The 144,179-nt window shown below is 37.3% G+C and overlaps 1 protein-coding gene and 1 long non-coding RNA gene across 2 annotated transcripts; one reads left to right on the forward strand and one right to left on the reverse strand.

Annotated features, from left to right (window-relative positions):
- Positions 1 to 23,619: 23,619 nt before the first annotated feature.
- ENPEP (glutamyl aminopeptidase) lies at positions 23,620 to 113,655 on the forward strand. Its single transcript, XM_036920865.2, has 20 exons — positions 23,620 to 24,473; positions 35,492 to 35,633; positions 37,664 to 37,795; positions 56,753 to 56,873; positions 59,736 to 59,890; positions 60,324 to 60,437; positions 75,169 to 75,303; positions 77,101 to 77,166; positions 82,807 to 82,872; positions 83,006 to 83,157; positions 88,386 to 88,465; positions 96,820 to 96,956; positions 97,085 to 97,140; positions 101,565 to 101,715; positions 102,740 to 102,813; positions 102,923 to 103,027; positions 103,116 to 103,286; positions 104,912 to 105,052; positions 111,793 to 111,871; positions 112,861 to 113,655. The coding sequence occupies exons 1-20, from the start codon at positions 23,866 to 23,868 to the stop codon at positions 113,011 to 113,013; spliced, it is 2,838 nt and encodes a 945-aa protein (XP_036776760.1). The 5' UTR covers positions 23,620 to 23,865; the 3' UTR covers positions 113,014 to 113,655.
- Positions 91,106 to 99,878, reverse strand: LOC130683823 (uncharacterized). The gene is made up of 3 exons (XR_008997822.1): positions 99,117 to 99,878; positions 97,064 to 97,147; positions 91,106 to 94,756 (listed from the first exon to the last, which is right to left on the reverse strand). It is a non-coding gene; the product is annotated as an uncharacterized LOC130683823 (long non-coding RNA).
- Positions 113,656 to 144,179: the final 30,524 nt, after the last annotated feature.

The raw sequence follows: 144,179 nt of genomic DNA on the forward strand, positions 1-144,179 counted from the left end.
GTTCAGTACTTCCGTGTCCTTACTTATTTTCTGCCCGGTGGATCTATCCTTTGGGGTGAGTGGTGTGTTGAAGTCTCCTATAATGAATGCATTGCAGTGTATATCCCCCTTTAGTTCTGTTAGTATTTGTTTCACATATGCTGGTGCTCCTGTGTTGGGTGCATATATATTTAGAATGGTTATATCCTCTTGTTGGACTGAGCCCTTTATCATTATGTAGTGTCCTTCTTTATCTCTTGTTACTTTCTTTGTTTTGAAGTCTATTTTGTCTGATATTAGTACTGCAACCCCTGCTTTCTTCTCACTGTTGTTTGCTTGAAATATGTTTTTCCATCCCTTGACTTTTAGTCTGTACATGTCTTTGGGTTTGAGGTGAGTTTCTTGTAAGCAGCATATAGATGGGTCTTGTTTTTTTATCCATTCAGTGACTCTATGTCTTTTGATTGGTGCATTCAGTCCATTTACATTTAGGGTGATTATCAATAGGTATGTTCTTATTGCCATTTCAGGCTTTAGATTTGCGGTTACGAAAGGTTCCCAGTTACTTTGGTTACTATCTAAGAGTCTAACTTAACTCACTTAGTATGGTGTTACAAACACAAACTAAAGGTTCATTTCTATTTCTCCTCCTTCATTCTTTATATATTAGGTATCAAATTCTGTACTTTTTGTCTATCCCTGGATTGACTTTGGGGATAGTCAATTTAATTTTGCATTTGCTTTGCAATCAGCTGCTCCACCCTGCCTACCGCGGTTTTACTACCTCTGGTGACAGCTGTCCAACCCTAGGAACTCTTCCATCTATAGCAGTCCCTCCAAAATAGACTGCACAGATGGTTTGTGGGAGGTAAACTCTCTCAGCTTTTGCTTACCTGGAAATTGTTTAATCCTTCCTTCAAATTTAAATGATAATCTTGCCAGATAAAGTAATCTTGGTTCCAGGCCCTTCTGCTTCATGGCATTAAATACATCATGCCACTCCCTTCTGGCCTGTAAGGTTTCTGCTGAGAAGTCTGATGTTAGCCTCATGGGCTTTCCTTTGTATGTGATCTTATTTCTGCCTCTGGCTGCTTTTAACAGTCTGTCCTTATCCTTGATCTTTCCCATTTTAATAACTATGTGTCTTGCTGTTGTCTTCCTTGGGTCCCTTTTGTTGGGAGATCTGTGGATCTCCATGGCCTGAGAGACTATCTCCTTCCCCAGATTGGGGAAGTTTTCAGCAACTACCTCCTCAAAGACACTTTCTATCCCTTTCTCTCTCTCTTCTTCTTCTGGTATCTGTATAATGCGAATATTGTTCCACTTGGATTGGTCACACAGTTCTCTCAATATTCTTTCATTCTTAGAGATCCTTTTTTCTCTCTGTGCCTCAGTTTCTTTGTATTCCTCTTCTCTAGTTTCTATTTCATTTATTGTCTTCTCCACCATATCCAACTGCTTTTAATACCCTCCATCGTGCTCTTTAACGACTGGATCTCCGGTCTGAATTCATTCCTGAGTTCTTGGATGTCTTTCTGTACCTCCATTAGAATGTTGATGATTTTTATTTTCAACTCCCTTTCAGGAAGAGTCACGAGGTCCATATCATTTAAATCTTTCTTGGGAGTTGTATTAATAATTTTACTCTGGACAAGGTTCCTTTGGCATTTCATGTTTGTATATGGCGCCCTCTAGTTTCCAGAAGCTCTGTTCTGGAGCTGCTGAGCCCCTGAAGCAATGTCGTGGTTTGCAGGGGAGCGGTACTGGTGCCTGGGGGGAGGAAGGAATTGTTCCCCGCCTCCTGGTTCCTGTGCCTGTCTCCACCGCCTGAGCCAGTGGGCCGGTCACACTGGTATATTTTTGTCCCAGAGCAGCCAGATATGGATCCCTGCTTTCCACAAGCAGCCAGAATCCCAGTCTCCCCAGGAACTCTGCCTGTATTAACTTTCCAACCTTTTGTCATGTGAGTCTCATGAAAGCACCATGAAATGTAGGTTTGTGCTCCCAACGCAGATCTCTGGAGCTAGGTATTCAGCAGTCCCAAGCCTTCCACTCCCTCCCTGGTCTGTTTCTCTTCCTGCCGCTGGTGAGCTGGGGTGGGGGAAGGGCTCGGGTCCCGTGGAGCCACAGCTCTGGTATGTTACCCCGTTTTGTGAGGTCTGCTCTTTTCTCTAGGTGTGTGCAGTCTGACGCCGTCCTCTCCTCTGTTGCTCTCTCAGGATTAGTTGCGCCAATTAAATTTTCTAATTGTATCCAGTTTTAGGAGGAAGCCTCTGTCTCTCCTCTCACGCCACCATCTTTAATCTCATCCTTGTTTTTTAATATATAACACTTAGAATTGTGACTGGCGAAGAAAATGAGGTATTCGCTAGTTTGGTGGATTTGCTTTCTATGTCTGCATAATTAATTACCCCCAAACAGAGGCTCACAACAACATCCATTTATTATCTCATAGTCTACAGGTTAGAAATCTGGGTGGGCTTGCCTGCTTTCTCTTGGTCAGGAAGTCAAAAGTAAAATCAAAATGTTACCTGGGCTTGGCTCTTAAGTCTGTATGCTCTGGGAAAGAAGCGCTTCCAAGCTCATTCTGGTTGTTGGCAGAATTTGATTTCTTGCAGTTGCTTGACTGAATTCCCTTCTGCCTGCCTGCTGTCAGCCTGACCACTGTCTCAGCTTGGAGGCTTCCCTCTGTTACCTGCCACGCGGACCCTTCCGCCTCGGAGCTGCCTTGGCCCGTCAGGTCCTTCCCCCGCTTGTAATCTCTCTGACTTCCTCTTTTGTTGAAGAAAAATGTTTTTTTTTTTTGAGAGGGCATCTCATATTTATTGATCAAATGGTTGTTGACAACAATAAAATTCTGTATAGGGGACTCAATGCACAATCATTAATCAACCCCAAGCCTAATTCTCAACAGTCTCCCATCTTCTGAAGCATATCAAACAAATTTTTACATGGTGAACAAGAAAAGAAAACTGTTTTTAAAGAATTCATGTGATTAGATTATGTCTACCCTGATATTCTCCCTTTTGTTCAGTTCAAAGTCAACTGATTAATGCTCTAATTTGCAAGGGCTACTACAGCAAAGTACCAGCAGTTGTGTAGTTTACACGACTGAAATGCATCATCTCACAGTTTCAAAATCAAGGTGTGAGCAGAGTTGGACCTTTCTGGGGGCTCGGAGGGAGAATCCAGTCCATGCCTACCCTCTAACTGCTGGCAGCCTCGGCATTCCTTGGCTTACCAATGGCTTTCTCTGTCTTCACATCACTCTCCCTCTCTGCCTATCTCCCTCTTCCAAATTTCTCCATTTTTATAAGGACACAGTCATACTGGATTAGGGCCCAAGCCTAGTAACTTCATCTTAAATTGATCATCTTCAAAGACCCTATTTCTGAGTAAGGGCACATTCACAGGTACTGGGGATTAGGATTCCAACGTCCTTTTAGGGGACACAATTCAATTCATAGCAATTAGTAACCATAATTATATCTGTAAACCTTTTTACCGTATAACGTAACATGACCACTGGAGTAACGCTAGAGGCCAAGCTCCTGGGAGCCATCTTGAAGTGGTTATTAGGAGTTTCTTTTCTTGTAGACCTATGTATGGAAGGCTTGACTATGCTCAAAGCACCTCAGGACAGAAGACGATACCTTCCAAAGAGTAGAATCTACAGACTGTTTAGTTCTAATCATGTAAAGGTATAAAAGATCTGGGGAATTATACATTTAAAGAAAAGGTACTAAATGTTCAATCCATTAAGTCACTCAATTTTCTTCAATTATTGCTGATACAAAAACATTACAGATTGCTTTAAAGGTGCTATTTTATCATAAGAAATAGATATCCCAAATACAGAGTAGCAGGGATTTTAGATGTTCAGAGCTTTGGTAATCATCATTGAAAAAAAGTCTTTAATTACTTCCTGAATTTTAGTTTACAGATGCTGATTGCATTTGTTAGAACTTCAGTAATGTGTGATGCCCAAGCAGTCCCTTTGACATAGCAAAAATATTGTGTTTAGATTTCAGGACTCATATGCAGACCTGGTAACAATATCTAATACCACATAAACTTACTTCTTTGTATAGCTTCTGAGTGAATCACTTTTTATTTTAAAGAAAACATATGGAAAAATCTATAGATTGCAGTGTCAATTAAATTTGAATTCTGTTGTTATGATATTTTACTTCTTAGGGTCTTGATGCCTCAGTAATTAGTAGCAATATCTCCCTAGGAGGAAATGGAGCCGAGTGAATGCTGTAGTTTGCTAGGGCTGCCATAACAAAATATCACAGGCTGGAGGCTTAAACAACAGAAATGAGCTCCCTCACAGTTCTGGAGGTTAGAATTTCAAGACCAAGGTGGTGTTGGTGTGTAGGTGGCTGTCTTCTCACTCTGTCTCACATGGTCTTTCCTCTGTGCACCAGCATCCCTGGCATCTCTGTGTGAGTTCAAATTTCTTCTTCTTACAAGTGGATTAGGACCTAACCCAATGGCCTCATTTTAACTCAGTCACTGCTATGCTGAGGTACTGAGAGTTAGGCTTCAGAGTGTGAATTTGGAGGGGACACAACCAGTCAATAATAGTGGTTAAGCTTGCGGGTTTTACCGTTAATGAGAGCTAGTGTCAAAAGTCACGCTTCGAGCACTACCAGTCAGGATGGGCCAGGTTAGGCTGCAGTGATATACAACCCCAAGAGAGACAAATATTTATTTCTTACTTGTGTTACATTCCCAGTGTGGGCTGGCTGGGGCCCCTGATCTGTACTGTCACCACTCCAGAACCCAATCAACAGAGATGACATCAGTATCTGAAACTCTGATGATGGGTGGCAGAACTGTGGCAAATCTCACACTGACTCCACAAACTTCTACTCAGAATGACATGCATCACTTAAGTTCACGTTTCACTGACCACAGCAGTTTACATGGCCATGCCTAACTTCAAGAGGGGTGAGGGGGCCAGGGAGACAAAATCTGACTAGTGCCTGGCAGGAAACATAAACTAGAATATTTATAAACAGCCTCAATATCAAGGGAAACCTCCTCGTAGTGAATGACATTAGGCAAGTTCTTTAATTCTAGTAGGCTTCATTTTCCTTAATTGAAAAGTAAGATAATACTAACGTTAACACCTGTCATGTGAGGTTCTTGTGAAGAATAAATGAGATAATGAAAAGAATGCACTTAGCACAGTATTTGAAAAGGGTGAAGTGCTTATAAGTGTTAGGCATTATTATTACTATACATAATATTAGAATTGAACTCATACAGGAGGAACTATAGAGAACTAGTCAACCCTTCTTTTCATAAATAAGGGAACAGAGGTTCAGAGTGAGTAAGTGACCATCTGATGGAATAGAACTCAAGTGTGAGAATCCATTACTTTAGCCCACCATCCTCTATATTATGTTCAGTTTCACAATCTCTTTAAAAAAAAGAAATATATGTGTATATAAAATTATATATAAAAATTATGTATACTTATTTAAATATGTATTTTTAATATTTTTAATTTTCACATATATATTTTATATTTTTATTTTTTAATCATTTATTTAAATATATATATAATGTATAAATATATAATATATAATTTACAGTAATTTATAGTTTGGGAAAATTCCAGATCCTGTAGTACTTTAACGGACTGGAAGATGAGAAGGGCTTTAGGTAGATCTCCTCTATCAATAGCTCAGTGGTTCAAAAATGGGGACAGGAGCCCATAGGGAAGGAACCAAAGGAGCCGCTGAAAAGGAGAAGGAAATGAGAAGAAAAACAAGCCGCTGAACCTGGCAGCTGGCCCCACTGCTCAAGAACAAGGAGCCGCCTGAGCTGACAGGTGGATATGAACTCAATACAGAAAATACCAGGAAAAAGGAGCCATATGAGTGTCCACAGCTGCTCTCTGCACGTGTGTGATCCCTTTATAACATATTTTCTGAACTAATATTCTCAGCAGGAAGGGGTCTCTGCTGAGAAAAACAAGACCCTCTGAGCAGGTCCCAGGGCACAGAGCAGTTTGTCGTGGAGGGGTCTGTATCTTGCAGAATGCCTGGGAGAGGAGCAATGAATTTGTCCACGCTCCTTCCCACTTCTGGAAACATCAGCATTTCAGTTTAAGAGTGGAATTTATTGAGAAGATGTGCTGGCATTAAAAAAATTGAAGGGACAATGCTGCAACATGCAGAATCTCTGAGAAAGCCAGGATTAACTAGGATCTATTTGGCCCAGGGGTGCTCTCTCATCTGAGAACCCAGGAATTAGGACAAGTAACCTGGGTTATAACTCTGATCCCACCCTTTTGACTATGTGACCTTGAACAAGTTACTTAACATCATGAGCTTCCATTTCCCTGTCAATAAAATGGGGATAATCATATATACATACATACCTCATAGGGTTGCTACAAAGAGTAAATGAAATCCATCATCAAGAAGTGTTAGAATCATTATCCTCATCATCATTACACTGAGTCTCTTTCAACTCAAATTGAACATTTTTCAGAACGAATATTTAAAAATAAAGTCTATCTTTCCTTTATAAATCAGATAGTGAATATAGAGCTTCTTAGTTTAATACTCATTTTTTTTTGTCAGTTGAATTGACTCTCAGAATCCTAAAATTATGTTGATATTCAGGAAAATATTGTTTACTAAATTTTCCTTGGTTAGAAATCTTTGCATGAATGTAGTAAACTCTCTCAGTCTGAAGGTAGCCTGGTCCAGGGACAAGAATACTAAAATCTGACCAGTAAAAAACCTAGATTTAATCCAAAAACATTGTCATTAACCAGCTATATTGCCTCACATTAGTCCCTTCACTCTTGGTTTCCTTATTCATCAAATTTAGTAATTAGTGAGGCCACTGGGTCAACAATGAGGATTCAAAAGAAGACACCGTTTCAATTTAAACAGTTCCAAGAATAATACCTCTAATCAAAATGTGGAAGTCAGAAGGAAAATATAGCCGGTTGTAAAAGAGCATGAACTTGCATTAAAACATGTGGAATTTGAGGATAATGGTGGAGCATCTGGCTGGAATCATCTAGAAATCAGTTCACAATCTATAGCTGGATTTCAGCAGCAAAGTTAAAGCAGAAAATATCGGTGTTAGGACCATTACTTAGAATGCTTGACATTAATTAGGGTGGATGATAATGTTGACAATAAATATGTAGATAAAAAAGAACTAGATGGTTAATGAATTATATTTGGGAAGGACAGCGGGAATTACAGAAAGAGACACCCGAGGGAAATCATGCCCTGTGTAGTGCCATGGTTACAAATGTGCATGGCTCTGTGGTCATCTAGTGATGGGTGAAGCTGCAGGTGAGGAGCATGTGAACTTTTGAGTGCCTGAAATGAATAAATACAACTTTTGCTAAAACAAAATGCTGACCCTCCCTTCCCCTCATCCACTCCACCCACACAAAAAAGAAAAGAAAAAAGCCCTTTGGACCCAACTAGGTACTAAGTATCAGCCAGCTCTGACTCCTGGCATAAAGGGAAGAGAACATCAAGAAAAATCTGGAAACAAAATCTCAGTTATAGCAGAAAATCCAAAGCATGAGACTTGAGAGAAAAGTCCAGTGAATTTCACCCTTGGGAAATGTTTTGTGACCTTTGACAGGGCTGATTCCTCTGTGGAGCAGATTGGTTACAGCCATTTTGTTGGGAATCAACAGGAAAGTTCCTAATGAAGAAGAGAGAAATCTCAGGAGTTCAGGAGTTGAAAAGAAACTAAGATTTGGTATGGCTAAGATTTGGTCAAAAGGGAGAAGAAGGATAAGGGGAGAGAAACGTGCCACGTACAGAGAGAGGCAGGGGGAAGGGAGCCCATTTTGAGAAAATGGTCGGTATGAGATCACAGAGCACTCACATAATCACATAGAACAAAGCTTTGAAATCTTAGCCTAATGTAATGACTATTCTTCAAATATTTACACATTTGGCAGAATGATTAGCTTAGAAGCAAGCTCTGTTAAAAGCAACTTCTCTGTTTCTAGAATTTATTATTATTTTAAATAGAGGTAAACTCTACCTAGACTCATTTACAAGTGTGCTGATGTTAAAACGTGTGAGATTACCTTAATAATTTGAATGAATGGCCTCCCCCCATCCATATTTCTTTTTCTTCAGCCATTTTTAGCAGCCTGCAGGGAGTCTTGTTCTGTCTGCAGCCGCCTCTGATGCATGTAGAGGTCATCCCATGTGGCTGGTGGGAACAGGAGCTGTACTCAGCCGTGTGAGTGCTTGCACTGCTCTCTAATCCTTTTGGGTGATTTTTTTCCCTTGCTTCTGATGGTTTCCTTGCGTTCACACACTAATAAGTACTCTGCTGCATAATCAGTGGGATATTCTGTAGATCTCCGGATTTTTCTCTCTTCTTTCATACTCTATTTTGCAAACTCTAGCCACCTTGGTCTCCCTGCAATTGGAAAGATTGTTTAGAAGGGTTTGACCTTAGCTGTAAGGGGATAATCAGTCAAAGACTAAAGAAAGCTCTGGTTTCATCTAATAAATCTTAAAAGCAAGACCCAAAAGTATCAGTGTTTCCTATTATTTTAGCTATATCTCAGAACAAAGCTCAAAAGTATTGATAGAAATACAAAAATATCCAGTAGTCAACATGGTAAAATTCATAATGTCTAGCATCCAATCGAAGATTATGAGGCATGCAAAGAAGAAAATAGGAGCCCTAAATATCTGAGAAATCAATCAATTGAAACTAGAACTGACATACATATTAGAATTAGCAGAGAAAATACTAAAACAATTATTATAACTGTATTCTGTATGTTATTCAACTCAGGGAATCTGCTAGGCTCCTCCTTGTTCCCCTTCTTGGCATCACAGCCTAGAAACTCACTTAAAGCAGTAAGCGGGGGCAAATTTAAGGCTCTTCTAATTTGTCTTCTGTCTTTCAAGGATGACTGTTCTATGCTGCCTGATGTCTGGTGTTCTGAAAGCCATATATTTCATATATTTTTTCCATATTTTTTGTAGTTTCAGATGGACAAATAAATCTGATTCTTGCAACTTAATTTGGCTGAAAGTTTAAGTCCACACAAATTTTGACTATCAGGCAGACTTCAATAGTTTTCCATCTTGGGGGAAAATTTAAAGAAGTGGCAACTTGAGAATGTCTCAATAAGAGAGGTTTAGAGATGGCAATCTCATTGGAAGAAGGGACCTAAAAATTGTTTGCACAGTACTTTACATAATAATGAAAAATGCTACATTTTACCAAAGAATGAGGGAGATTATGGGGAAGGGGCTAATCCTGCTCTTGGTGTTGCCATTAGGTTGGGTTTCAATCTCTTTCCTCTCAATAAAACTCTTGAAATTCTTATGTAAATCTGTCCTAAATCTCCACAGCAGGTTCAAGCATCATACTTGAAAAGTTCTTACCGACACAGAATTAAAATTCTACCCACCCCCTCTCAACAACTCTACCTATGGGAAGAAGAATGCCTAAAAGAATATGAAAATGTAGCAGGTACTTCTTACACCCTGGAACTTTGCACAGTCTGGTTGCTTAACTGTGGATCTGGGATGAAATACAAAGAGGACTAAGAATACTGAGATACATAGCGGAGGAGTGGGATAAAGCTAACAAGCACACCTCTGTGAAAACATGTAGTCACGTTTGCTGATTTATTGAACTATCTATATTTCATGTGTATATAAAGCAGCCCAGCACATACCTACATGAAGGTTGGGTGATTCTCCAGAGCGAGGTTGTAGGGACCATCAGAGAAAGTAGAGAGCTTATTCTCCTTTCCACACATGAGGATCCACCAATCTAGGAAACCCCAGGTCCCCACCTGAATTCTCACAAAAACCCTAAAACAGACATGAGTTTTCAAGAACCTATACTCCCCCACAGGGAAATAAACTCATTTTTTAATTTTTAAAGTCACTTTACAAAAATGACAGCTTTAGATGCTTGAAGAAGTGTAGAAGTGTCTGACAAGAAAGTACCTGTGATCTAGGTGGGAAATAAGTCATGTATTTATTAAAAGTAACACAAAGATAGGTGTGGTAAATAACAATACAAAGTGCCAATAGGAGAAATATCATGGGTTATCAAATAAGTGGTAGAGAAAATAATAATTGTTTTCAGTTCAGAGGGATGCACAATCACTAGCTGGGATGGCTTAAAGAGACCTCATGGAAGAAGTGAGACATGGGCTGAGAGCATTTCAATGAACAGATTTTGAACTTGTTCCCCTACAAGATTCATTATGACTCATTTCTATGCAACTTTCATCTCACAGAATCACCTTCAGAGTTAAAGGAAAATTTCAAGAAAGGGAAGTGGCAATAATTACACAATTCAGCATTCCCCACAGGAGAAGCTATGGAACATTACATCCTAGAGACAGCTGAATCCCAACTGCTCCCGGGCTCTCGAGCTGTGGTAATCCTGCAAAACTGCTTCTAAACTCTTACCTCACCAAGGTGGAGAGGGAGAGACAGTATTTGTAAGGTGATGCTGTTTCACTGAGTACGTAACAGTGTGAGGAACTGCCCATCATTCTGATCATTGCCTGATTCAGTGAACATGACTAATAGACCAGAGACAAAGCTGTTCCAATTCTGCTGTGTATGTTCATGCAAGATTGGTAGCATCTTTTTTCTGCTGTCAGTAGAAGTATCTTATGGACTGGATACCAACAAAATGGCTAAATGTGGCACTGCCTGCCAACGAAGCAGAGGGAGTGTGCTGTTTACTCCTGCATCCCCCCAGGGCACAGAAGAGCAACCCTGTTCTGCATATATCAAGAGAAATGTTAAATAGAGCTAGTGAGGGTTAAAACTCATGGTATTGGACAAATGAAGACCATTAAACCCATGAAGAAGGAAAGAACAAGGCTGCGTGCTCTCCTTTGCACAAAGGTAAATTGGGGCAAGGTAGAGAAAGCTATGCCCAGCAGTGAGGCGAGAGTAGTGACAGGTGGTCAGTGGAGTTAGAACATCATAGATGAGCCCCCTGTTGCAGGTTTATTCATAACAGCAAAACACTCCCTTGGATTTTGGAACTGTTTCCTGACTTCGCTTGACGGTGCCATTCAATATATAAAGCCTAATTTCAAAACATCTTAAAGTTTGGCATTTCATTTCATAAAATTATAGTCACCATGATAATTACCCTTCAGATTGAGATCTCGGGAAATCTTCTTTATTGCATTTCCCATTTCCTAGAACATCATTTAATCTCAAATTGAACTTTTTTTTCTCATCATGCTATGAATCTATCATATAATTTTTCAAATACTGTGAGTGAATGAAGAGAAGATTCAATACTATTCACATCAGAAGTGGGATTATATACATTGCATTAAGAATACTGAGATACATAGACATCCCACGGTGTTTTCATCAGGTGAGATGATGAAATAAAGCATGTGAGACTCAGATCATCATATATATTACTGTTGTTTTACATCTTCAGAATACAGAGATAAATAAAAAGCATCAAGACATTATAATCACTATTCCAAATTGAAGCCAAATCCTTAAACTCAAAAATGTTTTTAGAAACTTCATATTAACTATTCATTCACATATTGTCAGTTTTATGGGTTATCTTCTATGTGCCAGGCACTGTGACAGTGAAGAAATTATTAAATATTGTAATAGTTAATCCTATAACTAATAAACTTCGAATTTCATTAGATGTAGTGGAGTCTTGGACTGGGTGTCTTAATGCGGCTCTGCGTTCACCTGGCTTAGTGACCTTTGGAAGGCTACATAGCCTCATCCTAGGTCTTAGTTTTCTTATCTATAAACTAGATTATATCTAAATTACGCTGCAACTCTGGTTTCCGTGTTCTTATAAAAGATAAATTTGTCTTTATTTTTAAATAAGTTATGATTGAATAAAATTTTAGGATGAATTAGAAAAATTGGTTAGGCTGTTATGCTAATGAAACCATGAACATAATTTCCATTTTGACTTAAGTTCTAAAACAAACTAATATCGGCTCCTACTGAACAGCCCTGAAGAAAAATGTTCTGATTCAAACTTACGACATGGGTGTGACAGATAAGCAAGAATTCACCTAAAAGCACAAGTTATATGATAACAGCACCATCTTCTCACCTTTGTAAACCAAAGGACAACACCAAGATGCATTGCATTGATGTAGGCTGATTTCCCATAAGAGAAATCGATAGAAATCTCTCCAAGAACTTCTTGAAAATGGAATCAGGACAATTTCCCTTTTGGTGGCAGCCCAAAAAGGCACTGACAGTTTGAGAATGGTTTTAAATAGAAGCTGAAGAAATGGGAGAAAGGACTTTGTCTATTCAGAGATGGGAGGTGAGCTCCCTATATCCTGAGCAGCAGATACTGCAACCATTTTTAGGAGCAATCAAGGCACGGGCACTATGTATTATTCAAAGTCAATTTGTGTTTAGATCCCAAAACAAGAGATACTTGTTTTGTGCTTACAGTGTAACCAGCATACCTCTAGCAATGGGAATACAGGAAAAAGTTCCTCTCTGGTGTAACTAACATTTTTGTTGGGGAGACAGACAATACACATTAATGAATAAGTGAAATAATTTCAGGTGGAGAGAAGGCTATGACAATTATGAAAGAGAAGTGGGCTAGAAAGTACAAAGGAAGTGAGACAAGGGCAGTTATAATGAAGCTAAGGTAGTCAGCAAGGTCCTGTCTGAGGAAGCGACGTTTGTGATGAGGCGTGAATGGTGAGAAGGGGCAGCCTTGCAAAGACGTTGGGGGAATGTGTTTTAAGTAAGGAAATAGCTCAGGAATGGGTCGGGAGTTCAAGGAACCAAAAGAAAGCTGGAGAGAATGGAGCCTAGGGGATAAAAAGAAAAGACACTTGGAGGTACTTGAGGGCCATAGAAAAGTGTTTTGATGTTTCAGTTGCACTGTGGGGCCCACTGAGAATTTTCAGCAAAGGAGTAATATGATTTTTGTTTTTAAAAGATTACTATGGCTGCTGTGTATATTGTTTGGGAATGAGAAAGGAAAAAGTAAATTTTATAGAGAGAAACTTTATATAGTTTTCCACTAATAAAAAGTAAAATCAGATTTTAAAATATGAAACATTTGCTTTATCTGCATTTGTATCTGAATGTCAGATATCTTCAATAAAGGCTTAATAAGGTAAATTTGTTGTACAACTCTCCTTTAATACATGTTGTAAAATAATCTCCAAGGGAAAGAGTAATGTTTAATAACACCTGAAAGAGGGCCTAGGAGGGTTAAGGTGGGTGGGACATGGGAAAGATTAGAGGGAGTGGATAACATATGGGATGGAAAGCTCAGCACAAAGAAGAGGCCCACAATCAAAACCATGATTTATGGAAAATTGCAAAATGAGGAAACCCAGATAAAGAATTAAACTTATCTAATAAACTGGAAGTATAGAATGACAAGGGGGAAATGGATTTGTATTTTCTAGAGACAGCATAAACATCTTTTCTTGGTTTATTAACTTAATGGATCAAAATTTGGATGGGGACAGTTTTTATAGTATAGGGAAGTGACAGATACTAATAAACATCTAGATTTACTCATGAAGAACTTGACCCAATATAACAATGTGTGTGTGTGTGTGTGTGTGTGTGTGTATTTTTTGTTCACTAAATACTAAATAGCATATCTTCAGGAAAATACACAAAATAGGAACAATGCCACAAAACTGCAAAATAATTTTCCAATAATTTTATGTATCCCCAAAATCACTGTTTTTAAAACTGATCTATGCTTGCTGGTCTTTTCCTTATGTATGTTTTTTTACAACAGGAATTTCACATTGTATGTATTTTATTTTCTGCTTCTATCACTTAGTGTATGTGCATATGTTACATTTTGTGCATTTTCTTCTTTTTCTAAAGTAAGCCTATATTGATTAGTAATGAAAACTGTTAAATACAGAGTATAATATAAACTGGTTATTTTGGAGAGAAAGCTGATAAAATTATATTATATAAACTTAGCTCAATTTTTAAATTTGTAATTAGAAGAGGAATGGGTTTTTCCTTCAACTTAAATTTTATCTGATCATCATTTTACCCATTCATTCTATGTGTATAATATTTTGTATGAATTTGGCACCATGTACTGCAGGGTGGGATACTGAGGGATTAAAAAATATAATGAATGATGTTTTTTATTCATTCGTAATAACCCTTACCTGAAAAAAAATGAATGGGGGAAAAAGACCCATATTATGTCGACAAGTAGAAAATAACTCAAAGCAGCAAATAACCCAGCATTATACAGGGCACCACAAATATTCTCCAGCACTTTAGGACAAACAAAGCCAATTTCATGGAAGTGAGGTGAGTTGCTTTGGCCAAACACATTTGTGTGCCAGACATTGTACCAGATATGAGGAACACAAACGAGCAAGAGATGAAGGCCCAGAGCTCTAGAGCTGTGCTGTGCACTAGGGAAGCAGTACATACTGAGTACCACAGGTACATACTGAGCACCTGAATACAGCTCACCCAACTGATGTGCACTAGAAGCAGAAAACACACTATCAGGGTTTGATAGTTCTTTAAAAAGTCAAATATGTTATCCATTTTTATATGGAGTACATATGTTTTTGAGTACACTAAATGATAATGTTTTGGACATGTGTTAAATAAAATGTTATTAAAATTAATCTTACCTATTTCTTTTTCATTTTTTAAATGTGGCAATTAGAAAACTGGAAGTTACATATATGGCTCATATCATATTTCAGTAGCCACTGCTGCTTTGGATTTTTAAACTCTGAGCAAGAAAACGACCAGCTGAAACGGTGCAAGACAACCCATACAAAGTGCCAGGAGATCGGAAAGGGAAGCTGTAATTGCGAAGCACCCACAATCCATTTAGCAACATCTGAGGGTGAAGGAGGAATGTTGGCTGATGCCAAGAAAGCATTGTAATTCTGAGAGAAAAATGAAACACGGTGCAAGTGGGGAGAGACCTGGTTTCTGTGGGAGTGATGACACCTAGTTTTAGAGAAACAATTGCTGACAATGGTGATATACGCAAATGGACACAGACTGCCATAGTTTTGACCTGGAATCTCACAAGACTATTTGGATTCATGATGAAATTTGGGAGTTCTCTGAATAGATGTGTCCATTGAGTTTCCCAAAAGCGGAAGAGTAAGGAGAGAAAATGGCTGACTTGTGTAAAAACTACATTTAGATGACAAGAGAAGACACTCAGAAGACAGAATAGGGGGAGAAGCAGCAGAGCAAAGGCGTGTCATCAAAGCTGAGGGAAAGAAGGGTCAAGGGCAAGGAACGGGTCCTGCTTTTTTCCCCTCTGTGCTTTTATTTACATTCATTTAGTCTTCATGCACTAAATATTTACTAAACAACTACTCTGTCAGGTATTGTGAGACTTGCTGGAAACATAGCAATAAACGTGTGGTGGTGGAAATAGAACAGTGTAGAGGAAGGACTGGGTGAGAAGGCGGTAGAGGTGGCAGGAAAAATATAGAGATCATCGAACTTTGCACAAATGACAATTAGTGACCACAGTGCTCAGAGGGACCAGAGCATCAAACAAAAAGCCAAATCAATCAAAAACAGGATTAGATGATAACTAAATAAGGCATATAATGAAGTTAACCAAATATTTAATTGTATTTATTTTGCCACCTGGATACAGTCTAAAGCAGGCTTTTTCGACCTCAGCGTCATTGACGTTTTTACTAGGTAATGCATGAGGGGTCTGTCCTATGCACTGTACAATGTTCAGCAGCGTCCAGGGCCTCTACATGCTAGATGCCAACAGCATCCCCCTTTTACTCCCCAAGTCTTGATAATCAAAATGTTGCCAAATATTTCCAGATGTGCCTTCAGGGGAGGGCAAAACTGTGCCTGACTGACAGCTCCCAGCCTGAAGCAAAAACTCAGTATTTAAATAAAACTAATATATATGGTAAAAAATATAAGTTAAACATGCTAGAGGATAATTCCTTCAGCTTGCAATAGCTTTATAAATTGCATTTAATTTCTTACTCACATGAGGTTCCATTGGTGGCAGGGAGTTGGGGAGGAAGATGTGGTCATTCAGAGGCTGAGCTTCCTTCTATCCAGTGACTCTTCAGTCTTCTGTGTGGCTTTGCTGATCTCCCTGGGTGTCAACACCTGGCTGGCAGGCCAGGGAAGAGAGAGCACACAGGTGATTTTTATGGACCAGGTCTGCTGAGACTATCCCTTCTCTCCATATTCTATTAGCCAAAATGGAGTCACATGTCAATGGCAGAGAAGGCTGGAAACATTGCCCCACTGTGAACCCAGGAGGAAAGGGACATATAATTTTGAGAATAATTAGCCAGTCACTGACAATAAGCCCAAAGTCACCTTGGACCACAAATGTAACTGTCGTAATTATCAGATTTGAATGTTTTCATCAGTCAAATTGATACAATTGCTAGATAAATCTCCACATCGCCATGTACAGACACTGTTGCTTAGGAGTTGGCAGTATTGAGTGGCAGTTGCTGAAGAAAAGCAACAAAACAAATAATGGATTCTGTAGTGAATGACACACACTCATTACACAAATGACTTTTTAAGCAGTGGTGGCAATGCACAATGCTGGCCTTCAGAGAGATGCAGAACAGAAAGTTAAGTGTTCTGGCGGATCGCAGATCGGTTGGGAACTTGAACTCATGGCCAGAGTTACCTCAGGAGAAGTGACATGGCCAACTCTGGATATGGATGCGGGTACATCATGTTTATAATGCTGTAGCTGAGACATGTAAAAAGTCATCAAGAAAATGCAATAGCCTTCGTTAAAATCGTCTGAAATAACTCAGCTTCTCAAATCTATAATATAGTTTATTTGAAAAATAGAATGACAATTAGTTTGCGTTAAACCCTATTTGTGCATCACTCTTATTTTTTGTGCTTTCCCTATTCTAACATTTGTCTTCATTTAACTAATAAACCAGGCAATACTTACACTAACTAGGTTACAAAACCACTTTTTGAAAGCCCCAAGGCTATAGGAAGGCCCCTGGGGGCACTTGGAAGGCACAAAGAAATGCAGTAGCCACCCCACCTTGGGGTCCATGGGGAGGGGCGTGTCCCGGTGTTCCCACAGGCTTGATGACCAGATAAACAAGCATGGCTTAGCGTGTGGGCCCCGTAATACTTTTTTCCTTAGAGACAATATCATAAACGTGATTTGTCGCCTAGGCTAGCTGCTTTGATCTGTAGAGTAGATCTTTTGTAACTAAAATATGTAATTATTCATTGAGAAGTCTGGACTAACCCATAAATAGTATTAAATTCCTCCTATTAGACGTGGAGGCAGCATGGCGTGGTAAGCAGCAGCTGGGGCTCGTAATCGCTAACTCATAGCACTGCTGGATACATTGAAAAGACAGCAAATAAAAGACATCTGGCATCGAGTGTGTACCATGAAAGTTGGTTGTTTCATTCCATAGCCTTCTTTCCTTCCACCTGAATGCAATTACTTTACTTACATTTGTTTCTATGGTATCCTGAAATGCAAATAAAATGACCTTGTGGAAAATAAAACAGGGAGTTGCTGTAACTAAGCCACCCTTAGAAGCAGTGTGGGACCCAGAGAAAGTCACATTTTTGTGTGTCCCCTTCATAGTACAAGTCTGTTCAGGAAAAATCATGTCAAAATATTCAGAGCAGAAGTGATAGGAAATCAGCATAAACTATGAGCACATAGCTGAATAATTTTTATACATGCATGGAGCAGGAGGACGTTTTGCCTTGGATATGGCTTTAAGCCACTGTAAAAATGTTAGCAGCAACTGGCACAGCATTTTTCTTCTACATCACTGCACTCTACCAGCAAAATAAACCCTAAAAGGAGGGAGGCCAGCATGGGGCAGACATGGCTAGCCAACCACCAAAGCCCTCTGTGGGCTCCTCTCCTGAAGGAGGGTAGAGTTTTTTTTTTGCCTATCCCAGGCCAAGAAGAGTCACATGACTTGTTCTGGCCAAGGGTTGTGACTGAAAATAGTGCTTTAGACAAAAGCGTACTTGTCTTGCAGACAGGTTTCAGCCCAGGACAAGTTCACTATGGAGTCAATGAGACTGAACAATGACAGTGGAATGTTCTTGGGGTGAAAGGGTTTATACCCAACCTTATTCCCATGGTGGTAGGTCAGTCACTAGAATTCCATCCACTCAGAGCAAGTCTGCATGCAGCAAGCTGGTCTCTGCCTCTGGGCCTCTCTGCCCACACAGCCGTCTCAGTCTCTGTCCTCGTCGCTGCCACCACTCCAGCCTCTGCTCTCCTGCAGTCACACAGCTGTATGACCATCCCACCGTGTCGCCCAGAGCACTGGGCAGAGCTCTTTATATAGAGTCAATAACAACATATTGCCCACATGTGTGTAGTGACCTAGCCCACCAGGGCCAGGTGAGAATCCTGGCCACAGGAACCTTCACTTTATCCACAATATTAAACAACTGATAAAAAGACGGAAGAGATGCCAAGAAAAAAGAGCACCAACAGGGGAAATAACAATCCTTTTACTCTTATGGGTGACCTTGATCATCTTAATGCACTTAAAGTCTTTACTTCCAAAGAAAACAAAAAGTAAAGACAACTTTGTTAAAATTATTGTGGTAATAAAGGAATTTTCAGACCAAACAGCCAGTGATAATAAATAAAAAACTGGAAAATACAGGCTTCTCTACTGAAAGAAAAATGAATTTTACTTAAGAATGAATCTATTAGAATTTTTGTGGGGAACATGATCCCCAAAAACTCATCATTGCTATTATAATTCACTTGGACTCTTTACGGAATAAGAGAACATTGGGTGAGACATTTTCCCTACACCACCTTTATTTCTGCATATTTCTGCAGACAGGAGGGAAGAAAGGGAAGAAAATATTGCCATGAGTATAGATACTAGGAAGCGTGAAAAGCAATGTCGAATAAATTAAGCACTTTAGGAAGTTTTGAAACTTAGAATTTGGAACAATGATTTAGTGCACTGAGAAAATTTATAAAGATGATTTTGAAATTCTTAGAACAACAGAAATCCAGACTACATTATTACTATGACTTTTCTCCTGCTGTTTCTCCTGCCATTGTCTCCCCATGTGTTATTGCACATTTGGGAACACGGTATAAAAGCAGTTTAAAATTATAGGAATAATAAATCTTTTCATTTTATCTTCTTTGCATTCGCTTTTCTAATACTTTTGTGTTTTTCTGAATACTTCTGCTTTCCAGAAAGCCTCTACAATCTAAGATCAAGCAGGGGTTTACATACTTTAAGCGTATTTAATAACATTTCTATGCCCCAATTCTAACTAACATTAATGCCCACATTTTAAAGTTTATCCTAGAATTCCTTGTTCAGTAAATTTTTGTCAGTAAATATTTATTGAGTCAATATATATTTGTTGAATTATTGAAAGAATGAATGGTGGTCCATAGACACTTCTTGAGAGGTTTGTAGAGTGGACTGATTCTCCCCAGAGCAATCCAAATGAGTAACAGGAATGTGATTTTTTATTGTGACTTAATGCAACCCTGGTGCCCACAGGTGATCTGAGGGATATCATGAGCACAGTTTGTATATCTCAGAAAACCGTGCAGGCGGATTATCACTTCAGCCTGGAAACAACAATAAGGAAAAGAGAAGACATAAACCTACTGTTTTGTTGATTTTTATTTTTTTATTGAGTTATGTGTGGGTGTGTTTGGGGGTTTATTCTCATCATCTTTGAAAATCCTTCTACCCCTCTTCCTCTTCTCTTGACCTACTTTCTTATTTTCTTCTTTTTCATCTTTTCTAGATTCTCCATATTGTTTCCAGTGTTTGGAAATTCTCATCATTACCAACCAACAAAAACTTAGATGTGGCTGCTGAACATTTTCTGTCCTGACACCTGTAACTATTTTCAGGTCTTGGAAAGAAGAGTTTGACTTCTTGGAAGAAGTCAAGGTCACTTAGTCTTAAAACCAATTGAACCTGTTAAAATAGTTGCTGAGACTAAGAAAAAGATGAAGAATAGGATATAAATGATCAGGATCACAACAAACGTTGCCAATATGGATTTAGAACTCATGGTCAGCCAAGTTAAATGCAATTGTATGCTTTTTGAATTCTAACAAAACTTTTAAAATTTGGATATAACTGGATTAACCATGGGTTTTTAGATTTGACATGCTTGATAATAATGACCCTGTGGCAAGATGGAGAGAAACTGGCTCTCATCCTCCCTGTTCCCCAAATAATACAACACAACTTGCAGATTCTGCTTCCTCCATTATGGCTCTAGCTGGCTGTTATTGTTTGTTATTGTCCTGAACCATGGGGGTTCAGCTCTCACCACTGATAGGAGTAAAGAGCCAGCCAAATAATCACACTATTTTTGTAAAATAGTAAAAAGCACACTGTGCTAATTACTGACAACATTCCTAGACCTCAGGTGAGCCCAGAGCACCCATGTACACAGAAGGCCCAGTAGCCTGTGGGCTACATGTAATTCCTGGGACCTAACAGAAGAGCTTTAAACTGGAGGTTCAAGTGAGAAATGGAGGTACACATTTTGTATTCAGTACTACAGTGGGTCTTTTGCATCAGTCAACTGTGGGAAGTAATTAGCCAAGAAGTCCCTTACCTACTCAAGCTTAGGTATGATTTCAGGTCCTCATCTCTGGGGAATTTCTTTTCAGTCATTCTTGAAATCTGAACTGAGTTTATTTATCTCAACATTTCTAGCATATTATGCCCAGTAACCCTTCCCATTTTGGGTGCCATATATGGAAGATATTGTGCTGCGTACTTGGGGTACAAGATGATAATACACTTTGTCAAAAGCTATGGGGGAGTGTGGTCTAGGAACTCTAGTGAATGGGTATGTATTCACTCTACTGGCTTGAACCTAGTAAGTACAAACTGACTGGAGGCAGCTTTTTCAAATTATTTATATCTAATGTAGAGTCTCCAACAGAAGACTAACCAATATAAACTGCTTAATCTATCTGAGTACCTATGATGGATGGTTCATTGCTCTCCTTTTAGGAATAGGTTCTGTTTCTCTCTCTCCTGTGCTGGCTGCCTTGATCTTCACTGTGGACTGGATCTGGAATATGGACTTTCACGATCAAGGGCCTCTGCCACAGATTCAGTATTTCAGCATCATTGTGAGGAAGGCAGCAAGCGCTGCTACAGGGAGCACAGTATCATCAAATTATGCTGACCCCAGATGTGTTTAGTGCAAATGCTTGCTCTGCTATTCCTACTCATCTGCCTACACATTTTACCTCTATCACATCAGGCAACGCTAACATGCTGATATTGATAAGATGTGGTGACCTTCGCCAGATGGAGGCAGCCCTTTTGGGTTGATACTAATAACATGCTGTGGTTAGAACTGGGCCTTAGACTCAAAATTTACACATATATGTGCACACATGTGCATATATACTACATATTTGGATTTAAGGTTCATCTTTTATTTCTACTGGCAAAAAATGCATTTAAATATTAATCCTTTGGAGTGGAATTTCAGGCAGCTTAGGAGATATATTTTATATCAGTTGTCTATTCTCAATCCCCTTTAAATGCCTCTATTTCAAAGGTCTATTATCTTTTTTGTTCAGTCTGGCCCAAAGGGCCTGGTGATAAGACTGCTCTTTCTAGACAAGGGTGAGTGTAAGAGTTTCATGTGTATTTGCCTTAGCTGAGATTTTTAAAAACTGCTTCTGGTTTAACATAATTTTATGTACATTCTTCCAAGTACTTTTCCTTTTCATTTTTCAGTCATTATGTTGAGATAAATTTGATCCACATTTTCCCTTTCATTTGTGAGGAACACATTGAAATATCTGACCCATCAAACATTTGTTGAAATGTCAAATGATCTTTCCAATAAAAAAGGGGTTTAAGGACTAAAATTCAGGACATTGATTTGCTAAAATTAAACATACTATATTTTTAAATGTTTAGGATTGCTTCAGAATGTGAAACAAATAAGCACAAGATGAACTTATAACTTAAAAATATGTATCCCTCTTCCTTGCAATTATATTTCTCTTACTATAATTTTATGAGAAAGCAGTAGAAATGTATGGAACAAAATGAACCCTTTTGCTTTTAAAGTTTTGTTTGTTTGTTTAGTTTGTAATTTGGAACAGTTTCAAGTAGTGTTTCTTAGACTATGTTCCATGGCACACAAGTGCCTCAAAAATTACCTCACAAAAGAAAGTTCTCTCATCAACCAAATGCAGACATTACCAGTAGTATATTCTGTCTGGGACTGTTAAAATATGCATTACCCTCTGTAGTCTCTGTAAGAATGGAAGAGTGAAAGACTGTTCTTAACTTCAACCTAGCATGTATGTCTTCTCTGCAGGAATATCCACTAATATCCATCAATTGCATTTTGGAAAATATTAACCAAGTTTTCAGTCACTTAACCCTTAAATATTTCTCCTCTTCAGAGAATAGAGGTAGTGTAGTTAGATATATGGACTCTGGGCTCAAACAACCTGGATTCAAACCTCAATTCTGCTGTTTACTGATTGTGTCACCTTGAGCAAATGACTTAACTATCTTTAAATGTCAGTTTTACCATCTCTAAAATGGGCATCATAATAGTGCCAACTTTATGGAGTTGTTGGGAAGACTTAAATGATAACTCCTATCAAGTACTTAGCATAGTGCCTGGCATATAAAAAGCTCTCAAATTTTTTATATTGCTACTATTTGATTTTATGTTGCTACTATTGTATTCTACTATTTGAGTGCTACTATTGCTCAAATTTATTGTGTTGCTGCTATTAGTGATAGCTCTGTTGTTTGCATCTTAGCTATTCATAAACAGGGAGGTCATTATTGTGATTTCCATCTTGACCATGTCATTCAGAGGCAATAAATTTGCGCAGATAATGGATCTCCCAACACTCTAACTTTTGGATCTGGAATTTGCTCCAAATGCTGTCTACCACATCAAAATCTGAAGAAGTCAATCTCTGCTTAGAGGCAAGCCTCAGAGATAAGTTTATCTAATTAGATTAGTTACCTAACAACTTTGTCTATCCAGTTTATCTTCCTTGTCATTCTGTCTTTTCAGTCCTTTCCCTTCCTGTCTCTCTTTTCACATGCTTCTCAGCACCAGGACTGCTTTTGGCTAATGTCATGTTCCGGTCTTGCTTTCATCCAGCATCAGCTGAATTGATTTAGGGTAATTTGACTATGCTTTACTAATCCACCAATTCAACAAATATTTACTGTAAAGTACCTAAGTAGTCCTTGAATTCATGTATCAATTTGTGTCCAACTCCAGAATAGACTTTGGCAAAAGGCAGAATCTGAATGCTTACATAAGATGAATAAAAAGAAGGAAAAGAAAACACTTCGCTCCTTTGGCAAGCTACCTGATAAAACAGCTGAAATTCAAGAAGCCCTTTGGTAGGAGAGCGATTGTAAGTACAACTGGAAGAAGGCATAGAAGCAGCGGCAAAGGTTGAGTTTTTCTATCGCAAGCACACCTCTTTCCCCGAAGCTCTCTCCCTGAAAACTGCTGACAGAGCTTTGGCAAAAGATCCTCCTCCAGTTGGCTGATAACTAAGTCCTATTTTATATTTAACTCACTCCAGCGCAGGAGGGGTGGGGTGGGGATACTGTTGTTTATAAGGGAGCTGTAACAGTATTCTCCTCGGTCCTCCTCCTCCAGCTGGGTTCCTCTTCTGGAGTCCTACTCCCACCCACTGTTTCCGCATTCATCCCTGAGTGGTCGACCGGTGGGAACGTGAAGGGAGAGGAAGAGACAGGCTGCCAAACCAGGGAATTCCTTCCAGTTTGAAAAGGAAGTCTGCTGATGTTAAAGTTAACATCCTTTTATGTGTTAACATTTGACTTTGGAAACAAAAATGAACTTTGCGGAGGGAGAGGACTCGAAGAGATACTGCATTAAAACAAAACATGTGGCCATTATCTGTGCGGTGGTGGTGGCTGTAGGACTAATAGTAGGACTTGCCGTGGGCTTGACCACGTCGTGTGACTCCACAGCCCCAACTCCTTCCCACTCTCCTCCCACTGCGAGCCCTCCGCAGGACCAGGGGGTCTGCCCTGCCAGTGAAGATGAAAGTGGAGGCTGGAAAAACTTCAGGCTGCCGGACTTCATCAACCCAGTGCACTACGACCTGGAGGTGAAGCCCCTGTTGGAGGAGGACACGTACACGGGCATCGTGACCATCTCCGTCGCCGTGAGCGCACGCACCCGTTACCTGTGGCTGCACCTCCGTGAGACCAGGATCACCCAGCTCCCGGTGCTGAAGAGGCCCTCCGGGGAGCAGGTGCAAGTCAGGCGATGCTTCGAATACAAAAAGCAGGAGTATGTGGTGGTGGAGGTCGAGAAGGAGCTTGAGCCCAGCAGTGGCGACGGGCTCTACCTCTTGACCATGGAGTTCGCCGGCTGGCTCAACGGCTCGCTCGTGGGATTTTACAGAACAACGTACATGGAGAAAGGGCAAATCAAGTAAATATTCATTTTTGCTTTACTTTCCCTAAGCTCACATATTCATTTTCCATTTCTTTTCTTTTCCTCTTCACTTTCCAAACCTTTTAATTATTTTGTGGGTCTGATCTTTATCTAAACTTGATTTCAATTCTGTCTGTTCACCTGGGAAACAGAAATTCTTGCCCTGTTGTATTTTCAGAACCTCTCATAAAGCTTGAAAGTTTTGAGAGAGCTTCATGGAGTTAAAAAAAAATCACTGTCAGTCTTTTTTTCCATCAGGGAAAATCATGATGTACTTCACCCTATCCTTGATATTTACAGAAACTACCTCAGATTTTTAAAGTACATGCATTTGGTAATATTTCACTGGTGATATTCTTGAGCTATATGGCAATGATTTTAAACTGAACTTTAAAAAATAATATTACACTAAGTTAGAGTCAGTAAATGTCAATTACAATTTTGTCTGTTTTATTGGAGAGGCAACATAGAAAGTATGTGTAAAATCCATGGAATTGTCTTTGTATATTCAATTAAGAAGGAAGGCAGGACTGTGTCTTTTTATCTAGTATGACCACAGCCATGTTTCATAGATAAGCTTTCAATAAATGCTCACTGAGTACACACATCAGTGGGAGCACATGGATGAACCTTTGGGCTTATTGTCCAATGTACAGTGGTAATGCAACATAAAAGATATAAGCAATTAAGGACATAAACATATTCCTCCTTCCCATAATCCTCCAACTGAATCTATCTGTATCTGTCTATATATCCATACTATCAGTATCTCTACATCTGTATCTACATCATCTGTATCATCTATATCTCTACATCATCTTTATCTGTATCTATATCATCTATCTACTTGTATTTCCTGAGTCTAACAAAGATGGTTGCCTTGACAATCAGAGGTATTACTAGAGCTAAGTTAAAAACATAAACTCTTAGGAACTCAAAAAACCTTCACTCTGTGGGTGTGGTGCTTGCATCAGGGAGGGAGGCTGTACCTGAGGTATCACTGAACTTGAAACTGTTTTGACCTTTGCCTGCTTGGATTCTGAACAGGTAAATGATTAAGAAACCTTAGTTCACAGTTCAGAAATGTGAGTCTGGGGCCAGCTCACTGGAATATCCCTTTCCTATGTGGTTTTAAGCATCTTATAGAACAAAGCAAACCTTTCAGTAAAAATTCTTTCTATTGTTTACCGGAGGTATCCAGGGACTAAAATGAAATATGAAATACTTAAATATATATGTATCCACCTATCTATACCTTTTTAACATAATATAAGCATTTTCTCTCATTCTTAAATATTTTCAAGAATCTGACTTTAAAGATTGTGCAATATTCCACTGCGTGAATGCACTGTATTTTTTTAAAACCAATTCCCTAATGTCGGACATTTGAGTTGCTTCCAGTATTTTATTACTATAAACAAGTTGGAAAAGAACATAGTTGTAAATATATCTTTAAGTGTGTATCTATTTATTTCCTTATGTTTGAATAGATTAAAAAAATAGAATTGCTGGGTCAAAGAGTATGAATATATCAAGAAACCTGTAACATTTATTTTGTTTATTTCATAAATAATACACATTCACTGCAGAAAAGTTAGAAAACAGAAAATTATAAGAAATATAAAAATACATCCATAGGTCTATTGCTCATGTAATAGTCATTATTCATAGTTAAGTAGATATTCTTCTAGTATTTTTTTCTGGACACAGACAAACTGGTACTATGCTGTGCACAGTATTATATAACATGTTTTTATAATATATCAACATTTGGTGTTCTTCCACAAATGATTTAGTGGCTGCATGATAGCCTACTGTATGAATATAATGTAATTTATTCAACTTTTGCATTAATTTGGGTATTTAAGTTTCCCCTACTTTTTGTACCTAAAAACACCTATAAAAATGTAATGAACACCCTTATGAAAAAGCCATGTTTAATATTTTCTAATATTTTTATAGTAAAATTCCTAGGAAATTGGCTAAAACTGCATGTGAGTAAATGCATGCACACAAATGCATGCACACATACATATACATACATATAATGTAATTGTAAATGTATGTGTCTCCAAACTGACTTTCAAAAATATGTCCCAAATTGTGTTTATACAAACAATGAATGAAAGTACCTATTTCTCTGAACTTCACTACTGATAAAATGATTTTTAAAGTGTTTGCAATTTGGTAGAGGAAAAGGCATAACATTCTGAAGAATATTCACCCTCAAGAGATTCTCAGTGCAGAGTGATAACAAGTAAAAACTTTTAAATGATTATTGCTAAGACTTTAAAACTGCTTCTTGCATTGTGAGAACAACAGAAATTTCATCTGAGTAAAGCCACCAAAAATGTAATATTTTATAAAAATTCTACACTCTACAAGAAGACCAAAAAATATGGAACAAGATTCCAGGAATAAATTTCTGCTATGTACTTTATAAGTTTTAAAAAGCACCATATATTAAAATATAGATTATTCACAGTATTATTGACTGACTCTGGATTATTTTACTGTGCCAATTAATTTACCATGAAATATATACTGGAGAGCTGACGTTCTGAAACTCAGCTGTCTTAATTGCTGATCAGAAAATATTAAGAAACAGCAAGACTGGCAAGGGAGGCCAGGACTCCGTTAGGTCCTCATGGAAGATGAGGATTCCCAAGTGTGCCTGCTGGCTTCGGTAGAAGAGTTGAGGCTCTCACATTACACAGGATGCTGCCAGCTCTGTACTGCATACACAGTTTTGGAGTAGTTCTGGCACACACTCAATAACCTCACTTAGGCTAAATGGAATACTTTTTGTTTTCCTTGTTATGAAATATTTCATGCATATGAGAAAATACACTGTATTTTTTCAAGCCTGTGAGTAACATTTTGACAATGCAGGCCTCTAGGGGTTCTCATCCACAGCATCCATAGAAGGGCCACATGAGGACTTCCCTGGGAGCAGCTCCATTCTTTCACATTATAGAGTGAACTTCATTAATTCGATGCTCATACAATTTACAATACCATCATAGTAATACATTTTAAGTATGCAGTCAAAATGATCTTTTCTGAGTCTTCTGTAAAATTTAAGTCTAGGATTGAGTATTAACAGTCTGGGATATTATAGTTGCAACCACAGTGTAAACTAAACATGAGTGTACTCAGTAGTAAGCGATTACTTGATTTCTATAAATACAGCCAGGACTTGAACTTCACAGGGAGGAGAAACTATCTGAGCATCCTTCCCTCAGAATTCAGAGGCAAAAGGAGAGCTGGGGAAGGTAGAGCCAGGTTAAAGTTCCCTAGCAAAAATACCCATATCATCTGGATGGGAACAGAATTGTAGTGGGGCTTGGAAGGAGAAAGTGTGAGAAACTTAAAAGCCACGTTTCCTATTCTCCGGCTGTTCCATCATGTCTCAGGAAGACCACCTAAAGGACTGGAACTTTTGGAATGTTTTCCTGCCCACACCACCAAAACTCTCCACCCTCCTTCTTGATGTGTTACATGGGAATTCCATTTGTTCTCTTCCTAAACAGAGTCCCTCTCTATTCAAATCTCCAAACTACATAAAATGTTTTATTTTCCCAAGATTCAGCATTCCTTCTCAGCATTTGAATTGCTCTTACCCAGCATCTTCTAATTCTCTGTTCCAGAGTTCCAGTTATGTGGGATATTAATAGATTTTGACAGAAAAAAAAGCAGGGCAGGGATTCTGTGACCAAATTAGTTTGGGCCATAAAACTAAATACAAAATTGTTTTTTTCCCTTTTTTTTTTTAAATGGTGAAACTTTTCAGAGACTATTATATGATAATGTTCATTATGAATCTCTAGAGACTGCCATAGAATGCAGTTTCCCAACTGTATAAGACTGTGGGATCTTCTGTGCTCCCTGAGAGTCAGGCTGTATCTCTCTTGTTCACTTTCTAGCACACAGGGAACACTTACATATTATTGAGTGAATATACAGAAACATTTTTATATAGGCTCAGACACAACTAATGCCCTGTGCGCACATGCTGGGACATGTTCCATTGCCACAGCCCCTTTCCCATAAAGGAGTTCATCTTCTAACAGTGACAGCTCTACCTTCCCACTCAGTCAGGATGGAAATTTTGCCTTGGTTCCTTTTCTCCCCGTCTCACTGGAAAGAAGAGGAGTTGGTAAAATCTATTTTTGACTTAGGAATGCAGTCTTCATATTTTAAGGACTAAGAATGATTGGAATTGACAGGAATTACACCAAGGATTTAAAAAAGGGACAGATGGTTTCTAGCTTGAGTTTTCTGGGTGTTTATGGCATTGCTGGGATTAAAGCTGAATATTGATATAATGGTGGGATTACAATGGGCAGAGGCAAGGAAGAAGGTAAAAGCGGCAAAAGGGAAAGGTGCCCAGAAGAGCAGAATAAGGAGAATAAATCAGTTTGTAAGAGAGATTAATCTGAAGAGATTAGCTAGAGATAATTCTAGAAAACTCTTAGGAAAACAAAGGAAGGGTAGCTGAAGACAGGCTGTGAAGGAAAAATTAACCAGTGACTATTTAGATGTGGATGGTGAAAGAGTTAAACCCATGTGTGTGTATGTGGGCAATGTGGCAATGTCCCAGGAAAGAGAAGATGAGGGCCAAGTAGGACAGTGACTTCGGAGCACGCAGCAGAGGACACAGTGGAGAAAGGAGTCTGGAGGCAATGCAATCAGGATTGGCAGATTGAATGACTATGGAGGAAGACTGAGTTAGTTATTTGTCTAGGATGCCCTAGATATCTGATTTGATAGCCTGTCCCTTTCATTGATATTAGAAATAAAATAGAAGAATCAGGTTTGGAAGGGAAGGTCATGAGTTTGCTGTCAGATATGTTGAATGACATCTAGAAAGAGATGTCTAGTATGTATTTGGATAAATAAATCTGAAGCACAAGCTTAGGGCTTGTGGTAAAGATTTAGGAATTAAATGGAAACATGGCAGAAAAGTGAAAGGGTATCTCACCATGACCCTCCTTACCCCAGAACGACTCAGGAGACATGGGTCCATGCAAGAGATTTTATTATCTGAAAGAGAAAATGGCTGTCCCCAGAGAGAGGGAGCAGCCACTCGAGGGTGAGGAAGTGCATTTTTAAGGAGTCGGGGTAGGGTGTGTTCTGCGTTGGTGATTGGATCTTAAGGGGTGGGCGACCATCTGGTCGGTGTTGATTGGATCGTAAGGGGTGGGGGTCTTAGCATGCCAGAATTTGCCTTCAAAAAGGAACCAGGGAGATGGTCTTAGTTAAGTGTGTGTGTGTAGTATATTCTCACATGTATGAATATGTACTCATTTGTTGTTTTGATCTTGAAATTTTAGATGTATCTCAGTTTATTTTTACATTCTTAGATTGTTGAGCTATCAGTATTGCCATTATTGATAAAGAATAGTGCTTTGGGGGTTTTTTGGTCTTGTTTACTTGTTTCAGGAGGCTTGGTAATTTCCTTTCTTTTGAAAACAAAGAAACAAAAAGCAATTTTACTTGACCTTGAATGTCTTCTATGTAGAAAAAAAGCAATAGGAAAATAAAGTTAAATAACTGGTTCATTCAAACCACCATAATGTTGAAGTCTGAATAATCGAGATGGGTTGCCCTGAACTGCTCAGCTCCCCTGCTTAACTCTGGAAGGAATACTTGTCTTATTTCTGCACAGGCGTTTAGCAGTCAGGACTGCCTCGCTTGCATCAGTTCTTTGTTTAAGGTTTTCACCCAGAACTTGCTGTTTATTTTGCTGGCTTAAGTTATTAAATTGCTGAACACAGCCTGAGAGTCTTCACTGGAAACAGTATGCCAGATGATTTATGAGGTAATCAAGTAGTTGTTTTTTTAAGCTGATTCCGAGTGAACTTTCAGAACTGGTCTGTGACTTGCATCCTCACCTTCTCTCTCTGCAGTTTTGTCTAAAGTCACCTTGATCTGATGCACTCAGAGAAGTCAGAGAGATTTCTTACCTTTCATAAATTAATAAGCTACATATAATTATATTTTTAATGTGCTGGGTCTAGTTAGTGATTTATTAACATGATGTAGAGAGGCCCCTATGGAAAAGTGGTTTACCTCAGCACATTTGCCTGGCATTATAATTATTCAGGACATGCCCAGAGGTCACTCCTGAACATATTGTGCCATTAACTAGGCTTTTTCCATTCATTCACAACACAGTTAATCTGATTTTTTTAAAAGATGTTTTCATCACTGAAAAAACCTCTCCAAAGAAGTTGTGATCTAAAATTGTTTTGTATTGCTATCTAATATACCTTGTTTTAAAATGTACATATATTTAGAAAACTGTAGTAACTTTGGATGGAATTGAGCATAAATAAGGAGGTGCTTTTAGTTATTCAGGAATTCATGGGAAAATAAGTTATCATTTAAAAAATCATTATATTGCTTATAGTATTTACACACAAAGCATTTCTTTCCAGTACAAATATTCTGGTCTAATGAATGAATTGTGAAGTCTGTTGATTGTGGAAAATGCTCTATCAGAAAGCACAGTTACCCTTCTAGAGTTAAAGAAAACAGAGTGAGGCGTATCCTAATTCCATTATACAAATTTCAAGGGAATTTCAAACATATTACATCATCTACTCCTTTTCATTCACCCATAACCCTGTGAAGAGGCCAGATGTGCTTCACAAACCAGGTTTTATAGATCAGGACACAGAGAATCAGTAGGTTTTGTGACCCACACAAGATCACACCTAAGTGGCTGAAGCAGGATGAGAATCTAAGAACTCCCTTAGAAGAGGGCTTCCCCTGCAAAATCATATTGGTCCTGAACTATAAAAAGAAAACAATACATATTTTGTAGTCCTTCTGATTGATGACTGTTACTTTACCTACATCAGTGTAAATCCAGATCACCATAACTGAGTTGGACTTGCGGTGATCGACATTTGTCAACAGGACCACCAAGATGACCCAAACACACAACACAGAGATGTCTCTCACCACTGTTCTATTCCATTTCCAAAGGCGAGCTCTCAGTTACTCTAATTTAGGAGGCAATGTTTGCCCACAATCAAGCACAACCTCTTTTAAAGAAAGGAGGAGAGGAAAGGATTGAAAGTTCTCTCTTGGGTGCTGGGGAGTATATACTAGACCATAGAGTAGAGAATGAGATGGAGTATTGGAAAACCTACCCAATGGTTATCCAGTAGAAAAGTATAATTCCATCCCCTCCTGCCACTCACCTCCCACACAGGAAGGCATGCATGTGCGCGCGCGCGCGCGCGCACACACGTACTCCCAAATTAGTTAGCTGGCTTATTTCTGAGGTGTGACTAAGCTGAAACATTCTTGAAGAGAGTGGTTTTTCCTTTTCTCTGCCTCTGTAAGAAATCAGATGCTAGAAGAATTCAGAAGAAAAAGGCAGCTGACTAAACATGGAGTTGGAGCTTGGTGGGTGGAGCTTATTATAAAACCTTAGTACCCTGGGAAAGTATATTGGCTTCTTTATATTCTGACATTTTTTACTACAGTCTGCATGGGTTAAAAACTTCAATTGACTAGTTAGACTGTTATCATGACTAGAACTAACCAGTAATTACTCTATTGAAGAATAAATTCTTGGCTGAGGCTTTTTTGGGTGAAGTTTTTATTGTGAAGTAATTTAAAATTTACAGAAAAGTTACAAGAATACTGGATTCAAAATATTTACATTTTGTCCTATTTCCTCTCCCCCAAAAGCAATGTCTTTCTCTCTTCCTTTAGAGTATATTAAAACACTGTTTCCCTTTACCTCTTAACATTCAGTATGTATTTAAGTTCGAGGACATTCTCTAACATAACCATGGTAACAAAATCAGGAAATTAAACATTGCTATATTCAATTATCTAATCCACAGTTTTAATCAAATGACATCAATTAACCCAAAAATGTCCTTTTGAGCTATTTTTTCCCAGTCCAGCATCGAGTCTGGATTCATGAGTTGAGTTAATGCCATGCCTTTTTAGACACCTTTAAATTGCAACAGTCCCTTAGCCTTTCATCTTTCACAAGTTTGATGTTTTAAAGAGCTGTTTTGAGAATGAACCTTGATTTTAGTTTGTCTGACTTCCCTCACGATTTAAAAATGCAAACTAGGCATTTTTTTTTGTCAGGAAGTTCACTGAAGTGATGCTGCATCCCTCTCAGGAAATCACATCAGGAGATACATCATGTCAGTTTGTGTTATCAGTGAGGCTATCTTTGACTGCTTGCTTGAAGAGGTATCCAACAGTTTTCCCATTGTGAAGTACACTTGTTCTTTTTGTAGGTTATTTTCAGAGAGATTCTTTGAAACTATTCAGATATCCCTTTCCTCATTAAACCTTCATCCAATTGTTTTGTTATCCACTGATGATTTTCTAATGCCACCATTCATCCTAAAATTGTTACTCAGAAATCTACTGTAAAGAAGAGCTTTCCCTTCTCCCCCACTTGTTTATTTATTCCTTCATGTCTTTTATTAGAGTAAGGATTCATGGATTTTTATTTTATACAATGGGTTATAATCCCATTATTTATTTTAATGTTCCGGTTCCCCAAGATTTGGCCAGTGGTAGTCCTCTCAAGTGGGCTTCTGTGTCCTTTTGACTTGTTCCCATGATTCTTTGAGAATTTCCTTACATTTTGGCAAAGCAAGATGTTCTAGATCATGCTGGATGTTTCCTGACCCAGCACTGGAATCCTAAGGAGTTCTGGTTCCTTTTAGTAGAGAGTGGTATTTAGAAATCAACATCTGTGAACTGGTTGTGCTCATTGCTACACACTTATCAATGCTTCAGCAGACAGAACTAGGATATATATGTCTCTATTTTTATATCAATCTACCTATATATGTATGAAAAATTATTGAATTTATTCCAAACCTGCAATTACAACTCAATACCAAGGATACATTTTGGTCTTCTCCTTTTACAACTTTATGACTTTCTTCCCCAAAAGTGAGAAAACTACCCTCCACAATCCTCACTTTTTTCATTTGCTCATGCCTAGGATAAAGAGACCATTGTTTCTGAATTGCTAGCCCACACTACTGCAACAATACAAACTTACTTATAGAGTTCAATATTGATTTACAGTTATTTTTAGGTAAAACTTATACACATTAAATGTACAAATCTAAGGGCAAAATTCAATGAATTTTGACGAATGTACACATCTTTGTTACCCACACCCCTAGTAAGATGTAGAATTTTTCAATCATTCTAGAAAGTTCCCTCCCTTCAGTCAACAGTCTCTTGAAAAACAGCCACTTTTCTGGTTCTGTTTTACAGATTAGTTTTCTATGCTGACTTTTTACCAAGCTATTTCTGTATCTAGGGTTTTTAAAAAGACATTTAAAAATATTTTAATTTCTTACTAGAGGGATGTTGACCTATGGCATATGATTTTTTAGATATATTAATGTATATAATACATCCCTGAATCAAAACAAAATATAGACTCTCCCCATGGCTTCTGCTGACCTTGTCAGACTCCTCCTGGCCCCAGTCCCTCTGGGTCACTGTAGTTCAGCCACACTGGACACCTTTCAGGTCCTTAACCACAGTAAATTCTTTTCCACTGTGAGATTGTGCGTTTGCTGCCTCCTCTGGTAGAACACATTTTCCTTAATCTCCACCTGTCCAGCTTTTCTCATCATGCAGATCTTGGCAAGCCATCACCTACCTATTCTAAGAGGTAGTCTCTTACCACTCTACCGAATGTTGCTCACTACTTTTCCTGAGTCATTCTCTGTCACTTTCCCCATTTCCCATATAGCTCTTGTCATTCTCCCTATTTATTTATTTAGTTTTTTATTATTCCCTCAGCACCTAGAATAATGCCTGGCAAGTGTGTGTGGTCATGTGTGTGTGTGTGTGTGTGTGTGTGTGTGTGTGTGTGTGTGTGTGTATAAGGAAGGGGTTCAATGTATTTTTGTTTGATGAATGAATGATCTAACAACTTACCTTGGAATTCCTTATGATATACCATCCTCTGAGAATCCTGAAGGATAATATATTTTCCTTAAACAAATGAATGACTATAAGTCAACATTTCTTACTCTTCCTTTTTTTGGACTTTCTATTTTGCTTATTCTTCTACTGAGCAAATGTACAATATCTTACTGTGATATAGCTACATGTAAAAAATATATATGCATTGATTTATTTGAGCAATTACTTGGAAAAAATATTTCCACTTTGAAATGATGAAAACATTAAACATTAACATTTTAGTTTACACAACCATATGCCTAGTAGAGCCATAAAAAATTCTCTCTTTTCAAAAGTGACTTTAAACCTGGCCAAGTTTGCTTCACCTGGGAGATTGCTCAGAGCACTGACATTGCATGGAAATGAAACTGGGAGTTTTGTCTCTATTGTGACATAAATAAAAAAGAATGTGCTCCTAGGGACAGGAGCTGGGGACTCTGGAATATATGCTTCTCTATGCCATGACAGAAAACAGTTAGAAACAAACCCTTGAGTTTGGCTTTGTGTTTATCTATTTGTTCCTCAATGGTTTGGGGGAGGAAAGAGTGATAGCTCATAATTAGATTTATTTTTGCTCATCTACAGTTCATAAATTTTTAGTTATGGCATGAAAATATATAACTCTTCATATAATATATCTGAAGCAGTCTCTGATATTCATTTATATGTTAACCTGAAAATTCCAGGAAAGACTTTGGCAACTCTCTGATAGTTTTTTGGATGGAAACTCATTTTAAAAAATGCAATAGTTATATCTTTCTACATTGATAGATAGTAACTGCATTACAGGGGGGTGAGGATTTAATAATATGGGGAACTGTTGTACCTTTGAAACCAACATAAGATTGTATATCAATGATACTTCAATAAAAGAAAAAAAATTCAGTACCACACTAAAAAATAAACCAAAACAACAACAAAAGCAATAGTTATAATTACATAATTGATTTTTTTGCTATATAGGAATAGAAACACAGGGGTTGTCAGGAGAGGCAACTTGTGTTTTGTTTGTTTGTGTGTTTGTTTCTAAGGAGCATAGCAGCCACTGATCATGAACCAACAGATGCCAGGAAATCCTTTCCTTGTTTTGATGAACCCAACAAAAAGGCGACTTTTACAATATCTATCATCCACCCCAAAGAATATAAGGCAATTTCAAATATGCCAGTTGAGGTGAGTATTGAAGTTTTTTGTTTGTTTGTGAAGATAGTCTGTTTAAAATATCAGGTAAATTACCTGATTTGCTATGACAGAACCCACTGAATCCTAAAATTAAATGTGCTCTACTAGCCTATTTTGAGACTTGAAAATATATTTTGGCAATCTCTCCTCTTTGAGTCCTGCAAGTCTTTAACCCAAGATACCACAGTCCAGTCAAAAAGCCATGTTGGGTTTTCTAAGCGAGAGTGAATACAGAAGGCATCCATCAGCAGGACTCTGCTTACTGAAAGAATCCGCGAGTCACAAGTCAGTGGCAAACTAATGTAATCACAGAGTTAAAAATATCCAGGGGCCTAGTCACTATTCTTAGTTTTCAGTTGAACGTAAATCCAGTGTTTGCAGAGCTACTGCAAAAAATCACCATGTAAATATTGGTGTACAGAAGCCAACTCAGGGAACACCAGGCCCATAGATTTTCTAGCGAATGAGAAGTGCTCATTACATGTGGGAAAAACAATAGGCCACAGAAAGTTCTGTCTGTGTCATTATTAACATGAGACTCTGTCATCTGTCACTGCTCCTCATCCCCATAATGGATAATGTGGTTAACTAAAGCACCATTACCTCAAAGTCGAGGTTTATTATACCTTATGCAGTTGACGTGTAAAAGGATCAGGCTCATCCTTAGATACAGTTGTCACCTACCTGGTACCAGAAAGACACCCTGCCTACATTATGCTCCCATTCTTCTGATCCACTTTCTGAAATAACATCATTGAGATGCATCCTTTGTAATCATAACTATTCCTTGAAAAAGAACAAAATAAAACAAAAGCTTTCAGAGGGCTAAAAAGAGGGATGTCATCAGCCATTCATGTCTCAGTGTGAATGAGTTTTATCAACTTGTTTTCTTCTAGTGTCAGGGATGTGATCAAGTGAGTTTTGACTGGAGAAGAGAGAAGAAAGAGAAACTTGAAGTAGGACCCACTAATCTAGAAGGTTGTGTCAGGGTAAAATGCCATTAGAATAGTTCGGCATTGAAGAGGGAAAGTACAAGTGGGAGAAGAAAGAATGAAAACTGACCTCTGCTTCACGCCTCCCATGTGTCCTGTCCATTGTGCTGAGTACACTTCTTTACCTTCTACCAACCTCAGACCATAGATATGGAAGGGGGAGAGTATTCTGGGTCATTAGGAGATGAAAACTAACCCTACTAGGAGTAACCTGGCTGAGGCTCCAACACTTCTCTACAAGTGCATGCATACACATGATTACCTTGTGAATGATGCATCAATTCTGTTCCAGCCTCCCTCACTTAATCTCCTTTTAAAGCTTCACCCTGTAGTGTGACTTATTGTACAGCTACACGCCTGTGGAAATGTTTAAACACTGTACAACAGGAGTTGAGCAAGTATTCACAGATGCAGTTTTAGCACTGGTGACTGGCGGTGAGGAAGGCAAAGCTGGCACGGACAGAAAACAAGACAGATGGGGGCAGTGGTTGCCTAAAGTAATGAATTCCTTCTCTCGCTCCATGGTAACCATGGCAATGACATTCGTGCCCAAACCTTGGGTTTTCAGTGCAGACAACCAGAGATGGAAAAGGGAACCCAACATCTTGCTATGCCTGGCACAGCTATTGTCCTGCTGCACAGCGTCAAATCAGCAAATGGCTGCTTGGCTCTTCCTGCATGCAAGGCATTGATCAATAGCCTATTCTTCAATAAGAATCACAGTATCCCCCCAAATATTATGGTCAGGATTGTGAGCTTAATGTAGAAAGATAAACTGTCCAGTTTATATCACAAGGTTGTATTTCTCCCTGAGAAACCTCATATGGTGCATAGTTCAATCACTCTTTCACAGTACTAAAAATAAAATGAATTTTCCTTTAGTATTTTCAACATCATTTTTTAGGGGTAAAGTTCCTTTTTACCCCTAAGCTTCAACTTTTGAATAGAAAAACCAGGTTTGGAATAACCATTTGTTTGTCTTGTACATGACTGATCTTTTGAGAAATGAATTTCTTTTGTTTTTCCTAGAAAAAAGAGTCACTGGATAATAAATGGAATCAAACAACTTTCAAGAAGTCTGTCCCCATGAGCACCTACCTGGTGTGCTTTGCGGTGCATCAGTTTGACTCTGTAGAGAGAAAATCAAATAAGGGAATACCTGTGAGTCCCATTATATTTTTAAAAATTTTACCACTGATGTATTTGTGATTAATTTTCTACCTTTTCTTAAATAGCTTTTTTTCCCCCCTACACAATAGACTGGAAAAGCCCATTAGTCACTAGGGCCTGTGAGTTTGATGATACACTGAACAATATAGAAAAATGTAAGCTGTAAGGATCCAGGTGAAAAATAAACAAACATGGCAGACATAGTATTTTAAGAGGAAAATTCACCCTAAATTCAAAGCTCGTAAAATGTATATATATCAGCACAATATACAAAATATTTGAGCATGCCCAACTCATTAAAATGGTTAAGTACATGTATTTGGCTGGGGTCCCAGACAGAGACCAGAGAGGAAAGAGGAAATCAGAGCTAAATACCCTTTGAGTAACTAGGTACTGAGAAGTCTGTGGTGCCGTTTCTATATGTAATTCAAAATAGGACAACAGCAAAGTTGTGTCAAAAAGCACTTTTTAAAAGTGTAAGAGGATATAAATGTTTTTATAAATCAACATGACTAAGTCAATATTTTTCTTTTGAAAACCCAAATACTTTTATCTGATTATTTTTCTCATTGTGAAGGAGCCCATTTTGCTTTTGCCCTAAATACTTTCTTAGTCTATTGGTTAGCCCACTTCTGTTGCTATATATTACATATATAAACGTCAAAATCTTTCTAATATAACTTTATAAGGAAGAAATCATCACTCCCAGTTTACAGATGAGAGTTTACCCCCCTGGCAAGAGGCAGAGACTCAAATTCCAAAGCTTTTTCAAATACTGTACCTTGATAAACCTTCTGAAAATGTGATATTCTGAAAGTATCTTTACCTCCTCACCAATCACGTGTGTGAAGGAACAAATCCCTCTATTTCCTGTGATAACTGCATCCTGGGAAAATGTACCTTAATGCTGGTATAGTAAGGGTTGATACTGAGAGATCAACCTGGTTTGGACCTGGTTTCTAGCTGCTGCCTATACTGTATTCAAATTATAGCAAATGGAGGGATATCCTAAGACCTTTTCCACTGGGCTGCACATCATGACTTTTGTCATCCCTTGCGACATGTGTGTTGCTTTGATGTGCCCACCAGGCATGGTGAAGAGCATGACTAGTGGCTAATAGATAATATTAGGTGTGAAAAAGAAATGCCACTGAACATAGGAAGTTGTTTTCTCTATAGGGTGCTGAATATTGTCAATGGTACTCCCCTTGTTTAATATAGAGGTAAGAGCATTAGCCCAGCTTGTTTTTTCTTCCAATCTCATAGCAAACATAGAATTTTTGTCTGAAGGCACTTTCTTCATTGCCCACAATTCAGTTGGATGTGTGTCTTTCATTATGAGCAGGTGTTTTCTGCACTAATTTTTAAAAGTTAATTTATTCTGGGCAAGTTTTTTTATTCTAATTTTTAAAAGTTAATTTATTCTGCAACAAGCAGAAAGCCTAAACAATTCTCTAATGATGATGTGATTCATACATAAATATGATGCACCCCACCGATGAGCAGAGGACAGTGTACTTGGAGTTATTTCCATTAGTGACAATGAGTTTGAATTTCCAGCTCAAACCTGATCTCCTGGTACTCTGACCAAGGACATTTACTTGTAAGGTAGCTATACTGGCTGAGTGGGTCATTAGAGCCCATACCAGTCAGTTAGTTGGCACTAATGATGAATTTTATACAAAGGATTTGGAATAACATAATGGGAAATAGAGTTTGACAAAAGATCCCAAAATGTCCTTTAAGTGGTCAATATTTCTTAAATGGTTCTTCTATCAAAGCTGATAGCATAGCATTATACAGTAAATTGGTGAAATTTTCATCATCTGGGTGGAAAATGAAGATAATATTGTCATAATGTATTATTTTCTGATCATCTATTTGATAAGAAAGGAACAGAAACAGAGACTCTGGGTCAGAAGAATCACTGAAAGTGAATGTGGATCTGAAAAAAGTAAAAGTAGGTGCCCCTCTCCCCACCTGTCTACAGAAGACAGGCAACCAGAGTTTTCCTTTCTGCAAAAACTTGTGGGGCTGCTTTCTTCAAAAGCTGGACAGAGCCTTACTGGAGAACTTCAAGGCATCTAGTGTGACTATCAATTCAAGGTAAATTCCACCTGTTTGACATTTGAGAGGTTCCCTGCCTGGCTCCCTATCTACTCACTTTAAATTGAAATCTAACTATTGACACCCAAGTACAAATGCTTGCAGTACAATGTCCCACTCCAAAGAGAATTACAGGAAAACCAAACTACTTAAATCTATTTAACTACAGCATCAGCAGGAACCCACACTAACCTCACAATACTACATTCTTAGACCTGAACAGAAAACCTAAGACAAACAGATATATAAAGTAAACAAGCAACATAAAAGAGAAAATCCAAGACAAATAAACAGAAAAACATGGGGGTAAATAATGATAACCAAGAAAACAAAAGATAATTTTTTAAGGCATAAAAAATTAAATATTCCCATACATACAATTATTACACTCAGAGATTCAAGAAGATATGATCATCATAAGATAAAAACAGAAAGCTATGAGAAAACAATCAGAAATAATAAGAAGAGTTTAAAATCATTATTTCCAAAGCATGACCTGGCTCTGACCCCCCGGTAACCTGTTGGTAATTCCCACTAAAGTCAGAGCCCAGTAAGCCTATAGCTGCAGTTCCTGCCCACTGTTTTGTATTTTTATCAACTCCATGGAGATGCTTATATTGTTTAAGCCTTGATACGTCTTGTGGGCATGCCATCTTTATATTGCATCTGTCATTTCTATATGTTAGAAGCAGTATGGGTACATCAAAGTATTGATTTATTGTACCATCTTGACCTGAACACCCTGTATTACATTTTCAGTTAAAAAAAAAAAATGAAGTTAGGTAGTTTTTGTGTAAGACAACATTTTTAGTAGAAATTTCATGAATCAAAATACCATTTTTATCCACTCTGCCTCTGACAGTATTATCTGGTACATTAATCACCTGCTATTAATAATCAGATTATACTGAAATATAGAATCCAAGAACCTATAATACCCTGATTAAATTCTCTTGGGTAGTTCACCATTCCAATAAGAGTTCCTTTATATTAATAAACACAGAATCAAGACCTATGTTCTCCTTAATTATTTACTTGCAGAGAGCATAGCAGATATTAGTTGAATTATATTCATTATGTTTAAAATGTCCTTGTTGCTCATGAGGAAAAAATCAGAGGGCCCAATCCCAAAAAATTAAGAAAAAAGGCAACTGAGTTTAGAAGGTAGCTCAAAAGACCTTTAACTCTGTATATTTCCTTTTTTGAATATTAGCTGCATTACATTTTGATTCAATCCTGATAAACGCAGAAACTTTAGGAGTTACTTTGAGTAATTTAGCAATAATTGAGGCCAGCCACTGATGGAAGGACTAACCAACAGACTAAGCAAGGGTTTGTTTAGGGCATAAGCAAAATGGGCCCCTCCAAAATGAGAAAAATAATCAGATAAAAGTGTTTGGGTTTCCAAAAGAAAATTACTGCATTTGTTATTTTGATTTATAAAAACATTTTTATATCCTCTTACACTTTTAAAAAATGTTTTTTGACACTTTGCTTTTGTCCTACTTTGAATTACATAGAAAGGGCACCACAGACTTCTCAGTACTTAGTTACTTGAAGGGTATTTGCCTATCTCCAGCTTCCTCGTCCCTCTCTGGTCTCTCTGTCTGGGACCCCACCCAAGTACATGTACTTAACCATTTTGATTTTTATAACATTTTTTTTTTAAAATAATTATTTTTTATTGAAGGGTAGTTGACGCACAGTATTACATTACATTAGTTTCAAGTGTACAACACAGTGGAAGAACATTTATATACATAATTCTAGGTTCCAGCTATCACCCTACCAAGCTGTTACAATATCTTGACTATATTCCTTATGCTATACATTACATCCCGGTTACTTATTTACTTTACCATTGGAAGTCTGTCCTTTTTTTTTTTTTTTTTTTTTTGTGAGGGCATCTCTCATATTTATTGATCAAATGGTTGTTAACGACAATAAAATTCTGTATAGGGGAGTCAATGCTCAATGCACAATCATTAATCCACCCCAAGCCTAATTTTCGTCAGTCTCCAATCTTCTGAGGCATAACAAACAAGTTCTTACATGGAGAACAAATTCTTACATAATGAATAAGTTACATAGTGAACAGTACAAGGGCAGTCATCACAGAAACCTTCGGTTTTGCTCATGCATTATGAACTATAAACAGTCAGTTCAAATATGAATACTCATTTGGTTTTTATACTTGATTTATATGTGGATACCACATTTCTCTCTTTATTATTATTATTTTTAATAAAATGCTGAAGTGGTAGGTAGATACAAGATAAAGGTAGAAAACATAGTTTAGTGTTGTAAGAGAGCAAATGTAGATGATCAGGTGTGTGCCTGTAGACTATGTGTTAATCCAAGCTAGACCAGGGCAATAAAACATCCACGTATGCAGAAGATTTCTCTCAGAACGGGGGGGTGAGGTTCTAAGCCTCACCTCTGTTGATCCAAAATTTCTCACCTGATGGCCCCCCTGCGACTGTGCCTGTCTTAGGTTGTTCCTCCCTTGAGGAATCTTACCCGTCTCTGGCTAACCAGTCATCTTCCGGGGCCATACAGGGAAATGTGAAGTTGGTAAGTGAGAGGGAAGCCTTATTGTTTGAAAAGGTTAGCTTTTTAATTCTTTGCATATTTATGCCCTGTGGCTTCTATGCCCAGCATTTGTCTTGAGGTATCTTTACCACTTGGAAGAATTATGATACTTGGTAAATTTGATATGAGGCACGAATTCTATTTAAGGGTTGTAATTAGGAAGGAAGAAGAAAAGCTATAGAAGTAGCAGGCGGAAGAAAACATGGGACGATTGATTATTTCTTTGACATATCTTCTTGTAGAGTAACTTCAGCATGTATAGGTTTTAAGCTACTACTTAAATTGCGCACACACATTAACATAATAGGAGTATAGTTACATAACCAAAGCATACCTGTAATTACCAGCCATCTCCAGTGAAACCAAGAAAACCAGTTAGGCACCTTAGGCATTTGTGAAAACTTATCTATGATATGGTGGATATTGTCCAACTGAACTTGAACAGTCTGAGAGAAATCAGACAAATTAAAACAACCCATTCCTGGGGACTGTTCACATGCCATATGTTCTTTTAACAGTAAATAGTCTGTAGTTGTAAGACTTTGGAGCGCTACAATTTGCACTTCTCCAAATTCTTGGTTGAGTTCCAACAGTATAGATCCAGTCAAATTTGTTGTTTTACTGTATGCACAGGTCAGCTTAGATATCTCCTTCCTCATTCCCATGGCAAGTCCAGGAACTGGTGGGATGAGTGCATCTACAGCTGTAGCAGTGCGTGGATCTTTGTTGGGGTTTTTTGATGATCATCTTCTGGCATGAGTCTTCCAGAGAGTGCTGATGTTGGAAGTTCTTTTTCATATCGTATCTTAGTTCATTTTCGGGGTAGCCCAATTAGGCTTTGATCCTCTGTATAAACACAAACAGACCCTTTGCCTACACTTTTATATGCCCTTTATACCCTTGTGTAGAACTCGTTGGAGGTTACCACACAGGAACTGCCCTTTTTTTTTTTTTGCTTTGTTTTTGGTATCACTAATCTACACTTACATGACGAATATTATGTTTACTAGGCTCTCCCCTATACCAGGTCTCCCCTATAAACCCCTTTACAGTCACTGTCCATCAGCATAGCAAAATGTTGTAGAATCACTACTTGCCTTCTCTGTGTTGTATAGCCCTCCCTTTTCTCCTACCCCCCCATGCATGTTAATCTTAATACCACCCTACTTCTCCCCCCCTTATCCCTCCCTACCCACCCATCCTCCCCAATCCCTTTCCCTTTGGTACCTGTTAGTCCATTCTTGAGTTCTGTGATTCTGCTGCTGTTCTGTTCCTTCAGTTTTTCCTTTGTTCTTATATTCCACAGATAAGTGAAATCATTTGGTATTTCTCTTTCTCCGCTTGGCTTGTTTCACTGAGCATAATACCCTCCAGCTCCATCCATGTTGCTGCAAATGATTGGTTTTGCCCTTTTCTTATGGCTGAGTAGTATTCCATTGTGTATATGTACCACATCTTCTTTATCCATTCATCTATTGATGGACATTTAGGTTGCTTCCAATTCTTGGCTATTGTAAATAGTGCTGCAATAAACATAGGGGTGCATCTGTCTTTCTCAAACTTGATTGCTGCATTCTTAGGGTAAATTCCTAGGAGTGGAATTCCTGGGTCAAATGGTAAGTCTGTTTTGAGCATTTTGATGTACCTCCATACTGCTTTCCACAATGGTTGAACTAACTTACATTCCCACCAGCAGTGTAGGAGGGTTCCCCTTTCTCCACAGCCTCGCCAACATTTGTTGTTGTTTGTCTTTTGGATGGCAGCCATCCTTACTGGTGTGAGGTGATACCTCATTGTAGTTTTAATTTGCATTTCTCTGATAATTAGGGATGTGGAGCATCTTTTCATGTGTCTGTTGGCCATCTGTATTTCTTTTTTGGAGAACTGTCTGTTCAGTTCCTCTGCCCATTTTTTAATTGGGTTATTTGTTTTTTGTTTGTTGAGGCGTGTGAGCTCTTTATATATTCTGGACGTCAAGCCTTTATCGGATGTGTCATTTTCAAATATATTCTCCCATACTGTAGGGATCCTTCTTGTTCTATTGATGGTGTCTTTTGCTGTACAGAAGCTTTTCAGTTTAATATAGTCCCACTTACTCATTTTTGCTGTTGTTTTCCTTGCCCGGGGAGATATGTTCAAGAAGAGGTCACTCATGTTTATGTCTAAGAGGTTTTCGCCTATGTTTTCTTCCAAGAGTTTAATGGTTTCATGGCTTACATTCAGGTCTTTGATCCATTTTGAGTTTACTTTTGTATATGGGGTTAGACAATGGTCCAGTTTCATTCTCCTACATGTAGCTGTCCAGTTTTGCCAGCACCACCTGTTGAAGAGACTGTCATTTCGCCATTGTATGTCCATGGCTCCTTTATCAAATATTAATTGACCATATATGTCTGGGTTAATGTCTGGATTCTCTAGTCTGTTCCATTGGTCTGTGGCTCTGTTCTTGTGCCAGTACCAAATTGTCTTGATTACTATGGCTTTATAGTAGAGCTTGAAGTTGGGGAGTGAGATCCCCCCTACTTTATTCTTCTTTCTCAGGATTGCTTTGGCTATTCGGGTTCTTTGGTGTTTCCATATGAATTTTTGAATTATTTGTTCCAGTTCATTGAAGAATGTTGCTGGTAGTTTCATAGGGATTGCATCAAATCTGTATATTGCTTTGGGCAGGATGGCCATTTTGACGATATTAATTCTTCCTAGCCACGAGCATGGGATGAGTTTCCATCTGTTAGTGTCCCCTTTAATTTCTCTTAAGAGTGACTTGTAGTTTTCAGAGTATAAGTCTTTCACTTCTTTGGTTAGGTTTATTCCTAGGTATTTTATTTTTTTTGATGCAATTGTGAATGGAGTTGTTTTCCTGATTTCTGTTTCTGTTGGTTCATTGTTAGTATATAGGAAAGCCACAGATTTCTGTGTGTTGATATTGTATCCTGCAACTTTGCTGTATTCCAATATCAGTTCTAGTAGTTTTGGGGTGGAGTCTTTAGGGTTTTTTATGAACAGTATCATGTCATCTGCAAATAGTGACAGTTTAACTTCTTCTTTACCAATCTGGATTCCTTGTATTTCTTTATTTTGTCTAATTGCCGTGGCTAGGACCTCCAGTACTATGTTAAATAACAGTGGAGAGAGTGGGCATCCCTGTCTAGTTCCCGATCTCAGAGGAAATGCTTTCAGCTTCTCGCTGTTCAATATAATGTTGGCTGTGGGTTTATCATAGATGGCCTTTATTATGTTGAGGTACTTGCCCTCTATTCCCATTTTGCTGAGAGTTTTTAACATGAATGGATGTTGAACTTTGTCAAATGCTTTTTCAGCATCTATGGAGATGATCACGTGGTTTTTGTCTTTCTTTTTGTTGATGTGGTGGATGATGTTGATGGACTTTCGAATGTTGTACCATCCTTGCATCCCTGGGATGAATCCCACTTGTTCATGGTGTATGATCCTGTTGATGTATTTTTGAATTCGGTTTGCTAATATTTTGTTGAGTATTTTTGCATCTACGTTCATCAGGGATATTGGTCTGTAGTTTTCTTTTTTGGTGGGGTCTTTGCCTGGTTTTGGTATTAGGGTGATGTTAGCTTCATAGAATGAGTTTGGGAGTATCCCCTCCTCCTCTATTTTTAGGAAAACTTTAAGGAGAATGGGTATTATGTCTTCCCTGTATGTCTGATAAAATTCCGAGGTAAATCCATCTGGCCCGGGGGTTTTGTTCTTTGGTAGTTTTTTGATTACCGCTTCAATTTCGTTGCTGGTAATTGGTCTGTTTAGATTTTCTGTTTCTTCCTGGGTCAATCTTGGAAGGTTATATTTTTCTAGGAAGTTATCCATTTCTCCTAGGTTTACCAGCTTGTTAGCATATAGGTTTTCATAGTATTCTCCAATAATTCTTTGCATTTCCATGGGGTCCGTCGTGATTTTTCCTTTCTCGTTTCTGATACTGTTGATTTGTGTTGACTCTCTTTTCTTCTTAATAAGTCTGGCTAGAGGCTTATCTATTTTGTTTATTTTCTTGAAGAACCAGCTCTTGGTTTCATTGATTTTTGCTATTGTTTTATTCTTCTCAATTTTGTTTATTTCTTCTCTGATCTTTATTATGTCCCTCCTTCTGCTGACCTTAGGCCTCATCTGTTCTTCTTTTTCCAATTTCGATAATTGTGACATTAGACCATTCATTTGGGATTGCTCTTCCTTTTTTAAATATGCTTGGATTGCTATATACTTTCCTCTTAAGACTACTTTTGCTGTGTCCCACAGAAGTTGGGGCTTAGTGTTGTTGTTGTCATTTGTTTCCATATATTGCTGGATCTCCATTTTGATTTGGTCATTGATCCATTGATTATTTAGGAGCGTGTTGTTAAGCCTCCATGTGTTTGTGAGCCTCTTTGCTTTCTTTGTACAGTTTATTTCTAGTTTTATGCCTTTGTGGTCTGAAAAGTTGGTTGGTAGGATTTCAATCTTTTGGAATTTTCTGAGGCTCTTTTTGTGGCCTAGTATGTGGTCTATTCTGGAGAATGTTCCATGTGCACTTGAGAAGAATGTATATCCCGCTGCTTTTGGATGTAGAGTTCTATAGATGTCTATTAGGTCCATCTGCTCTACTGTGTTGTTCAGTGCTTCCGTGTCCTTACTTATTTTCTGCCCAGTGGATCTATCCTTTGGGGTGAGTGGTGTGTTGAAGTCTCCTAGAATGAATGCATTGCAGTCTCTATCCCCCTTTAGTTCTATTAGTATTTGTTTGACATATGCTGGTGCTCCTGTGTTGGGTGCATATATATTTAGAATGGTTATATCCTCTTGTTGGACTGAGCCCTTTGTCATTATGTAGTGTCCTTCTTTATCTCTTGTTAGTTTATTTGTTTTGAAGTCTATTTTGTCTGATATTAGTACTGCAACCCCTGCTTTCTTCTCACTGTTGTTTGCTTGAAATATGTTTTTCCATCCCTTGACTTTTAGTCTGTACATGTCTTTGGGTTTGAGGTGAGTTTCTTGTAAGCAGCATATAGATGGGTCTTGCTTTTTTATCCATTCTGTTACTCTGTGTCTTTTGATTGGTGCATTCAACCCATTAACATTTAGGGTGACTATTGAAAGATATGTACTTATTGCCATTGCAGGCTTTAAATTCGTGGTTACCAAAGGTTCAAGGTTAGCCTCTTTAGTATCTTACTGCCTAACTTAGCTCTCTTATTGAGCTGTTATATACACTGTCTGGAGATTCTTTTCTTCTCTCCCTTCTTGTTCCTCCTCCTCGATTCTTCTTATGTTCGGTGTTTTGTGCTGTGCTCTTTCTAGGAGTGCTCCCATCTAGAGCAGTCCCCGTAAGATGTTCTGTAGAGGTGGTTTGTGGAAAGCAAATTCCCTCAGCTTTTGTTTGTCTGGGAATTGTTTAATCCCACCGTCATATTTGAATGATAGTCGTGCTGGATACAGTATCCTTGGTTCAAGGCCCTTCTGTTTCATTGTATTAAATATATCATGCCATTCTCTTCTGGCCTGTAGGGTTTCTGTTGAGAAATCTGACGTTAGCCTGATGGGTTTCCCTTTATAGGTGACCTTTTTCTCTCTAGCTGCCTTTAACACTCTTTCCTTGTCCTTGATCTTTGCCATTTTAATTATTATGTGTCTTGGTGTTGCCCTTCTTGGATCCTTTCTGTTGGGGGTTCTGTTTATTTCCGTGGTCTGTTCGATTACTTCCTCCCCCAGTTTGGGGAAGTTTTCAGCAATTATTTCTTCTAAGATACTTTCCATCTCTTTTCCTCTCTCTTCTTCTTCTGGGACCCCTATAATACGGATATTGTTCCTTTTGGATTGGTCACACAGTTCCCTTAATATTGTTTCATTCCTGGAGATCCTTTTGTCTCTCTCTATGTCAGCTTCTATGCGTTCCTGTTCTCTGATTTCAATTCCATCAATGGCCTCTTGCATTCTATCCATTCTGCTTATAAACCCCTCCAGAGTTTGTTTCATTTCTGCGATCTCCTTTCTGGCATCTGTGATCTCACTCCGGACTTCATCCCATTTCTCTTGCGTATTTCTCTGCATCTCTGTCAGCATGTTTATGATTCTTATTTTGAATTCTTTGTCAGGAAGACTGGTTAGGTCTGTCTCCTTCTCTGGTGTTGTCTCTGTGATCTTTGTCTGCCTGTAGCTTTGCCTTTTCATGGTGATAGGAATAGTTTGCAGAGCTGGGACGAGTGACGGCTGGAAGAACTTCCCTTCTTGTTGGTTTGTGGCCCTCCTCTCCTGGGAGAACAGCGACCTCTAGTGCCTTGTGCTGTGCAGCTGCGCGCAGACAGGGTTTCTGCTTCCTGCCCGGCTGCTATGGAGTTAATCTCCGCTGTTGCTGTGGGCGTGGCCTGGCTCGGGCAGCTACTCCAAAGTGGTGGAGTCGCGTTGGAGCAGGAGCTGCTGGGAGGCTATTTATCTCCGTAAGGGGCCTCCCTGCTCCCTGCAGCCCTGGGGTTAGGGTGCCCAGAGATCCCCGGATTCCCTACCTCTGGATTAAGTGACCCGCCCTGCCCCTTTAAGACTTCCAAAAAGCACCCGCCAAAACAAAACAACGACCACCAAAAAAAAAAAAAGAAAAAGAAAATTTTAAATTAAAAAAAAAAGTTTTTAATTAAAAAAAAAAAAAAAAGGTGGTTGTTCGTTTTTCTTTATTCTCCGGTGCCAGCCTCAGGCCTCTGCTCACTTTTCTTTCTGCCCTGTTTCCCTAGTATTGGGATCCCTATCCCTTTAAGACTTCCAAAAGGCGCTCGCCAAAACAAAACAGCAAAAAAGCAAAAAAAAAAAAATGGTCGCACGCTTTTCTTATGTCCTCTGTCGCCCAGCCTCCAGTGCCTGTTCACTGTTCTTGCTGCCCTGTTTTCCTAGTATCGAGCGCCCTGCACTCTTGCCCGGATGGCTGGGGCTGGGTGTTCGGCAGTCCTGGGCTCCGTCTCCCTCCCGCTCTGCCTGCTCTTCTCCCGCCGGGAGCTGGGGGGAGGGGCGCTCGGCTCCCGCGGGGCCGGGGCTTGTATCTTACCCCCTTCGCGAGGCGCTGGGTTCTCTCAGGTGCGGATGTGGTCTGGATATTGTCCTGTGTCCTCTGGTCTTTATTCTAGGAAGGGTTGTCTTTGTTATATTTTCATAGATATATGCGGTTTTGGGAGGAGATTTCCGCTGCTCTACTCACGCCGCCATCTTCCGCCCCTCTATGTGGCTTTCTTTTTTTTTTTTTATAACATTTTTATGAGGTTTTTTTTTTAAATTCACTTCTTTACTGGAAGGGCTATCCTAAATTAAGGCCTCTTAATCTTTCCCAAAGGAAAGTATTTAATTTTGGTAGCCATAGAAGATTGCTGGTAATTCTTATTTTTATTTAACTTTACAAAAATGTAAACATAATATTAATAAAAAACTTTAAAATTCTATGAGGTAAGTTAGATTTTAAAATATTTATTGTTTGCTTTTAAAAAATTCTACTGCAGTAACAATCACCAAGCATCAAACAACTTAAAATTTGACTTAAATGGAAAGTAAGCTGCCAATAAACTTGAGGAACAATACTGGATTTCTTCAGAAACAGCACATCATAGCAGCTGAGTTCTGAATTCAAAAGTTCTGAGCATGTTTTGAACCTGCAAAGCCATAGCAGAAAAACAGTCCTTAGTTACCCAAACTTTGAGCTCAGGTTTTGCATATTTATAATAATTTGTCTACAGATAAGGGGTTAACTAAGTTTAGGAAGACCATGTCACATTGCTGTGATAAAGTAGCCACAAGTAAAACTTGAGAAAAAAACAATGTATCAAATATACCTTTCCGCCAAGCAACCTTCCCCTCCCAACTTTCTGCTTACTGATGGAAGAACGTTTAGAAGAATATAAACTTGTAACATTAAACACATTGATGGCAGATTCAGTAATATCAACTATGTACCTTAATATGCACTTAAAGAATTAAAAACAGTATAGAAATCTTTTTTCTTTGTCATCCTGGCTACATCAGCACTGATGATGAAATAGAGGGTCCCTTCAATCAGATTGTTTTATCAGTCTTTATTGAGTACCTTCTGTGTGCACAAGGAGGATACTAAGCCCTGATGGGAGTGAAATATGCTAAGACATCTGTACTTCAGTTGAGATGTGGAACAGAGTGGTCACTATTGTCCAGTGTCACCCACGTATGTTTTCAGGTCTTTGATGGTCTTACCATCCCTTTGAATGCCAAAGACCTCACCTTCAGTTGTAGGGGGCCCTGGCCATACAAAAGGGTGTGTCTGTTTCGAGCTGTTCAGTTGAAAGTTTGCAAAACCTTAAGAGATGAACAGGTGCTAATGCTGTTGGATGATCAGTAGTGGAAATGCAGGCAGTTGTAGATAGGTAGAGTGACCACCTACTTTATCATCTATAGGATATAAATAATAGATTAGATACTGTCTGGGACAAGAGGTATAAACAGATTAGCACAGACATACATTCCTGGGACATTCCTGGGCAAGCTGGGTGCATGGTCACCCTTATTGACAGAAGATACTCAGCAGACAAAAGACAGTAAGAACAGGGCCCCAGGGCACAGCTTACATTCAGTGCTCCCAAGGAAATCTGCAGGCACTGGCCAGGCTTCTGATGAGGCTGATGGTGGCAGTGGTGTCTGGCTGTCTGTTCAAGCTAATTCCTTTCTGTTCATGTGATCTTTCTAAGCTCAGTGCCCTCCCCTCAGACCCTAACACGCCCCTCCAGAATCTTGCCCCACCAACCTCACTATCCCTTCTCCTGGCTCAGGTGACATCTAGTTTTTTGAGAAAGCCGCCCTGGCCTCCCTCTATTCTCTTTCCAATCTATTTTTTACAGCATAAACTCTGTGGTTTGCTTTTTTTTCCTGGCTTCCTGTTTTATTGCTAAAAGCCTTTCCAACCAGACTTAGCAAATCAAGAGGTTTTGGCTTTCAAATTTATTGTGTGGGCACTAAAAGCCCATTTTGGAAGTCAAAACTCAACTTTCACTTGTATCCCCTGAATTCTCCTAATGCTCCTAATGGTGATATGGATCCCATAATGTGGCTATCATTTACCTATGAGGAACGCAGACAAAGAAAATCACAAAGGTTAATGATTAGTATGTTATCTGGAACAGCACTAATGTCTTCACTGGACACACAGAACACAGCCTGCCAAGCAATGCTCGTGCCTTCACTTACTGAAGCCCACAGTGACTCTATGAGACATGCCATTATCTTTGCTCTGCAGCTAGGGAAAGTCAGCTTTTGTTTTTAAGAGTAGAGAAAAGAAGCAGTAGGATGTAGTAAAAACAAACTTCGGACTGAACTCCAGTGTCAATTTTCCTTAAGGCTTCATTTATCCTCACATAGAAAGGAGGAAGTTTACTTTTAAAACACTTCAAACTCTGTAATTCAAAAGAGAGCTCTACAATCCTTATCTAAAACTTTTGTGGCTAGTTGTATGCCAGAATTCAGAAATTTTCTGCCTTATGAAATGTAATATGGTGTAATTATTGCATATTATTGGGTAATTACAGCAGGATCTGGGGCCGCACCTTATAATCAAACAGTAGTATGTCTGCAGCAATATTTTTGTAGTGAGAAAAATAAGGATGATAAAAAAGAACTATCAGTTCAGGTCAGATGATACTGCTAAATTAGTTTGCCTAAACATATAAAAAGCAAGACTTTCAGAACTCTTTTGATTTAAGAACTGGACTAGTGAAAGCTTGAGGTAAAGTTATCATCAGTGAGGCAAAATATTATTTTCTACTATTATTAGTAGTGTCAGATTCATAGAATTGATGTGTAAAGTGAGACACTGTATGGAAAGTGCTTATCACATTACCTGGAAATTTTTAAGTACTCAATAAGACTAATGATTAGTCATAATGATTACACAAATGAAGTCACAGCAATTAATCAGGAATCAATTATCATGGACTTACTTAAATCCCATCTCTCAAATTCCTGGTGACAATTAAATGAAAGGGACAATATTAAGAACTCTAAATGCCTTCTTTACAGTAGGTTCCCATATAAGAGAAAATTAACAAAAGTGATAAAGCAGATGTATCACACCTCCTAAAAGAATAATCAGCTGGATATAGGCTTTAGAAAGCACAGAATTTTACATCTGACACCAGTTCAACAGATTCAGTGCTTTGAGATATGACTAATAGTATCCAACAGTGGCATAGTGAGGTAATTTAATTTGCTTAGGGAACCCACTATCTTTAAAAACGAAATATATGCCTATGAGTTCTTGGTTCTTGAGACCTTGCATACTTCATATTTCTATTTACATATAAGGTTATAAAGCTTATATGTAAACTTTATATTTAACCTTAGTCTTTGAATAATCAAGGCATATATAACCCTTTAGAAGGCAAGAAAACAGAATTTACTTACACACTTCCCTCTTCAGTCATGCTATTTCAATAGAGCTAGTTATATGCCTTCAAAAGCTATCTCAGTAAGGCAAGCATGTAAACTAGAAAGACAGCAGTTATTAAAAAGTGATGACAATTCACAGGTAATTTACTGAACTCTGTTACGGACAGCAGATGACGGAGCCAGCCACCTCTACCAAAGCTCACAGAAAGGAGAGGGACATGCAGAGGGAGCACGAGCTGAGAATGAGGTCGGAGAGCAGGACAAGCAGAGGGGTAGACGAGTAGAGGCAGCAGCAGAGGGGAGGATGTTTTTTTTAAATCCCTAAATCTGAACATCATAGATGTTCTGCTGTTAAATGGATACCATATAAACTGTTTTGAAGTTTCAACTAGCAGGCAATGTTGGCATGTTGATGGCATCTTTTAAGTAAAAAAATGTTTGTGATACATGGCAGATAGGACACACACACACAGATTATGTTTTGGCTAATTAAGTCACAAGATTAAGGGGCTGGATCTATATATTCTGTGATTGCTTAGCTCAGTTGATCAAAGCAGTGATCATAAGATATAAGGGTCACAGATCATAGGGGATCTGCAGACTGGCCACACTGAAAAGACAAAACATAACATCTGTGTTTCTCAGAAACAAAAGAGGAAGGGACTACTTTTATTTTGCCTGAATTTACATTAACATCAATCCTATTTAAGGACAATGCATACCTGTTGCTGCCAATAGAAAAACAGAGAGTAGAAAAAAAACAGATTAGATTGTCTCAGAAGTGTCTTAAAAGAAGGAAACCTCCTAGAGTGGGAAATGAGAAGATACTGGCAGAAAGAGTACTTTCTTATTCTCTTCCCCACTGCCCCCCCAATAGTGGGAGGCCTCCCTATTCTCTCTCCTTCCTCTGTCTTAGCAATCTTTCTTTCTTCAAACATTATGTGCAGCACAAAAGTAGAGTGTACAGATAATAGTGGAGTAAGCCAGGAAGAACTAGACTTCCTGAAGTTTTTAATGGTAGAGAACAGATGGGGTAGAAATTCTCAGGGGGGATTTGACACCCTAACTAGTTCACAGATGAAAAATTCTGACAACTTCAGTTTACAGCATGGCTATCCTTATGAACATTTCATAGGGGACAATTACCTTTCCTCTGTTCAGTAGCCACCAACTGGATCCTTAGTTTCACTTAACTGCTTGGATATGTCCCCATTCAGAAAGACAATAGGAGAATGGTGAGAAAATGTATCATCTCTTCTGGCAAGTGAAACAAAACAAGCCGAAAAGAATGTTGACATGATAATTGAGCAAGTTGTATTGTCTTGGGAGATGAAGAAGAACACATCTTTACTTATGCACAAAAAGCAAGAATGTCAATTACCCAGTGGATGTGAGAGCAATGAGCCAGTGCTGGTAATTTAAGAGATGCTCTCTCAGAACCCATCGTCTAACTTGATCTTTCCACTGTTCTTCATTTCTAAGAAAAGATGGCTCAAGATGTGTGCCTAAAAGAATACCAAAGCTAGCAATGCATTTGGAATGATAAAGAAAGAAAGTAGGCATAATTTCTCTTTCTTTTTCTCCATTTTTAAAATGATGAGTCACCTGGTCCAGTCGGGTAGATGGACTTGCACTTACCAGATGACAGCTTATTTTGCTTCACTTGAGGATTTTGAATCACGTTTTAAGTTCCGTATACTTCATTTGAATTCCTCACAAACTTACTTTTTAAAGACTTCTTTTTTAGAGCAGTTTTAGGTTTACAACTAAATTGAGGGGAAGTTATGAAAAAAATCTCATATATAGCCCCTGCTCCATCAACACATGCATAGTCTCCTCCGTTATCATTGTCATTCCACTGAATAAGATATTTTTTGCCAAGGATGGACCTGCACTGGCACATCTTTAATCACCCAAAGTCCATAGTTTACCTTAGGGTTCCTCCACCCCCACAACCAATGATCTCTTTATTGTCTGCAGTTTCACCTCTTCCGAGATATCATATAGTTGAAATCATATTTTATGTAGCATTTCAGATTAGCTTTTTTTCACTTAAAAATATGCATTTGAGATTCCTCCCTGTCTTTTCATGGTTTCATAGCTCATTTCTTTTTGGCATTGAATAAAATGACACTGTCTGGATGTACCACAGTTCTTTCATTCATCTACTGTTGGACATCTTGGTTGCTTCCAAGTCTTGACAATTATTAAAGTTGACATACACATCTGTGTGCAGATATTTGTGTGGGTGTGTTTTAAATTTCTTTGGCTAAAAATCAAGGAGCACAATTATTATATCAAATATACTCTTAATGTACAACAGAGAGTATATTTAGTTTGGTAAGAAAGCACCAAACTCTCTCCCAAAGTAGCTGTAACATTTTGTATTCCTACCAGCCATGTATGGGAGCTCTGGTCATTTCACTTTCTTGACAGCATCTGATGTTGTCAATGTTCTGGATTTGATCGTTCCAGTAGGTGTGCAGTGGTATCTCATTGCTGTTTTGATTTGCATTTTCATGACAGCATACAATGTCAAACATGTTTTCATATGAAAAGATGAAATTTGCCATCTGTGCATACTCTCTGGCAAGTTATCTGTTAAGATCTTTGGCCCATTTTTAAATTAGGTGGTTTTATTCTTGTTGAGTTTTAAGAGTTCTTTTTATATTTTGGATAACAGTCCTTTATCAGTTGTGTCTTTTGAAAGTATTTTCTCCTAGAATGTGGCTTGTCTTTTCATTGTCTTGACATAGTCTTTCCCAGAGCACAAGTGTTTAAGGAAGTCCAGACTATCAATTACTTCTTTCATGGATAGTGCCTTTGGTGTTGTATCTAAGAAATAATCTTAATGTCGAAGGTCATGTAGGTTTTCTTCTATTTATCCTCTAGGAGCTTTATAGTTTTGTGTTTTACACTTAGTTCTGTGATCCGTCTTGAGTTAATTTTGTAAAGGGTGTGAGGCAAGTCTAGATTCATTTTCTTGCATGTGGACGGCCAGTTGTCTTGCTCCATTGCCTCTGCTCCTTTGTCAAAGATCATTCACTATGTTATGTTGGTCTATTTCTGGGCTCTCTATTGTGTTGTATTGGTTGACTTGTCTATTCTTTTGCTAATACCACACTGACTTGATTAGTGTAGCTTTATAGTAGGTTTTGAAGTTGGGTAGTGTTAGTCCTTCAAATTTGTTTTTCTCCTTCAATATTTTGTTGGCTATTCTGGGTTGTACATGCTTAGAATTGGAGTGTAAAATGTCTTACTTGGTTTGATTATAAATTAGTCATGGGGCACAAAATAATATCCTAGAGAGTTAGAGAATAAATTTAGCTTATCAAGATGCCTTTCTCTCAGGAAAATTTTGGATCATTGTATTTTAGACTCTGGGAATAGAATAGTTAAAATATCAAAAAGGTAATTAGGGTAGCAGTGACTAGAAGAGCACAAGTGGAAACATATATCCAGGGCTCTTTAGATGAGAAAAATCACATGATTGATTTCCTGAAAGACAAATTACACAGAGGTAGATAGATAGGTAGATAGATACATAGACATTAAGAAGACAATGTATGTTCTAAATAGAAAAACATAGTAACATTTGAAAAACATGTTGGACACTATCCTGACCATTGTGTCTTACATTATTTCTAGTCATTGAAACCACTCAGTGAGTTATGCAGTACTCTTTCTCTTTACACACAAGTCTCAGAGATGTGAAGTGATTTGTCTCAAGACAATACAGAACTGGGATTCAAATTAGGCTCACCTGGACCAAAGCCCACCTTATTTCCACTGTGTCATGTATTACAGTTTTTATGTTTAATCAAATGAATAGTTTTCACTGAATTTTTGTGTTTTGTTTAATAGCTCACTATATATGTCCAGCCAGAGCAAAAGCACACAGCTGAATATGCTGCAAACATAACTAAAAGTGTGTTTGATTATTTTGAAGAATATTTTGCTATGGATTATGCTCTTCCTAAATTAGGTAAGAACCATTTTTTTTTTCTTATTTTAATATTGCCTTTATTTTTACCTGTTAACTCACTTCCTCCAGTTCCAGGATCCTTTGTTAATAGCTATCCCTCAGTCTTTTTGTTATATTCCTACAATGTATCTAATACTTAGAGATGCTGAAAGAGCCATTGTGGATTCTTCCAAGAATAACCACTATACCCTATTCTTCCCTGATAAATGTATAGTCTTTTATTTCCAAATAAAGATTAAAGCATGTGTACAAAACTGCCGACACTGATAATGATGGATCCAGAAAGAACAACCCAGATCAGTTGATTTCAAAATCAGTACCCATCCCAATAACTTACACTGGCCTCCCTACTGCAACTGAGCTGGGGAAAAAGAGATATAAATGACACTGTCAGAGTCCCATGGGTATCCAATCTTCCCATTGTTATACAAAACGAATTCTACACACTTCAGCAGTTAAAATGAAACACTGGTGCTCCTTAATATTAATGTGCTCCATAAATATTTTTTTCTAGTATGGGGGACATGTTTTCTTTCTAAAATAAAAATGGAACAAAACCAAAATGGGATGGGTATGGCACTTCTATCAAAGCAAAAAATTAGTAAGCTTGGGTGATATTAAAACTAAATGTAACACCCATATAGATGTCTGTAGGGATGAAATAAAGGCAACAAGAGAACAAACCAACCAACAGTTGACTTCTCTACTCCTGTTTTTGTACTTACTTTGATAAACTATCAATGCAAAGCAACAGGAATGTCCAACTCTCTACATGGGAATGGCTGTGGATCTGAGTAAGTTTGTAGATGCCCCATTTTCTCTTCAGGGGCAACAGCTCTGGTTTTTTTTTTTATTACTTACTTAGCAGCTATTAGAGAAGAAGACAGGAAAAGAAACAACTTTTCATCAAAATCAGAATAACAGGCCTAACTTTGGGAATAAGCCTGCGTCATCACTCAACTGGACTGACCTAGACTGAGTCAGTGAAATGGAACATTTATCACCTCAATTTTTAATGTGAAACTTTCAGGGAAGTTTCAGAGACGGGAACTATAGGGACCAAAGGCAGGCCATCCCAAGGTGTACCACTGTGATATGCAGATTATTTTGAGTTGCAACCCATCAAGGCCTGAAAGACTCAGAAAGAAACTTTGATTCCCACACCACAACTGCCTAAAAAGAACTTAGACGGAGGAGTGCTCCAGGAGAGCTCTCACCACAGCAGCTGCACTATAATGTGAACTAGGTGGGGTGGACAGGGAGGGAGGCGGCTGCATCTCTTAAAATTCCTCTCTCTCTCTCTCTCTATATATATACATACCTCGTTCTCCCTGTCTTTGGAACCCATGGTTATGGCGTCCCTGTATATGCATAATGAAACTTTGGTCTTTTCCTCCTGTTAAAAAAAAGAAGAGAAGAATATTTAATAGAATGTTAAGCACATTACTTTAAAAGTCATTTTTCTCTTTATATCACTTGTTCTCCCTAGGATGACCTGGAAAGTGGGAATCTTACAATTTACTTTCTCTCCTATCCTCCTCTTTCTCCCTCCCTCTCCCTTACTCCTTCTTCTGCTTCATATTTTTATATACATGTTCAATCTTCTTAGAATTCACTTTATTTTAAACATACCTTACAATTAACTTCTGCAGTTATCATACCTACCAAAATGAAATGCACTGAAGTTAATTAATTATAATGTCAATACTTATCAAAGACATGAGATTAACAAAAATTTCCTTTTGTTCAAGGATTAGGTGCAAATTACTCCATAACATTATGGAAAATATTGGCCCTTGTGGGGAATCATTCCTCCACCCTTTAAGTGGTATTCTTATGACAAAGTAAACAAACCTCAAAGTGAAGATAACAGGGAAAAAATTTTTTTGCTGTAATTTTGACTTCTACTGAAAATATATCCATTTTCATTCTTTCATAAAAAGCTTTAAGAATCTTCATTTTAACCAAAAGAAAGGACCTTTTCTTATATGTTAGATGAGAATTTAATTTACTTTCATTTATGTCCTTATTTAAATTTCCTGTAATAATAAAGAAATTACATTGTTATAGTTCATTAACTGGAGAAGCTGTATTCTGTCTACTGATCAAGCTGAACATTATCTGTTTTGGGATTTAACATAAAACTGATCAATACCGTCTCTTCTTGTCAGATATTATGTCTAAGATTATAGGCCCCAGCAAAAATAAGGAATAGAAAGTCCTGATAATCCAGCATTTTAGTCATGGAAGAGACTTTAGAGAGAATATAATCAAGTCAATGTTGATTCAACTTACTTAATACATACAAGTAGACAGTAAGCTATTCAATTAGTAGGGAATGAGGTTGTCCCTTAATTGTACAGAATTGGGGAAAAAGTGGTATTTTATATTATCTAATATTCTGAATCCTTGGAGAGAAATATATTTTCTGTGCATTTGGAGGCTCTGTACTTCTAAGTCCTCATTTGAAAACTTCATTGTCTTTTTCCCCAAAGCTTATTGCCCAAAACATGTACTCTGTGTTACCAAAGTGAATATCTTGAGAAAAATAAAAGTAATAAAAATGAGGTACAGAGAGAAACAAAAGACATAAAATTACAGAGGACTTGAAAAGAACATCGCCATTAGTATCCTTTAAAAAAGAAAAGACACATTGATATCTGGAACCAACAGGAAAAGTTCCATGGAAATTTTGAGTGCATCAAGACAGAAAAGTTTACACAAATAGATTGTTGTCTTTCACTCTAGGAAATGATTTTTAGACTCTTAAAAAACATTCATCCAAAGAACTTAATTTGGTAAGACATGTTCTGAACAAATGGAAAGAATGCATTTCTTACTAGACTCTTTCTTTTTCCATAGATAAAATCGCTATTCCAGATTTTGGCACTGGGGCTATGGAGAACTGGGGACTCATCACTTACAGAGAAACAAACCTGCTTTATGACTCTCAGGAGTCGGCCTCATCAAACCAACAGAGGGTGGCCAGCGTGGTTGCCCATGAACTTGTGCATCAGGTATAGAATCTTAGCACCAAATTAGCATGCCTTTAAAAGTAGCTTGAGACCACAGGAATAATAGAAATAATAACTTAGCAAATAAAAAATACCAAGCAGAAAAATACTGCTTTCAAGTCTTTCTTAGTGACGATAAACATTTTACTGTAAAAACAACTTTTAAGACACATTGTCTTGCCTAAACACACAGGAGGCCTTCCAATAACTTTACATGTTCCCAGTAATACCTAAATAAAGGTAATAAACTAAAGAGAACTTAAGATCACTTAAAAATCAGGAGAAATAAAGCAGGAAATAAGTGGTGAGGACAATGACCGCCATTTCTGTGTCAAGTGACAAAATTTACATGGACAAGTAAATGTACTGAGATTTTCTAGGCCTCCCTACTACAGGCATAAGAATTTAACTATCTCTTTATTGCTTATAATTTCAGTGGTTTGGAAATATTGTGACCATGGAATGGTGGGAAGACTTGTGGCTAAATGAAGGATTTGCTTCCTTCTTTGAGTTCCTAGGAGTAAACCATGCAGAAAAAGAGTGGCAAATGGTAAGCCCTAAATATATAAACTCCAAATCTTCATTTCCCTCATACAGAGCAGATTGAGCCCTGGGACTAGGACAGTGGTTCTGAGTCAGAGGCCAAGTGCAGTGGTAGGCTGAGAATTCCACTATGTGTACGGGGAGGAACCAGCTGGCTCCACTGAATTACACCTTGTTTAGAGTCTATGCCCAGGCCTTAGAAGGCAACTGAACACCACAATCTGAGGATATCTTTGATACAGTCACTCAAGAACATGTGTCAAGCCACGAAAAAAATAGCTAGTTTAGATAGTGCCAACTCTGTGTTTAATAAAGTATATGTACAGTGCTAGCCCTTTAAAGAATGTTAAAGCCTAATTTGGTAAATGAATGACCTTATATAGGTTGCTGAAATAGTGCAGAAAGAGGCATAAACTTAGTAGTTAGACTCCTGTTCAAATCCTGGACAAATCATTTCTTAAATGCATTCTAGGGAACGTGATCTTGAGCTCATATTCTCTCAGTCAGTGCTCTCTCCTCTATGAAGAGAAATGTAGTTCTCTATCTTGTAAGCCTAAACACTCCCCAAATGTGTGTGTAATTACTATTATCATACCATGTGTGGCCTGAAAGGGCCTGGAGGGCTAAGAATAGAGGCTTCTATGAACTCCACGTATATTTGTTTCCAGAAGGTTAGATCTGTTTTTATATTTAGATGATGTAAATATAAATATTTTTATCTGTTTGTATATATGAAAGTGCAGGTGTGTAGATGCATGAAAAGTAGACTTAGAGGTTGTGTATCATATTGACTGCTGCCCTCTACTGGAAAGAATAAAAAGACAACACTGAGTGCTAAAGCCTTTGCAGTTTCCATAACTTACTTTAAAAAGTGAAAAAGTTTATTTGCAACTATTGCTTCTTTAAAACTTTAATTTTGAAAAACATGGAACGACTGATATTTGGGGCCAGATAATTCTGATAGGGGTTTGACAATTGAGAGGGGCTGTCTTGGGTAATGTAGGATATTTAGGTGCCAGTAAGTAACTCTCCCACCCCAGTTGAGACACCAAACATGTCTCCACATAATTCCAGATTTCTCCTGGAAGACAGAGTTTACCCTATTTGAGAACCACACATATATGTTGAGAATTTCAAATTACATAATTTATTAAAATTAAACTATATGGGTGAAAAATTTTGTGCTTTATTTTCTATATGCCCTTCTTATATCAATATAAGAAATTATAACACTTCTAAGTTCTTATATATGTTATATATTTAATACTTTAAAATTCCAATTTCAGTGTTTCAAAAATACGAATTAAATTCTGGAAATATTTAGTATGCAGTTCTTAAATGTAGTTTAATCACATGATCCAATTCATTCATTCTTTCTTCTTTTCTTTTTCCATTCATTCTTCATTCAGTGAACACAGTGTCCAAAAACTAAATAAAACACATTTCTTGCCCTTAAGATGTTCCCAGTTTAGGGTCTGGTAGTTGGAAGGGACAAATAAAGAATGATACATTGTAAGAGAGCTCAATGAGTGCCACAATAGTGGCACCTCACAGCAAGGTGAAAAGTCTGATGTCCAGGAAGGTAATATAACTCCATTCCTGGCAACTGGCACAGACAACACTAGAGAAAAATTTCCTCACACTGAGAACAAGATTCTTTCATTTTAGTGTGTAGGTGTACAGAAGTTAAAATCCAAGTCAAAATTACCTTGACTGGGGGGAAGAGCCAAGATGGCGGTGTGAGTACGGCAGCAGAAATCTCCCAAAACCATATATATTTTTGAAAATAAAACAAATACAACTATTCCTAAAAGAGAGACCGGTGGATACATCTACATCTGCGAGAACTCAGCACCTCACGAAGGGGGTGATACAAGCCGCGGCCTGGCGGGACCCAAGCGATCCCCCCACCCCAGCTCCTGGCAAGAGGAAAGGAGTCAGAGCAAGAAGGGAGTGGAAGCCCAGGACTGCTAAATAACCAGCCCTAGTAATCCATACTGGGAGCCCAGACACACATTGCATGGTGTGCTGGAGATTAGAGAAACAGAAAAGTAAAATCTGTGAGTGGGTCCTTGTGGCTGGCTTCCCTGGGACAAAAGAAAAGCGAGTGCTTTTTGAAACTCTTAAAGGGACAGGGGCCTCACAGCTGGATGGAAGCATCCTGGCACACTCAACCCAGCAGGCTGGGAATTCTGAGGAACTTTGGGTGCCCCAGTCCCTCGGGTGGCAGTGCAACCCTGAAGCCTCTCATGGCGATAGGCAGCTTGCCAGTTGTTCCCTCGACTGGCATGGCCCCGACACAGTGGCTGAGCAGTCAGAGAGTGGCTGCGCATGCCCATGGCGGTGGAGCAGCAGGAGAGCAGCCATGTGCACCCGAGGCAGCTGAACACCCTGAGAGTGGCTGCACGGGCCCACCACAGCAGAGCAGCCAGAGAGTGGCCATGCCCACAACAACTGCCCAGAATTTCCTCCTGGAAGGCAGCCACCTGGGCCAGACCCAGAGGCCACTGCCAGTGTGCACCTGCCTGGTGCAGGCAGAGGAAACTGGGGTAAGGCATGAAGGCGCACCGTTCTCACAGGAGAACACACCTGGCATGCCTGCCACTCCCCATGGGGCTCTGGGCTGCCCTGACAGTGACCCCACACACGGCAGCTTAGGGGATTAATCCAGAGGCTGCTCCAGGTGTGCGGGTAACCAACACAGGCAGTGGAGAAGCTCAAGGCGACCAACAAGCAGGAAAGGACTTTGTTCTCCCAGCTGACACACGTGCTACCTGCCTACAGCTACCTCTATTGCCATGAAAAGGCAGAAGAATTTGGTCAAGTCCAGAATTACCCAGACAAGCCCTGAGAGAGGGCCTGGGGAGATAGATTTAACCAATCTACCTGAAAAAGAATTCAAAATAAAGGTCATAACTATGCTGATGGACCTGCAGAGAAATATACAAGAGCTAAAGGATAAGTTGGGAGGGAGAATACAGAAATAAAACAATCTCCGGAAGGACTTAAGAGCATACTGGATGAGGAGCAAGAGGCCATAAATGGAATAGAAATCAGAGAACAAGAACACAGAGAAGCTGATGCAGAGAGACATAAAAGGATCTCCAGGAATGAAGCAATATTAAGAGAACTGTGTGACCAATCCAAAAGGAATAATATCTGCATTATAGGTGCACCAGAAGAAGAAGAGAGAGAAAAAGGCACAGAAAGTGTCTTAGAAGAAATAATTGCTGAGAACTTCCCCACACTAGGGGAGGAAATAGTTTCTCAGACCATGGAAACCCAAGGGACCCAAGGAGCACAACACCAAGACATATAATAATTAAAATGGCAAAGATCAAAGACAAGGAAAGTGTATTAAAGGCAGCCAGAGAGAGAAAAAAGGTCACCTACAAAGGAAAACCCATCCGGCTATCATCAGACTTCTCAACAGAAACCTTACAGGTCAGAAGAGAATGGCATGATATATTTAATGCAATGAAACAGAGGGGCCTTGAACCAAGAATACTGTATCCAGCATGACTATCATTTAAATATAAAGGAGGGATTAAACAATTCCCAGACAAGCAAAAGTTGAGGGAATTTGCCTCCCACAAACCACCTCTACAGGATATTTTAAAGGGACTGCTCTAGATGGAAGCACTCCTAAGGATAAATAGATGTCAACAGAGAAAATAAAATCACAACAAAGAAAGCAAGTCAACCAAATACTAACTAAAGCCAAAAAATAAAAACAGCTACTCACAAAAGCAGTCAAAGGAAACACAAAAGAACACAGAATAAAACACCTAACGTATAAAGAATGGAGGAGGAATAAGAAGGGAGAGAAATAAAGAATCATCAGACTGTGCTTATAATAGCTTAATAAGTGAGTTAAGTTAGATAGTTAGATAGTAAAGAAGCTACCTTTGAAACTTTGGTAACCATGAATCTAAAGCCTGCAATGGCTATAAGTACATATCTCTCAATAATCACCCTAAATGTAAATGGACTGAATGCACCAATCTAAAGACACAGAGTAATAGAATGTATAAAAAAGCAAGATTTATCTATATGCTGCTTAAAAGAGACTCACCTCAAACCCAAAGAAATACATAGACTAAAAGTCAAGGGATGGAAAAAAGATATTTCATGCAAACAATAGGGAAAAAAAAGCAGGTGTAGCAGTACTGGTATCAGGCAAAATAGACTTCAAAACAAAGAAAGTAACAAGAGATAAAGAAGGACATTACATAATGATAAAGGGCTCAGTCCAACAAGAGGATATAACCATTATAAATATATATGCACCCAATACAGGAGCACCAGCATATGTGAAACAAATACTAACAGAATTAAAGGAGGAAATACAATGCAATGCAGTCATTCAAGGAGACTTCAACACACCACTCACTCCAAAGGATAGATCCACCAGACAGAAAATAAGTAAGGACAGGGAGGCACTGAACAACACACTAGAACAGATGTACTTAACAGACATCAACAGAACTCTACACCCAAAAGCAGCAGGATACACATTCTTCTCAAGTGCACATGGAACATTTTCCAGAATAGACTATATTACTAGGCCACAAAAAGAGCCACAGTAAATTCAAAAAGATTGAAATTCTACCAACCAACTTCTCAGACCACAAAGCCATTAAACTAGAAATAAACTGTACAAAGAAAACAAAAAAGCTCACAAACATATGGAGGCTTACCAACATGCTCCTAATAATCAATGGATCAATGACCAAATTAAAACATAGATCAAGCAATGTATGGAGACAAATGATGACAGCATAAAGCCCCAATTTCTGTGGGACGCAGTAAAGGCAGTTCTAAGAGGAAAGTATATAGCGATCCAGGCCTATTTAAAGTAAGAAGAACAATCCGAAATGAATAGTCTAAAGTCACAATTATTGAAACTGGAAAAAGAAGAACAAATGAGGCCCAAAGTCAGCAGAAGGAGGGACATAATAAAGATCAGAGAAGAAATAAATAAAATTGACAATAATAATACAATAGAAAAAATCAATGAAACCAGGAGTTGGTTCTTTCAAAAAATAAACAAAATAGGTAAGCCCCTAGTCAGACTTATTAGAGAAAAAGAGAATCTACACACATCAACAGAACCAGAAATGAGAAAGGAAAAATCACAATGAACTCCACAGAAATACAAAAAATTATTAGAGAATACTATGAAAATCTGTATGCCAACAAACTGGAAAACCTAGAAGAAATGGACAACTTCCTAGAAAAATCAACTTTCCAAGACTGACCAAGGAAGAATCAGAAAATCTAAACAGACCAATTACCAGAAAAGAAATTGAAGCAGTAATCAAGAAACTACCCAAGAACAAAACCCTGGTCCAGATGGATTCACCGCTGAATTTTATCAGACATATAGAGAAGACATAATACCCGTTCTCCCTAAAGTTTTCCAAAAAATAGAAGAGGAGAGAATACTTCCAAACTCATTCTATGAAGCCAGCATAACTTTAATAACAAAACCAGGCAAAGACCCCACAAAAAAAGAAAATTACAGACCAATATCCCTGATGAACGTAGATGCAAAAATACTCAACAAAATATTAGCAAACCGAATTCAAAAATACATCAAGAAGAGCATACACCATGATCAAGTGGGATTCATCTCAGGGATATAAGGATGGTACAACATTCGAAAATCCATCAACATCATCCACCACATCAACAAAAAGAAGGACAAAAACCACATGATCATCTCCATAGATGCTGAAAAAGCATTCGACAAAATTCAACATCCTTTCATGAAAGAAACGCTCAAGAAAATGGGTATACAGGGCAAGTACCTCAACATAATTAAGGCCATATATGACAAACCCACAGCCAACATCATACTGAACAATGAGAAGCTGAAAGCTTTTCCTCTAAGATCAGAAACAAGACAGGGATGACTACTCTTCCCACTGTTACTCAACATAGTACTGGAGGTCCTGGCCACAGCAATTAGACAAAACAAAGAAATACAAGGCAACCAGATTGGTAAAAAAGAAGTGAAACTGTCACTATTTGCAGAAGACATGATAATTGTACATAAAAAACCCTAAAGACTCCATGCCAAAACTACTAAAACTAATATCTGAATTCAGCAAAGTTGCATGATACAAAATTAATACACAGAAATTGGTGGCTTTCCTATGCACTAACAATGAACTAGCAAAAAGAGAAATCAAGAAAACAATTACATTCACAATTGCATCAAAAAGAACAAAATACCTAGGAATAAACCTAACCAAGAAAGTGAAAGACCTATACCATGAAAACTACAAGACGCTCTTAAGAGAAATAAAGAGGACACTAACAAATGGAAACTCATCTCATGCTCTTGGCTAGGAAGAATTAATATTGTCAAAATGGCCATCCTGCCTGAAACAATCTACAGATTCAATGCAATGCCTATCAAAATACCAACAGCATTCTTCAACAAACTGGAACAAATAGTTCAAAAATTCATATGGAACCACAAAAGACCCCAAATAGTCAAAGCAATCCTGAGAAGGAAGAATAAAGTTGGGGGATCTCACTCCCAAACTTCAAGCTCTACTACAAAGCCACAGTAATCAAGACAGTTTGGTACTGGCACAAGAACAGACCCACAGACCAGCAGAACAGAATAGAGAGTCCAGATATTAACCCAAACATACATGGTCAATTAATATATGATAAAGGAGCCATGGACATACAGTGGGGAAATGACAGCCTCTTCAACAGCTGGTGTTGGCAAAATGAGACAACTACATGTAAGAGAATGAAACTGGATCATTATCTAACACCATACACAAAAAGTAAATTCGAAATAGATCAAAGACCTGAATGTCAGTCTGAAACCATAAAACTCTTAGAAAAAAACATACACAGAAATCTCTTGGACATAAACATGAGCAACTTCTTCATGAACATATCTCCCCGGGCAAGGGAAACAAAAGCAAAAATGAACAAGTGGGGCTACATCAAACTGAAAAGCTTCTGTACAGCAAAGGACACCACCAATAGAACAAAAATGCATCCTACAGTATGGGAGAATATATTCATAAATGACATATCTGCTAAAATGTTGACATCCAAAATATATAAAGAGCTCACACACCTTAACAAACAGAAAGCAAATAATCCAATCAAAAATGGTCAGATGAGCTGAAGAGACAGTTCTCCACAGAAGAAATTCCGATGGCCTATAGACAGATGAAATGATGCTCCACATCACTAGTCATCAGAGAAATGCAAATTAAAACCACAATGAGCTATCACCTCATGCCAGTAAGGATCGCCATCATTGAAAAGACAAACAACAACAAATGCTGGCAAGGATGTGAAGAAAGGGGAACCCTCCTACACTGCTGGTGGGAATGTAAATTAGTTTAACCACTGTGGAAAGCAGTATGGAGGTTCCTCAAAAATCTCAAAATAGAAATACCATTTGACCCAGGAATTCCACTACTAGGAATTTACCCTAAGTATGCAGCAGCCCAGTTTGAAAAAGACATACACACCCCTATGTTTATCACAGCACTATTCACAATAGCCAAGAAATGGAAGCAACCTAAGTGTCCATCAGTAGATGAATGGATAAAGAAGCAGTGGTACATATACACAATGGAATATTATTCAGCCATAAGAAGTAAACAAACCCTATCATTTACAACAACATGAATGGAGCTAGAGGGTATTATGCTCAGTGAAATAAGCCAGGCAGAGAAAGACAAGTATCAAATAATTTCACTCATCTGTGGAGTATAAGAACAAAGAAAAAACTGAAGGAGCATTGGATTAAAGATGGCGGCCTGAGAGGAGAGACAGAGGCTTCCTCCTAAAACTGGATACAATCAGAAAATATAGTTGGCGCAACTAATCCTGAGAGAGCAACAGGAAAGAGGACAGCATCAGACTGCACACACCTGGAGAAAAGAGCAGACCTCAGCGAACGGGGTAACGTACCAGAGCTGTGGCTCCACAGGACCCGAGCCCCTCCCCCACCCCAGCTCAGCAGCGGGAGGAAGAGAAATGGAGCAGGGAGGGAGTGGAAGGCTTGAGACTGCTGAATACCTAGCTCCGGAGATCTGCGCTGGGAGCACAAACCTACATTTCATGGAGCTTTCATCATACTCTTCTGATTACGGGGTTGGAAACCTGGGACAGGTGGAGTTCCTGGGGAGACTGGGATTCCGGCTGCTTGTGAAAAGCAGGGATCCATATCCGGCTGCTCTAGGACAAAAACATACCTGTGTGCCCGGCCCACTGGCTCAGGCAGTGGAGACAGGCACAGCAGCCGGGAGGCGGGGAACAGCTCTTTCCTCCCCCTAGGCACCAGTACCGCTCCCCTGTGACCCCCAACATTGCTTCAGGGGCTGAGCAGCTCCAGAAACTACAGTTTCTGGACACGAGAGGGCGCCACATACAAACATGAAATGCCAAAGGAACTTTGTCCAGAGTAAAATTATTAATACAACTCCCGAGGAAGATTTAAATGATATGGACCTTGTGACTCTTCCTGAAAGGGAGTTCAAAATAAAAATCATCAACATTCTAATGGAGGTACGGAAAGACATCCAAGAACTCAGGAAAGAATTCAGGTTGGAGATCCCAATCGTTGAAGAGCATGATGGAGGGTATTAAAAGCAGGTTGGATATGGTGGAGAAGACAATAAATGAAATGGAAACTAGAGAAGAGGAATACAAAGAAGCTGAGGCACAGAGAGAAAAAAGGATCTCTAAGAATGAAAGAATATTGAGAGAACTGTGCGACCAATCCAAGTGGAACAATATTCACATTATAGGGATACCAGAAGAAGAAGAAGAGAGGGAAAGGGATAGAAAGTGTCTTTGAGGAGGTAGTTGCTGAAAACTTCCCCAATCTGGGGGAGGACATAGTCTCTCAGGCCATGGAGATCCACAGATCTCCCAACACAAGGGACCCAAGGAAGACAACACGAAGACACATAGTTATTAAAATGGGGAAGATCAAGAATAAGGACAGACTGCTAAAAGCAGCCAGAGAGAGAAATAAGATCATATACAAAGGAAATCCCATCAGGCTAACATCAGACTTCTCAGCAGAAACCTTACAGGCCAGAAGGGAGTGACATGATGTATTTAATGCCATGAAGCAGAAGGAACTGGAATCAAGATTACTTTATCTGGCAAGATTATCATTTAAATTTGAAGGAGGGATTAAACAATTTCCAGATAAGCAAAAGCTGAGAGAATTTACCTCCCACAAACCATTTCTACAGTCTATTTTGGAGGGACTGCTATATATGGAAGTGTTCCTAAGGTTGAATAGCTGTCACCAGAGGTAATAAAACCACAGTAAAGAAAGTGGAACAGCTAATTACGAAGCAAATGCAAAATTAAATTAACTATCCTCAAAGTCAATCAAGGGATAGACAAAAAGTACAGAATTTGATACCTAATATATAAAGAATGAAGGAGGAAGAAAAAGGAGGAGAAACAGAAAAGAACCTTTAGATTGTGTTTGTAACAGCATACTAAGTGAGTTAAGTTAGACTCTTAGAGAGTAAGGAAAGTAACCTGGAACCTTTGGTAACCACGAATCTAAAGCCTGAAACGGCAATAAGTACATACCTATTGATAATCACCCTAAATGTAAATGGACTGAATGCACCAATCAAAAGACATAGAGTCACTGAATGGATAAAAAAACAAGAGCCATCTATATGCTGCTTACAAGAGACTCACCTCAAACCCAAAGACATGCACAGACTAAAAGTCAAGGGAAGGAAAAAGATACTTCATGCAAATAGGGAGATAAAAGCAAGTGTTGCAGTACTAGTATCAGACAAAATAGACTTCAAAACAAAGAAAGCAACAAGAGATAAAGAAGGACATTACATAATAATAAAGGGCTAAGTTCAACAAGAGGATATAACCATTATAAATATATATGCACCCAACACAGGAGCACCAGCATATGTGAAACAAATACTAACAGAACTAAAGGAGGAAATAGAATGCAATGCATTCATTTTGGGAGACTTCAACACACCATTCACTCCAAAGGACAGATCTGCCAGACAGAAAATAAGTAAGGACACAGAGGCACTGAACAACACACTAGAACAGATGGACCTAATAGACATTTATAGAACTCTATACATAAAAGCAACAGGATATACATTCTTCTCAAGTGCACATGGAACATTCTCCAGAATAGACCACATACTAGGCCACAAGAAGAGCCTCAGTAAATTCCAAAACATTGAAATTCTACCAACCAACTTTTCAGACCACAAAGGTATAAAACTAGAAATAAGTTGTACCAAGAAAGCAAAAAGGCTCACAAACACATCGAGGCTTAACAACACGCTCCTAAATACTCAATGGATCAACAACCAAATTAAAATGGAGATCCAACAATATATGGAAATAAATGACAACAACAACACAACGCCCCAACTTCTGTAGGACGCAGTGAAAGCAGTCTTAAGAGGAAAGTATATAGCAATCCAGGCATATTTAAAGAAGGAAGAACAAACTCAAATGAATAGTCTAACATCACAATTATCAAAATTGGAAAAAGAAGAACAAATGAGGCCTAAAGTCTGCAGATGGAGGGACATAATAAAGATCAGAGAAGAAATAAACAAAATTGAGAAGATAAAAACAATAGAAAAAAATCAATGAAACCAACAGATGGTTCTTTGAGAAAATAAACAAAATAGATAAGCCTCTAGCAAGACTTATTAAGAGAAAAAGAGAATCAACACACATCAACAGAATCAGAAACGAGAAAGGAAACATCACGATGGACCCAACAGAAATACAAAGAATTATTAGAGACTAGTATGAAAACCTATATGCTAAGAAGCTGGAAAACCTAGAAGAAATGGACAACTTCCTAGAAAAATACAACCTTCCAAGACTGACCAAGGAAGAAACACAAAATCTAAACAAACCAATTACCAGCAAAGAAACTGAAGCGGTAATGAAAATACTATCCAAGAACAAAACCCCTGGGCCAGACGGATTTACTTCGGAATTTTATCAGACATACAGAGAAGATATAATTCCCATTCTCCTTAAAGTTTTCCAAAAAATAGAAGAATTGGGAATACTCCCAAACTCATTCTATGAAGCCAACATCATCCTAATACCAAAACCAGGCAAAGACCCCACAAAAAAAGAAAATTACAGATCAATATCCCTGATGAACATAGACGCAAAACTACTCAATAAAATATTAGCAAACTGAATTCAAAAATACATCAAAAGGATCATACACCATGACCAAGTGGGATTCATCCCAGGGATGCAAGGATGGTACAACATCTGAAAGTCCATCAACATCATCCACCACATCAACAAAAAGAAGGACAAAAACCACATGATCATCTCCATAGATGCTGAAAAAGCATTTGACAAAATTCAACATCCATTCATGATAAAAACTCTCAACAGAATGGGTATAGAGGGCAAGTACCTCAACATAATAAAGGCCATGTATGATAAACCCACAGCCAACATCATACTGAACAGTGAAAAGCTGAAAGCTTTTCCTCTGAGATCGGGAACTAGACAGGGATGCCCACTCTCCCCACTGTTATTTAACATAGTACTGGAGGTTCTAGCCACGGCAATTAGACAAAACAAAGAAATACAAGGAATCCAGATTGGTAAATAAGAAATGAAACTGTCACTATTTGCAGATGACATGATACTGTACATAAAAAACCCTAAAGACTCCACTCCGAAACTACTAGAACTGATATCGGAATACAGCAAAGTTGCAGGACACAAAATTAACACACAGAATTCTGTGGCTTTCCTATACACTAGCAATGAACTAATAGAAAGGGAAATCAGGGTAATAATTCCATTCACAATTGCATCAAAAAGAATAAAATACTTAGGAATAAACCTTACCAAGGAAGTGAAAGACCTATACCCTGAAAACTATAAGACACGCTTCAGAGAAATTAAAGAGGACACTAACAAATGGAAACTCATCCCATGCTCTTGGCTAGGAAGAATTAATATCGTCAAAATGGCCATCCTGCCCAAAGCAATATACAGATTTGATGCAATCCCTATCAAATTACCAACAACATTCTTTAACGAACTAGAACAAATAATTCAAAAATTCATATGGAAACACCAAAGACCCCGAATAGCCAAAGCAATCCTGAGAAGGAAGAATAAAGTAGGGGGGATCTCGCTCCCCAACTTCAAGCTCTAGTACAAAGCCACAGTAATCAAGACAGTTTGGTACTGGCACAAGAACAGAGCCACAGACCAGTGGAACAGAATAGAGACCCCAGATATTAACACAAACATTTATGGTCAATTAATATATCACAAAGGAGCCATGGACATACAATGGGGAAATGACAGTCTCTTCAACAGATGGTGCTGGCAAAACTGAACAGCTACATGTAAGAGAATAAAACTGGATCACTGTCTAACCCCATACACAAAAGTAAATTAGAAATGGATCAAATACCTGAATGTAAGTCATGAAACCATAAAACTCTTAGAAAAAAACATACACAGAAATCTCTTGGACATAAACATGAGTGACTTCTTCATGAACATATCTCCCCGGGCAAGGGAAACAAAAGCAAAATTGAACAAGTTGGACTATATGAAGCTGAAAAGCTTCTGTATAGCAAAGGACACCATCAATAGAACAAAAAGGTACCCTACAGTATGGGAGAATATATTCATAAATGACAGATCCGATAAAAGGTTGCCATCCAAAATATATCAAGAGCTCATGCACCTCACCAAACAAAAGGCAAATAATCCAATTAAAAAATGGGCAGAGGAGCTGAACAGACAGTTCTCCAAAGAAGAAATTCAGATGGCGAACAGACACATGAAAGGATGCTCCACATCGCTTGTCATCAGAGAAATGCAAATTAAAACCACAATGAGATATCACCTCACACCAGTAAGGATCGCCACCATCCAAAAGACAAACAACAACAAATGTTGGCGAGGTTGTGGAGAAAAGGGAACCCTTCTACACTGCTGGTGGGAATGCAAATTAGTTCAACCATTGTGGAAAGCAGTATGGAGGTTCCTCAAAAAGCTCAAAATAGAAATACCATTTGACCCAGGAATTCCACTTCTAGGAATTTTCCCTAAGTATGCAGCACTCCAGTTTGAACAAGACAGATGCACCCCTGTGTTTATCACAGCACTATTTACAATAGCCAAGAAACGGAAGCAACCTAAGCATCCATCAGTAGATGAATGGATAAAGAAGATGTGGTACATATACACAATGGAATATTACTCAACCATAAGAAAAAAACCATTTGCAACAACATGGATGGAGCTAGAGGGTATTATGCTCAGTTAAATAAGCCAGGTGGGGAAAGAGAAGTCCCAGATGATTTCACTCATATGTGGAGATTAAGAACAAAGAAAAACTGGAGGAACAAAACAGCAGCAGAATCACAGAACCCAAGAATGGACTAACAGTTCCCAAAGGGAAAGGGACTGGGGAGGATGGGTGCGAAGGGAGGGGTAAGGCGGGGTGAAAGAAAGGGGGCATTATAATTAGCATGTATAATGTAGGGAGGGGCTCGGAGAGGGCTGTACAACACAAAGAAGACAAGTAGTGAGTCTACAACATCTTACTATGCTGATGGACACTGACTGTAATGGGGTGTGGGGGGGTGAACTTGGTGATGGTGGGAGTCTAGTAAACATAATGTTCCTCATGTAATTGTAGATTAATGATACCAAAATAAAAATAATAAAATAAAACTTAAAAAATAAATTACCTTGACTGGCAGTCATCACCTGACAACAGTACCTTGTCTATTATAAATGGCAGTTACAAAACTGAAAAGTATAAACTAATATAGTATGTTCCTCTTTTGCAACTATTTTTAATTAAGATCAGTAAAGCCCTTGGTTTTTTTTTTATTAGTAGTAGTTTAACAGAGATTTCAGTATCTAATTGGTTAAGAATCAAAATAATAATAGCAACTTATGTATTAGGTTTCCCTCTGCACCAGGTACCATGCCAAATGCTTACCATGCATTATCTCATTGAATCCTCTAATAATTCCAAAAAGTAGATGCCATCATTATCCCTATTTGATGGGCAAGGGAAGTTGCTTAAACTTAGCTATCTATAAAGTAGAAAAACTGGACTTTGAACCAAAGAACTCAGACTACAGGGCTAGACCTTTCAACCACTCTTCTTTGCTGAGAAAACATATGATTGGCTTGAGAAGATGATTAATAGGACTAAAATGAAAGCTAATGTTTTCCTGTATTAATTACAAGTCATACAAATTCTAATAATTAGTTGACTCCCCAAAGAAAAACTCTGAATATCAAGTTTTGGCAAATCAGCATTCATCCTCACCTAATATTGAGAACAAATCTATAAGGGGATATCCACATTCCTATTGCACAGATATGGAAACAGGGCTTGAACAGTTTGGCACATGTCTGGAAGTTACACAGAACTAGCATTAAGAGAATTCGCAGATTCTTGCATCTTGTTGGCCTGTCATAGAGGGGAGAAGTCAGAGGAATTCTAAATAGGAGTTGGGAATGGGATCAGTATAGATCAATCTGTGCAAATTATGATTGACTTGAACACCTAACGGTTGTTTTAAATAATTTGGGTCATTTATATTTATTTTCCCACAATTTGTATTATACAAATGACATTTTGAAATATGAACCAGTATAAAGGAAGTGCTATCTTTCTTTGGTTCCTTCTGTCATTTCAGCATGACCAGATGTTACTTGAAGATGTATTACCTGTACAAGAGGATGACTCTTTGATGTCATCGCACCCAATTGTTGTCACAGTAACAACTCCTGCTGAAATAACATCTGTTTTTGACGGAATATCCTATAGCAAGGTAGGAAAACACAACATTGTGTTGAAACATCTCCCTGTTTAATGACTTTTCTTTTAGTAAATACGTAAACATGGTAAGATTGGTTGGACCATGCTAACGGGCTTTGGGAAACAGTGCAGAACTTATGCTGAATGTTGTACAAGTCAATAGTTTATATTCTTCATTCCAACTGACCGATGCTGTCTACTGTCAGGATTTTTAATTAGACTTTAAAAAATTTGTCTTTTTCAGTTTTGTTTATTATAGCTCTCATTCTGATAACTAACACTTAAAGCATCAAATTTTAAATTATTTTATTTTTTAAAAGACAGTAAATCTTTTTCTGTCATGTGCTTAATGAGAAATGCCATATATATGGCCACCTTTTCTAGTAGGATCTTTTAGTGCTTCCAATAAGCATTTCGGCCCAACTCAGTTTGAAGGTATTATTTTTATCCATTTTTACATAAGATTTAAAGATGACTTTGTTAGTGTGCTGCAGATGGGGCATTCCCATCTGCTAAAAATTTCATGAGGTTGCTTTAAATTTATAGTGACCCAAGTTTTATGATCATTTTCTCCCACATCTCCTATGCTTTCTCTAAACATATTCCTTACCTGTATGCAACACAGTTTAGTAATTTTCCACTTCAGCCTCTCATGGTTTACTCACTATGTTATGTTGCTCAAAAGCCACTGCAAACTAACACATCTTGTTATTCTGGGTGATACCTAATGTTTGATTTAAGACAAAATACTACAATTATTAAAATGAATACTAGATGAAACTGGTTTGAGTGAAAAAAAAGCCTTCTATACATCAGTATTTCAAACTCATAGCATCATATATTTTGGCTTTCTCATATTCTATGGCATCTTTCCAGGATTCTTTCATTCCTTTTCCTTTCATATTCTCAATGATTCTTTTTATCTTTCTGTTAAAATGAAAAATGTAAACCCACTTATGGTATATTCTAATTACTCACATGAAGACATTTATATTTTTCAAATCAGTTTCTTCCTGAGTCATGGATACACCACAGATTTAAGATGCTAGGTCAGAAATAAATAAATATTTCTAAGTCTTTGCCTTCTATTAGGTACAAAAATAATTTATACTTAATAAATTACAGTAAAAATTGCGAACAAGTGCGGAAGCCAACGTTTTTCTGGTCAGTTACTTGAAAATTTATTTAAAAATTTATAAATAGTGCATTTTAGTATTAATCTTATAACATGTGACAAGAAAGGAGAGAAAAGTATGCACCAGATTCTTCAGACTTAATAAAATCAGATGAGATAAATAACTTCTGAGGAGAAAGATCTTATCCTTAAATTTTGTAACTATCGATTTAAGCTATTTGCCAGACAGTTCCTAAACTACTTCCCTCTGTTAAATATATTTTTCCAAGTATTAAAATATACTTATGTAGCCAGAATTCAATCCTGAAATTACTTTCCTTATTCATCAAAAAAGCATGATTTTTCTAAATTTTTTGTTTCTTTTTCATTAGGCAAGCCCCATCTGCTGGTTCATTTGGTGAAGTGCAATAATTATTTGGAATGCAAGCCACTGAAAGGACTGCTATTTTATCACTTTCTCTCTACCTTTTAATTACTATAGAAGCATATATGAAGGGGTGTGCCAAGTGGTATATTTATCCTAAAACCACAGAGCTATGACAATGTAGTTTAGTGGAATCATTAAAGAAATAATCTCCCAAATATGCTCATGAAATACTAGTCATAATAGTGATGCTCATATTTGTTTCTTACATACCCTTTATTAGTTTGGCTTGTCATTTTTTTCCTTCATAGGGAGCTTCCCTTCTGAGAATGCTTGAAGACTGGATAACACCAGAGAAATTTCAAAAAGGATGTCAGGTATGACTTAGTACTTTTGATTGCATTAAAAGTAAACTACCATGATATGTGACTGACAAATGTGAAGATATGTGATTAAGGACAATTACCTTTTTACTTTTATTTTCTTTACTTGGGGATGGATAACAGAGCAAAACACAAAAAGGTGATTTCACATCCAGTTAAGTGCCTACACTGTATCTGTAATTACCAGTTAGCAGAAGTTCTATGGAGAAGTTAAGCAGATTGCTTAGTTATTTTTGATACCCTTTCACACGTGTATTAGGTCAGGCTGCCATACCAAAATACCACAGACTGGGTGCCTTAACAATGGAATTGTATTTCCTGACAGTTCTGGAGGCTGAGGAGTCCAAGACCAAGGTGTGGGGCGAATTCAGCTTCTGGTGGGGGCCCTCCTCCTGGCTTGCTGTCGGCCGCCTTGTCACTGTGCCCTCATGTGGCTGAAGGACAGTTCCCATGTGTCTCTTCTTCTAAGGACACTGATACCATCACGAGGGCCGCACACTCACGACCTCACCATCCCCAGGGCCTCATCTCCAAATACCATCATACTGGGAAATAGGGCTTCACTAGATGAATTTGGGGGTAACACAATTCAGTCCATAGCAACATGATTGAAAAATTTAAATCTATCTATAAAGGTCTTCGCTTACAGTTTGTAAGAGGAAATTTTCCTTATTACTGGATTTGAAATGGTTAATATAAACACTCCTTTTATAACAGAGTCAATGATTCCTTTTGGTAACAGAAATGACAATACATTTTCTAAAGCATTTCACACATCCCACTCATTCTTATTACTCCAGTGGTTTGTTTCAGTTTTGTTCCTCTAGCAGACCCTAAGCCAGTTCTCTCAGGGTTTTATAATATCAACATTGCCACAAGGCATCCCTATAACTGTGCTGTCTGCAAGTTGGCCCCTCTGCAGCCTAGAGATGGAATTGTCTTCCTTCTCTTTCCCTCCCATCTGCATCCCATGTGATATCTCAGGTAGAAAAGGCAGAGCAGTGCTGATGGTTCCCAGCCCATAAAGTAGAGAACAGGTCAAAGCAGTGCCCTGTTAGCTTTCCCAGAGTCTCAGTTCTTCTTTGGATGTGAGTCCTCAAGACAATGCCTACCCACCATTCTTCTAGCTCACATTACTGCCAAGTCTTCTTCTGTGGCATTTAGCACTCTCTATGTTACTCCAAAAGGAAATGGTTCCCTTCTACCCAAGATAGAAATTCCTGGGTGACTATTAAAGTAGGAAATAAGACCAGGGTTTAGGAAATATTCAGCAAGTACATCAGTACATTTTATTCCTTTTGTCCATTAATAAAATATCCTGTACATATTAGGTAGAAAAGAAGCTGTGTGCTTGTTTTTATGTGTACATTAGAACATTCTGCAACTTCCATCAACTTCAAATTCAAATTTCATAGTATCTTCTCTCACTGTCATCCCCTCTAGTGAAGAACTGTCTTCACTATCCACATAAACTCCAGTTCCTATTAGCACGCACTACATATGTTAAGCAATCTAAAAAGTACTTCTTGAATGAATGAATGAGTGATGGTCTCTAATAAATAATACAGATACAGAAATAAAGACATTTCCTTTAGCCCAGTATCAGTAAAATCAATTGTAAACCCAGTCCTGTCTAAAACCAGTATTTTTCAAGTTAAAACTGTCTTAACTGTCACTGTAGATCGTGCTAGAAACTGAACCAGAATGAATAGATATTAATTTTTCATAGTATTATAGTGCTATGGAATGAATTTACAAAAAACTCAGTGAAATACTTTTTCCCTTCAATCTTCAAAAGCTAGCTAATATCTGAAAATGACCAATATATGGCATGTTCAATAAGCTCCCAAGCCAATTAGAACATCCCTTCACATAGTTCAAGTATCTGAACAGTATCCATCCTTGAGTTGCCATATTATGACTGCTGCCCCTAAATTCCACCATCTATGTTGTTATGTTCTTTCCCTTGTAAACACAGTTGACCCTTGAACAACATGGGGGTTAAGAGTACCGAACTCCTGCACAATTAAAAATCCACACATAACTTAACTACGAATAGGTTACTATTAACTGGAAGCCTTATCAATAACATGAATAGTTGATTAATACATATTTCATACTTTATATATATTACATACAGTATTCTTACAATAAAGGTAGAGAAAAGAAAATGTTTTCTCAGATTTTCACAAATCTCCACAGTTTTCCAACATATTTATTGAAAAAAGTCTTGTGTATAAGTAGACCAATGCAGTTTAAAATGTATTGTTCAAGGATCAGTTTTACTTTCTGTCAAAAGGGACTCTTTAGCCAGCCTGACAGGGTGCTAAATCTGGGGATGCCAGCTGCCTGTTCTCTTTCATGTGCATCACATTCCCCCAAACCCAATCTCAGAGAGCAAAGAGGTACAGAGTGAAGGGAAATAAGAGCAAAACTACCAGATGGAAAAACTTTAAGGCTGTTCTTATACATAATAAACATTACAGATAATGGGGCATTTATAACACTACATGGTCGTGAAATAGAAGTGGAGGAATACATTCATCCTTCCTTTTTCTCCTAGTATCAGTGGCATCCCTGATAAGATAGGAATGGATCAGCTGGAAAATGTCCTTTCTCTTCCTGAGATACTAGTACCAGAAATACTGTTCCTTTCTTTTTGTTCTCACTGATACCAACTCATGAGGCACTATTTTGGGGGGACATAGGTCATCATGGAATTCTAACTGGAATGACCACATTGTGATTTTTCAAGGTGAAGAAGGAAATTTCTTAACATAGAATATTTAGAAGCACTAATCTAGACAAAATAAAATTAGTGATTTTGATATATTGTTTGCATAAATGTCCATTTAGCCTCTAGTTCAGGAGAGAAAAGATACTTAAAAATGGTAACAACAGTGACAAAAACTGGTCCAGCATTCAGAATTTTCTTCATGGTAATCTCAGGAGAATCTCTTCCACTTCTCACCAGGTGCCAGTTATCTTCACCCTCAAATGTGTGGAGTTGTATTAAATAACATTTAAGATCCCTTCTAGTTCCAAGACTGCATGTTTCTAAGTGCAAGGCATTTTGACTGCACAAATAAACTCCTCTAAATTAATTTTAAGAGGCTACTGTTTATCAGAAATTGTTATTAGCAGGTAGCAAGGGTTATAATTATTACTAGTCCAAGTATCCAATTAATTTATTAGAATGAAGATTTGTGCCAAGCTCTAGAATACCCAAAACTGATACAGAGTATGTGCCTTTTATTTCTTCTCCCTTCCTCTGCCTGCCATCCAGCGGCAGTGCTGAGCAGTAAACTATCAAAAGAACAGATATGATGGCAGCATTCCAAACTGGCCTCAACCCTCCACCAGGCTTCTTGAAGCAGTCCTGTTAATATTTGTTTTATCTCTGTATGCCGGAAAAGACCGATGAATTTTGAAGATAGTGTGACTTAGGAACAGCACCTCCTGAAAATTATTGCAACTTATAGTGAAAATAATATGTGCCAAGTCAACCACTGGTTATTTTCTTTGAAGGCACACAGAACACTTAAGAAGGTTCTATTTCTATAGAAGGCTTCCACATTTTAAATGAGACAATCCTAGAGCAACGAAGAAGTGATACAGCGGGAACTTTGGAAGGTTTCCTGGAGAACCACAAGTGGTGCCCAATTATAAGATTAGGAGAAGACTGGAGATTTTCTGTAGAGATTTATCACATTATATCGGAAAACTCATAAATAGAGAGATTTTGTGAACAGAATTGCCAAAAGGGGAAGCCTTCTGGTTAAAAGATTTATATTTTCAAAATATTTGAAGTGAAAATTTCTTACAGAGAAAATTTAAATAAGTGAAAATATTCTTTAACATGAATAATTTCCCCAGTTTATCCATCATTATCACCTTCACTATTGAAAAGGCTATAATATGCATTTCTTTAGAGCAGGGATCTGCAAACTACCACCTATGGACCAAATCTAGCCCACCATTTTTGTAAGGCTTTTGCAATTAAAATCATTTCTATATTTTTTTAATGGTTGAAAAAAATCAAAAGAAGGAGAATGTTTCATGGTACATGGAAGTTACATGGAATTCAAATATCAGTGTGCATAAATAATGGTTTTTGGAAGACAGTCATGATCATTCATTTACATACTATTTCTGTCTGCTTTGTGCTATAGAGGTAGAATTGAGTAGTTGTGACAGAATATATGGCCCACAAGGCTTAATAGCTTTACTATGTAGCTTTTTACCAATAAGTTTACTTAGAGCCTGGCTCACCTGTTTCACCTTTGGATAACACCCCAATAACTCATGTGTGACAGGGTCATATAGTGTCTAAGATGAAAATATACCATTATAAATGAAGATGGGGTTACAGACAGTAGTGGGCAGGTTAACACCACTAAGTAAAGATCACAGAATTATGGATCTCTCTTTATTGTGGATCAAAAGTGTTATGGACTGTTGATAGTTTTCCTGAACACTTGACTGCCCTTTACTGTCTTACATTGCTTGTCCTGAAAAAGTTAAACTCTTTCCCTCTCCTGTTCACAATTCCATTAGACAGAAAAAAACAAACAAACCTGTCTCATTAATAAGAATAAAATATTCCTTATACTTTACAAATAAATTATTTGTATGGTGTTTTTATAGGTTTCAAAATGTTTTGCATATAGTGTATCATTTGATTTTCATTCTTGGCACACTTACATGCTATACTATATTTAGAGTGAAATATGTCTAGGGGTTCAGCTTATTTTGTGGAAGTATGAGAAAAGCAAACATCAACTTCTAAAATACCTGTCATCAGGGGATTCAAGATGGCGGCATGAGAGGTGAGACGTAGAATTCCTCCCAAAACCACAGATAGTATGAAAACGTAGTTAATTGATACAACTAACCCTAAAGCAACAACAAGAAAGAAGGCTGAACCAGACTGCACACAGACCTCACGAACAGAGCAGACCTCACGAAACAGAGTAACATAAGAAAGCCTTAATCAGGTGGGACCCAGGCCCTTCCCCCGCCCCAGCTCACTGGCGGGAGGAAGAGAAACGAAGTGGGGGACGGGGTGGAAGCCTAGAACTGCTGAACACCAAGCCCTGGAGGTCTGCTTTGGGAGCAGAAACCTACACTGTGTGCTGCTCTGGACGTTGGGGAGCTCAAACAGGTGGAGTGCTTGAGAGACAGATCCCGGCCATTTGTGGAGGAGGGGATCCACACCCGGCCGCTCTGAAAGAAGGGAAGGGCAGGCGGTCTGAGAGGCTGTGTTTGTAATAGCACACAAAGTGAGTTAAATTAGACTGTTAGATAGTAAGGAAATTACCCTTCAACTTTTGATAACCACGAATCTAAAGCCTGCAACGGCAATAAGTACGTACCTATCGATAATCACCCTAATTGTAAATGGTCTGAATGCTCCAATCAAAAGACATAGAGTCACTGAATGGATTAAAAAGCAAGACCCGTCTATATGCTGCCTGCAAGAGATTCACTTCAAACCCAAAGACATACACAGACTGAAAGTAAAGGGATGGAAAAAGATATTTCATGCAACTAACAGGGAGAAAAAAGCAGGAGTTGCAGTACTTGTATCAGACAAAATAGACTTCTAAAATAACTGTTATCTTTTACATACAGACTTACTTGGAAAAATACAAATTTGGGAACGCAAAAACTTCACATTTTTGGGCAGCACTTGAAGGGGTAAGGAAGAGCATATCCCCAAATATTTCTTTCATTAACAAATGATTTACCAATCATTTCTTTATCTGATTATTCTCCCTTTTTATTTCCCTTATTTATTAATTAACTACCCCCCATGTTTTTAAAATCTTAGGCAAGTAATTTACCAGTGAAAGAGGTAATGGACACTTGGACAAAACAGATGGGCTATCCTGTTCTTAATGTGAAAGATATGAGGAACATCACACAGAAACGTTTTCTGTTGGACTCAAGAGCTAATTCTTCTCAGCCACATTCAATTCTTGGGTAAGGATCTATAATGCATTTTGAGAGAAACAAATTTGATTAAAATACTGGCCATTTCCTTTGATCTTACTCTTCAGTACATAATTGATGGGTGATAATACGAAAGCACAAGGTCTTCAGGGAAACAAAGGCATCTAAAAATAGCTCAATGTTTCTAGGTTAAAAATGGTGAACTGAGCACAAGCATCCAAGTCCTGTTCTTCTCAGGAGCCACTGAAAAAAGGAATGGAAGTAGTAAGGGAAATAAACTCATAAAAGTAAATAAAGAGGAAGGGTTATATGTGTCATAAAATGCTAGAATAAAAGCAAGAGAAATAATAGAAAACAAACCAAGGAAGATGAATGTATGAAGGTCCCACACTTAACAAGGAGAATTAAACATATAATATGCAATATTCATTATTTACTAAGTAGCTCGCACTATTTTTAAGTACTTTAGAGTATTTTGTTATGACAGGTAGGGAAATTGAGGCAGAAAATGATTAAGTAACTTATTCAAGGTTACAAAAAGTATAAGTGATAGAACCTTGATTTGAACACAGGCAGTCTGGCTCCAAGAAACTGGACAGTAGAGAGATACTGAGAAAAGTGGTGGGAGATGAAGTTGGAATAAAAGGCAGGGGCCAGGAATGCAGACTTTGTTACAGATTTTGAAGAGTAGTGTGCAAATTCAAGGACTTTAAGGAGAGAGTTGGCAAGATCACATTTACATTTTTCAAAGTTGCCCTCTGGCTGTTCTATGGAGATTAGATCAGAGAGGGGCAAGAGTGGAAGCAGGGAGTCCAGCTAGCATGATATTGTAGTGAGTGGCCACTGTGAGAGATGATGGGGTCTGCACTAGGAGAGTAGCCATGGGCTGGAGGGGTGTGGTAGATACTCCAAAGATTGGGTTGAGCTAAAATTTCTAATAAACTATGTGCAAGAATTGAATCAAATGCATTTGCAGAGAATAATCCCCCTTGTTTTTTGTGGTCATTTCTAGACAACTGGAGGATCTTTATAGATCCACTTTATGATGTGTACACCATGCAGTAATAACAGAACCTGTTTTCTGGCCTCCAGTTCAGGGCTTTGAGAATTAAGTCATACTACTAGCACACTCAGTGTTCTCCAAAAATTCAGATTGCCAAAATAGTTTCTGTTCCAGGCATCAGAAACGAAAAGCACTCTGAATTATTCAATTAGCTACTTCTAAAAGACTGGTTGGCATATGAACTAGAGAAGCATTGAGAAAGCCAGTAATGCTCACGTTGTTGAGGCCCATTACCAGTCTCTGCTCCTGGAAACCTCAGACACTCAGCTGTACCACAGTAAATGAAATGCAGAGACACCGGATATCTTGCTGTAATCCAAGTTCTACAAAGTAACAGTTCATGCCAAAACAAAGGAAAATTCGAGTTCCTAGGCCAAATGAGATCAGTCAGGGAGTGTCTGTATACAGTTCTTTATCATTATTTTGGAAAGGAAAGATTATGATGGAGAAAACTTCTTTGTTTTTCTCTTCATAATATATGGATGAATTGAAACATAGATCTGACTTGTTATCAGATGGTAATTCAATTACAAAAATCAACATCATAATTTCTGTGATGGTACTGTTAACTCTAAACTGAGTTAGTATTTTATAGTTAGTTTTATGTTCTCACAAATTACATTGGTGATATTTAATATTGCAATGTAATAGCCTTTGTATATTAAAATTTAAAAATTATTTCTCTCTTCAGAAACAACCTTCCATTGGGGAAGGTTCTCAATATTTATTCCCTTGTCATATGTATCCACCAATTTAAGTCAAAGACACAACCAACATTGTTTTTAACTGGTAAATTGGAGTTTTAAAAACAATTCTTCGTTTTGATTCCTCTCCACACAAACAAAAATTGTATTACCAAGTGAACTAAGTATATCATCAGGTCTAAAATCATTTTTTTCTTATAATAAATCCTTAAATTATACTCAAGATTTACAACATTGAACTATATTATTAACATTTACACTTTTCTCTAATATTTTCTTTAGTTTCTACCTTCAGATATTTCAGATATTATTAGTTTATTTAGATTCATAAATACATGATTTTTGGTGATCATTGAGCATACAATCTATTTGTTCCATTTTTGTTAAAAAAAGCATATATGCATAGGGAAAAGATAAACCTAGAAAACATGTGCTTCTTTGTTGAGAATTTTTGTCAAAAATCTGCAGTAGCTCCTGAATAAATAGAGAAAGAGACATTATATTAAAAGTGATCCCTCCTTATTTTCACTTGAATGAAAAATTAGATCATAATAAATGCTTTCATGTCACTAGGAAGGAATTAGTCCTTTCTTCAACCCTAGTGTTCATGTGCTCTTTGTTCAAGATATATTCCTGTCTACTGTGGTCTGTTAAGTTGTTTCATAAATTGAATGGCCTCCTCCATTTTCTCACTGCTTAGATATTCCAAGATTAGGGAATTCATACTGACCAGAAACTTTTATAATCCAAATGGTCCACACATGTGTAAATTATTGCTTAACATTATGGCCTCAACCATACCTTAGAAATGGGCCGTTTTCACATCTCCAATGGGTAATTCTCCATCAGGCAAGTTTACATGTTTTTTGACAGTCTCCCAAATGTAGTCAGGTGGAAGAGGGGAGTAGGTGTGAAAATCAGACTGGCCATATTTAATATTGGCAGAGCCTGTTGTTAGATATTTTTAAAAGTGAATTATACTTTTAAAAATGAAATGTGATATTCCTGATTTTTAGATAACATATAAGGGATGCAATAATTTCATTTATGTAATTTCCATTTCTTGACATTTTGTACTTTCAAATCTATTATTTTACTTAATTCGATTAGTTCCTGTGATTAGTTTCTAAAACTATAAAATTACATCGCCTCAGTCCTCTATCCTTTTTGTCCTATTGTGATACTCTTACAGACCTCATAGTAACATACATATATTTTTTTATCACCTTGGTGGTACATCTTTTGCCCACTTTTAGGAACAGGGTAATCCATGAGACCATGCTTTACAGGGGATAGTTGCAACCCTGAATGTGTACAAAGGGCATCCAGGCATTTAGTCAGGTCGGTATTGGGGAGAGGTGAGAAAGAATGAAATGTTAGTTTATATAGCAGCACTAAGTCAGCAGAGTGTAGGAGTGAGACGTGTAGGTGGATGTGACTTTGAAAATGCTGCTTTGCAATACACATAGGTCACAGGGAAGGCAGTACAGCATGGGGAAGGCAGTACAGCACGGAGAAGACAAGTAATGACTCTACAGCATTTTACTACATTGATGGACAGTGACTGCAGTGGGGTGGGGGAGGACTTGATAATATGGGTGAATGTTGAAAACACAATGTTGCTCATGTGAAACCTTCATAAGATTGTATATTAATGATACCTTAGTTTAAAAAAAAACGCTGCTTTGAGTCATAGACACCAAGAAGGGACTAACGGTTACCAAAGGAGAGGGGTTTGAAAGGATGGAGAAGGGAATTAAGAGGCACAATAATTCACAATCACAATAAAAGTAAGTCATGGGGAAGGCAGTACAGCACAGAGAATACAAGTAATGAGTTTATAGCATCTTACTACGCTGATGGACAGTGACTGCAATGGAGGGGGTGAGGACTTGATAATATGGGTGAATATTGAACCACTGTGTTGTGTATTTGAAACCATAATTAAGATTGTATATCAATGATACTTTAATTTTTTTTAATGGTACTTTGTTGAGAAACTACAAGGGATTGCTCATAGGCTGACTTCCCTGAAAGCAGACCATGAGGTGATCAATTGAAAGTGACTCACTTGAAGTGTTCCTAGGAAAGACTGGTAGGTGGGTGGGAAGCGAGATATCAGGCAGCAAGATGAGATATCAGGCAGATCCTGTTAAGGGTAACTACCCTGCAGGGAAGTTCTGGAGACACTGCTTCAGGGTAGTCTTGATGGATGGGACAAGGAAGATGCTCACACTCATCCATCACTGGCTAAGGACTGTATCCAAGAATGTAAATTCCCAAGAACTTCTGGTTTTCTTTGTTCAGAAAGCGAGAGGACAGTCCTCTGGCAGAGAGATGCAGGTGCTGTCTGTTGGCAGGGAAAGCACACTGGAATCCGGAGTGTACAAAAATGACAAAGAGATTCAAGTGAGTTAGGGAGGAGCACTGACAATGTCCACTACAGGCCCAAAGAAACGATGTATGTATTGGTTCTATGAAATTTATAACCAAAAAAATTCCACTGCAATAAAACCCTCCAGGAGAGCTAGTAAAATCTCAATCCCACCAAATATTTCAGAAGTTATAAACAAAGGATTACTTTTTTCATGTAGATGGAAAAACTATATTCTCCCAATATTACATAAATTTTATTATATATTGAAAAGGAGAAATATCACTCCCCCATTCTCTGTTAGGGACCTGAATGATCATAGGTGAAAAACAAGGTCAGTTTTGAGCTGAAACCCAAACCCAGTCACAGATGCTTCTTTCTAGATCTCTCATGTTTTCTGATGATACGTGTTATGAGAACTAACAACCAAAAATCATTTAAGACCTCTTTTATGAAATGTCATGACTAAAGTGTCAAGTGTATATTGTATCAAAATACAAAGTTACCCTCCTCTACCAAAAATACTAAGGAACTACAGAGGACATTAAAATTAACCCCTGAAACATGCTTACCTGATGATTTTTCCTTCGCAGCACACTGGTTCACTTGATTCCAAGTAGGAGATATTTAAAGAGCACAAGAAGATATAAGGGATGATGGTGGTGGTGTAATTTCAATGTAATTTCTAAAATGGGTATTTCCTCCACAGTGTTTTAAGACTGTCTTCTGATTCTAAAAATGTTGTGTATTCTTTGACAGGAACTATAGCATATTAGAATGTATACAAGTATGTGTATGAATGCTCATTGTTATATAATGTTATATTTATGCAATATCTTTACTCCAAAGCCTCAAGTCATTAAATTAAAATAATCTTCAGCCTTACCTAATTTTTCATATAAAGTTCCAAAATTTAGAGATTTATAGAAATTGAAAGCCATTATGTGGCCTATCTTCAACACTAAAGTGTGTTGTTTTAACTTTATTAATTGTATACTATATGCTAGATCATCACATATGAAGAAAATATGCTTTTCTATTGCTCTTTAATTATTTTACTTTGAAAATGTTATTTTTTAGAAATAAAAGTTAAACTTTTCTTTTTAAAAAACTTCAGTTACACATGGAATATTCCAGTTAAATGGACTGAAGATAATGCATCAAGTATTACACTCTACAACAGGTCAGAAGCAGGAGGTAAATATCATCAATTCCTTTATTTCTTTGAATTAATGTATCATGTTAAATTAATATAAGTGTAAAGAGAAAACAATAAAGCTGGAACTTACTATGTAAATTTTAACTAAAAGAGACCTCTTAAATAATTTACCCATGAGTTCAAATCCTTATCTACAATAATGAAAACTTTTCTACCTTGAGATATTCTTTTTAATGATTTACCATAACTGACACAATAATAAACACCCATATCCAAAGGAGAAGGGTCACATACCCAATCACTGGAAGATCAATGCATCGTCTGCTTCCCTTCCTTCCTCCCTTCCCTCTTTTTGTCCTTGAAATAAGATAAGTAAGCTATTGAATTTCTTAAAATGTTATATGATAAGCCTGGTTTTTAAAATGCTGTCATTAAATCAGACATCTCATTTTTCCAAATCAACACAACACAAGAATCTTTACTGACTCCACATTGTCTTTTCTTAGTTCTAAGCTGTTACCAATAGCTCAAGGAATATCTGTGTCTACATTCAACCATGTGCTCCACCCCTACCCATTTACCCATCAACCTAAGTGAATCCACCGGCTCTCTCGTCTGGGTTACAATTCAGCTGTGACTGTTCTGCTCACTTAAATCAACTGAAATAAAAACAAGGAGATCTTATCACATGAGTTCTCTCCTCCAGATCACTAAAAAAAATAGTAAGGCAGGTTTTAGTCCCCATTCTAGAAGAACCCTGCATTTTATACTTTTACCATTGTACTTGCTCTGTGTTTCAAAATCATTTCTTATCTAAGACAGTTGAGACTTTACCCTCAAAGAATGTGGTTTCAGAATAGCATTTGGCATGACTTTCACCTGTGGCCTCTTAGGGATAAAACACCACTTAATCTTACTTACATATGCCTATTTGCTCCTGCAAAATATTCTAAAACATTAATTAGGTATGATTTCCCTTGGCAAGTTAATTTTTACCCTATTTCCAATAGATTTTTTAAACAGCTTTATTGAGATATAATTCACATACTATGCAATTCACCCATTTAAAGTGTATAACCAATGGTTTTTACCATATACACAGATATGTGTAACATCACCACAGTCAATTTTAGAGCATTTTAATCACCTCAGAAAGAAACTTCTTCCCCTTTAGCTCTCAACCCCTCTATCCTCCCACACCTCCAGTCCTACGTAACCATGAGTCTACGTCTGCATAGATTTGCCTGTATTGGACATGTCATACAAAAGAAATAATATATGTAGTTATTTTGGGACTGGCTTCTTTCACTTAGCATAATGTTTTTAAGGTTCATTTATGTCATAGCATGTATTGGTACTTCATTCCTTTTTGCCAAACTATATTCATATCATATTGATATATCACCCTTTGTTTCTCTCTTCCTCGGTTGATGGGCATTTTGGCTGCTCTGAGAAACGCTGCTATAAACATTTGTGTACAAGCTTTTCTGTGGATCCAGCAGGCTTTTTTCACCTTTGGGTTTTCACTTTTATTATAAATTCTTTTGTGATTTTTTTTCTTTTTATTATAAACTCTACCTGCTTTGTTACTGTCAAGGTAAGACTCCTTTGTGTTGCCTTTACAACAAAACTATTTTTGGGCCATTTATGCTAACAATTCTTTTCATTGCTGTGGTCAGTAGTTCTGGTGAATTCTAGAATTTTCAGATCAATGCCATTTTATCTTAGTATTTTATATATAATTATGTTATGTTTCAGCATCAAGCTCTATCTTTTATGATCTATCTTCTGACCATTTCCTTACAAGCACGTTTGCCAAAGAAAATTAGAGAAGACAAAAAAAAAAGACACTTTTTGAAACATGTAATAGCACTGATAAAAGACATAATGAAACTAGGATTCCACTGGGAGGTTTTCAGTGGATTTGGTTTAACTATTACTACATATTTTCCCCCTTGGTCACATCAGTTAATTGAGGCTTGGAGGAATGTCTTGGCAGCTGCTTGATCTGCTGGCTACAAATTTAAAAGCATGAGTAATTCATGCACACTAACACAATTTATCCAGCATTTTCAGGGTGTGAGGTTTCCATAAAAGTGAATTTTCCAGATCAGTAAAGCTTACTCAAGTGCTTTGTAAAATAAATCTCAGGAGTCAGCAATAAGCATTTCTCTTATATGTATTATGTATTAGAATATTTGAATAATTAATTTAATCTTGGATTAATTAATTAATTAATTAACTCTTTCAAGCTCGTATTCACTGAGAAATAACTTATGTGCCAGACAGAGAAGTAGGCTTGGAGATAATGAGAAGAAAAGGAAAAAAACACAGTCCTTACCCTTGTGGTGCTTACTCTCCAGGGTGGGTGTGCAGGAGTCATAAGTGCCTGGTGTGGTAGCAGTCAAGGGTGCTCGCCAGGGAAGCCCAAGGAAAGGTTGTTAAAGGAAAGGATGTTTAGGCTAAGATTTGGGAAGGCTAACAGAAGAGTTTAAATAGGTAAGAGGATTGACTGAGTGTAGGTAGGAATTGTGCTCTGGACAGAGGATACTAGTATGGAAGTGACAGCAGAGGGCTCTCAAAGCAACGTTCTATTCTTTTTTTTTTTTTTTTTTGCTATATCTGTTGACTTATCTGTCTCTCCCCTCCCCATAGAATAATCCTTGAGGAAATGGAGCTTATTTTTTTATTATGGTAGTTCTCTACCTCCAGCAGGTATCTAGTAATTGCTTTTTCAATGAATGAAAGAACTAATGAATGAAGAAGCACTAACGTCCACACAGCTTTGATGATAAACCTAACTTCATCTGAAACTTCAGAATCATGACTGGCCACTCAGCCAGAAGCAAACTAGCTATCTCTTCCTACTTCAAAGTGCCGGCTCCATTTTTAGGCTATGCAATAACTTCCCGTTTCCTGTTTGAGGACACCTTCAGCTCACAGCTCAGAGCTCAGATGACAGACATGTCCTGAATGTACTGAATGGGCCATCAGCTCAGGTTACCAGCCCTACCTCCCTCCTTTTGGTTTCTTTGATTGTTCACCAGTTAGAAATTTCGCAGGCAATGGCAGGACTTCTCCCAAGGTCTTTTATTTGCATTTGTGTTGTACACGATATTTTAAAACTAATCACATTAAAAAATTTTAAATTTGTAACAGTACCTCTATCACAGGAGCTTCTCTGGCTGGTCTAACCTACCCTGAATAATCTCTCCTCTCACTGTTTATACTATGTTTTATGCTATCAGTTTCATCAGCCCTTAATTCTAGTATTATTATTTTATATTTTAAACATCACTGTTATTGAGGCTTCATGCTCTGTCTTTTGTTTTTTAAGTAAATTATAAGCTCCCTGAAGATACAAACCATACATAGTGTTTCTTTTTCCCTGTCCACCCTGTTCCCGACAAGGCACCGTGCACATCCTAAGATTTAAGGATTTAAAGTCCTTGCTTAGTGAAGGCTTGTTTGCTCCCAGACTGCTGTGCTTTTAAAGGATATCTGTATATTTCATAACGCCTGTCTTTAGTATCAGCTATTATTTTGGCTATTGTAAGTGTATTTACATTTAGTAATATACCATTTTTCTGCTTTTAATCTGCTGCTTTCTAACATCTATAAGACTTGAATGTTATCATATGATATCAGCTAACCAATCTTAATAAAACACATTTTAAAATAGGCATGCCTAAGTGCCTAGGGTGTAAGAGGGTGTCTAGAGCATAGGAGATGGCAAAAGACTTTGTGGTAACTGTTTTCTTAATTTTCAGATTTGGGAATGCATTCTGATGGCTTAGATAACCAAATTCTGACTATCATATAAATCAGATATTATTAAAATTTGAAGGTAGTTATATTTAAACATTCCATATCAAAATAATGGTGGTCATATATTTTTGAATTTAATAATGAACAAGAGATTTTCTTCAGTCTTTCAAGATGAGTCTCGTGGAATGTTTGAATTTAGATTATTACAGATTCAGTTGGCGGATTCAGAAGTTCAGTTTCACTTATTCAGCCCTGGTCAACACAGTCTTGGAAGATTTACTCACATAAACCAAATATATAGGAATGCTAACTTGTTAATTTACACAAATAAAAATACAGTGGCCAAGGTGAAACAGAATACTCATGTCAGCTAATTAGGTATCTCTTTCCAGGAAGAAAGTTCACTTAATAAGGGGAAAGAGAGAGTTAAGTTAGATCAATTATTTTAGAGATGTCATCAAGCTGTGATGATAGCCTGATACATTACATTAAATACTACTTATTGCATTTAGAGGCTATCAGTAGTGGTTTGATGCAGTAAAAGTTTTATTCACACAACAGTCCAATGGAGGTATTCCTGATCTGCCATCTCTCCTAGGTAGCTCACCCCCAAATAATGACTAGAAATCCTGTCTTCTTCCTTCTTCTGGTTCTACTGCCTCCTGAATCTTGGATCCTCTTCTGGATCTTTTGCATCTGACCAGAAGATAGGAAGATAATGGAGGGACCAGACCTAGAAGTGCATCTATTACTTCTGCCCACATTTTATGTCCAGTTGTCTATCACACGTAACTGCAAGGGAGGCTAATAAACATAGCCCAGCTGTGTACCCAAGAGGAAGAGGGAATAGTGTGGTAAATAACTAACAGGTCTCTGCGACATACACTTGTCCTCTATTAGAGCAAATTTGTCAAAAGATCTGGAATATGTCTACCAGCTCCATTGGGCACCTGCTTCTCTATGCAGACTGGAGACACACTGACAGACCCAATTCTTCTTTGCAATTATTTCTTCTCAATCATCAAAACCATCACCAATGGTAATCCTTTATCATGATAGTCTGGTTATATTTTTCCAGATTCCTGCTTATTATACACTGTGTATTAATACTACATCTTTCTTTTCAGGGAGATTCTCTAGACCACATGCTAAGATTTAGGATTGACTCTAATTATTACTAACATAATCACTAATACTTTCTTGGATAAGTGATTTGTTGAAAACATTACCACAAATGGATAACCAATCCATTTCACAATGGATCATGTTAACCTTATTTTCAGAGAATAAAATTTTCTTCCTTGACTCCAAATTCTGATAGTGCATCCTACTTGAAAATTTTAGCTTCCCAAGTATAATTGGTGTTATTAGTCAAAAATTACTACTCTAGTACCTTCACCTGTTTACTATCATGTAATGCACCAAATTTAATAACATATAAACTGTCACTTTACACTGAAAAATAATTTGCTTAAGGGATCAATGCAGCACAGCTCTTATATCACCAAAGAAAAATGTTTCTCTAGAACTCACAGGCTCTCATAAGCTGTCTAATTGTCTAAAATTTGTTAGAATTATTTATATAAAATAGTATCTGTTACTGAAATATATTTGCACTGAAATTAAGCAGCCTCTGGATAAAATTTTGAAAAGATAATTATCAGTCTTATCCACCATCTAGATAAAAAAAAAAGAAGGAAAAAAAACAAGGATTTTCTAGAAAAAGCACCTTCCCCCAAAATTCATTCAACACCTCTTTTTGCATAAAACTAGCAAGAAATAGAACAATTTATAAATGAGTGATAAGCATATTATGAGACCATTAGATTTGCATTTTCATATATGAGTATTCCTCTGATTTCCAAAAGTTCAAGTTACACTTCACTTTTATGAAAGACCCACGTTAGTACAGCAACAGATTTTTTCCATAAAAGCAAAAATCCTGGATTTCTTTTAGTTAGTGAAAATAGGTTCTAATGTATATCTAAGCAAAGTGGTGTAATGTGAACTTTCAGAAAACAGGATATAGTCTTCACTTTATGCCATTTTGGCTTATGAAAGTTTTTCATAGAAATGCTGTGCTTTCAGATGGGAGGGGAAACATATATATAAAACAAAATTCCAAGGTATTTACAATACAAATTCAAAGGAAAAGGATTACTAATCATAGAAACAGTAAGGTTCCATTATGTGTGCTGTGTGTTTATATGTGCATGTATATGGAAGATACACACACACAGAAGATAAAAACATGATAGCTGGTGGAGGGTAATTTTTAGATTCTTCATTATACTTTTTATATTTCCCAAATACATATTTGCAACCATAAATAACACATACTACTGTTACAATCAGGAAAAAAATTAATAGTAAATGGAGAAACAGAAGCAAACATGCACTCTTACTTCTATGTACCACCTGGGATAGGCATCAGTATTTCAGTCCTAGCTCATTATATAATTAAACAACCCAACAGTATTTCGATGTTGACAACGGTTCTGAAAGCAGCATGAACTTGGAAAGTCCATAACCTCTGACTTCCTGGATCTCAGCTTCCTCATCTATAAAGTGAGAAAAATCACAGTAATTCTAGACAGGCTTAACTAGGTATATATAAAGTACACTAAAATACTTCAGTTTTTAGATGGATTGCCAGGAAGCTCTCAATGTTATTTATATTTGCTTTGCTATTTTTAGAACTGGCAGCATATCCCCTTTCATAATAATGGGGATAGCTACCACCTGTTGGACATATAACTATGAGACCAACACTTTACCTACGTTATCTTATTTAATCTTTGCAACAGCCCTGTGAGGTTATTTTCATTCCTATTTCCCTCATGGTGAACTGGGACACAGAGAGGTCAAGTGATTTGGCCAAGATCACTCAGCCAGTAAGTCAGTGCTAGGATTTCATCCTAGATCTGTCAGACTTGAAAGTTCATGCTCTTTCTCCTGTAACATATGGCTCTGTGCTTAGTAAGAAGCTCTCCTGATACAAACATTCAAAGTGTATGGTTGCCAAAAGATTAGCTTCCTTTCAACAATTTGTCTATGGGAGAATGACAAAGAAAGATAAATACTACACAAGTCAGGTAAAGGTTTATAATTTGTCAAGTACCTACTCTGAAAGTTCCTAAAGAAACTTATTGTCTTGTTGAAGAGCTTACTCATATATTAAGAAAAACTACTGTGTCCTGGATATCTTCCAAACCTTGCAAACACTTCCAAAATGTAAATCATCTTTCCCCCCAAACCGACCCATCTTTCTCTATTCTGTATTAGCAACACCATTATGCACCCAATCAGGCAAACCATTTTCCCATCCACTATGTCTTTAGAAAAAGAAGTGTGTTGGTTTTCCCTATGATGTGTCTCAAATACAACACTTTCTTTCCATTTGCATCATCTCCACATTAGTGTAAACCCTCATTCTCTCTTGCCCTTGATTATGACAGCAGACTCTAGAATCTCCTTCCAATATATCTCTCCTACCACTATAAAAATTATCTTTCAAGAAAACAGACTTGAGCACGTTATTTCCCTGCTTAAAGATCTCCATTTTACCATCTCTCAGAAGATGGATTCCTTAATATGGCACATGGCTTTTGACACTGAAGCCCCAGCCTTTATTTCCAATCTCACCTCCTATTTTCCAATATCATATCCTACACTGTCACTACATTAAACTATCTGATATTACTCAAATACACTAGGTATTCCCACACCATTATTTAAATTGTATATTTTCCATGCAAACAAGAGTATGCAAATTAAAAAGTATAAGAATAATGCCTAGAAACATTGGTCATGTCAGAGCATAGCTATTATTTTAACTGAGTATATTTTTACCTAAAATATAAGTCTCTGTTCCTTCAGTGCTGAACTTCTAAAATCTATAACTTAGAGCCCTGTGTAAATACTTGATGTTACTTTAGAAAGAAAGTTACTTTGGTAAACCTATCAATGTAATCAACTGAAATAAGGAAACAGAAGACTGTACAAAGATAAATAAAATTGGAGGAGCAAATACGAAATGGAATATAAATCAACAACATTGTACTGGGAATTCAGTCCCGTTGCAAGCCTTCTTGACATTTTGAAAGCAGTATGATTCTCAAATCATTATTCTGCTTAGCAATAGTCATTTCCATGAATTTGAATGATTTTAATAAACAAAGTACTCTTTTAAATGTTTACATTTTTAACCCTCCCCAGGCTGCCCCAGTGAACATTCTTTGTGTAATTAATCCATCACAATCAAGACTATCTGGACTACCCCCAGAAGAAACGGACTTCTCTGTCTTTAGGCATTGTTTTCTCTTATTGAAAGAGTGAAGCACAGAATCATTTCACCCATTTGGAAAGCTTCTGCCAGCAAGAAGTACAAGCCACAAATTACAGGACACTTGCTACATTACTTCTTTTCCAGTTCACACACTATAGAGACATTCTAAAGTCAGGCAACTACATAAGAATTAGGCTTTGGGGCTTTGGCTCCAAATCAAACTTGACTCCTTAAGCTGATATTTCTTTTCTCTTCTTTTTACTCTCTGTGTCAAATTTCTCTGTGTTTACAGTATATGCAAACATATTTCTCACAAGTGTTTATTGATTACCACAGGAATCACTTTGAACTCTTCTAATCCTAGTGGAAATGTTTTTCTCAAAATAAACCCAGATCATATTGGGTTTTATCGTGTAAATTATGAAGTACCAACTTGGAACTGGATAGCTACCAATCTTTCCTTCAACCATAAGGTAAGAACAGCAATGGGTTGTGAATTCTTTTATTTTTATTCTAAGAACGGCATCTGAATGATATTAAACTTTTCAACATGCTTTACTTTAGAAATCACATTCCTTACCTTTTTTCTTCCTCTTTCCAGGGCTTTTCTTCTGCTGATCGTGCAAGTCTTATTGATGATGCTTTTGCCTTGGCAAGGTGGGTTCTGGAATGGGATTAAATCATTTAAAATACCATGGATTTTGTCATAAATCTTTTAAAAAGTGATTTAGAACAAAGTTTGAGTATTAATTATAGTTTAAAATATCCAAAGCCACCATTTATAATATTATTTTCCTTCACTTTCTTAAAGCTCACATGAGCCTCATAGCCAAAAATACTGATATTAACTCTTAACATGCACATAAAAACTCACCAACCCTATTGGCTTTGAGTAGGGTTTGTCTGTATCAGTCCTTCAGCTAAGTAGCAGTGACATTTGCATATGGTCAGAAGTGCATATTCATGATTTGATTTAATAAAAGGACAAACATGTGTTTCCTTAACTCAATTCTGTGAGGCCAAGCTCATCATAAGATTTTATGGCTAGAGTTATCTTGCTCAGGTTGTGGAGTAAGAAAAATAAGACATGGTGCTCTAGGACTGATAAGAATTAAGGTACTGTTTAGGAAATTTGACCTTTTTTCTGAAGGTGGCCTGAAGGTAACCTATGCTGAGAAAAAAAATTACCTACACTCAGAAAAAATAATCAACATAGACTGGAGGAATGGAGGCACAGCAACTACAGTACCTCTGAAGGGTGTTTTCAGAGTCTAACACCAGTAATTCAACAAACACTTGGTGAATTTATGGCACCTTTGCAGAAGCTGGGGACACAGCTGACTTTTTTTTGCTGGCTTTGAGTAGAAACCTCATCCTAGATACAAGCAATGTACTTAATTGACAATGAGATGCATTTCCTCAGGGAAACTCCAATGTCCCCTTTGCTGGGGTTAGGTGTACCTTTTATGGGCCCCTGTATATCCCCACAGTATTATATTGTCATTGCTTATTAATTGTCCATCTCACCCACCAAGCTCTAAGTTTCATGAGGTTAGGTACCCAGATCATGTTCCTGTTCATTTGACTCCAGCTCCTAACTGTACCTGGCCTGTAGTAGATGCTCCTTAAATATGAGCTGAATACATGGCTGGAAGGATAATGTAATAGCACTAAAGGCATGAGAGAACTATTTTACACAAACTTCCTAGGTAGTATTCTGAAAGTGAAAAAACTTTCTTGACATTTTTTGATGGAATTTGTGTGTGTTAAAAAACAGGCTATGGGAAACCAAATTAAATTCTTGGTTCATATAACCTTGAGTAATTATCTTAATCTCTCTCTGGCTCAATTTCCTTATTAGTAAAATGGAGATGACCTTATAAGACTCTTGTGAGGAATAAATGAGTTAATACACCCAAAGCATTTTAGAGCATATAGAGAATGCTCAATAAATTTTATTATTTGACCAAAATGCATCCCCCATTGATTAGCAGCAACAAAGAAGCATTTAGAAAAGCTTTTCTGAATATGTAATCTAGATTCCTTTTGTAGGTAATACATAATATGATTCCCTTTAGTGAATCTCCAAGTTTAATCTCCTGGATATGTTACAGACTCATTATTTTCATTATATTACAGTATGTCAGGCATTCACTTAATAAATGCTTATTGAGCACCTATTCTGTACCAGGAACTGTGTAGAACTGGGAAATTAAGTGGTATAAGATGATCACCATTTTAAAACATAATAGAATGATTTAGATTATTTTTTGGCAGGGGGAAGCTCTCTTGTGAATGTATCATCCTTTTCCAAAGCTTGAGTTGACATCTTGGCTGTTAGAAATTACACAGAACTGTAATATCTTTACAGCTTAATTCCCATCACAACACAATACAGACAGTTCTTTTTGCTTTAAGGAGCGAAGGCCTCTTGAACAGCTCTTTCTGAGGAACTGTGCATAAAGCAAATAATTCACACATTTGAAAGACTTTCTTGCATTTGCTCAACTCCTTGGCCATAGCCCCATAAAATTTTGAAGAGCTACGGGAAGGAAGAAAGTGAAACAAATTTAAAAACCAAAAAACATGTAGAATCACACAGCAACTGATCCAGAAAATACCCAAACTCTCACCTGAGTAGTGAGTCATCACCCAGTTTCCTTCTGCAATACTTGAGCCAAACAGGATTCAGAGAGCAAGAGACTTCACTAGTGTTGGTTAGAGTGAGGTGCAGCCCACTCTGAAACTTAAGGTGGAAAACAAGGAAAGATGTGTAGTAAAATAGGAAAGTGCCTATGGTAGAATTAGAATTTTCTTGAATACTCAGGTATTCAAAAAGAAATGTAACTAATGTGTTTCATTAGCAGAACTAAAAGGACACAGCCATAAGTAAATGCATTCTTGATTCCAGGAACCTGTCCCCAAATCTGAGGAGCTGGTACTCTTCCTGCCTGGATGGAATATCCAGCTGGACACATTTGTTCAAGATAAGGAATAAAAATTCATCTAGTCACTTAGCATTTCCCACACAGGCTCAGTTCAATTAGATGGCCAGCAAAACCATCAACGTTTTCAGCTTCATTTAAAGTTTCTCCCAGCCCTTAGCTCAGGCCAGTTTCCGGCCAGCCACCTGCAATGGGAAGTAGGTACTTGCTTACCCCTCCATTTTGCTGGTGGGACTTCTGCTTCTCTCGTGCACTATGCTGCCTCTGATTCCTCCAGAGTTAAAGCCAGGCAAGCAGGTGGGGGGAGAGGAGGTGAAGGAAGGAAAGGTCCTGACATGCTGTCTACTTTGGGTCCCCCTGTACTCTGTAGATGTTTAACACTGACTCTTTTCCTTGTGTGCTGTTTTCATGGGATGTTTGCTATCCACACTCATTCCATTGACAAAGGTCTTTCTCCTGTAGTTCCCTTGAGGTGGGCAAGTGGAAACCTCTGAAGTATATCTGGTCCATTGTAAGTATTAAAATATCCTCTCCCCCAACAGTCTAAGAGGATGGGCCATCCCCAGGCAGAGCCCAGCACCAGCATCTCATCCTTTAGATTTCTTGGGTAATAGGCACAAGGCCTCTCTGCTCCAAGCACCAGAATACACAGCTAAAACTCTTCAAGTGGTCCCATTAAAGCCCCGTTTCCTAGGCTTCATGTGAGGGGAAAAGCATCCTGTACCTTGTCCCTCCCCTGTGGGAGGAAAGCATTCACAGTTCATTGGCTGAGCCTCCAAAAAGACCTCTTGTAAAACGTCTCACTCTCCCCACTGGCCTCCCCCACTTCTTTAATAGGCTGTTAGTGGGTTATCAGCCAAGGGTCAAAAACACTTGTTCCTGACCATCCAGTCCCAATTTGGTGTGCCTGCAGCTTACACTGGAGTTTACCCCCAGGGGGCCTGGTTTGAGGGCCTTGCCAAAACTGAGACAGAGTTCTTTTTTGTCCACTTATTAGAGTAGACTTTTCCCTTTCAATAGCTTATATAGTGCTCTGCAGCCCACTGTGTGCTGAAGCCAAGAGAGGGGTGAGGACTAACAAAAGGGAGAGCAGAGGGTACAGCTAGCAAGCCAGGTGGGCGCAGGGACTCCCAGGTGAGGGAAGCACAGCAGAGGAGGTGGCTGAAAAGGCCACCTGAGCTAATGATTCAAACAGAATTCCAGCCAGCCTTCGGGGAGGAGTGGCTTCAGTGACATCCAAGGTCAGGGCCACATTAGCAAATAAAGACCACCTGGCACATATAAACTGTGCCAAGATTACACACCTCTAGGTCCCCCACTCTTACCACTTTAGGTGTTTGCAGAGGTGATCAGAGCAAAACACAGGGCTCGAATGCAACCTTTCCCATCCCCTTGTGGGCTGCCTTTTAAAAGAAGGGAGAAGAGAGATAGGGAAGGACTCCAAAAGGGACCTGGCTGATTGCAAGGGGACTGTTTTAAGACAGATATCCAAATTTAACTGGCAAGTTAATGTTCAGAGACCAGACACATGGAAACTTTTTGAGACTCTCCATACCACCTGGAGGCATTGCTGAAGAGCACAAGCACACGGGTCAGTTCCACCCCCTAGGACCTGATTCAGCCACTTCTAATGTCCCTTTCAAGAGCCATGTTTGGCAAGACACTATGCTTAAAAATACAAGTTCAAATGGAATTTTTTAAGCATTCATGATTCATGAGTGCTGTCAGTCATGTTCCCCTTCATATGAAATGGAAATCATTTCAAAGAAATTTATAATGGTGCATTTATATATTATAATCAGCTTGTGAACACAAAATTTTAAAATTTCTATTCATTAGTATTTACTGTGCATAGCTAAATGGCTTTTGTTTTAGCTGAAATTTTGCCACAGTAGTTTTTCCAACATACATATTAATGTTCTGTCTTCCTCTTTACTATTGAATGTATGAAGGCACTAATACACCACTTGGAAAAAACCTCTTTGATTGGACCTCAACAATAAATGCATTTTCTTCATTGTTTAATAGAAGGATTCTCATTAACATTGAATTCTGCGATTCCCACGTTAGTATTTTCAGTCAAATGGAAACAAGTCTATGGTTTTTAATTAACTGTGTTTTTTTCCCCCCTCTTAGAGCCCAACTTCTTGATTATAAGGTGGCTCTGAACCTTACCAAGTATCTCAGAATGGAAGAGGATTTTTTACCATGGCAGAGAGTCATTTCAGCTATAACTTATATCATTAGCATGTTTGAAGATGATAAAGAACTATACCCTATGATTGAGGTGATGTTAATGCTCTATTTTATGAAAGTAAATGTTTAAACATTAGCAGATAGGACTATTTCTGAGAGAAGGAGCTCCTGGGAGATACAAAAGTGTATCTGCCTGTCACATGAAATCAAAGGAAAGTACAATGACTTGACTAGTTAAAACCAAAGGGATGCTGCTATCTGGTTTTTTTTTTAATTGAAATGTATCAGTACTTCTGGTTCAGTATAACACTTAAAGATATATTTTAGTGCTAGAAAGAAGAACACTATAATTAATATTTTATTTAAAATAGGCAACATTTTAAACCAGTTACTAATGAGCTCCTATCTTTTAATGGGTTTATGTATGTTAAAAATCAATTTATTCTTACCCAAAACATAGCATTGTATTTTCTTTCTCTTACTACAATGATTTCCACGTTGACATTTTATTATACGATAGCCATTCTTTTGATTTGTGATTTCTTTTGCATTTTGTCAGGACACTTGTAATGTTAAACAAATTCTGGATTCAAATCTCTAGCTCTTTCACTTGCCAAATGAAAGAACTTGGACAAATTATTTAATATTTGTGAATCTTAGTTTCCTTTGTACAATAAGAAAGCCAGCACTAGACTGCCTATGGTAATGAGATAATGAAGATCATATAATATGAACATCTTTTGTAAATACTAAGGCAATATACAAATATTAGTTGTCATATTATTATTTTACCAATATTTGAGCAATCTTTTTAGTACTAAGTGTGCCAGCTGTTATACTATTTATTACAAAGGTTAACTAATAAATGGAGGTTAAAGGGGCTTACCCAGAGTTTTCTAAAACATTAGGAAATAATCCAGGCTATTCTGATGTTCAAGACTGATGCAAAATTGTAATGTGATGAGAATTGAATACATCCCTTTCCTAAAGATGGGCCCAAAGTTCTCTGAATTAGTAGGAAAAAAGATTACAACAGGGGGCTATGGATTATAATAAATGGGAGACTGTTGATAAATAGTACATTATTACTCATTGTACATGTGCTTTTATTTCAGGAATACTTCCAAGGTCAAGTGAAACCCATTGCAGATTCTCTGGGATGGAATGATACTGGAAACCACATCACAAAGTTATTTCTTATTTTTTTAAACTAATATTCGCCACATATTTGTTTGTGTGTATTAAGATATGTTGAAAAGTGCTCAAGGTCCCAGCTTGGTATGTGTTTGTTTCCTAAGGTTACTCCGTGCCTCTGTGTTAGGGCTTGCATGCAAGATGGGAGACAGAGAAGCCCTGGACAATGCTTCCCGGTTATTTCAGCAGTGGCTAACTGGGACTGTAAGGTGACTGTTTGCCATATTTTCATTTCTAGAAGACTTTAAACCAAGAAATGAGGAATCAAAATCTCTGAAACCTTGTTTCTTCTTCTAGGCTTCCTGTAAATCTCAGGCTTCTGGTGTATCGTTACGGAATGCAGAACTCTGGTGACGAGACTTCATGGAACTACATGCTTGATCAATACCAGAAAACTTCATTAGCTCAAGAAAAAGAAAAACTTTTGTATGGATTAGCATCAGTGAAGAATGTTACTCTTTTGTCAAGGTAAGGTATTATAGGAATTGTATTTGATGATTTACATGTTACAGTCTCTTTAAGATGCTAAAGTAGGATATATTTGCAAGAAAATCTATTAAAAATTATTTTCTCAGCAAGAAAGAAAATACCTATGTAAGAGCAGCTTAAATGATAAAGAAATGTAATCTCATATGAAAAAATTCTGGAAGTAAGCAGTTCCCATTGTGTGTGGTGGCTCAACATTTTCATCCAGGACCTAGGCTCTTTCTCTTTCTGTTCTGCCATCTTCAATGCTGGATATCTCATGACTCCCAGAGTTCCAAACATTTTGCCTTCACACAAATATGTTCAGTAGAAGGAGGACAGGAGCAAGAGTTTCTTGTCCCAAGGCTCTGTCTTTCATGCTAAGAAGTAAGTTATCTCCACTTCTCATAATCCAGAACTGGGTCATACTTGATCATCCTGGACCATACACTGGGTCTACCACTTGATCATTTGCTGACTAGAATGAACTTGAATTCCTTTGACTGATATGGGCCAGTCATGATACTCTAAGACTCGGGTATGAGTCTACATTTCCTAAGATCAAGGATACCTTGATCTAAACCCAGAGCAAAACTGGTCTCTGTCAGCAGAGAAGGAATATGTGCCACAATATGCATACACACACACAATGTATTTACATTCCACTTAGAAGGTACAAAGACTGCTTGAAGCCCTTCTATGAATCTTCTCCCACATTAACGCCCCATATCAACTAGCTTCTGCCTTAATTCATTTTTTTGCTTATTTCTGGTTTCTGAGTTACTCATTCTCATAACCAATACTTATGATATCCTTTCTATGTATAGGTATGTAGATTGTGGGAATAAAAATGAGTAAGGCATGATATCTATCTTGAGAACTTACAGTTTCATGGGAGAGACAGAATGTAAATAGTAAATTGCAATGAAATAACTGATGGTTAGGACTATAGAAGCAGTTTCCTTTTACATGGCAGGATCAACAATACACCTTCACCATCTTGCCTCAGGGCTATATGTCAGTTCTACTCTCTGTGTTAAGACAGTCAATCAAGAACTTGATCATCTTGACATTCCACAAAACATCAGATTGATCCATTATCTTGATGGCATTGTGCTATCTGATGAGAAAATTAGCAGATACTTAGATGTCTTACTAAGACTCTTGTGAACCAGTGATAAAAGATAAATCACAGAAAAATTAAGGAACCCACCACTCCAGTGCAATCTCTGGAAGTTCAGTGTTGTAGAGCATGTAGAGAAACTCCCTCTAGATACAACCATGGCATAAACTTAATAAAAATCTATTGATTTGGTTAGTTAATTTATCTTGAACTTATTTGTACTATACTTTAATTACAGCCAACTAATCTAATCATATAGACCATATTATAAAGCTCTTTCTTACAATCTAGGGGAGAGCAAATAAGACTTAACTTATTAAGTCTGTTAACTGTTAGCCTATAGAAAAAAAGAGTATAAATATTTTCCCTTAATTTACTGGCTCCTTTTTTTTAGTTCAGTGGGATAATAAGTAAGTGGATGAAGTGCTTTTAATCAATAAATGCAATTGATTTTTTAAAATAATAGTTAAAATTTTGAATTGTTTTCCTGTTTGGCTTCTCTCAGGTATCTGGACTTGCTCAAGGACTCAAACCTTATTAAAACTCAGGATGTGTTTACAGTCATCCGATATATTTCATATAACAGCTATGGGAAGAACATGGCCTGGAATTGGATACAGCTCAACTGGGAATATCTAGTCAACAGGTGGGCTGATCAGATAATGGTTTGTTATTCTCTTTGTTTGATACCATCTACAAATCCTTTCTTTTTTCTCCTTATTGTACTTTCTCTGACATCTATGTAGTATCTTAAGTAGTGTGTTATCAAAGGTAAAGGATCATGGGATTGTCCTTCCAGAGAAGCAATACACTAATTAATTTCAGGCATAATTCCTTTTCTGGAAAGCACTGTTGCCAATTGATTTGTAGAATTCTGAAATCTGGAGAAATGCCTAAGTTACATTACTTCTGGTTTGGTCAAAACAAGTTAATATAATTCTGCCTGTTGTGCTAGCACTGAGCATAATGCCAGACATATATTTAGTTCTCAGTTAATATTTAGTGAAAACTAAAAAGAATTTCTACACCTGGGTTCAAATTAGAGCCCTTTATCTTACTGAGCTTATATGGATGATAATTAAACTTTAGGTATTTTGAGAAGTTCTTAAAAGGGAACTGTATTTCCCAGACAATAGCGGTTTTTAAATGGGAAGTAACAAGAACAAGAGAAGGGCAAATCAACTAAGTGGATGCTTTCCCAAATTTCTCATTTCTTTAGCCCCATACAGAAGAAATATGCTGTATGTGATCCTAGTCCTCTAAATTTGATGCTTTTCCCATTAGAAAGATATTTCTTTGAAAGAGTATAAAATAGAATATAGACTGTATGTCTCAAATAAATGTGTAAACACTGACCAAAGACCTTTACCATCTGTAATCCCCACATCAGAAAGGAGCCTTTGATATTCCTTCCTAATCTTCTGTCTTCCATCAGAACAGTCTAGTTGATAATGAATGCCTTATCAAAAAATACTAAGTACAAAAATAACTTCTATTTCCATTCTCCTTTCTACTCTACAGTTCACCAGAGGACCACTATGTTCATTCAATTCTCTCTCCTTCTGAGATCCAGATTATATCTCTAGCTCTCAACCAAGATACTCTATATTGCTTTTCCCTGTTTGTGATAATTTTTGCCTTTTCTATTCTTGTAATGACTGCTAATTCATCTCTATGAAGATTGACTGGTGCATGTGTGTGTGTGTGTGTGTGTGTATGATGCTTTATTCATCTGTTTATAATTGTTTCAATGAAATGCGTGGTTTAAAATGAACAAATCTACCTGTTGAGAACATATTATCTGCAGGTTACAGTTCATATTATCCAAGATAGTACCTTCCACTTTGAAAGATATATGCCTAATGGCATGTATTGTGTATTTTATTTTAACCACAAAAGACTATAAAACTCTTTTTATATATGCTATGTAGATGAGGAAAAATGCTTACTTTTGAATTACTGTGAAAAGTAAATAATTTTCTATTTTGTACAATAAAATGTCCATTCCTTTGTTGTTTATTAAATAGAGTATTTCTCAAGGCCTATTTGAATAGCTTTGACATGATTTATTTCCAATAGTGCATTTTTCATTTTTAGAAATTAGTTCATTGTTTACACATCTTTAAAAATTAAGAAGTAGAAAAAAACAGGTGTTACCTTGTCATAAAAGTCTTAAATCTGGTCTTGATTTAAATCTATTAGGCCTAATACTAAATTTTTTCAAGAAAAATAAATTGATAAACTATTCCCAGTGCTAGTTCCAAAAAGCTTGCCCAAGGCTCTTAATATTTCTTCATAGTCTAATGATCTAATTCTCATGAGGTATTATTTCAAATAGCCTCAAACATAAATTATATAATAAACACATGTTGGATACAAAAAATGGCCAATATTAATTATAAGTTTGAATAAATAGAATTTCCCCATTAAAACTGGATAAGACAAATTAAACAGAAATGAGTCAAGCTTTATCCAAATATTTCCAAACTCGTATATGTTTTCCAGACTTCACAATGGGTAGTTTTACTGCCTCCATTTCTGAACAATTTATTGTCAGAGTGAAATAAATAAGCTGCTTTTTATAAAATTTAGTACTTTGATTTTTATACCTGATGGCCACATCACTGATGTCCTTTCCAGTTTGAGAATTAACCACAAATTTCCAAAGATACATCAGAAATATTTGCTTTCATTTATTTCACTTAACTTTTAAGTGAAACTATGAAGTTGAATGAACTCAGTAAGTCAATAGTGTGGTGTGATAAAGTTTGATTTTAGTTCATGATTATGGATGAAAAATTAAGTCAATGGGACATGACTGAAACCATTTAAACACTACCTCATAAACAAAATATTTAGTAAGAATTTAACTAAAAGTTTTGTGTGCATCAAAATTATTTGTGTTGCATAACATAATACATATGTAAATACTAAATCTAAGAAGATTATATTCATATAATTATTTTTCCAAATATGTAAGATACACAGTTAACCCTTGAACAGCATAGGTTTAAACTACACAGGTCCGTTTACATGTGGGTTTTTTCAATAAATTTACTGGAAAAATGGAGATTTGCAACAATTTGTAAAAAACATTTTCTCTAGCTTACTTTATTGTAAGAATACAGTATATAATACATATAACATACAAAATATGTGTTAACTTCATGTTACCGGTAAGGATTCTGGTCAACAGTAGACTATTAGTAGTTTAGTTTGGAGGAGTCAAAAGTTATACATGGATTTTCAACTGCATGGGGGTGGGGTGCCCCTAACCCCTGCAAATATTCAAGGGTCAACTGTAATTAAATCCTTATTTAGTTTTAAAAGCAATCGATATAAGAAATATACAGCATATTTCTCCTAAATGCTACATTTTATATGATATTGGTTTCTTGGAGTGAACATTTTTTGTTCTTACATTTCTGGTATTTATACAGGTAGTTGTAGTCTTTATTCAATCTATTCACTGCTGGTTCCTAAATATATCTTTTAATTTTTAGTCATTAAGAATAAAACAGAAGAGGAATATTACAGAAGTTATGGAAGGTCACTGAGAAAAATTATTTTTTTACCTATAATTAAAGTTTGAGTAAATCCAAGACAAAGAATGTCCATTAGATTTATTGACATAAAAACTACCGTAACCTAGAAAGAGTTTTTCAGTGTAGTCATGGGGACAGAAACCAAATTGAACAAATCAATAATCAGTCAGTGGTGAGGAGATGGAGACAAGAAATGTAGAGGAATTCCTTGAAGTTTGGCTATGAATAGAGTGGTAAGAGAAATGGTATTAACAGAGAGATGCCAGATCAAGGGACAGGATTTTCTTCTTTTTTTATATGGAGGATATTTTCAATTATGTTTAACATATTTAACAGCTGATGAGCAAGACCTAGTGAAGAATGAAAAAGTTAATATGTAGGACAGAAAAAAAGATTTAAAAAGAAAGTAAACCTTTTAAGAAAGTAGGGAGAAACAAGAACCTAAGCACAGGTGATGGTAGAAAATAGGTCTGTAAATTCAAAGACAGAGGAGTTACTACCAATTTCCTCTGTGAATTAGAAGGCAAGAGAACTTTGTGGGAAGGAAGACAAGAGAGAGAGTGTTTGGAGGTTGAAGAGTATAAAAATATTTCAGAAAGACAATTTAGAGAGGAAAAGAATGAGTTGGCTAGGGTAATGTAGGAGGATTGTCAATGTGGAGGGTACATTTAAGACTGATATCCATGAATTTAAGTATAACAATATGTGGGAAGTTGGGTGATCTTCCTTAACAGATTGGCTACCTGACACAGAGTAAATGGGCACTTGATTTCAACCAAAGGTAGGGTTTTGCTAGACACAAATCATTCAAATATAAGGGAGTTTAGGGCTTTAGGAAAATGTTACTGAAAATGGTAGACCATGTAATCTAAACTATGTAAGGAAATGAATGAAAGAAAAGGAAGAGCTGATGGTCCAGGAGAAAATAGGGGTAGGAATGGTCAATGGGCCAGAAATCCAGATAGTCAAAGAATGGTCACAGTGAAAACAGAAAGGTAAATCAGGTCACAGAGAGTGCATAAATTGATAATTATAGAGGCAGAATATTTATGGATGATCACAGGTATGATTATGGGAATTGGTGGCTAGGTAGAGTGGAGAAAATATCTTTGGATATGAGGATGTCAAGAAACTAAACAGTTAAGGATGTTTTATCAGATGTTTTATAAGGATGTTATAGCAATCATCCATGTGGACCTTGAAATCCCAACTTGAAGTAGAGAAGACTGGGAATCAGGTGCCAAGTATATCATAAATGAGGGGAAGGGGAATAACCTGAAGGAACAGAGCTTTTTAAAGACAGGAGAGGAATGATGGTCTGCAACCTGCAATGGGGAGCATAAATGCAACTCCATCTCTGACCTGGTGATATGAATGATACGGGAAAATAAACACTCTCCAAATGAGAAAAGTAGCATTCCCTGTAAAGGAATAGTTCCAGATGGCTAGGTGAAAGGGTTTGAGAGATTGTGGAGATCTAGGGAGCTACAGAAGTAAACATATTATAGGGACAGTGTTGAGAACAGATGCCCCAGAGTCTTATATTTTGGATAATGACTGATAATATCAAGTAAATGGAAATTGCTTGCTGTATACTTCTAAGACATGAAAGATAAAAGACATGGTGGATTTCAGTGCAATGGTGTCTTTGATAAGAGTGAGTATTGGACCTAGTATGCTGAAAAGCATTTTGCCCATACATTTTCTCTTTATATTTCTTCTGCAGACTGCTGATTCATTCTTTTGCTAATTTCATGTTGGCACATTTCTCCCTCTTACCAATTTGTAAGGGTTCTTTATATAGTGAAAATATTTGCTCTTTTTACAATAAAGCAAAAAATTTTGAATTAATTTCATGAGTTTTTATTTTTGTATAAAATTTTTAAAAACTGTATATGCAACAAATTTTATTAATTTTTATCTTCATGGTTTCTGCTTTTATTATGTGATAATTTTTAAACATAAAATTTCTCCCCTGTTTACCTCTTCACATATCAGTGTTTTCTTTTACCCTTCTACAACATTCATGTGGTTCAAGGTTATACATGGTTCTTGTGGTTGCTTTGCTTACATTGTAATTAGTTGTGATGAAATTTTTACCTTTATCACAATCATGTACATTATAGTCTGTAAGGAAATTTCTGATTGTTGCTCTTTAAGACAGAAAATGCAAAAGGACAGGAAAATAGTATCATCTCTAAAATTATATCTTTGCACTTAGCTTTAAGTGTTTTTGCTTAGCTAGGCTGATATAGATCATATGTAGCTAATAAAGCTTTGTGAAGAATAAATAGCATATATTCAAATTTCCATACCTGCAGAAAGAGGCACAGAGATTTGGATAAGGGTGAGAGAGCTCCCTGACTGTAATGGAAACACAGACATGTAGCAGGTTAAAGGACATGAGTAATTATTTCTTATTGAAGTTAATCCCTCAAGTGAGCATTCCAAGTTGTCAAGGTGGCTTTGCTCCAGGAGGCCTATGACCTTATCTATCTGTGTGGTGGACTCTTAGAGGAAGAGGAGAAAAAGCCAAGGAGTGTAAGGCAAGCAATTTCCCTTAAGCAAGGAGGCAGAAGCTGAACATACCACCTCTGCTCAGGTTCCATTGTTAAGAACTGGTCACCTCATCAAAAAACCAATATAATTAAAAAATGGGCAAATGACTTTAATAGACATTTTCCTAAAGACATACAGATGGCCAACAGGCAAATGAAAAAATGCTCTACATTGTTAACATTAGGAAAAGGCAAATCAAAACCACAATGAGGTATTACCTCACACCAGTCAGAATGGCCACAATCCAAAAGACAAGAAATAACAAGTGTTGGTGAGGATGTCAAGAAATGGGGACCCCCCTACACTGTTGGTGGGAATGTAAACTGGTGCAGCCACTGTGAAAAGCAGTATGGAGGTTCCTCAAAAAATTAAAACTAGAAATACCATACAACCCAGTAATTCTACTTCTGGGTATTTACCCAAAGAAAATAAAAACACTAATTTGAAAAGATATATACACCCCTGTTTACTGTGGCATTATTTGCAATAGCCAAGATATGGAAGCAACCTAAGTGTCCATTGATAGATGGATGGATAAGGAAGATGTGGTATATATATTTACAGTGGAATATTACTCAACCATAAAAAAGAACAAAATCTTGCCATTTGTGACAACATGGATACACCTAGAGAGTATTATACGAAGTAAAATAAATCAGACAGAGAAAGGCAAATACCATATAATTCACTTATATGTGGAATCTAAAAAAAAAACAAGCAAACAAACAAAACTGAATAGACTCATAAGCACAGAGAACAGATTGGTGGTTGCCAGAGGGGACAAGGATGGGAGGATAGGCAAAATAGGTGAAGGGGATAAAGAGGTATAAACATCCAGTTATAAAATAAATAAATCATAGGGATGAAAAGTACAGTATAGGAAAAGAGTCAATAATATTATAATAACTTTGTATGTTAAAAAAAGAATTGGATCACCTGTCTGTACCTCTATGAGGGAGACTGAGAAGTACAAACTCTAACTGATTTTTCATGTGTGCAGGAAAAAAAGAGAACAGATTTGAGAAATACAATAAGCAGGCTACCACATCTGGGAAAATGGTGTGGATCTGTCTACAGAAAGACATGCAGCATTTACTAAGAATTTCTCCTGAACAGAATTATTTTAAATTAAATGTGTTTACTTACGGTGCTTTGCTAACGTTGACAACTACTTGTTTAAAAACCCTCAAAATCAAAAGGAAATATATGCACTTAGAGAAATTTAAAGATTTAAAGTTCTGGACACTTACATTTCCTTTTACTTCCCTAAATTTCTCTTCAGATATACACTCAATGACAGAAACCTTGGCAGGATTGTCACAATAGCAGAGCCATTCAACACTGAACTACAGCTCTGGCAGGTATGGAACAGAATTTAAAAAGTTTTTCAAATACAAATGGTATTTTCTCTATTCAGATCTCAAGGAGACAAGAAGAAAGAAAGAATTCTTCTGTCTAATTAAATGTACAGTTATTTTATCTAAACTGAAAAAAGTTCAAATAACCAAAAAACAAAGTCTAAGCTGAGAAAGGTGAGGCCTTGGGATGCTTTGAAGGTTACATGAGGCCATTCAGCTTACCAAAGCATGGAGAGAGCGCTTCCTCTTTCTTGGTAAATGTAACTCTTCAGTATGTTGGTCAAGATTTGATTCCTTCCAAATTCATAGTTCTGGAATTTCAGAACTAAGCCCAAATCTCTCAGGTTTCAGATATTTCAATTCCTGGGAGGGGGTAAGGGGGATGTCTACTAATGTTGGACAAATAGAGATTGAATGATTTTTCAATACCTGTGTATGGGAATGTGAACATTCTTCTGTGGTTAAGAAACAAAATAATTCTTATTTTTATAGATGGTAAATAGTACTATGGTTGAGTTTTAGGGAGGCTTTTGGAGGGAAGAAGGAGGATAGAACCGTTTAACAGAGATTTTTTTTAGTCCTTAAAGTGAATTGCAAGTATAGTAAAATACTCCACACTCCTGGAGTGAAATGCTAAGCAAAGCCGTCATTCCACGGACCAGATCTTGTTGGGAACACCTGAGGAATGTACAGAAAATAGAGAAGCGGGCAGAACTGTAGAAAGGACAGGCCAGCCGCTCATGTGCTCCCCTGCTTCCCTAATATGTTGAGACCTCTTTCAACCTGATATGCTGCCAGGCATCCAGAAGCCATAGGTAATGAGTGCTAATCTGAGAGAGAGGTTCAATCTAAATGATACACCAGGAGATCTTATGTCAGTATTGTGCCGTGATACTGAATTTCCAGGCAAGGAAACAAATCCAGTTTGTAAATGAAATTCTTCAAGAATAATTGAGCTAGAAAATTCTTAATTATTTCCCTCTCTTCTGCAGATGGAAAGCTTTTTCAAAAAGTATCCAGAAGCTGGAGCAGGAGAAAAACCTAGGGCTCAAGTACTGGAAACAGTGAAAAACAATATCGAGTGGTTAAAACAAAATAGAAACACCATAAGACAATGGTTTTTTGATTTACCTAGGAATGGCTAATGTTTTCAAATATCATATTTTAATTTTATAAATCTATTGTTTCTCCTATTAAACATTTGGTGGCTTAATTTACAAGCACTTTGGAGGGAGTCTTATACACGGATATTCCATTTGCTAAGTATTGTGTTCATATGTCTTGCAAAGCTTTTACATTGTTCCTCTTTATTTAGGAAGAAGAGAGTAGTTAATGTACTCAGGGATGTCTTCTAAGTCTAATTCGTAGGAGATTCTTCATAAGCTGAAGAGAATTTTATAGCCATTTTAATGTTTTTAAATATCCTCATTGTATCTTAAATCTGTGAAAATAGAACAATTTAGACTTAGATTTACATTTTTAGTACAAAAGAAACACCACTTAATCTTCTCTCTTGATTGATTTTTAAAGTTTAAATACCAGTACTTGAGGGACGAATATTATCATCCTAATCTTTATTATTCAGAATTATACAGATCTATATCATTGTATTCACAAGTGTCTTATGCCTTTATATCCTACCAAAGTAATTCAGACTTAAATTTTACTCAAGGATTGCATGAATTAGCCAAAGAAATGGCTGACTGTTGCCTTTCTCTTACAAAATCAACAAAAGAACTCTCCTCTCCTTTTTAAAATAAATATGAATGATTACCTTGAAAAAAATATATTGTTTTCTAGTGTCACTTTACTTTCAAATAATAAAGACTGCAGTGTTCCCCAAATAATTTCAAGAATACAGGCCTTTTCATGCTGAGTACTCTTATCATCTTGATCCATTCCCTACAAAGCCACTTCAAATATGCTATAAAATTAGAGGGAAGACGATGCTTAACTCTGCTCCATGGATTTTAGAGGAAAAAGGCTAAATAACTGGAAACTGGTCATGAAAGAGAGAAGGCTGATTATTCCATAAAACTAAACAGAATTAGAATTTAGCTTTGATCTAATCTAATAACCTAAGTGTGAAAATGAGGAAATCCATGGATATGTCTAGCATGACTGCATATCTGAGGATACAGCCTCCTACAGATAACTTTCATGTATAAACCCTTAGATCCTTATCCGTACAGAACAGCATTGATCAAATTTATATTCATGACCTGATTAAAGATATCAATTTTGCAGAAGCTGGTGACAAGAATATGTTTAATATGGCACTTGATGCCTAGTAGATCCACAATATAAGTCCAATAGGCAGAAAGATGGTAAATTACTGTGTTCCAGTCTGCTATATCTAGAAAATCTTAATTTATTTGGAACCTTAAGAAGTATAAGATAACTTAAGATTGGCTTGATGTTAGTTCAAACATATGGGAACAATAAAAATCTTAACTTTATTTACATAATAATGTGCCCTAATCAAGTACTCTCAAACTTTGTAAACTTCACTATTGCTATCTCCTCATTATCACTTCTCAATGCACACACTTAAACTGACAAATTCAAATGTTGACTAGGGAAAAGAAAGATAAAACTTTAAAAATATTATTTAAAAATACTTCAGAAGAGAGTTCTTGGCACATAATTGGTCTGGCATCTGCCAGTTGCAGGGAGCTGGCCTGCAGAGACACAGAGCATCAAGTTGGCTTGGGTAGCAGGGACCAGAGAGAAAGGAGAGTGCAAGTGGCAGCCAGAGATGGACAGGGCTGGGCCTAACTAGTGAATTTGAGCAAGCTGTGAGCAATAAAAATGGTTTCTCCCAGAGAGATTGATTTAAAGATGGCGGTGTGAGAGGAGAGACAGAGGCTTCCTCCTAAAACTGGATACAATTAGAAAATATAGTTGGCGCAACTAATCTGGAGAGAGCAACAGGAAAGAGGATGGCATCAGACTGCACACACCTGGAGAAAAGAGCAGACCTCAGCGAACAGGGTAACGTACCAGAGCTGTGGCTCCGCGGGACCCAAGCCCCTTCCCCACCCCAGCTCACCGGCGGGAGGAAGACAAACGGAGCAGGGAGGGAGTGGAAGGCTTGGGACTGCTGAATACCTAGCTCCAGAGATCTGTGCTGGGAGCACAAACCTACATCTCATGGTGCTTTCATGAGACTCCCATGACTATCAGGTTGTAAAGTTAATACAGGCAGAGTTCTTGGGAAGACTGGGATTCCGGCCTCTTGTGGAAAGCAGGGATCCATATCTGGCTGCTCTGGGACAAAAACTTATACCTGTGCTCGGCCCACTGGCTCAGGCAGTGGAGACAGGCGCAGCAGCCAGGAGGCGGGGAACAGCTCTTTCCTCCCCCTAGGCACAAGTACTGCTCCCCTGCGACCCCCGACATTGCTTCAGGGGCTGAGCAGCTCCAGAGACTACAGCTTCTGGACATTAGAGGGCGCCATATACAAACATGAAACACCAAAGGAACCTTGTCCAGAGTAAAATTGTTAATACAACTCCCGAGAAAGATTTAAATGATCTGGACCTCGTGACTCTTCCTGAAAGGGAGTTCAAAATAAAAATCATCAATATGCTAATGGAGGTACGGAAAGACATCCAGGAACTCAGGAATGAATTCAGTTGGAGATCCAATCATTGAAGAGCATGATGGAGGGTATTAAAAGCAGGTTGGATATGGTGAAGTACACAATAAATGAAATAGAAACTAGAGAAGAGGAATACAAAGAAGCTGAGGCACAGAGAGAAAAAAAGGATCTCGAAGACTGAAAGAATATTGAGAGAACTGTGTGACCAATCCAAGAGGAACAATATTCATATTATAGGGATACCAGAAGAAGAGAGAGAGAGAGAGAGAGAAAGGGATAGAAAGTGTCTTTGAGGAGGTAGTTGCTGAAAATTTCCCCAATCTGGGGAAGGAGATAGTCTCTCAGGCCATGGAGATCCACAGATCTCCCAACACAAGGGACCCAAGGGAGACAACACCAAGACACATAGTAATTAAAATGGGAAAGATCAAGAATAAGGACAGACTGCTAAAAGCAGCCAGAGAAACAGAAATAAAATCACATACAAAGGAAAGCCCACCAGGCTAACATCAGACTTTTCAGCAGAAACCTTATAGGCCAGAAGGGAGTGGCATGATGTATTTAATGCCATGAAGCAGAAGGGCCTGGAACCAAGATTACTTTATCTGGCAAGATTATCATTTAAATTTGAAGGAGGGATTAAACAATTTCCAGATAAGCAAAAGCTGAGAGAATTTACCTCCCACAAACCATCTCTGCAGTCTATTTTGGAGGGACTGCTATAGATGGAAGTGTTCCTAAGATTGAATAGCTGTCAACAGAAGTAATAAAACCACAGTAAAGAAAGCAGAACAGCTAATTATGAAGCAAATGCAAAATTAAATTAACTATCCTCAAAGTCAATCAAGGGATAGACAAAAAGTACAGAATTTGATACCTAATATACAAAGAATGAAGGAAGAAGAAAAAGGAGGAGAAATAGAAAAGAACCTTTAGATTGTGTTTGTAACAGCATACTAAGTGAGTTAAGTTAGACTCTTAGACAGTAAGGAAAGTAACCTGGAACCTTTAGTAAGCACAAATCTAAAGCCTGAAATGGCAATAAGTACATAACTATTGATAATCACCCTAAATGTAAATGGACTGAATGCACCAAACAAAAGACATAGAGTAACTGAATGGATAAAAAAGCAAGACCCATCTATATGCTGCTTACAAGAGACTCACCTTAAACCCAAAGACATGCACAGACTAAAAGTCAAGGGATAGAAAAAGATATTTCATGCAAACAACAGGAAGAAAAAAGCAGGTGTTGCAGTACTATTATCAGACAAAATAGACTTCAAGACAAAGAAAGTAACAACAGATAAAGAAGTACACTACATAATGATAAAGGGCTCAGTCCAACAAGAGGATATAACCATTATAAATATATATACACCCAACACAGGAGCACCAGCATATCTGAAACAAATACTAACAGAACTAAAGGAGGAAATAGAATGCAATGCATTCATTTTAGGGGACTTCAACACACCATTCACTCCAAAGGACAGATCCACCAGACAGAAAATAAGTAAGGACACAGAGGCACTGAACAACACACTAGAACAGATGGACCTAATAGGCATCTATAGAACTCTACACCCAAAAGCAACACACACATTCTTCTCAAGTGCACATGGAACATTCTCCAGAATAGACCACATAATAGGCCACAAGAAGAGCCTCAGTAAATTCCAAAACATTGAAATTCTACCAACCAACTTTTCAGACCACAAAGGTATAAAACTAGAAATAAGTTGTACCAAGAAAGCAAAAAGGCTCACAAACACATGGAGGCTTAACAACATGCTCCTAAATAATCAAAGGATCAATGACCAAATTAAAATGGAGATCCAGCAATATATGGAAATAAATGACAACAACAACACAAGGCCCCAACTTCTGTGGGATGCAGTGAAAGCAGTCTTCAGAGGAAAGTATATAGCAACCCAGCTATATTTAAAGAAGGAAGAATAAACTCAAATGAATAGTCTAACATCACAATTATCAAAATTGGAAAAAGAAGAACAAATACTGCATAAAGTCGGCAGAAGGAGGGACATAATAAAGATCAGAGAAGAAATAAACAAAATTGAGAAGAATAAAACAATAGAAAAAAATCAATGAAACCAAGAGCTGGTTCTTTGAGAAAATAAACAAAATTGATAAGCCTCTAGCCAGACCCATTAAGAGAAAAAGAGAATCAACACACATCAACGGAATTAGAAATGAGAAAGGAAACATCACGATGGACCCAACAGAAATACAAAGAATTATTAGAGACTACTATGAAAACCTATATGCTAAGAAGCTGGAAAACCTAGAAGAAATGGACAACTTCCTAGAAAAATACAACCTTCCAAGACTGACCAAGGAAGAAACACAAAATCTAAATAAACCAATTACTAGCAAAGAAATTGAAGTGGTAATCAAAAACTACCCAAGAAAAAAACCCCTGGGCCAGATGGATTTACCTCGAAATTTTATCAGACATACAGAGAAGATATAATACCAATTCTCCTTAAAGTTTTCCAAAAAATAGAAGAGGAGGATATACTCCCAAACTCATTCTATGAAGCCAACATCACCCTAATATGAAAACCAGGCAAAAGCCCGACCAAAAAAGAAAATTACAGACCAATATCCCTGATGAACATAGATGCAAAAATACTCAACAAAATATTAGCAAACTGAATTCAAAAATACATCAAAAGGATCATACACCACGACCAAGTGAGATTCATCCCAGGGATGCAAGGATGGTACAACATCCAAAAATCCATCAACATCATCCACCACATCAACAAAAAGAAGAACAAAAACCACACGATCATCTCCATAGATGTTGAAAAACCATTCGACAAAATTCAACATCCTTTCATGATAAAAACTCTCATCAAAATGGGTACAGAAGGCAAGTACCTCAACATAATAAAGGCCATATATGATAAACCCACAGCCAACATCATACTGAACAGTGAAAAGCTGAAAGCTTTTCCTCTGAGATTGGGAACAAGACAGGGATGCTCACTCTCCTCACTGTTATTCAACATTGTACTGGAGGTCCTAGCCACAGCAATTAGACAAAACAAAGAAATACAAGGAATCCAGATTGGTAAAGAAGAAGTTAAACTGTCACTATTTGCAGATGACATGATATTGTACATAAAAAACCCTAAAGACTCCATTCCAAAACTAGTAGAACTGATATTAGAATACAGCAAAGTTGCAGGATACAAAATTAACACACAGAAATCTGTGGCTTTCCTATACACTAACAATGAACTAACAGAAAGAGAAATCAGGAAAACAATTCCATTCACAATTGCATCAAAAAGAATAAAATACCTAGGAATAAACCTAACCAAGGAAGTGAAAGACCTATAACCTGAAAACTATAAGACACTCTTAAGAGAAATTAAAGAGAACACTAACAAATGGGAACTCATCCCATGCTCTTGGCTAGGAAGAATTAATATTGTCAAAATGGCCATCCTGCCCAAAGCAACATACAGATTCGATGCAATCCCCATCAAATTACAACAATATTCTTCAACAAACTAGAACAAATAATTCAAAAATTCATATGGAAACACCAAAGACCCCGAATAGCCAAAGCAATCCTGAGAAGGAAGAATAAAGTTGGGGGGATCTCACTCCCCAACTTCAAGCTCTACTACAAAGCCAGAGTAATCAAGACAGTTTGGTCCTGGCACAAGAACAGAGTCACAGACCAGTGGAACAGAACAGAGACCCAAGATATTAACCCAAACATTTATGGTCAATTAATATATGATAAAGGAGCCATGGACATACAATGGGGAAATGACAGTCTCTTCAACAGATGGTACTGGCAAAACTGGACAGCTACATGTAAGAGAATGAAACTGGATCACTGTCTAACCCCATACACAAGAGTAAATTCAAAATGGATCAAAGACCTGAATATAAGTCATGAAACCATAAAACTCTTAGAAAAAACATAAGCAAAAATCTCATGGACATAAACATGAGTCACTTCATCATGAACATATCTCCCCAGGCAAGGGAAACAAAAGCAAAAATGAACAAGTGGGACTATATCAAGCTAAAAAGCTTCTGTACAGCAAAGGACACCATCAATAGAACAAAAAGGTAACCTACAGTATGGGAAAATATATTCATAAATGACAGATCCAATAAAGGGTTGCCATCCAAAATATATAAAGAGCTCACGCACCTCAACAAACAAAAAGCAAATAATTCAATTAAAAAATGGGGAGAGGAGCTGAACAGACAGTTCTCCAAAGAAGAAATTCAGATGGCCAACAGACACATGAAAAGATGCTCCACATTGCTTGTCATCAGAGAAATGCAAACTAAAACCACAATGAGATATCACCTCACACCAGTAAGGATCACCATCATCGAAAAGACAAACAACAACAAATGTTGGCGAGGTTGCGGAGAAAGGGGAACCCTCCTACACTGCTGATTGGAATGCAAATTAGTTCAACCATTGTGGAAAGCAGTATGGAGGTTCCTCAAAAAGCTCAAAATAGAAATACCATTTGAGCCAGGAATTCACCCTAAGAATGCAGCACTCCAGTTTGAAAAAGACAGGTGCACCCCTATGTTTATTGCAGCACTATTTACAATAGCCAAGAAATGGAAGGAACCTTAATGTCCATCAGTAGATGAATGGATAAAGAAGATGTGGTACATATACACAATGGAATATTACTCAGCCATAAGAATAAAACAGATCCTATCATTTGCAACAACATGGATGGAGCTAGAGGGTATTATGCTTAGTGAAATAAGCTAGGCAGAGAAAGACAAGTACCAAATGATCTCACTCATCTGTGGAGTATAAGAACAAAGAAAAACTAAAGGAACAAAACAGCAGCAGACTCACAGAACCCAAGAATGGACTAATGGTTACGAAAGGGAAAGGGACTGGGCAAGAGGGGTGGGAGGTGAGGGATAAGGGCAGAGAAAATGAAAGGGGGCCTTACGATTAGCATGTATAATGTGGGGGGAGCATAGGGAGGGATGTGCAACACAGACAAGTAGTGATTCTACAACATCTTACTACGATGATGGACAGTGACTGTAATGAGGTTTGTGGGGGGGACTTGGTGAAGGGGGGAGTCTAGTAAACATAATGTTCTTCATGTAATTGTAGATTAATGATAATAAAATGAATTTAAAAAAATACTTCAGAAGAAAAAAAACACATTAACACCATAAATCATCAGGAAAACCGCACTGTCTTCAAGGGGATTAACAGCCTAACTTCAAATTCACTGCAATCAAAACCAGCACTTGAAGTCTATGCATTGTTTTGAGTGGACAAATAAGGAATCAAATAGTTAATCTTTCTGTTTTATGTAATAAATAAATTTTTAAAATAAAAATATAAATTTGAGGGGCAATGGTAAATCAAACAGATTCCAACTTGCCTACAAGTTGTTCTATGTCATTCCATGTCATTCTGTTCCATTTTAGGCAACAAAACTGAGAAGGAATTGTTTAGTTATCTTTACCCCTTGTAAGTCTGGGGAGAGGAAATCCCGGGGCAAAATACCTCTAAAAACCTAAATTAGTCCAAGGGAGAAATAAAGTTTAAAATCCATTTATTGTTTGCAAGCTGCAGTCCCTCTCTTTCCTGCCATCTCTCTTTCCTGCTCCAGCAGAAGCAAAACTGGCCCTCCCCTCACCTCTCTGGTACAGGTAAACCTTCCTTGCCCAGGTAATTACCCATTGATATGGAGATGAACTTCTCTCCACCTGTGAGGAATGATGCAAATGCACTAAAGCCTTATGTCTTTCCACCTCTGAATGCCTACTGATATGCAGATATACTAAAGCCAGGTGAGATATTATGGAAATATTACAATTTTACCCACATCCCTTGTGAAAAAGACCTGTGCACACTTTATCATAACAACATAACAACATAATAACCACCTTATCAGGTCCTTCTCAGATAGTATGTGGTTTTTAAGAGGCCTCTGACCAATACATAGATCTATGCCAAGAATAGTTTACTGCTGTGCTTTCTTGGTTTTGTCACAATTTCCATAGGGGGAAAAAAATTAGTATGTTGTTTCTAAAATTAAACCACAGTAAACCACCAACTTTAAAGAATTAACTGGAAGAAATGATCAGCAAGGCCACAGAGCATGAAGCAGGGCCATTATTTCTGCCTTCCCTTTAGGCAGTCTACTCCTCCTATACTCCAAATTATTACTGTTTCTCAAGGTTGTTATGAGGTAACCACTGACCAATTCTCTACCATTTAAGAAAATTTGAATATTATGATCAATCACTGAGAGGAATAAATAGTTACTGCTTTCTCACTATATAAGCAGCTTTGTAACAGTAAACCCTTGAGTCTCATTCCATGTTTTGGTCTGAGTGCTCCAAGTATGTAAAACTGTCTTCTCGGCATGTGCATAACAAGCTTTTACTAATTACTACTTCAGTGACTCACTGCTTTTACTTATGTTATTTATGAACCTTTGAAATTTCATGGCATCTGAAGTGGGATCCAAAGAAGACCCCCAATGACTCCAGGGCCAGTGCAGGTATCTACAGAGCCCATTGAGCTTATTGCTTTCCCACCAACCCTGGAATCTGAGGGTAAGTCTCTCATGGATCTGAGCTCCATTCTCCTCTTAACATTTTGAGTTCTCCAACTTTATCATACACACCTATATTTTGTTTGTTGAAACTTCTTGGTGAGTCATCCTACCCTATTAAAAAGGAGGGTAAACACGTGATTCCCTGTGTTTTACAACAGCTGTTCAAAAACAGGGCCCCTCACACTTAAGACATCTTTGGGACTTCAGGGGCAATTTACTAGGAGTAAATTTTTGCCATTCATTTGGCAAAGATTTCCAGAGCTTCTTGAGAAAAAAAAGTATACTGGTGCAAAATTAGAATTTGGTTTTCACTCTGCTAAAATTACATTTTTTAGATCACCAGCCTGCCTTTAATATACAGCTGGGAATTGTAAACAAAGTTTCTTTACTTTTAATGTAATCTGTGTAGGAAAAAAAGATTTGTTTCTTATGAAAATATTTCCTATGCTTCCCCTTGTCCTTCTCAAGTCTGTCATTAGTTTGAAAACTGAGTTCTCTTTACGAAAAGAGCTAAGGTTTTTTTTACAACTATGTAACTTTCTGTATTTGCCCTTGAAATCTTTTGTCACTTTGGTTAAATGGAACTAAGTATTGTTTAAAAATTACCTATCATCCTATATGACCAAGTGTTTTAAAACTTTTAACATTTTTAATAAATGTCCCCAAACCAAATTCTGAATTAAGTATAAGCAGAAATATTAATTTATTTAGGCTTATTTGATATGCTAAATTGCATGGGAAACATTGTCAAAGCATAAAGCTTTACCTTCTTAGATTATATTTACATGGGCATAGATTATTAATATAAATGTTCTAGAAATTATATAAAATTCCTAAAATTCTGATATGTCCTGGTATAATGTTATGAGTCATAATTTCAACTATTTTTTATAATATTGTATATCACAAAATAACTAAATTTGTCAGTTGCAACATTTTGTTTGTATGTATATGAACTCTCACCAGATCTTTAACCAAGTCTTTTGTCATTTAAAAACAGTTATTGTTTATTCTGATGCTTTTGCAAAAGTGTTCCTGCAAAAGGGCTTCATCTTCAAAGATATTCACTGAAAAGACCCTAACAAGTACTTTATAGTGCAGGTTTCTGATAACTTTAATATCATAACGCTTAACTGGGTAAGAATTTCTAAACCTTTAGTGGAAAACTGATTCATGAAGGTGCTAACCCAAGATCAAGCAAAATGAGAATGAATTACATAAGACTGAATTAACTGATGAAGATGATTATAATTTTCGTGACATCATTTAAAACATTACTAGTTCTGTAATGTTTTGTTTTCCAGATTTAAAGGATCCCTTTTCTCCTCTCTTTTAAGCTATCTAAAGTTTATCGAGTCTGATAAAGTACTATCTTTGCAATAAAGATTGAAATTTTTTTCCTCCCTATCTGATCTTTCCAGTATTCAAAAACTCTTCTTAAATATTCTTATTTTTCATAACAATATATGTGTTTGTATAAGTTCAATAAGAATTTGTTCTTGTAACAGGACAAAATTGGACAAGTCCTTGGCTTGGCTTCCTAGTCTAACAGGTTTTCGAAAGTCCAATTTGAGATTCTTTATGAAGAGTTCCAGGAAAGCAGATTTAAAAGAGCCTATATAGTAAATTACTATTCTTGCTGTGCTTATGTAAACAATAAGGCCAAGTGCATTGAAACTAGACTTAATTTGCAAACAAATTAGTTTTATTCTGGTTAACTTTGATTGAAGTGAGGATGACTATAGAGACAAAAATTTTGTTTCAGTAATATGCCTTTGTGGATATCCCATTCTAATGCTGTTAATTGTCTTTGAGGTTGTTTATCTACCTATAAAACTAGCCTGGATCCTGAATTCTTCTAGTTTCCTCCAGTATTTGTCTAGAACTCTCCAAATTGTCTGCCATTCTTTTGACCTGGAATCTCTATGAAACTAAAACTTCCTTTTCCCAAAGCCATGCAAGCTAAAGCTGGACAACTTGATATAAATTTCAGAGGATTCACCAGAACAGCTCATGTGTGGACAGTCTTTGTGCCTGTTGCTATATGGCCACTCAGAAAGATCACCAGAGACATTCAAACTGCAAAGCAAGAAAATCTGTCAGATTGCTACTCCTTGCCCTCACTCCATCTGGAGATGCCTAAAAGCCAACACCTGGAAATTTTCTCAACTAGCTGCTCTCCAATCAGAAACTTGATTTATAATTTGCTTGAACTATTAACTTTTATTGCCATAAAATGTCAACTTAAAAAAATTATAACCCATTCGAGTTATTTAACTGGTTAAGTATTGGCTCCTGGCCAACTTCTGCTCTGGGGAATTTTTCAATCCTTGGCTGTTATTCTTATAATCATGACGTTAACCTTTCTAATGTGTTGTATACTCTCACAGAGTTTTAAATGCCTATCAGGAGCAATGCACACATTTAAAAGGTGTCCATGAGGATCAGACAACTGGATGAAATCAACAATAACCACAAATGATGACTGCATGGTTCTTCAGCCTAACAACTCAACTAACTGAATATGTGATTCTTTGGCCTGACTACATCAATGGTGGTAACAAGTATAATGCTATATTGGTTGGTCTGCTGAGGGAATGACCAAAAGAGGGCAATTGTAAAAATCAAAAACAAATGGAAATCAGCCTTTAAAATTCCCTGAGCAGACAAAAGCAGTTTAGTCATACAAACAAAGCTTAATTTAGCTTATTTTGCAAGACTAACCTGACCTGGGTCATTTCTCACTTACACCTCTGGAAATCACAAGCAAAATGTAAAGCATTTCCCAAGGTTGATATGAGATAACCACTGACCAATTCCCTATCATTTAAAAAATATGAATATTATAATCAAACACTGGGAAGAATAAAGAGTCACTACCTCACTATTAAGCAGCTTTATAACAGTAAATCCTTTATCCTCATTCCATATTTTGGTTTGAGTGCTCCTGGTATGCAAACTGTCTTTTTGGTGCATGCACAATAAACTTTTACTAATTACTGCTTTGGTGATTCATTGGTTTTATTTGTTATATATGAACTTTTGACAAAACAGAGAACAGAAAATAATAGAATAAATCAATGAAACCAAAAATTGGTTCTTGGAAAAGAATAACAAAATTGAGAAACCTTTAGTTAGACTGAGCAAGAAAAAAAGTGAGAAGAGTTAAATTACCAAAATCAGGAATGAAAGAGGGAACATCAATACCAACCTTACAGAGATAAAAAGGATTAAAGAGAACACAGTGCACAATTGTATTTCAACAAATTAATGTAGATGAAATAAACAAATTTCTAGAAAAAACACTATCAAACTGACTCAGGAAGAAACAGACAATCTGAATAGACCTATAACAAGTAAAGAGATTGATGTGGCAATAAAAAATTTCCCACAAAGAAAAGCCTAGGGCCAGATGGCTTCCTTAGTGAATTCCACCAAACATAGAAAGATTAGCACCAATCCTTCACAAACTTTTACAAAAAAATAGAAGAGGAGGGACTACTACTTCTCAATTTACTGTATGAGGTCACTACTACTCTGATACCAAAAGCAGGCAAAGACCTCACAAGGAAAAAAAACCCAAAACAACAGACCACTATCCTGTTTGAATATAGACACAAAGATCCTCAACAAAATACTAGCAAACCAAATCCAGCAACACAGAAAAAAGATGAAATACCAAGACCAAGTCCAAAATGGAATCTACCCAAGAATGCAAAGTTGTTCTGATGTATGAAAATCAATGTAATATATCATATTGACAGAATAAGGACAAAAACTACATGATCATCCACATAGATACAGAAGCAGCATCTGACAAAATCCAGCACCCTGTCATGACAAAACATTCAACAAGCTAGAAATGGAAAGGATGATAAAGGGCATTTATGAAATACCAACAGCTAACATCACACTTACAGGTAAAAGACTGAATGCTTTCCCACTAAAATCAGTAACAGGGCAAGGATGTTCTCTCTTGCCACTGTACTTAACATTGTAGTGGAGGTACTAGCAAGCACAGTTACATTCGAAAGAGAAATAAAAAGCATCCAGATTAGAAAGGGGAAAAGTACAATAATCTCCATTATCATCTGACATCATCTTGTATATAGAAAATTCTAAGGCATACACACATACAATTACTACTAAATGAGTTCAGGAAGATAGCAGGATAGAAAGTCAATATACAAAAATTAATTGTACTTTTATAGACTAGCAATGCAAAATCTGAAAATGAAATTAAAATCTATTCCATTCCAAGGCCATCTAAAAGGATAAAATAACTTAGGGATAAATTTAACAAAAAATGTCTAAGACCTATAAACCTAAAAGTACAAAATATTGTTTAAAAAGATTAGAAATCTAACTAAATGAAAAGACATTTCAGCTTCTTAGACTGGAAGACTTAATATTGGTAAAATGGTACTACTTGCCAAACTGATCTCCAGATTCAACATGATCCCTATGAAATCCTAGCTTACTTTTTTTCAGAAACTGACAATCTGACCATAAAGTTCATGTGGAAATTCAAAGGACAGAGAATAGCCAAAAGAATGTTCAAAAGTAAGAATGAAGTTGTAGTACTCACATTTGCAATGTTACAACTAATTACAGTTACAGTAATCAACACAATGTGATGTTGCCAGGATTAGACATACAGGTCAGTAGAACAGCATTGACAGTCCAGAAAGAAATCCTTATATTTTTGGCCAACTGATTTTTGATAAGGGTACTGAGACAGTTTAATGGGGAAAAATAGTATTTTCAGTAAATAGTGCTGGAATAACTGGATACTCACATACAAAAAATAAAATGAAATTGGACCCCCTTTCTTACACCATACACATAAATTTACTCAAAATGCATCATAGACCTAAGAGCTAAAAGTACAAAACTGCTAGAAGAAAACATAGTAGTAAATCTTTGTGACCTTAGATTAGGCAGTGATTTTTTAGATATGGCACCAAAAGCACAAGCAACAAAAGGAAAAATAGATAAATTAGACAACATCAAAATTAAAAATTTAGGTGTTGCAAATGATACTATCAAGAAAGTGAAAATAAAAGACAACCCATAGCATGGAAAAGCACATTTCCAAATCATATACCTGATTAAGGGCAGGTATGCAAAATATATAAAGAACACTTACAACTCATTAATAAACAAATAACCCAATTTAAAAATAGGCAAAAGATTTGAATAGACCTTTCTCCAAACACATACAAATATCCAATAAGCACATGAAAAGATCAATAAAAGCCCAAATAAATGTATGCTATTATTAAAAGATTTATCCACAATATAATGGTAAGGATAATCAATTATCTGGAAAAGTTTAAACTTGAGGTTTATCAAGAAGGAAGCTATGAATTTTAGACAAAATGCCTGGTAAACTAACAAATGCATAATTTGGGGTAACTAAAGGGATGTGGGTTTTCTATAAAATAAAGAGTAATAGGCTACACTCTGGATCCAGCTAGGATTAGGCAATAACTACACATAAAGTATCAAAGCTTAGCTTAAACTTTTAAATCAAATGTGCAGTCATAAAATGAAAGTAGAACAGAACAACATAAGACCTACAACCTTTGGAGCAGATGACCTTGATTTACAAAGCTGACATCTGGGGGACCTGGGTAAACTGGGATCTGGTATTCTCTCCTCACTCACCAAATTCATGCTTCATGTAACTGTGCCCCAGAAGCTACTTTCAGTTCTGGTTCTGCCTGCTGTGCTTAGATTTTCTCACATGGATGTTTTATTTTCATATTTCAAGTTGGTATCAGGGAGGCAGGGTCTGCATTTGGCAATAAGGAATAAGATTTAAATATACAAGATCCAATGTGGGGATTAAAGATGGCAGCATGAGAGGTGAGACAGAGGCTTCCTCCTAAAACCACATATAATACAAAAATATAATTAATACAACTAATCCTGAAAGACCCAATGTGGACACTTTGACTTCATATGTGATACCTCATAGCTATGGTTTAGTAGTGCCTTATATTGTTAACTGCCCATCTTCAAACCAGACACTGTCAACAATAGGAAATTATGAACATTAAGTCAGGGGTATAGCATGCATGAGAATAAAACTGGATTATTGTTTAATGTCATACACAAAAGTAAACTTGAAATGGATCAAAGACCTGAATGTAAGTCATGAAACCATAAAACTCTTAGAAGACAACATAGGCAAAAATCTCCTGACTATAAGCATGAGCAACTTCTTCCTGAATGTATCTTATTGAGCAAGGGAAACAAAAGCAAAAATGAATTCATGGGACTACATCAGACTAAAAAGTTTCTGTACCACAAAGGACATCATCAACAGAACAAAAAGGCATCCTACAGTATGGGAGAATACATTTGTAAATGACATATCTGACAAGGTGTTAACATCCAAAATATATAAAGAACATACATGCCTCAACACCCAAAAAGCAAATAACCCAATTAAAAAATGGGCAGAGACCCGGAAGATGACTGGTTAGCCAGAGACGGGTAAGATTCCTCAAGGGAGGAACAACCTAAGACAGGCACAGTCGCTGGGGGGTCATCAGGTGAGAAATTGGGGATCAACAGAGGTGAGGCTTAGAACCTCACCCCCCCTGTTCTGAGAGAAATCTTCTGCATATGTGGATGTTTTATTGCCCTTGTCTAGCTTGGATTAACACATAGTCTACAGGCACACACCTGATCATCTACATTTGCTCTCTTACAACACTAAACTATGTTTTCTACCTTTATGTTGTATCTACCTACCACTTCAGCATCCTATTAAAAATAATAAAGAGAGAAATGTGGTATCCACATATAAATCAAGTATAAAAACCAAATGAGTATTCATATTTGAACTGACTGTTTATAGTTCATAATGCATGAGCAAAACCAAAAGTTTCTGTGATGACTGCCCTTGTACTGTTCACCATGTAACTTATTCACTATGTAAGAATTTGTTCTCCATGTAAGAACTTGTTCGTTATGCTTCAGAAGATTGGAGACTGACGAAAATTAGGCTTGGGGTGGATTAATGATGGTGCATTGAGCATTGACTCCCCTATACAGAATTTTATTGTTGTTAACAACCATTTGATCAATAAAAATGAGAGATGCCCTAACAACAACAACCAAGAAAAAGTACACACTTCCAATTGTAAAATAAATAAGCAACCGGGATGTAATGTATAGCATAAGGAATATAGTCAAAATATTGTAACAACTTGGTATGGTGATAGCTGGTACTTAGAATTATCATGTATATAAATGTTGAATCACTGTGTTGTACACCTGAAACTAATGTAATGTAATACTGTGTGTCAACTACCCTTCAATAAAAAAAAAAAAAAAAATGGGCAGAGAATATGAAGAGACAGTTCTCCAAAGAAATTCAGATGGCTAACAGACACATGAAAAGATGCTCCACATCACTAATCATCAGGGAAATGCAAATTAAAACCACAATGAGATATCACCTCACACCAGTAAGGATGGCCAGCATTGAAAAGACTAAGAACAACAAATGCTGGCAAGGATGCAGAGAAAGGGGAGCCCTCCTATGCTGCTGGTGGGAATATAAGCTAGTTCAACCATTGTGGAAAGCAATATGGAGGTTCCTCAAAAAAGTAAAAATAGAAATACCATTTGATCCGAGAACCTCACTCCTTGGAATTTACCCAAAGAATACAAGTTCTCAGATTCAAAAAGATATATGTACCCCTATGTTTATTGCAGCACTTTTTACAATAGCCAAGATATGGAAGCAACCTCAGTGTCCATCAGTAGATGAATGGATAAGGAAGAGGTGGTATATATATACACAATGGAATACTATTCAGCCATAAGAAAGAAACAAATCGTACGATTTGCAACAAGGATGGAGCTGGAGGACATTATGCTCAGTGAAAAGAGCCAGGCAGAGAAAGACAAGTGCCAAATGATTTCCCTCATTTGTGGAGTATAACAACGAAGCATAACTGAAGGAACAAAACAGCAGCAGACTCAGAGACTCTAAGAAGGGACTAGTGTTACCAAAGGGGAGGGGTGTCGGAGGGCGTGTGGGGAGGGAGGGAGGGAGGGAGAAGGGGATTGAGGGGTATTATGATTAGTACACATGGTGTGGGGGTCACGGGGAAAACAGTGTAACACAGAGAAGGCAAATAGTGAATCTGTGGCATCTTACTACACTGATGGACAGTGACTGCAGTGGGGTGTGGGGGGGACTCGATAATATGGGGGAATGTAGTAACCACATTGTTTTTTCATGTGAAACCTTCATAAGAGTGTATGTCAATAATGCCTTAATAAAAATAAAAATAAAAATAAAATAAAATAAGTCAGGGGTATAGCTATTCAAGTAAACTCAAGCATTAGGGTGATCTTTGGGTTATTTCAGAGATGGTAGAAGACTCTTTCTTGAATTTTCCAGAATATTGATGCAGGTGCTATGAGTCCCTAGGAAACTTCTCTGGCAGTAATCACTCCTTTTCTTCCTCCCAAACATTAGGAACTGGGCACGCATTGGTCAATCTTCCATTCTTTCCTCTTCAAGGAGTCCACCTGTTCAGAAAGCATATGTTCTGATCTGTTTTCAGCAATAAAGCACACTGAGCAACCAGGGCTCCCCATGAGGTAGGGGGAGTGGGCATGAAGGTGCCCAGAATGGTGAGTCTAACTGATTTGTTGGGCTCATTATTATTTCTGCACTCCTAACCTATATCCTCCAATCTAGTCTTAATCTGTAATAACTCTGTTATTTATCTCTTAATTGACTGAGAACTCAGCTGGGAGGAAGGAGGCATGTAATTATTGATGCACTGAAACTTGACACCAATACAGAGTCCTTCCCAGGGCTGCACAAAGCTGTAATTGCTCAGCCCCATCAGTTAACTGATGTACTATTTAGGGTTTTTAGATAAAGGCAGGATTGTTCAACAGCATTATTTAGAAATATTTCCTATTTTCTACTATTTGCCTCTGAAGATACATCTTTAAATGCATAATGGTAAATAAAAATAAATTGTTAGCTTTCAACAGATACTTGAATATCAGAAGTTGGCCTTAAACAGTAATTTGAAGAATTGGCGACTTCCTAACAGAATTAGGGCTTAAACTTTGTCTTTAAGGATGAGTAACATATAGCTATAAGGACAAAACAAAGAGGGGAAAAGGCTGGCACTTTTAACCAAATTGCTATATAAGAAGAGCATGAGGGACTAGGATCATGATGCAGGATCACAATGGTGAAGGCAAACCTGATTTACCATGATAGGTTCCGGAATACTGAAGTCTTGAAAGTTAACCTGAGCCCATTTCCCTATAGGTAATTAAGAAAATTCAGGAGCTTAGCTAAGCTACTCCATGGTACTGCTGCCTCAGCATCATTTCGTTTGGCCAAGTGACTACAGGGATCTGAAGGTAACACTAGCCCCTCCTGCAAACACATGCCCTAAATAACAGCCTCAAAGTCACCAGCAAATATAAGTTCCTGATATGACTCCCCAACAGGCCTTATGATTAACAGTCTCCCTGCCTCCCAGAGCCATTCCCTTCTGTGTCCCTTAGATAAGACACCCATGGAGCTTTCCAAAACCCTCTTTTTGGGTTTGAAATGACCCATTCCACTTGAGCCCAGGGAACCCCAAAGCACTCCACTCACAGACCTTAATGAGAGAATGTTCCCCAGGTTCTATCACTCTCTGTGTCTGCACTTCTGCCTTCACCTCCCCATGAGGCCCCTTGAGGTGTGCTATGTACTTCCTCTAGGACCTATAAGTAATAAACTCTATTTCAGTTTCTCTGTGGTCTGTTGTTGAACTGTGACTCATCTTCAGACACCCTGTGCTCCACTTAACAAATGTTAATTTAGCAAGGACATAACAGAATCACTAAAATTTTTTGAATAGAGAAATAATATACCAAGAATAAAGAACTAGAAATACTACTTTGATTTCTAAATGCAAAGTAGATAGAAGTAGATAGAAGGAAGAGAATCAAGTAAAACTAAGAAGTTTGAAGTGATAAGAACCTCAACAAAATGCCTTTCTTCTCTTCATCACCAAGTTTATTCAAAGCAAAGCTTATGATTAGTTTCCATTTGGTCACCTACTATTCATTCTTCAATCTACCACAATAGTATTTCTGCATCTGAAATGGTTCTTGCCAAAGTATCATTGGCCTATTAATAGCTAAGTCATTTTTTCAATTTCTTATCTTACCTGAACAATAATTAACAAACAAGATAACTGGACACTCCTTCTGTATTAGTTTGGTAAAGCTGTATCAAAGTATTACAAACAATGCAGCTTAAACAACAGAAATGTGTTGTCTCACAGTTCACAGCTAGAAGTCTGACAACAAGGTGTTTGCAGGAGTGTTTACTTCTGCAGGCTATGGAGGAGGAATTGGTTCCAAGCCTCTCTCCATGGTTTAGATGGCTATCTTCATGTTCACTTGGCTCTCGCCCTGTGTGTGTACCTCTGTTACCAAATTTCTCCTTTTGATAAGAATCCAGTCATATTGTATTAGAGCCCATCCCAGTGATCTCACTTTAACTTGATTGCTTCTGTGAAGACTCTATCTCCACATAGTCATATTCTGCAATATTGGGGGTTAGGACTTTAATACATGAATTTTGCAAGGACACAATTCAACCCTTAACACCCACCTTCTTGACATTTTTCCTCCCCTGGCTTCCTTCGAGCCCTCCCTCATACATCTCTGACCACTCTTTCTCATTCTTTTCTTGTTTCTTAACTTCCTCCTACCCCTTAAATGTTGATGTTACTGAAGATTCAACACTCCTTCCTCCTGTTTTTTATTTCACATGCTCTTCTTTGGGCTCCATGTCTGCAGGGCCTTAACTGTCCTATATATGAAGATGCCTTCAAAATCTGTATCTGAAGTTCAATGTCTTGCATTATAAAAATCCATAAAATTTTACATCAAAAATAATCTAAACATTAACGTGTGCAAATTAGAAAAAATTACATTTTAGAGGTCAGAGGATCCCAGCTCAAATACAGAATGTGACCAAAAAATCTAACTTGCTACAAATTTATTTACAACCTCACTGAATGGGGTAGAGGGAAAGGTGCTAACCTCTGTAACTGTGAAAACAAGTGGAGTTCATAAGACTGAGGGCAGAAGAAACTATATATAAGCATGGTACTTTAGCTGATAAAGTTGTTTCCCATAGGAGTTCTGGTTAACAATTACGAAAATGCTATATATAAATCATAGCATTAAACAATTAAGTGGATGGCAGATGGTGGCAGTCAGGTATTGTAATGGGAAAGTATGGACAAGCAAGAGAAAGGGGCTAGAATGACCCATGTGCCAATGGAATAGAGTCTGAGGCATCAATATGAACTCATATTTAGCTTAATATAAGTACTATTAGTTACATACAGAAATATTTATAGATATGTATATATAGAGAAGCCAGTATACATATTTGTCAGCTGACAAAGACTAGCTGCAGTAACACCTCAGTAGTACTGAGCACATTTAGCACCCATATCTTGGTTTCTGATACTATTATCCAATAAAATAAACCACAACTCCTTGGAAAAATGGCCAATTTGAGGACTAGGGAAGGAAATAGACAAGATGAGCCTGGTGCCAGAAAGTAAGGAAGTGCTCTCAAACAGAACTAAACACCTCACAATCATGGAGCAACCCCAAAGGCCAAAGCTGGCCTAATCTGTCAAATGAAGTAGTACTGAACTATATAACCCAAAGGGTAAAATAAGTCTCCACAAATCCATTCTGATCTAAATAAATGGTTAAATAAAGTAATAAATAAGGATGAGTACAATCTGCTGTGCAGAAGTCCACATAATTGTAGATACTCCACTCTCAAGGAGGTAGAGCACAACTTCCAAACTCCTTAAGTGATGGGCTATGCACAATGACTTCCTTTCAGAGAGTTCAGGATGGAAATGGAGAAAAAAAAGGCAGCTTTAAAGTGGAGAACTTCACAAACACTATGTGAGGGGTTCCAGGTCAACATCAGTGATAAACCATACCAACAGGATATGCCCTTGATGTGGCGTGCTGTGACAGCACTTCACCTCTGCGGTCGTCATCTTTCCTAAGTCCACAACCCTAGTTAATCATGAGAAAAATGGCAGACAAATTGCAGATGGGAGACATTCTACAAAATAACCGACCAGAACTCAAAACCATGAAAGTCATAAAAAAAAAAAAAAGTTAGAAACTGTTACAACCAAGAGGAGCCTAAGGATGTTTGATTAAATGTAATGTGGTGTCCTGGATGGGATACAGGAACAGAAAGGATATTTGATCAAAACTAAGGCAACCTGTATAAGTATGGAGTTTAGGTGATGAAAATACAATTCAATAATTGTCAAATGCATGAATTATTCCTTAAAAGTACCCTTGTCCTTATTAATAAACTTCTCCCATTGCAATGAATTAGAAAGAGGATATGGCAGCTTTGGCATCAACCAGATGAGATTTGATCTCAGCATAATCTCTTGATAACTGTTGGATCCTGAACAACTTACTTTTAACTTCACTAAGTCTATTTCCTCAATTTTAAAAAGGTGCTACAATCTGCTCCATAAGACTGTTGTAAGGATAAAATGACGTAACTGTATATAAAACACCTAGCACAGTAAGTGGCACATAGCAGGTGCTCAATAAATGCTAGAATTCATCCCCTTTGCAAGTTACAATAAGACTGGGAAGTCAAAAAGGGCAGGTCTTGTATATTATGTAGAAAGCTGAATATTTACTTTAAGTCTCATGTTGCAGATTAATACTTTGCCATCTGACTCTTAAAGGGTGTGTATCACTTGTCAGAAATTAAAATATTTTGAATATAATACACCTTTGATGAGGGATAAAGCCTCTCAACTGTTAGAACTTTTCATAAATCTCACCTTGCACTTATTTGGTATTTGCTTGAGATCTAATTATATCTTGCCTATTTGAAAAGTCCTTCCTGAATATCCCTTATTTTATTAAAAAGAAAGTGGGTTAAAGAGAACAACCATTTAATTCACTGTAACAGTTAATAAGAAAAGTGAAGTGACAGACACAGTGCATTTTAGTCATGAATTGTGCCTTAATAAAAAGTGAGTTTTCTTTATAACTGCAAAAAGGAAATTCAGTAACAGCAACCAGAACATTCCAGACCTACATACTGTGCTGAAATAGAAAAGCATAAGCCAAAAAAGAAGAGAGCCTTCATCTTTTATTTGGATATCAACAACAGAACAGCCAACAGAACTGATCTGAACCAAAACTTAAAGTTTTTTTAAAAGAAAGGAAACAACTCTTAGTGGGGAAATGTCATCAGAATATGAAAAGCCAAACAATGCATGTTTTCAAAATAATTTCCAGTTCCTTGCAGGCTGTAGAACAAAAAGCTCTTTTCTCTAGATTGAGACTCACATTTTAAGAATTAAGAGCAGCCTCTAGTGGCAGGTGAAGGATTTTTCCAAGCGGCCTTGCAGAAGCCAAAATGCCTTGGATTTCTTTTTACAATCTGCTCTGCGCAAAGTACAATTTCATCCAAGGAACCTGAGGTAGCAGCTTGGAGTCAAATGTGCTAGTCAGCTTTAGCAATTATGCATAATTTCACCCCAACTTGAGTATAATTTAGTTGTATTATTTTCTATATATGTAGTTTTTAAAACCACCTCAAATTATTTGTAGACAAGATAGGCTATTAACTAAACAGTTACCATCTGAAACATGGTGGAGGCGTGGCAGGCAGTATTTATGGTAAGGAATGAAATGACTGACAAAAAACTAAAAGACAGATAGGTTGACCAACGAAGTCCAGCACTCACTTAGCCTTTTCTACCTCCTTAAATCAAGAGTGATCAAAAGCAGAAATACTCCGAAAAAAACAGAAGTATCTCCTCACCTGAGAAACAGTGAACTCATGATTCTCATTTTATCTTTTCAAAAGGGGCCCCTCCCTACCACAGTGCAGGAGAAAGGCTGGGAAATGACGGGCTTCCTCATTAATTATTGCTTCAAAGACACTGATGTTACCTTGGACAAAACACAAAGATTGGTCCTTTGGATAAAACACAACGATCGGTGCTGGGATGTGAGATTTGCCTCTGATAGCTCTGCGGCTGTGGTGCAAACGCTCAACACTACACACCGTCCACGGAAACAACCAGAAAGCTTTATGAACATCCAGGAGCAAGCATCTTTTAAGTTTCCACAAAGAACTGCGGCAAGGAGTTGGAAAAGTCGCTGAGCGCTGTTAACACAAAGTGGGGACTCCAAGTAGACACGCGTCCCTTCACTAGAGAGGCCAAGAACGCAGCTACACCTATCACAGCCTCCCTCGACTTTTAATCGGGCTCTACAGTTTGCAACCGTGGAATGAGAAAGACCACAAACCTTGCACGCCTGGTGTGGGAACACTGTTCCCTGTTCTCCAGAGCCTCAGACGACCGCCTTCTCTGCTCCCTCCTTCCGCCTGCCTGGCCCAGGGCGTGGGCGCCGCGAGCGCAGCTCAGGGGAGGGAAGCGCAGGGCCGGGGAGGGGAGGGCCGACGCGCCCGGCCGCGCCGCCGCCGCCTGGGACCGGATGGCTACGGCCGCCCCGACTGCTCACCCGCCTCGGGGCCGGCCTCTGCCCCAGGACGGCGGACCTCCGGCTTCTGGCCCCTTTCCCTTCCAGTTTCGAGCGCCGCTCCACCTCGGAACAAGGAGCAAAAGATGCGCGCAGAGACCTAGAGCACGAAGACGAAGCTTCAGGCTTCTCAAAATAAACGGCGCTCTTGGGCTGGGACGGGAAGAAGGAAGCCTCGGGAAAGCCGCAGAGGTGGCCGACACCCCGACGAGGCTAACTGGGCTCGCGGGACCCGCATCCCGGCCTCGTCCGCTATGGGACCGGCCCCCCCGGGACCTCGGGCGCGAGCCGGCGCCTGGGGCGGGGCTGCTGCTCTCGGGGGTCCGGGGAACCTCGGGATGGGCCGGCCGACCGGCCCCGCGTGAGAGCAGGTTGTACCTTGCCTGGGCTTAGTCACGTCTCCACGGAAATACTGCTAATTGTTCCTTCATGTGCGAAAGGAGAATGAAAACAAAAATTTTAAAACCTTGACACACCCCTCACTCCCAGGAGTTCCTCTGAAAGTACTTCAAGGGAGAGTGAGTCATAAAACAATATCACCTTCTTCCGTATAATTAATATAATCATTTAATTTTTTAGAGTTGCTCTGCTTGTCTTTCATAGGTACTTTCAAATAAATTAATCTAGAATATATTTTATTATGCTTTATTAAAATTCCTACCTCATAGGAGTGCTGCAATGATGAATTAATATTTGCTCGTAATGTGAAAAGTCCATAAAACTTAATAGAGTTGCTCTATTATTGATACAGAAAAACAATAACTTGATGGGATTAGTAACCCATGCCATCTGCTATAGTAACTGAAATTACATTGAAAAAAGACTTTGCCTGAAAAGTGGTTCAGTACTGGATAAATAATTCTCCAGGTAATTCAGATTTCCCAGAAAATGGATTCCTGCTTTGAAGGAAAAGTGAGCTGCCTGACTGATTTCATTTTGTTTTGTTCGATTATTATTGTCACATTTAAATTAACCAGTTGTATATATGTAATCACCTGGACAACTTTTCAATTTTAACTTCTTAGTGTGATTTAAAATGGCTAATTTTAATGCTAAGTCTGAATTAACACACTGAGAATTAAATAATTCTTCCGGTCACAACAGCCCCACTATTTTACTTTATATTCAGGTATTGCAATAGAAACTGAAAGAAAACTCCAAAGAACTTCAAATATTTTTTACATCTGTATGCTTGGGTGCACAGCATTTCTTACTGTTAGAGAGGAATAGGGTTAAAAATGTCTAATTCTTCTGAGGTATATGGCAAGCAGAGCAAAGACAGGTGTTGTGTGTAGAATTAGACTTCCAGTTAAACTTCTGCCATCACACTCTTTTAATTATTAGGACAATTGCTTTAATTCCCCCCTTCACTCTGCTAATGTCAGCATGGCACTAGCCCTCAAAATGACACAGTGCCAAATGTATTTATTTCAAAAGTAATCTGAAAAGTTTTAGAAGTAAATTATTTTTTCAATGCAGAATTTTTAAATATAGTGTTCTAAGATTTCCAGCAAGCAGCTCTAATCAATCATTATGGAACTTCCCTATATTCAAGCATAGAAAACATTAAAATGTAATATCACAAAAGTAGGCCAGACCACTGTCATCAACTTAATAATTATCATCATTTATATTATTTATTAAATTACATAGTGCAGCAGTGCCAAAAAGTGAAGTAATACTGTGAATTCACTAGAGGGAGCAATTCTTTTTAGTAAATTAGTATTATCTCTATATATTTATAAGTCCTAAAGTGGATCTGGACATTTAACATAATTTGAGAATAAAAATATGCAGAACTCAGGAGAGAGTGAGTATGTACTGTCATTTCAAAAGCTGTTTAGAAGTTTTCTTAAAGTGTCTGAGGAGAAAAGAAAACTTGCAAACAGCTATGTCCAATAGCATCAGCATTTCCATTTTGTTTTAATTTTCACACATATGTCCTTTTAAACAAGAAATTACTGCCTACTAATATTGGCACAGCATCTAATCCATTAAAAAATTCAACAACAATCAGAATAATAAGAGTTAGTTTCCAATTGTCTGGCATAAATACAAGCAAACTCCAGATTCAATTAAATAAACAAAGATAATTATAGTTAGCAACATAAGTGACAGATGGTCAGACCTATTCACATTTCTGCTCCACATTTCTAATTTTTAGTTTTTTGTGACTAAAACTCATCAATTCATTTAGATTTGTATTCTCTTTAATACATTTAATACTTGGGATTTTAGCCAGAAAAATATTTTTAAGCAAAAATTAACATGGAATTAATAAGTAGTGTTTATGTAATTGTGCCTAATTGTATTAAGTTTTGATTACCTTTTAAATGTTCATGATTAATGATATAGATTTGGCCCTTGAAAACAAAATATATTTTGAGGCATCATTGGATTAATGCCAAATTTAACACCAAAGATGCTAAAATTCTCAAGTGATAGTTTTATTTTATTTGTGAAGTAATTCATTCAATGCATAGTTTGTGAATTTTTACCCCTGGTGCTGGAAACTGTTAGGATCTGAGGATACAAAGATAAGTAAGATCCAATTTAGCTCACAATTTAGTTTTCCTTTTAAAGTAAAAATTTTCACAATAATTTAAGTATATAATTTTAAAAATCTGTGTGTTTCAAAATCTGCCTCGAATCCTTCACTGAAAGGAGTAGCATTTCTCCTTTTATTCCCCTTATTTTTATCATTGGGAAACTGTCACAAGAGTTCACAGTTTAAAGAAAAGATTTAGACTCTTCCAATATATGAGATATGTTTAGAATATAAATGATCAATTCTGGCAGTCCCAAGTCAAGTATTTACTACTATTTATTTGTATGTGGTTGGGCCAGATGTTCTCCACACTGCATTCCCCAAACTCTTTTCCCTGAAACACTTCTCAAAAAAATGCAGTCTGAATACTTGTGCTATTGAATTGATGGTTTTGACATTTTTTTTTTACTGAAGAGTGAAGGTAGAAGATAGGTGACTGATGAATCCCTAGTAATGGAGAGTGTATTATTTCACACTGAATCTCTCTTCTTTCCCATTATGTCACCTAAAATAGTAGTATTTCTACAGTGTTATAATGCACTGAGTTAACCATAGGTTTTTATGAACTTATGTATCAAAGAGTCTATGAAGTTACATTCTAAAATATGAAGATGCACACCGTTTTGTTGCATTGATAATGTCATTTCAAATGCTATCATTCTATGAATTAAAGTGTAAATATCAGAGCCACAAGAAAGAACCATAATTGAAATATATTAGGGTTAAGGATTACACAAGTTGAGGATGGATTAATTTTCTTTGAAGTCAAACACTGTGAACTCACTTTAAGCTATGACTTAAAGAAAAAATAATTGAATTTTCATAAATATTCTGTATACCAATAAAAATGGGATATTTTGATATTGGCACATAATTTACAGGAACAGTTGAGAAAATAGAAATCCATTCATTTTACATTTTAAAATTTATTTCCTTTTAAAATCATAGGAGGCTAGCCCCATTATAGAAAATAAGTACATAACAATAAAAAATTATACTCAATATTCAAAGACATTCTGGCAATGTTTTACTTAGTTTATGCTATAATACCCTTAAAACAAAATCTTCAAACATAGTTAGATTAACAGTGGCTTTATAATTAAAAAGCCCTCAGCCTTTCTAAGACGAAACTATATACATTAATTTTTTGGTATTTTAAATATATAACATTGTCATGCATATATAACCATTCAATATGAAAAGTGGGTCTCCTATCATTATCAGAAATACACGTTTTATAAATTTTCAAGATTCTAAATCCAGACCAATTCAGTTTCTAAAGAAATTGAATTGCAGTATATATTAAAAATGAGTGTCCTCCATTACCCTTCATGATAATTAAGATTACCTCATTTTACACTGCAAGGAAAACACATTTATACCTCTTTGGAAAGCCTTGGCCCTTGGCTTTTTTGTGTATTTGCAGCTTATAAATGTTAATCCCAGTGGATCCCGGGGACTGGGGAAGGCTCATAGGCTAGGAACATATTTTGTAAGAAGTGAACAAAACAGACATTCCCCCTCAGTTATAAAGCAAAGAATTAGGAACTTTGAACTATACTTTAAAAATCTTGGTATATTAACTAAGATTTTGAAAGGCGTGTATCCATGTTTGAATGTTGATGTAATTATGAATACTTTGCCTAATATATTTTTCTACTTCATCTAATATAAAATAAAAATAATGATGATAGAAAAATAACTTGGGAGGCTTAGCCTGGAGAAGCAGTGATAAGAAAAGACCTTGAACATAAGATTTTTCTAAGACAGCAACTTAAGAATGGCTTTTACATTCTTTGGGGAGAGCTCACAACACTGAGTCTGTGTAATGTCAAGAAAAAAATATTTACTTCAGACTTAAGGTTGGTATTTTAATATACATTATTCCAGTGAAAATGTGATTACTGACTTAATAAATTAGGGAAATGAAGCTATCTTTAAAAATATTTCATAATTATCAGGATCTTCATCTTCAAAGCACAACAGATAACAAATCAGTATTTGCCTGACATTCATATATGTTGTCCTTAAATATTAATCTCAAATTATAGATGGTAAAACTGAGAAAAAATTCTTTAATAACTTTGGAGACAACTGTTAAAAGACTATGGTTTTGTTTTCCACATTTCTGTTAAAAGAAATATTAACCCACTAGACAAAATTATGTAATAAAGTGTTGAAAATATATTGTTTTTATAATGTAAATATTATCCTAGCAACAAATTCCTAAGATTTTTAAGGATGAGGACATCAGCTCATCTTCTGGGTTGTTTTATTTTTATTATTCAAGAGAAAACTATATAATTCTTAAAAAACCCAGAACTGTGAGTATTCCATTAAGAACTAAGTTAAGAATCCTCAATTCTTTTCCTAATTCTGTCAATAACAATTATATGACTTTGCTTAACTGATTGAAAACTTAACCCTTACATGTATGGCATACAATGGACCCTCCAGATGAACCTCAAACAATAATGAAATGACTTTTACTGAACAAAATGATTTATGCTTACCTTTTTGTACTTTGTGATATGCAAGTTCATTTTAAATCTTATAAATCACTCTAATTCACCATGCTCTGCTTTAAAATGGGCCAAAACTGAACCTGAATCTTAGCTTCAGAAAATACATCCATCCCATAGAAGTGTTTTTTTTAATTGAGGTACTTAAATGCACAAATCTTAGTATACAGCTTGATGAATTTAGACATTTGTATGCACTTATGTAACCATCACTCTGATCAAGATACCAAATTTTCTCTAACTTTTCCCCCTTCACCTATTTTAGCCATCTCCCACCTTCCCCCTTATGGCAGCCACCAGTCTATTCTCTGTATTTATAAACCTATCCAGTTTTTTTTTTTAGATTCCACATATAAGTGAAATCATATGGTATTCATCTTCCTCTGCCTGACTTTTTTCACTTAGTATAATACCTGCTAGGTCACAAATAGCATTTCATTCTTTTTTATGAACCACATCTTTTTTTCCATTCATCTATTGATGGACATTTAGGTTGTCTCCATATATTGGCTATTGTAAATAGTGCAGCAAAAAAACATAGGGGTGCATATGCCTTTTCAGATTAGTGATTTTGTTTTCTTTGGGTAAATTCCCAGAAGTGGAATTGCTGGATCATATGGTATTTCTATTTTTAGTTATTTTTGAGAAAAATTCCATACCACTTTCCATAGTGGTTGCACCAATTTGCAATCCCACCAGCCGTGTATGAGGTTTCCTTTTTCTTCACATCCTCACCAACACTCGTTATTTCTTATCTTCTTCATAGTAGCCATTCTGACTGGTATGAAGTGACACCTCATTGTAGTTTTGACTTGTATTTCCCTGATAATTAGTGATGTTGAACATCATTTCATGTGTCTGTTGGCCATCTGGATGTCTTCTTTGGAAAATGTCTATATAGGTCCTCTGCCCATTTTTTAATTGGATTATTTGGGGGTTTTTTGGTGTTGAGTTATATGAGTTCTTCTTATATTTTGGATATTAATCTTTTATCAGATATGTCATTTGCAAATATGTTCTCCCATTCAGTAGGTTACCTTTTCATTTTGCTGCTGTGTGGAAGATTTTTAGTTTGATATAGTCCTGCTAGAAGTCTTTTTTTATCTTCAGATGAAATGAGGAGAATGAGAGATTATATTTCTTCTGTAGTTGTCTTTCTGCTTTATTTCTAGATTTCCATGTAATTGGGAAAACACTAGTTATATTTCATAGATCTGCAAAATGTCTACTGTGTCACCTATGATGAAACTTCTATAAGACTTTGGAGGTTTGTGTAAAGGAATTCTTATAAATCTCCAATTTATTGCAGGTAACTGAATAAGCATATTCTAGATCAGATTATAGAAAGAAGATTTGAAACCGTTTTGCAAAGTTTATCTAATATCCTAGTCAAGGATGTTCCTATACTGCATTTTTTATAGGTGATAATCTAGCCTGTGTTTCAAGTCTTCCAATGAGGAAATCACTCTTTGCTATAGAATTGGAAGCATCAAAAAATTATTCCATATGTTGTTTAAAATCTAATATTCTATAATTTTTAGCCTTTTGTTCTTCTATACACTTTTAAGAAACACAGAATATGCACGATATGCCTATTATAAGTTTCTTGTGCTACTTCTTAAACACATGGAGAGATTCCACGTCACCCTTAAGGCTACTTAAGGTATCACCAGTTGTTATCATGTTCTCTTCATGTTATATTTAATTAAGTCTTCTCTATGCTGGTAGTCCTTTAGTGCTTTCAATGTCTTTGTCAATGTCTTTCAAAGCATATGAATCAAACTATATCCAATATCTTAAGTTGATGTAAGTCTACAAGTGGACTATTATCATAGTTGATATGGAACCTTTATTCCATTAATGCAGTCAAAAATCATATAACATTTTTAAGCAGTCATTTCATGCTGTGGTATCATATTGAGATTGTAGTTCACTGTATTAGTTATCTGTTGCTGCATAAAAATTACCCCAAAATTTAGTAGCTGAAAAAACAACAAACATTTATTATCTTACATAATTTCTGTGGCTCAGGAATTTAAGAGCAGTTTAGCAGGTAATCCTAGTTCAGGAGCACCTAGTTCAGGTGTCAGTTAAAAATGTCAGTTAAGGCTACAATCCTCAGAAAGCTTGGCTGAGGCTAGAGGTTCTGTTTCTAAGATGGGTCATTATATGGCAATCAAGTTCATGCCGGTTCAGTTCCTAACCACATGGGCCTGTCTTTAGACCAGCTTGAGTGTGCTCATGACAATACAGGGTATCTGACTTTCCCCAGAGTTAGTGATCCCAGAGAGAGCAAGGCAGGAGAGCGTAAGGGAAAAGCCACAATATCTTCATGTCCTAGTCTTGAAAGCCACCCATTGTCATTTCGATAATATCCTATTGGTTACTCAGGTCAGCC

The sequence above is a fragment of the Manis pentadactyla genome, chromosome 5 (genome assembly GCF_030020395.1).
Source record: "Manis pentadactyla isolate mManPen7 chromosome 5, mManPen7.hap1, whole genome shotgun sequence".
Classification (NCBI taxonomy): Eukaryota; Metazoa; Chordata; class Mammalia; order Pholidota; family Manidae; genus Manis; species Manis pentadactyla.

Coding starts and splice junctions, on each gene's coding strand:
- ENPEP (XM_036920865.2), top strand. CDS start 23,866: ATGAACTTTGCGGAGGGAGAGGACTCGAAGAGATACTGCATTAAAACA. Junction 35,634..37,663: donor TTTCAAATATGCCAGTTGAG/GTGAGTATTGAA, acceptor TGTTTTTCCTAG/AAAAAAGAGTCACTGGATAA. Junction 97,141..101,564: donor GATGCTTTTGCCTTGGCAAG/GTGGGTTCTGGA, acceptor CCCCCCTCTTAG/AGCCCAACTTCTTGATTATA.